Source organism: Sceloporus occidentalis, unplaced genomic scaffold (assembly GCF_023333645.1).
Source record: "Sceloporus occidentalis isolate IW3139 unplaced genomic scaffold, rSceOcc1.0.p SCAF_112, whole genome shotgun sequence".
In the NCBI taxonomy this organism is placed as follows: Eukaryota; Metazoa; Chordata; class Lepidosauria; order Squamata; family Phrynosomatidae; genus Sceloporus; species Sceloporus occidentalis.
This window is the reverse complement of record NW_028317092.1, coordinates 2782716-2926894: the sequence shown is the minus strand read 5'-3', so window position 1 is coordinate 2926894 and position 144179 is coordinate 2782716. Positions and strand designations below refer to the sequence as shown.

The following is a 144179-nucleotide window of genomic DNA, read 5'->3' as shown; positions in this document are numbered from 1 at the left end:
AGTTTTATGATTGTGATGTCATAATGCTATCATCATTTTAACATTATGACATCATAAAGGGGAGCTTTGATTGTAATCTTATAATGTTTTAATTGTGTTACCATTATGAGATACTAAAGAGGTGTTTTGATTGTGACATCATAATGCTATCATTCTTTTACCATTATGACATAATAAAAGAGTGTATTGATTATGACATCATAATGATTTAGTTGTCTTATAATTATGACACCGGAAAGGGTCTTATGCTTGTGATGTCATAATGCTATCATCACCTTAACATTATGACATCATAAAGGGGAGTTTTGATTGTAATATTATAATGTTTTAATTGTGTTACCATTATGAGATACTAAAGAGGTGTTTTGATTGTGACATCATAATGCTATCATTCTTTTACCATTATGACATAATAAAAGAGTGTATCGATTATGACATCATAATGATTTAGTTGTCTTATAATTATGACACCGGAAAGGGGTCTTATGATTGTGATGTCATAATGCTATCATCATCTTAACATTATGACATCATAAAGGGGAGTTTTGATTGTAATATTATAATGTTTTAATTGTGTTACCATTATGAGATACTAAAGAGGTGTTTTGATTGTGACATCATAATGCTATCATTCTTTTACAATTATGACATAATAAAAGAGTGTATTGATTATGACATCATAATGATTTAGTTGTCTTATAATTATGACACCGGAAAGGGGTATTATGATTGTGATGTCATAATGCTATCATCACCTTAACATTATGACATCATAAGGGGGAGTTTTGATTGTAATCTTATAATGTTTTAATTGTGTTACCATTATGAGATATTAAAGAGGTGTTTTGATTGTGACATCATAATGCTATCATTCTTTTACCATTATGACATAATAAAAGAGTTTATTGATTATGACATCAAAGTGATTTAGTTGTCTTATAATTATGACACCAGAAAGGGGTCTTATGATTGTGATGTCATAATGCTATTATTACCTTAACATTATGACATCATAAAGGGGAGTTTTGATTGTAATATTATAATGTTTTAATTGTGTTACCATTATGAGATACTAAAGAGGTGTTTTGATTGTGACATCATAATGCTATCATTCTTTTATCCTTATGACATAATAAAAGAGTGTGTTGATTATGACATCACAGTGATTTAATTGTCTTATAATTATGACACCGGAAAGGAGTTTTATGATTGTGATGTCATAATGCTATCATCATTTTAACATTATGACATCATAAAGGGGAGTTTTGATTGTAATATTATAATGTTTTAATTGTGTTACCATTATGAGATACTAAAGAGGTGTTTTGATTGTGACATCATAATGCTATCATTCTTTTACAATTATGACATAATAAAAGAGTGTATTGATTATGACATCATAATTATTTAGTTGTCTTATAATTATGACACGGGAAAGGGGTCTTATGATTGTGATGTCATAATGCTATCATCACCTTAACATTATGACATCATAAAGGGGAGTATTGATTGTAATATTATAATGTTTTAATTGTGTTACCATTATGAGATACTAAAGAGGTGTTTTGATTGTGACATCATAATGCTATCATTCTTTTATCATTATGAAATAATAAAAGAGTTTATTGATTATGACATCAAAGTGATTTAGTTGTCTTATAATTATGACACCGGGAAGGGGTCTTATGATTGTGATGTCATAATGCTATCATCACCTTAACATTATGACATCATAAAGGGGAGTTTTGATTGTAATATTATAATGTTTTAATTGTGTTACCATTATGAGATACTAAAGAGGTGTTTTGATTGTGACATCATAATGCTATCATTCTTTTATCATTACGACATAATAAAAGAGTGTATTGATTATGACATCAGAATGATTTAGTTGTCTTATAATTATGACACCGGAAAGGGGTCTTATGATTGTGATGTCATAATGCTATCATTACCTTAACATTATGACATCATAAAGGGGAGTTTTGATTGTAATATTATAATGTTTTAATTGTGTTATCATTATGAGATACTAAAGAGGTGTTTTGATTGTGACATCATAATGCTATCATTCTTTTATCCTTATGACATAATAAAAGAGTGTGTTGATTATGACATCATAGTGATTTAATTGTCTTATAATTATGACACCGGAAATGAGTTTTATGATTGTGATGTCATAATGCTATCATCATTTTAACATTATGACATCATAAAGGGGAGTTTTGATTGTAATATTATAATGTTTTAATTGTGTTACCATTATGAGATACTAAAGAGGTGTTTTGATTGTGACATCATAATGCTATCATTCTTTTATCATTATGACATAATAAAATAGTTTATTGATTATGACATCATAGTGATTTAGTTGTCTTATAAATATTACACCGGGAAGGGGTCTTATGATTGTGATGTCATAATGCTATCATCACCTTAACATTATGACATCATAAAGGGGAGTTTTGATTGTAATATTATAATGTTTTAATTGTGTTACCATTATGAGATACTAAAGAGGTGTTTTGATTGTGACATCATAATGCTATCATTCTTTTACAATTATGACATAATAAAAGAGTGTATTGATTATGACATCATAATGATTTAGTTGTCTTATAATTATGACACCGGAAAGGGGTATTATGATTGTGATGTCATAATGCTATCATCACCTTAACATTATGACATCATAAGGGGGAGTTTTGATTGTAATCTTATAATGTTTTAATTGTGTTACCATTATGAGATACTAAAGAGGTGTTTTGATTGTGACATCATAATGCTATCATTCTTTTACCATTATGACATAATAAAAGAGTTTATTGATTATGACATCAAAGTGATTTAGTTGTCTTATAATTATGACACCAGAAAGGGGTCTTATGATTGTGATGTCATAATGCTATTATTACCTTAACATTATGACATCATAAAGGGGAGTTTTGATTGTAATATTATAATGTTTTAATTGTGTTACCATTATGAGATACTAAAGAGGTGTTTTGATTGTGACATCATAATGCTATCATTCTTTTATCCTTATGACATAATAAAAGAGTGTGTTGATTGTGACATCACAGTGATTTAATTGTCTTATAATTATGACACCGGAAAGGAGTTTTATGATTGTGATGTCATAATGCTATCATCATTTTAACATTATGACATCATAAAGGGGAGTTTTGATTGTAATATTATAATGTTTTAATTGTGTTACCATTATGAGATACTAAAGAGGTGTTTTGATTGTGACATCATAATGCTATCATTCTTTTACCATTATGACATAATAAAAGAGTGTATTGATTATGACATCATAATGATTTAGTTGTCTTATAATTATGACACCGGAAAGGGGTATTATGATTGTGATGTCATAATGCTATCATCACCTTAACATTATGACATCATAAGGGGGAGTTTTGATTGTAATATTATAATGTTTTAATTGTGTTACCATTATGAGATACTAAAGAGGTGTTTTGATTGTGACATCATAATGCTATCATTCTTTTATCATTATGACATAATAAAAGAGTTTATTGATTATGACATCATAGTGATTTAGTTGTCTTATAAATATGACACCGGGAAGGGGTCTTATGATTGTGATGTCATAATGCTATCATCACCTTAACATTATGACATCATAAAGGGGAGTTTTGATTGTAATATTATAATGTTTTAATTGTGTTACCATTATGAGATACTAAAGAGGTGTTTTGATTGTGACATCATAATGCTATCATTCTTTTACAATTATGACATAATAAAAGAGTGTATTGATTATGACATCATAATTATTTAGTTGTCTTATAATTATGACACGGAAAAGGGGTCTTATGATTGTGATGTCATAATGCTATCATCACCTTAACATTATGACATCATAAAGGGGAGTATTGATTGTAATATTATAATGTTTTAATTGTGTTACCATTATGAGATACTAAAGAGGTGTTTTGATTGTGACATCATAATGCTATCATTCTTTTATCATTATGAAATAATAAAAGAGTTTATTGATTATGACATCAAAGTGATTTAGTTGTCTTATAATTATGACACCGGGAAGGGGTCTTATGATTGTGATGTCATAATGCTATCATCGCCTTAACATTATGACATCATAAAGGGGAGTTTTGATTGTAATATTATAATGTTTTAATTGTGTTACCATTATGAGATACTAAAGAGGTGTTTTGATTGTGACATCATAATGCTATCATTCTTTTATCATTACGACATAATAAAAGAGTGTATTGATTATGACATCAGAATGATTTAGTTGTCTTATAATTATGACACCGGAAAGGGGTCTTATGATTGTGATGTCATAATGCTATCATTACCTTAACATTATGACATCATAAAGGGGAGTTTTGATTGTAATATTATAATGTTTTAATTGTGTTACCATTATGAGATACTAAAGAGGTGTTTTGATTGTGACATCATAATGCTATCATTCTTTTATCCTTATGACATAATAAAAGAGTGTGTTGATTATGACATCACAGTGATTTAATTGTCTTATAATTATGACACCGGAAAGGAGTTTTATGATTGTGATGTCATAATGCTATCATCATTTTAACATTATGACATCATAAAGGGGAGCTTTGATTGTAATCTTATAATGTTTTAATTGTGTTACCATTATGAGATACTAAAGAGGTGTTTTGATTGTGACATCATAATGCTATCATTCTTTTACCATTATGACATAATAAAAGAGTGTATTGATTATGACATCATAATGATTTAGTTGTCTTATAATTATGACACCGGAAAGGGTCTTATGCTTGTGATGTCATAATGCTATCATCACCTTAACATTATGACATCATAAAGGGGAGTTTTGATTGTAATATTATAATGTTTTAATTGTGTTACCATTATGAGATACTAAAGAGGTGTTTTGATTGTGACATCATAATGCTATCATTCTTTTACCATTATGACATAATAAAAGAGTGTATTGATTATGACATCATAATGATTTAGTTGTCTTATAATTATGACTCCAGAAAGGGGTCTTATGATTGTGATGTCATAATGCTATCATTACCTTAACATTATGACATCATAAAGAGGAGTTTTGATTGTAATTTTATAATGTTTTAATTGTGTTACCATTATGAGATACTAAAGAGGTGTTTTGATTGTGACATCATAATGCTATCATTCTTTTACCATTATGACATAATAAAAGAGTTTATTGATTATGACATCAAAGTGATTTAGTTGTCTTATAATTATGACACCAGAAAGGGGTCTTATGATTGTGATGTCATAATGCTATTATTACCTTAACATTATGACATCATAAAGGGGAGTTTTGATTGTAATATTATAATGTTTTAATTGTGTTACCATTATGAGATACTAAAGAGGTGTTTTGATTGTGACATCATAATGCTATCATTCTTTTATCCTTATGACATAATAAAAGAGTGTGTTGATTATGACATCACAGTGATTTAATTGTCTTATAATTATGACACCGGAGAGGAGTTTTATGATTGTGATGTCATAATGCTATCATCATTTTAACATTATGACATCATAAAGGGGAGTTTTGATTGTAATATTATAATGTTTTAATTGTGTTACCATTATGAGATACTAAAGAGGTGTTTTGATTGTGACATCATAATGCTATCATTCTTTTACCATTATGACATAATAAAAGAGTGTATCGATTATGACATCATAATGATTTAGTTGTCTTATAATTATGACACCGGAAAGGGGTCTTATGATTGTGATGTCATAATGCTATCATCATCTTAACATTATGACATCATAAAGGGGAGTTTTGATTGTAATATTATAATGTTTTAATTGTGTTACCATTATGAGATACTAAAGAGGTGTTTTGATTGTGACATCATAATGCTATAATTCGTTTAACATTATGACATAATAAAAGTGTGTATTGATTATGACATCATAGTGATTTAGTTGTCTTATAATTATGACACCAGAAAGGGGTCTTATGATTGTGATGTCATAATGCTACCATTACCTAAACATTATGACATCATAAAGGGGAGTTTTGATTGTAATATTATAATGTTTTAATTGTGTTACCATTATGAGATACTAAAGAGGTGTTTTGATTGTGAGATCATAATGCTATCATTCTTTTATCCTTATGACATAATAAAAAAGTGTGTTGATTATGACATCATAGTGATTTAATTGTCTTATAATTATGACACCGGAAAGGAGTTTTATGATTGTGATGTCATAATGCTATCATCATTTTAACATTATGACATCATAAAGGGGAGTTTTGATTGTAATATTATAATGTTTTAATTGTGTTACCATTATGAGATACTAAAGAGGTGTTTTGATTGTGACATCATAATGCTATCATTCTTTTATCATTATGACATAATAAAAGAGTTTATTGATTATGACATCATAGTGATTTAGTTGTCTTATAAATATGACACCGGGAAGGGGTCTTATGATTGTTATGTCATAATGCTATCATCACCTTAACATTATGACATCATAAAGGGGAGTTTTGATTGTAATATTATAATGTTTTAATTGTGTTACCATTATGAGATACTAAAGAGGTGTTTTGATTGTGACATCATAATGCTATCATTCTTTTACCATTATGACATAATAAAAGAGTTTATTGATTATGACATCAAAGTGATTTAGTTGTCTTATAATTATGACACCAGAAAGGGGTCTTATGATTGTGATGTCATAATGCTATCATTACCTTAACATTATGACATCATAAAGGGGAGTTTTGATTGTAATATTATAATGTTTTAATTGTGTTACCATTATGAGATACTAAAGAGGTGTTTTGATTGTGACATCATAATGCTATCATTCTTTTATCCTTATGACATAATAAAAGAGTGTGTTGATTATGACATCACAGTGATTTAATTGTCTTATAATTATGACACCGGAAAGGAGTTTTATGATTGTGATGTCATAATGCTATCATCATTTTAACATTATGACATCATAAAGGGGAGTTTTGATTGTAATATTATAATGTTTTAATTGTGTTACCATTATGAGATACTAAAGAGGTGTTTTGATTGTGACATCATAATGCTATCATTCTTTTACCATTATGACATAATAAAAGAGTGTATTGATTATGACATCATAATGATTTAGTTGTCTTATAATTATGACACCGGAAAGGGGTATTATGATTGTGATGTCATAATGCTATCATCACCTTAACATTATGACATCATAAGGGGGAGTTTTGATTGTAATATTATAATGTTTTAATTGTGTTACCATTATGAGATACTAAAGAGGTGTTTTGATTGTGACATCATAATGCTATCATTCTTTTATCATTATGACATAATAAAAGAGTTTATTGATTATGACATCATAGTGATTTAGTTGTCTTATAAATATGACACCGGGAAGGGGTCTTATGATTGTGATGTCATAATGCTATCATCACCTTAACATTATGACATCATAAAGGGGAGTTTTGATTGTAATATTATAATGTTTTAATTGTGTTACCATTATGAGATACTAAAGAGGTGTTTTGATTGTGACATCATAATGCTATCATTCTTTTACAATTATGACATAATAAAAGAGTGTATTGATTATGACATCATAATTATTTAGTTGTCTTATAATTATGACACGGAAAAGGGGTCTTATGATTGTGATGTCATAATGCTATCATCACCTTAACATTATGACATCATAAAGGGGAGTATTGATTGTAATATTATAATGTTTTAATTGTGTTACCATTATGAGATACTAAAGAGGTGTTTTGATTGTGACATCATAATGCTATCATTCTTTTATCATTATGAAATAATAAAAGAGTTTATTGATTATGACATCAAAGTGATTTAGTTGTCTTATAATTATGACACCGGGAAGGGGTCTTATGATTGTGATGTCATAATGCTATCATCGCCTTAACATTATGACATCATAAAGGGGAGTTTTGATTGTAATATTATAATGTTTTAATTGTGTTACCATTATGAGATACTAAAGAGGTGTTTTGATTGTGACATCATAATGCTATCATTCTTTTATCATTACGACATAATAAAAGAGTGTATTGATTATGACATCAGAATGATTTAGTTGTCTTATAATTATGACACCGGAAAGGGGTCTTATGATTGTGATGTCATAATGCTATCATTACCTTAACATTATGACATCATAAAGGGGAGTTTTGATTGTAATATTATAATGTTTTAATTGTGTTACCATTATGAGATACTAAAGAGGTGTTTTGATTGTGACATCATAATGCTATCATTCTTTTATCCTTATGACATAATAAAAGAGTGTGTTGATTATGACATCACAGTGATTTAATTGTCTTATAATTATGACACCGGAAAGGAGTTTTATGATTGTGATGTCATAATGCTATCATCATTTTAACATTATGACATCATAAAGGGGAGCTTTGATTGTAATCTTATAATGTTTTAATTGTGTTACCATTATGAGATACTAAAGAGGTGTTTTGATTGTGACATCATAATGCTATCATTCTTTTACCATTATGACATAATAAAAGAGTGTATTGATTATGACATCATAATGATTTAGTTGTCTTATAATTATGACACCGGAAAGGGTCTTATGCTTGTGATGTCATAATGCTATCATCACCTTAACATTATGACATCATAAAGGGGAGTTTTGATTGTAATATTATAATGTTTTAATTGTGTTACCATTATGAGATACTAAAGAGGTGTTTTGATTGTGACATCATAATGCTATCATTCTTTTACCATTATGACATAATAAAAGAGTGTATCGATTATGACATCATAATGATTTAGTTGTCTTATAATTATGACACCGGAAAGGGGTCTTATGATTGTGATGTCATAATGCTATCATCATCTTAACATTATGACATCATAAAGGGGAGTTTTGATTGTAATATTATAATGTTTTAATTGTGTTACCATTATGAGATACTAAAGAGGTGTTTTGATTGTGACATCATAATGCTATCATTCTTTTACAATTATGACATAATAAAAGAGTGTATTGATTATGACATCATAATGATTTAGTTGTCTTATAATTATGACACCGGAAAGGGGTATTATGATTGTGATGTCATAATGCTATCATCACCTTAACATTATGACATCATAAGGGGGAGTTTTGATTGTAATCTTATAATGTTTTAATTGTGTTACCATTATGAGATACTAAAGAGGTGTTTTGATTGTGACATCATAATGCTATCATTCTTTTACCATTATGACATAATAAAAGAGTTTATTGATTATGACATCAAAGTGATTTAGTTGTCTTATAATTATGACACCAGAAAGGGGTCTTATGATTGTGATGTCATAATGCTATTATTACCTTAACATTATGACATCATAAAGGGGAGTTTTGATTGTAATATTATAATGTTTTAATTGTGTTACCATTATGAGATACTAAAGAGGTGTTTTGATTGTGACATCATAATGCTATCATTCTTTTATCCTTATGACATAATAAAAGAGTGTATTGATTATGACATCATAATCATTTAGTTGTCTTATAATTATGACACCGGAAAGGGGTATTATGATTGTGATGTCATAATGCTATCATCACCTTAACATTATGACATCATAAGGGGGAGTTTTGATTGTAATCTTATAATGTTTTAATTGTGTTACCATTATGAGATACTAAAGAGGTGTTTTGATTGTGACATCATAATGCTATCATTCTTTTACAATTATGACATAATAAAAGAGTTTATTGATTATGACATCATAATGATTTAGTTGTCTTATAATTATGACACCGGAAAGGGGTATTATGATTGTGATGTCATAATGCTATCATCACCTTAACATTATGACATCATAAGGGGGAGTTTTGATTGTAATCTTATAATGTTTTAATTGTGTTACCATTATGAGATACTAAAGAGGTGTTTTGATTGTGACATCATAATGCTATCATTCTTTTATCATTATGAAATAATAAAAGAGTTTATTGATTATGACATCAAAGTGATTTAGTTGTCTTATAATTATGACACCGGAAAGGAGTTTTATGATTGTGATGTCATAATGCTATCATCATTTTAACATTATGACATCATAAAGGGGAGCTTTGATTGTAATCTTATAATGTTTTAATTGTGTTACCATTATGAGATACTAAAGAGGTGTTTTGATTGTGACATCATAATGCTATCATTCTTTTATCATTATGAAATAATAAAAGAGTGTGTTGATTATGACATCACAGTGATTTAATTGTCTTATAATTATGACACCGGAAAGGAGTTTTATGATTGTGATGTCATAATGCTATCATCATTTTAACATTATGACATCATAAAGGGGAGTTTTGATTGTAATCTTATAATGTTTTAATTGTGTTACCATTATGAGATACTAAAGAGGTGTTTTGATTGTGACATCATAATGCTATCATTCTTTTACCATTATGACATAATAAAAGAGTGTATTGATTATGACATCATAATGATTTAGTTGTCTTATAATTATGACACCGGAAAGGGTCTTATGCTTGTGATGTCATAATGCTATCATCACCTTAACATTATGACATCATAAAGGGGAGTTTTGATTGTAATATTATAATGTTTTAATTGTGTTACCATTATGAGATACTAAAGAGGTGTTTTGATTGTGACATCATAATGCTATCATTCTTTTACCATTATGACATAATAAAAGAGTGTATCGATTATGACATCATAATGATTTAGTTGTCTTATAATTATGACACCGGAAAGGGGTCTTATGATTGTGATGTCATAATGCTATCATCATCTTAACATTATGACATCATAAAGGGGAGTTTTGATTGTAATATTATAATGTTTTAATTGTGTTACCATTATGAGATACTAAAGAGGTGTTTTGATTGTGACATCATAATGCTATCATTCTTTTACAATTATGACATAATAAAAGAGTGTATTGATTATGACATCATAATGATTTAGTTGTCTTATAATTATGACACCGGAAAGGGGTATTATGATTGTGATGTCATAATGCTATCATCACCTTAACATTATGACATCATAAGGGGGAGTTTTGATTGTAATCTTATAATGTTTTAATTGTGTTACCATTATGAGATACTAAAGAGGTGTTTTGATTGTGACATCATAATGCTATCATTCTTTTACCATTATGACATAATAAAAGAGTTTATTGATTATGACATCAAAGTGATTTAGTTGTCTTATAATTATGACACCAGAAAGGGGTCTTATGATTGTGATGTCATAATGCTATTATTACCTTAACATTATGACATCATAAAGGGGAGTTTTGATTGTAATATTATAATGTTTTAATTGTGTTACCATTATGAGATACTAAAGAGGTGTTTTGATTGTGACATCATAATGCTATCATTCTTTTATCCTTATGACATAATAAAAGAGTGTGTTGATTATGACATCACAGTGATTTAATTGTCTTATAATTATGACACCGGAAAGGAGTTTTATGATTGTGATGTCATAATGCTATCATCATTTTAACATTATGACATCATAAAGGGGAGTTTTGATTGTAATATTATAATGTTTTAATTGTGTTACCATTATGAGATACTAAAGAGGTGTTTTGATTGTGACATCATAATGCTATCATTCTTTTACCATTATGACATAATAAAAGAGTGTATTGATTATGACATCATAATGATTTAGTTGTCTTATAATTATGACACCGGAAAGGGGTATTATGATTGTGATGTCATAATGCTATCATCACCTTAACATTATGACATCATAAGGGGGAGTTTTGATTGTAATATTATAATGTTTTAATTGTGTTACCATTATGAGATACTAAAGAGGTGTTTTGATTGTGACATCATAATGCTATCATTCTTTTATCATTATGACATAATAAAAGAGTTTATTGATTATGACATCATAGTGATTTAGTTGTCTTATAAATATGACACCGGGAAGGGGTCTTATGATTGTGATGTCATAATGCTATCATCACCTTAACATTATGACATCATAAGGGGGAATTTTTATTGTAATCTTATAATGTTTTAATTGTGTTACCATTATGAGATACTAAAGAGGTGTTTTGATTGTGACATCATAATGCTATCATTCTTTTACAATTATGACATAATAAAAGAGTGTATTGATTATGACATCATAATGATTTAGTTGTCTTATAATTATGACACCGGAAAGGGGTATTATGATTGTGATGTCATAATGCTATCATCACCTTAACATTATGACATCATAAGGGGGAGTTTTGATTGTAATCTTATAATGTTTTAATTGTGTTACCATTATGAGATACTAAAGAGGAGTTTTGATTGTGACATCATAATGCTATCATTCTTTTACCATTATGACATAATAAAAGAGTTTATTGATTATGACATCAAAGTGATTTAGTTGTCTTATAATTATGACACCAGAAAGGGGTCTTATGATTGTGATGTCATAATGCTATTATTACCTTAACATTATGACATCATAAAGGGGAGTTTTGATTGTAATATTATAATGTTTTAATTGTGTTACCATTATGAGATACTAAAGAGGTGTTTTGATTGTGACATCATAATGCTATCATTCTTTTATCCTTATGACATAATAAAAGAGTGTGTTGATTATGACATCACAGTGATTTAATTGTCTTATAATTATGACACCGGAAAGGAGTTTTATGATTGTGATGTCATAATGCTATCATCATTTTAACATTATGACATCATAAAGGGGAGTTTTGATTGTAATATTATAATGTTTTAATTGTGTTACCATTATGAGATACTAAAGAGGTGTTTTGATTGTGACATCATAATGCTATCATTCTTTTACCATTATGACATAATAAAAGAGTGTATTGATTATGACATCATAATGATTTAGTTGTCTTATAATTATGACACCGGAAAGGGGTATTATGATTGTGATGTCATAATGCTATCATCACCTTAACATTATGACATCATAAGGGGGAGTTTTGATTGTAATATTATAATGTTTTAATTGTGTTACCATTATGAGATACTAAAGAGGTGTTTTGATTGTGACATCATAATGCTATCATTCTTTTATCATTATGACATAATAAAAGAGTTTATTGATTATGACATCAAAGTGATTTAGTTGTCTTATAATTATGACACCAGAAAGGGGTCTTATGATTGTGATGTCATAATGCTATTATTACCTTAACATTATGACATCATAAAGGGGAGTTTTGATTGTAATATTATAATGTTTTAATTGTGTTACCATTATGAGATACTAAAGAGGTGTTTTGATTGTGACATCATAATGCTATCATTCTTTTATCCTTATGACATAATAAAAGAGTGTGTTGATTATGACATCACAGTGATTTAATTGTCTTATAATTATGACACCGGAAAGGAGTTTTATGATTGTGATGTCATAATGCTATCATCATTTTAACATTATGACATCATAAAGGGGAGTTTTGATTGTAATATTATAATGTTTTAATTGTGTTACCATTATGAGATACTAAAGAGGTGTTTTGATTGTGACATCATAATGCTATCATTCTTTTATCATTATGACATAATAAAAGAGTTTATTGATTATGTCATAATCAATACACTCTTTTATTATGTCATAATGTTAAACGAATTATAGCATAATGTCATAATCAATACACTCTTTTATTATGTGATAATGTTAAACGAATTATATCATTATGATGTCACATTCAAAACACCTCTTTAGTATCTCATAATGGTAACACAATTAAAACATTATAATATTACAATCAAAACTCCCCTTTATGATGTCATAATGTTTAGGTAATGGTAGCATTATGACATCATAATCATAAGACCCCTTTCTGGTGTCATAATTATAAGACAACTAAATCACTATGATGTCATAATCAATAATCTCTTTTATTATGTCATAATGATAAAACAATGATAGCATTATGATGTCACAATCAAAACACCTCTCTAGTGTCTCATAATGGTAAAACAATTAAAACATTATAATATTACAATCAAAACTCCACTTTATGATGTCATAATGTCAAGGTGATGATAGCATTATGACATCACAATCATAAGACCCCTTTCCGGTGTCATAATTATAAGACAACTAAATCACTATGATGTCATAATCAATACACTCTTTTATTATGTCATAATGTTAAACGAATTATAGCATTATGATGTCACAATCAAAACACCTCTTTAGTATCTCATAATGGTAACACAATTAAAACATTATAATATTACAATCAAAACTCCCCTTTATGATGTCATAATGTTAAGATGATGATAGCATTATGACATCACAATCATAAGACATCTTTCCGGTGTCATAATTATAAGACAACTAACTCATTATGATGTCATAATCGATACACTCTTTTATTATGTCATAATGGTAAAAGAATGATAGCATTATGATGTCACAATCAAAACACCTCTTTAGTATCTCATAATGGTAACACAATTAAAACATTATAATATTACAATCAAAACTCCCCTTTATGATGTCATAATGTTAAGGTGATGATAGCATTATGACATCACAAGCATAAGACCCTTTCCGGTGTCATAATTATAAGACAACTAAATCATTATGATGTCATAATCAATACACTCTTTTATTATGTCATAATGGTAAAAGAATGATAGCATTATGATGTCACAATCAAAACACCTCTTTAGTATCTCATAATGGTAACACAATTAAAACATTATAATATTACAATCAAAACTCCCCTTTATGATGTCATAATGTTAAGATGATGATAGCATTATGACATCACAATCATAAAATTCCTTTCCGGTGTCATAATTATATGACATTAAATCATTGTGATGCCATAATCAACACACTCTTTTATTATGTCATAATGGTAAAAGAATGATAGCATTATGATGTCACAATCAAAACACCTCTTTAGTATCTCATAATGGTAACACAATTAAAACATTATAATATTACAATCAAAACTCCCCTTTATGATGTCATAATGTTAAGGTAATGGTAGCATTATGACATCACAATCATAAGACCCCTTTCTGGTGTCATAATTATAAGACAATTAAATCATTATGATGTCATAATCAATACACTCTTTTATTATGTCATAATGGTAAAAGAATGATAGCATTATGATGTCACAATCAAAACACCTCTTTAGTATCTCATAATGGTAAAACAATTAAAACATTATAATATTACAATCAAAACTCCCCTTTATGATGTCATAATGTGAAAATGATGATAGCATTATGACATCACAATCATAAGACCCCTTCCCGGTGTCATATTTATAAGACAACTAAATCACTTTGATGTCATAATCAATAAACTATTTTATTATGTCTTAATAGTAAAAGAATGATAGCATTATGATGTCACAATCAAAACACCTCTTTAGTATCTCATAATGGTAACACAATTAAAACATTATAATATTACAATCAAAACTCCCCTTTATGATGTCATAATGTTAAAATGATGATAGCATTATGACATCACAATCATAAAACTCCTTTCCGGTGTCATAATTATAAGACAATTAAATAATTATGATGTCATAATCAACACACTCTTTTATTATGTCATAAGGATAAAAGAATGATAGCATTATGATCTCACAATCAAAACACCTCTTTAGTATCTCATAATGGTAACACAATTAAAACATTATAATATTACAATCAAAACTCCCCTTTATGATGTCATAATGTTAAGATGATGATAGCATTATGACACCACAATCATAAGACCCCTTTCCGGTGTCATATTTATAAGACAACTAAATTACTATGATGTCATAATCAATACACTCTTTTATTATGTCATAATGGTAAAAGAATGATAGCATTATGATGTCACAATCAAAACACCTCTTTAGTATCTCATAATGGTAACACAATTAAAACATTATAACATTACAATCAAAACTCCCCTTTATGATGTCATAATGTTAAGGTGATGATAGCATTATGACATCACAATCATAAGACCCCTTTCCGGTGTCATAATTATAAGACAACTAAATCATTATGATGTCATAATCAATACACTCTTTTATTATGTCATAATGGTAAAAGAATGATAGCATTATGATGTCACAATCAAAACACTTCTTCAGTATCTCATAATGGTAACACAATTTAAACATTATAATATTACAATCAAAACTCCCCTTTATGATGTCATAATGTTAAGGTGATGATAGCATTATGACATCACAATCATAAGACCCCTTTCCGGTGTCATAATTATAAGACAACTAAATCATTATGATGTCATAATCAATACACTCTTTTATTATGTCATAATGGTAAAAGAATGATAGCATTATGATGTCACAATCAAAACACCTCTTTAGTATCTCATAATGGTAACACAATTAAAACATTATAATATTACAATCAAAACTCCACTTTATGATGTCATAATGTTAAGATGATGATAGCATTATGACATCACAATCATAAAACTCCTTTCCGGTGTCATAATTATAAGACAACTAAATCATTATGATGTCATAATCAACACACTCTTTTATTATGTCATAATGGTAAAAGAATGATAGCATTATGATGTCACAATCAAAACACCTCTTTAGTATCTCATAATGGTAACACAATTAAAACATTATAATATTACAATCAAAACTCCCCTTTATGATGTCATAATGTTAAGGTGATGTTAGCATTATGACATCACAATCATAAGACCCCTTCCCGTTGTCATATTTATAAGACAACTAAATCACTATGATGTCATAATCAATAAACTCTTTTATTATGTCATAATGGTAAAAGAATGATAGCATTATGATGTCACAATCAAAACACCTCTTTAGTATCTCATAATGGTAACAAAATTAAAACATTATTTTACAATCAAAACTCCCCTTTATGATGTCATAATGTTAAAATGATGAGAGCATTATGACATCACAATCATAAGACCCCTTCCCGGTGTGATATTTATAAGACAACTAAATCACTATGATGTCATAATCAATAAACTATTTTATTATGTCATAATGGTAAAAGAATGATAGCATTATGATGTCACAATCAAAACACCTCTTTAGTATCTCATAATGGTAACACAATTAAAACATTATAATATTACAATCAAAACTCCCCTTTATGATGTGATAATGTTAAGGTGATGATAGCATTATGACATCACAATCATAAGACCCATTTCCGGTGTCATAATTATAAGACAACTAAATCATTATGATGTCATAATCAATACACTCTTTTATTATGTCATAATGGTAAAAGAATGATAGCATTATGATGTCACAATCAAAGCACCTCTTTAGTATCTCATAATGGTAACAAAATTAAAACATTATTTTACAATCAAAACTCCCCTTTATGATGTCATAATGTTAAGGTAATGATAGCATTATGACATCACAATCATAAGACCCCTTTCTGGTGTCATAATTATAAGACAACTAAATCACTATGATGTCATAATCAATAAACTCTTTTATTATGTCATAATGATAAAAGAATGATAGCATTATGACGTCACAATCAAAACACCTCTTTAGTTTCTCATAATGGTAACACAATTAAAACATTATATATTACAATCAAAACTCCCCATTATGATGTCATAATGTTAAAATGATGATAGCATTATGACATCACAATCATAAGACTCCTTTCCGGTGTCATAATAATAAGACAATTAAATCATTATGATGTCATAATCAATACACTCTTTTATTATGTCATAATGGTAAAAGAATGATAGCATTATGATGTCACAATCAAAACACCTCTTTAGTATCTCATAATGGTAACACAATTAAAACATTATAATATTACAATCAAAACTCCCCTTTATGATGTCATAATGTTAAGGTGATGATAGCATTATGACATCACAATCATAAGACCCATTTCCGGTGTCATAATTATAAGACAACTAAATCATTATGATGTCATAATCAATACACTCTTTTATTATGTCATAATGGTAAAAGAATGATAGCATTATGATGTCACAATCAAAACACCTCTTTAGTATCTCATAATGGTAACACAATTAAAACATTATTTTACAATCAAAACTCCCCTTTATGATGTCATAATGTTAAAATGATGAGAGCATTATGACATCACAATCATAAGACCCCTTCCCGGTGTCATATTTATAAGACAACTAAATCACTATGATGTCATAATCAATAAACTATTTTATTATGTCATAATGGTAAAAGAATGATAGCATTATGATGTCACAATCAAAACACCTCTTTAGTATCTCATAATGGTAACACAATTAAAACATTATAATATTACAATCAAAACTCCCCTTTATGATGTCATAATGTTAAGATGATGATAGCATTATGACATCACAATCATAAGACCCCTTTCCGGTGTCATAATTATAAGACAACTAAATCATTATGATGTCATAATCAATACACTCTTTTATTATGTCATAATGGTAAAAGAATGATAGCATTATGATGTCACAATCAAAACACTTCTTCAGTATCTCATAATGGTAACACAATTTAAACATTATAATATTACAATCAAAACTCCCCTTTATGATGTCATAATGTTAAGGTGATGATAGCATTATGACATCACAATCATAAGACCCCTTTCCGGTGTCATAATTATAAGACAACTAAATCATTATGATGTCATAATCAATACACTCTTTTATTATGTCATAATGGTAAAAGAATGATAGCATTATGATGTCACAATCAAAACACCTCTTTAGTATCTCATAATGGTAACACAATTAAAACATTATAATATTGCAATCAAAACTCCCCTTTATGATGTCATAATGTTAAGATGATGATAGCATTATGACATCACAATCATAAAACTCCTTTCCGGTGTCATAATTATAAGACAACTAAATCATTATGATGTCATAATCAACACACTCTTTTATTATGTCATAATGGTAAAAGAATGATAGCATTATGATGTCACAATCAAAACACCTCTTTAGTATCTCATAATGGTAACACAATTAAAACATTATAATATTACAATCAAAACTCCCCTTTATGATGTCATAATGTTAAGGTGATGTTAGCATTATGACATCACAATCATAAGACCCCTTCCCGTTGTCATATTTATAAGACAACTAAATCACTATTATGTCATAATCAATAATCTATTTTATTATGTCATAATGGTAAAAGAATGATAGCATTATGATGTCACAATCAAAACACCTCTTTAGTATCTCATGATGGTAACACAATTAAAACATTGTAATATTACAATCAAAACTCCCCTTTATGATGTCATAATGTTAAAATGATGATAGCATTATGACATCACAATCATAAAACTCCTTTCCGGTGTCATAATTATAAGACAATTAAATCATTATGATGTCATAATCAACACACTCTTTTATTATGTCATAAGTATAAAAGAATGATAGCATTATGATCTCACAATCAAAACACCTCTTTAGTATCTCATAATGGTAACACAATTAAAACATTATATTACAATCAAAATTCCCCTTTATGATGTCATAATGTTAAAATGATGATAGTATTGTGACATCACAATCATAAGACTCCTTTCCGGTGTCATAATTATAAGACAATTAAATAATTATGATGTCATAATAAATACACTCTTTTAGTATGTCATAATGATAAAAGAATGATAGCATTATGATGTCACATAAATTAGAACTTGTATGTAGTTTATTAGCGACAAATGCCTCATCAAAAGGTGTCATGATTGATTCCATTGCTGCTAACCTTGCGATTTGAAGGTCTTACTTCAGGAGGATAAATCTGATATGAGTAGCAACTCTTGATTGTTGTTTTTTTTGTAAGACTATTGCCTCTCTAAGACCTTGAGATTTATTGGTGTAGCTAAGTAGGGTCTAATTAATTAGAGCATTAACTAACGTACCATATGTTTAAGTATGGTGCCTCTGACCAGGGTATCAACATTGTTTGCTAACCTTGAGATTCAGGAGTCTAGCTAACAATGTTCTAATTAATTAGAGGATTGACTCATGTACCATTTTTTGAAGACTGGTGCCTCTGCCAAAGGTATTAATATTGTATCTATTGTTACTGATCTGCAAATTTGGGGACTTTAGCTCAGGAGGTTCAGACTGAGTAGTAAATCAACTCTTGTGTCATTTATTATCTATTGTGAAAGATAGAGGTCCAATACGCGAGGAGAGGAGACGAAAGTCAACCATGGGAGCCATTTAAGCCCATTGGCATATTCACGACCTTCAGCAGAGGCCACCAGGTCCTCCATGTGAGAAAGAAAGTTAACCCTCGCTACCCAGGCAGATAGTGGGGGGGTGCCACGAGTCTTCCAGAATCGGGGGATAATGGCCTTCGCCGCCTGAATCAGGTGTATGGCCAATGATTTTTTATAGGAGGCGAAGGAAGAGTGTGTGGTGTAAGAGTAGACCCTGGGGCGAGGTCACACAGTCGGGGTCAATAATATCCTGTATGACCCTCAGTACAGCCTGCCAAAAGGGACGGATATCAGCACAGTCCCACCATATGTGTCTATAAGTGCCGTCCTCCGCTCCGCATCTCCAACAAAGGGGGGAAATCTGGGGGATAAAACGATGCAAGTCAGACGGAACTTTGTACCAGCGGGACAGAAGCTTGTAGTTACACTCCTGGACCAGACTGGAAATGGCACCTTTGTGAGTGAGCTGCAGTATTTTGTCCCAATCAGTATCTGACAAGGAGATTTGTAGGTCCCGTTCCCACAGCCTCAAATAAAATGGCTTAGAGTTCCCATAGGCCGCCTGCAACATAGCGTATAGCAGAGATAACAAGTGAGCGGGTTCCGAACCCGATAAAGGTCTAGGGAGCCGGGTGCCAGGCAACAAAGAAGAAATATAGTGCTTGAGCCCATGGTATGCCAAGGACAACTGGAAGGACAGTGTGCGTGGGTATAAGAGGTCTGTAAGGGAACGGAACGTACCCGACTGCAAAACGTGGCAAAGCCGCAAGGTCCCTGTCCGTGTGGAAGTGAATAACCGAAGCACGTCCTGAGGGATATGTATTGTCAAATCGGGGTTGTGTGTCAGTGGGAGAAGCGGGCTCGGGACGGAGGTGAGGGCAGTCCCCTTCGCTACTCTATCAAAGGCCTTCAAGGTGGCCGAAATAGTGGGGTGATAGGGGAGCGTACAACCCCTGGACCCGTGTGACAGCCAAGGGACCGCCGAGATATCGTTGGCAAAAAAGGAGTTTTCGAGTTGGGTCCAGAGCTTGGGGGCCGCTATCGACCACTCCACCACTCTACGTAAATGGGACACCAACCAGTACCACTCTAGGTTTGGTAGGGCCATACCTCCCTGCAGTTTTGACCGAGACAGGTGAGTAAAGGACAGACGAGGAGTCCCCTCTCCCCAAACAAAGCGCGTAGAAATCCTATGGCAGGCACGGAAAAAACTCCTGGGTAAAAATACTGGCAAACATTGAAAGAGATACAGAAATCTTGGGAGGATGTTCATCTTGATTACCGCTATACGGCCGAACCAGGAAATATGGGGTACAGTCTCGAGTTACGGTAGCCAATAATGTGGAAAAATTTAGTGGAATAACCTGGGAAAGGTCGGACGGGATCCATAAACCTAAGTATTTAAAGGTCGCGTCCTTCCATTTAAAAGGAAAAGTACGGGACACATGCAAACGCAATTCGTCGGGAATGTTTATGCCAAGAATTTCCAATTTCTGTAAGTTAATTTGATAATTAGAAAGAGTATTAAAACGTTTAAATTCCGAAATAATATGGGGCAAAGAAACGGAGGGATTGGTGATCATGCACAACATGTCATCAGCATAGATGGCAATTTTGTGGGTGGTGGAGGCAATGGTTAAACCAGTGATCAAATCGTTGTCTCGTAGCGCCTGAGCCAGGGGCTCCATCACCAAAATAAACAATAATGGGGAGAGAGGACACCCCTGTCGCGTGCCATTCCGCAGGATAAAGTGCTCTGAAAGGATGTCATTAATTTTTATGTGAGCAGAGGGATTAGCGTACAAGGCGGTGAGTAGGTTGAGAAAAGGGCCCTGGATGCCCAACTTCTGTAATACCTTAAACAAGAACACCCAGGAAACCCTATCAAACGCCTTTTCGGCGTCCATAGAGACCAAGGCGTAAGGGATGTTGTGGGTGCTTGCATACGTGATTAGATTAAGTGTGCGGATCGAGTTGTCCCTGGCCTCCCTCCCTGGCACACAACCAACCTGGTCCTTATGAATAAGGGAGGGGAGGTATTGTTGCAAACGAAGAGCCATCACCTTAGCTAAAAGTTTTATGTCCGTATTAATCAAGGATATGGGGCGGTAATTGGAACACAATTCCGAGTCCTTGTCCGGTTTGAGGATGACCGAAATGTGTGCGACATTAGACTGGGGGTCAAGCTGCGCTCCAGCGGCCAAAGTATTGAAGAGAATGACTAAATGCGGGCCCAGAACGGGGAAAAACTTTCGATAGTACCCAGTGGTGAAGCCATCTGGGCCAGGGCACTTGCCACGGGGTGTGGATTTTAACGCTGCCTGAATCTCATCCCCAGTAACAGGAGCGTTTAAAAGGGCTATCGCGTCCCTGTCCAAGCGCTGGGGCAAAAATTCCCCAAATAATCCTCAACGCGATGTAAGTGTTCAGAGGAGTCGGCGGCCGGGGGCGTTAAAGTGTAAAGGGCCTCGTAATAGGAGTGAAAACACTTGGCAATGGATCTAATTTGGGGGATATAAGAGGAGGCTGTTTGGGCACGCAAAGCTCTGGCCAGCAATTAACCTGATTTGTTCCCCCATTCATAGAACAATTTCCTAGTCAAAAGGAAATGGCGTTTTGTAGTGCTATCTAGGAGGGAGGCCAGTTGTTCCCGCAGAGCGTGCAGTTGGGTCAGAATCTCAGGGGCCAGTGTGAGCTTGTGCGAGTGTTCTAAGCGGTGGAGCTTACGTGTGATGTCGAGGATAGAGGCCAATTTTAACCTCTTGAGAGTGGTACCAAGATTAATCAGGTGGCCACGTATTACCGGCTTATGGGCCTCCCACACCACTGGGAAGGGAAGCTCATCCGTAACATTATCCTGGAAATAATTGCGGAGATGCGTTGTGAGATCCGCAACATGGTGGGGATTATCTATTAAATTATCATTCAATCTCCAACACCAATGTTTGGGTGTATGAACCTTGAGGCGTAGTGTGAAGTGTGTCGGTGCATGATCATCATAAGCCGATGTCAGAATCGTGTAGATGTAGAAGGTGGTGGTGTGAGAGGAAAAGGCTGTCAATCCTTGTGTAGCGGTCATGAATATGCGAGTAATAGGTATAGTCCCTAGCTGTCGGATCCTGTGACCTCCACGTATCAATCAACTGGTGGAGGTGTAGGGCCCGTTTAACTTTTTTAATGTTGGAGTAGGGAATGGATGAGGTGTGTGCGGAGGAGTCCCTGTGCAGATCCAAAATCATATTTAAGTCACCCCCAAAGACATTTAGACCGTCCTGAAATGAACCAAATCTATTCAGCATGCCACAAAGGAAAGAGGACTGATTACGATTAGATGCGTAAACATTACCTATTGTGACCTTTTGAGTACCAATATAACATTTCAGGAATATTGCCTTACCCTCAGGGTCCCTCCAGATGTCCATTTCGAGTCAGGGGCACTTGCCAAAAAAGCGTGGTGATAATATCTATTTGTCAGACGGAACTCCCTGTTAGATTTGAAATGAGTCTCCTGAAGGAGAGCAACATGAGTTTTTTGGAGTTGTAAGGTGTATAAGACTTTCGATCTCTGTTGGGGTTTATTCAAACCTCTAACATTGAGAGAGGTAAATTTGATTATATCAGGTACCATTAGGCAGACATCTAGAGGAACCCTGCTGGGACAGTGTCATCCTTGGAGCCATAAAGAAAATTAAGAAATAATAAAAGAAAACAAGAAAAACAAACCACAAAAAACAAAACATAACAGCAAATGTATGCAACAATATTAGATGCCGTAGCATCGAGTAATGAGCCAGACGACCTTGGGAAAGGTCGAAATCCTGTGCCTGAACCCTACGAACGGGCCAAGCAAGTAGACTCTTGGGGGGTGGGCAGAGCTGCCTGCTAGGAGACACTGCCAAAGGTGAGTACGGTAAAGGGTGGCTTAAGGGAAGTAGAGGAGAAGTGTCCCGCTCCATCTAGCCCTAGGTAAACAAGCCCCCGTAATATGGATAAGACATGCATATAAATGTGAGTATGTAAGTGAGTGCACCCCACTGGGAACCTCAGCAACGGGCGTTAAACGAAGTAGAAACAGCCACCAGGTGGCAATGTAAGTTAAACACATGTGTACGGGTGAGTGAAAGTATGATAAAGGAGGATAAACGAAAAAACCCAAGCCTACGAGCAAAGGAAAAGAAAAAATACCCTGGTTAGGCGACGAGCCAGCGGAAGAATGAGACCGTACTGCATAGAGTCCGCGGGTCCCATCAACAGTCAGATCTCACCCGAGACAACTAAGAAGTTCCTGAGGAGCAGAAAGGGAGGCGACCCCATCGAGTAAGGCGCCGTGATCAAGGGGTGTCTTGATGCTTGTGCTTCTTACGTCTTTGCGGTCTGGGGGACCTATCTTGTGATGGGTCCAGCAGAGTCGCCGGTGCAGAAAATGATGGCTCCCAGTCGGTGATCTCGCATGCCGGTAGACCAAGGTCCTCTGTAAACTGGCGGACATCACTGGCGTGCCTGATGATATGGGTAGCGTTGCCGCGGCGGACCAGAAGAGCAAATGGAAAACCCCACTGGTAGGGGATATTAGCCTCGCGCAGGGCTTGTGTGTAACGGGACGGAGCAGTCTCCAGGCCTGCAGCGTGAGTGGCGAGAGGTCCTGAAAAATGGCAATAGGGTGCGAGTCCCATAGGCAAGTTGCGTTACTCCTGTAATGGCGCATTATTTCTTCCTTCAGGGGATAACTTTGGAGACAGCAAACAACATCCCTTGGGGGTGCTGATCCCGTAGGTTTCTGGCGGAGAGCCCTATGAGCTCTGTCAAAATGGATGACTGTGTCAGTCGGCCTGTTGAGAATCTTATTAAAGATGAGTTGTAGCGTCGGGGCGATCCCCTCATGAGCAACCGATTCCGGTATACCACGGACCCTCAGGTTATTTCGCCGACCCCTGTTATCGAGGTCATCCAATTTCCTGGTGAGTTGCACCAGAGCATCAGCCTGGTCCCTTAGCTGGGAATTAAGAGTGTCAACGGTTTTGCAAATCTTTGGCTGCGCGTCTTCCAGGGAGGCCACGCGCTCGCCAATATGTCGGATGTCTGCTTGTATAGCAGAAAGACTCACGTGGATGCCTTGCGTGGCTCTGTCGATAATCGCCACTATGTCATCCTTAGAGGGTAGAGAGTCGAGCTTATCGTGCCATAGTCGATCTGCCCGGTGAGTGTGAGGTGTCTGTGAGGTGCAGCGGTCCTCGTCGGCTGGTTCACTAGCCGGGCTCGCGGGAGAAGATGGCGGCCTTTGCGAGGAGTCGCGGGAGTCCTCGTCGGACGGCGCGTTGAAGAAGGAGCGCACGGAGGTAAGAGTGGATCTATCCTTGGCTTCGGGGTATTTAGCTTAGAATGCTTGCCCATCACGGGGGATATAGCAGAAAACCGAAGCCTATTAACGAGCGTGATGTGCGGGAGCTCAGGACTTATGCGTCCATCTTGGCTGCTGGTCGGCCACACCCCCCCTTATCAACATTGTTTCTATTATTACTGATCGTCAAATGTTGGGATTCTAGCTCAGGAGTTTTAGTCTGAGTAAAGCAGCAAATCGTGTGCCATTTATTAGAGACGAGTGCCTCTGCAAAGGGTATCCCGATCAACTCAATTGCTGCTCGGCTTGAGATTTAGGCATTCTAGCTAAATAGGTTTTGAATGATTAGAGCAGCAACATCTGAACCAGTTTTTGGAAACTGATGCCTCCATGAAGGGTATCATCACTCATTCCATTGCTGCTGACATTTAGATATCAGGGTCCTAGTTTAGGACATTGTATCTGATAGGAGCAGCAACCTTTGTAACATTTTTGTGGATACTTTTTCCTCTCAAAGGGTATCAAAATCCACTCCATTGTTGCTATCCTTTTAATTTAGACAACTAGCTAGTGGGTTTTAATTAATTAGAGCATTAACTTGTGTTCCATTGCTGCTGACATTTAGATTTCAGGGTCCTAGTTTAGGACATTGTATCTGATAGGAGCAGCAACCTTTGTAACATTTTTGTGGATACTTTTTCCTCTCAAAGGGTATCAAAATCCACTCCATTGCTGCTATCCTTGAGATCTTGAGATTTAGACAACCTGCTAGTGGGTTTTAATTAATTAGAGCATTAACTTGTGTTCAATTGCTGCTGACATTTAGATTTCAGGGACCCAGTTTAGGACATTGTATCTTATAGGACCAGCAACCTTTGTAACATTTTTGTGGATACTTTTTCCTCTCAAAGGGTATCAAAATCCACTCCATTCTTGTTATCCTTCAGATTTAGACAACTAGCTAGTGGGTTTTAATTAATTAGAGCATTAGCTGTGTACCCTATGTTAAAGACTGATGCCTCCACAAACGGTATCATGAGTCATTCCATTGCTTCTGACATTAAGAAGCAATCTCAAGATGTGAGTCTCATAGGAGCCGCAACTAATGTACCATTTTTGAGAATACTGTTGCCTTTCAAAGGGCATCAAGTTTGATTCAGTTGTTGCTGACGCTAAGATTAAGGGTTTCTAGTTAAAGAGCTGGTAAATGACTAGAACACTTATTTGTGCACCATTTTTTGGAGCATGACATGAGTCCTTCCATTTATGCTTACCTTTTAATTTGAGAGTCCAAGTTTAGAATATTGTACCTGATAGGAGCAGCAACTGGCATACTATTTTTGGTGGAGAAGGTTGCCTCTCAGAGGGTATCAATATCTACTCCATCGTTGCTATCCTTGAGGTTTCGGGGTCTAGTTAAGGAGGTTCTAATTAATTAGAGCATTAACTTGTGTACTGTTTGTTAGAGATTGGTGCCTCCACAAAGGGTATCATAAGTTATTCCTTTGCTTCCAACATTGAGCTGTAGCAAATTAGGTTCTAATTGATAAATTAGAACTTTTATGTAGTTTATTAGAGACAAATGCCTCATCAAAAGGTGTCATGATTGATTCCATTGCTGCTAACCTTGCGATTTGAAGGTCTTACTTCAGGAGGATAAATCTGATATGAGCAGCAACTCTTGATTGGTTTTTTTGTAAGACTATTGCCTCTCTAAGACCTTGAGATTTATTGGTGTAGCTAAGTAGGGTCTATTTGATTAGAGCATTAACTAACGTACCATATGTTTAAGTCTGGTGCCTCTGACAAGGGTATCAACACTGTTTGCTAACCTTGAGATTCAGGAGTCTAGCTAACAATGTTCTAATTAATTAGAGGATTGACTCATGTACCATTTTTTTGAAGACTGGTGCCTCTGCCAAAGGTATTAATACTCTATCTATTGTTACTGATCTGCAAATTTGGGGATTTTAGCTCAGGAGGTTCAGACTGAGTAGTAAATCAACTCTTGTGTCATTTATTAGAGACTTGTGCCTTACCAAAAGGTATCATGATCTACTCTATTGTTTCTGACCTTGAGAGATAAGAAGTCTAGCTAAATATGTTCTAAATGAGTAAATCAGCAAATTAGGTACCATTTATCTAATCCATTGTTGCTATCCTTTAGATTTGGGGGTCTAGCTAAGGAGGGTGTAGTTGATTAGATCATTAAGTCATGTACCAGTTGTTAACCTTGGCAGAGGCAAAAGTCTTTATCAACATTGTTTCTATTATTACTGATCTTCAAATTTGGGGATTCTAGCTCAGGAGGTTTAGTCTGAGTAAAGCTGCAAATCGTGTGCCATTTATTACAGATGAGTGCCTCTGCAAAGGGTATCCCGATCAACTCAATTGCTGCTGCCCTTGAGATTTAGGCATTCGAGCTAAATAGGTTTTGAATGATTAGAGCAGCAACATCTGAACCAGTTTTTGGAAACTGATGCCTCCATGAAGGGTATCATCACTCATTCCATTGCTGCTGACATTTAGATATCAGGGTCCTAGTTTAGGACATTGTATCTGATAAGAGCAGCAACCTTTGTAACACTTTTTTGGATACTTTTTCCTCTCAAAGGATATCAAAATCCACTCCATTGTTGCTATCCTTGAGATTTAGACAACTAGCTAGTGGGTTTTAATTAATTAGAGCATTAACTTTTGTTCCATTGCTGCTGACATTTAGATTTCTGGGTCCTAGTTTAGGACATTGATAGACATTGATCCCCCCCTCCCCAAACCACCGCACCTAAACCCCCAGAGGGGAAAACCACTGCCTGCCTCCTGGCCCAGAAGACGAATGAATGTCCGACGAGCCAAACTTGAGGAAGGACCATACCTACAAGAAACAGAGAAGATTAAACAGACATATCCAAATGAACGTAAGACCGAAAACTCCCTGATTGCCAACGCCCAATCCGCTGCACAGATGAATCGGACAAACCCACCCGGGTAGCCTCCGTGGCTGCCCCAATCCTGAAGGAATGCCCCCCAAAAGACCCGGCAGGGATGCCCAGGACCACCAGCGATTTCCGAAAAACACCCACAAATTGAAAATGCGACAAATAGGACCCGTCATGATGCACCAGAAGCGAGGCCCCAGCCGCTCAACGGAAGCTCCCTAACCGCGGACACAGGGCAAATAGGCGAGCCCTCAATGGAACCCAACCGAACCAAAGCCCCCTTCCCCAACACATCCGTCTTAGATTGACGAATGCGAAAGCACAGACCCCCGGCCCTGAATTCCACATCACGCTTACTAGGACTAACCAATTCCCCTATACGCATGACCCCAAAAAAGGCCAAACTAAAAGCCGCCCTAAATAACCGAACTTCGAAATCCGAAACACAAACGGATCCCAACACCACACATAACTGGACCAGCCGGCCTCCAAGCATCCCTAGTCACCATACCCTTCCGCCAGCCCTTTACGGCCTGGCGAACAAGGAAATCCTTGGTAAAATCCGCTAGCCCCATTAACTTACATAAAAAGACCCGACAGGTGAGCGGTTGCCGCTGACGGGGACATCGCAGCCGAGTCCCACTGCCACAGGAGGGAAAGCAAACCGCGGACCCGGGCAGCATTAGATGGGAAACCGCCACAGTCTCCCTCAAACACTGCCCACTCGTCCCACACCTTACCATACCTCCCCCAAGTGGCTTTTGAAACCGAACCACGGATCCACTCCGTCACTCGTCCAACCCAAGGGCCCACAGTTTCACCGGACACGGGACCCCCTCTTCGTCTGGGTACGGTGCCGTAGCTCGAAACTCCGCCCACTGAAAGCGAGAGAGAGCATCAGCCGTCACGTTTTTTACACCAGGTATATGCATTGCCCTACAGGTCACATTCAGACCCAAACACCGCAATACCAGCCGACGCAAGAGGCAAACCACTGGAGGAGAAGAAGCCATCAAAGTATTGCCAATACGACCGACCATTGTAGGTGTCCAGAAAAGACCCCCACACCGCCAAGTCAATAAAATGGCGAGGCCGAACCATACCCGCCATCGCCGCAGCCAGTCGCCGACTAAATACCCGCCCCATCGGCAAAATGTGACAAGCAAATTTCAACTTCCCCAACAGCGATTGCAGCTGACAAAGCTGAACCTTTCACATGCCCCCCGCACCTTTGCCAAAAAGCCCTTCAAGTCAACCAGCTTATCAACAGGCAAACGGCACTCCATTGCCACAGAATAGATCTCAATTCCAAGGAAACTCAGGCAAGTAGTCGGCCCCTCCATCTTATCAGCCGCAAGGGGGACTCCAAAACGTTGCATCACACCCTGCACAGTACACAGGAGATGAAGACAGTCCCCGGAATCCAGATAATGCAGGACAGAGGCCAAACCCGCCTCCTCCCACACCACCCATTCCCAAAAGGTGCTAAAACACTCAAAATAGGAACATGATATTGAACAACCCATAGGGAGGCTCATATCAACATAAAACTGCCCGTCGAAATGACAACCTGAGCGGGGACACCCACAAATTCACCAAAGGCTGAACAGCAAAAAGTCCCGCTATGCGCCCCAACTCGCCGCAACAGAACGCAAATTCCTATAATTAACCGAAAAAGGGGCATCCACAAAGGGTATACAAAACCCTCTGAAAAACCCTGCAACAAAACACCGGCAGCCTGCCAGTTCTTATATCGGCTTAGCCACTGGCGTCGTCGCCCTTCGATCCCACATCTTCAGCAGGAGTGAGGGTGGGTCCGCCGCAACCTGAGCATTCGTGCTTAAAACGGCACGAAGCCCACCACTTACATTGTCCATCACTGAACTGGTAGCAACACCGGGGAGGGCTTGGCACCAGATTTCCCCCCCCCCGGCCCCCCGAGAAACGACTAAAAACCACCTTGATGCGTGGCAGGCCGAGTCATAATGGCCAGCCACAGACCAATGTTCATTTGGTCCCACCCGATAGACGGCCGGACCGCCAGACGCTGGCGAAACGGCTCATCGTACCGCCACCAGCCCAGACCCCCATACGTCCGACACGCACTCCAAATGAGATCCTGATAAGTGTAAAGTACCGAACTCTTCTCAGGGCACTTTTCGCCTATCACGGTCGGCAGGATAGAAAAGGTGCAAATTCAATTACCAAAGGTCTTTGGAATCCGCCTGTACCTGTATTTTTCTTTCTCCTTATCCGTCCCCTCCGTAGCTGGCGGAGGAGCCTCCTCCAGTGGCAGAATGGAGAACATTTCTAGACACTCTCACTTCCAAATCCTCTGCTTAGTCTCCTGCCTCACGTGCAGGCCCAGTGGGCGCGACCAGCACATGTAGGCCGCCCCACGAGCCACATCCGCTACCCCCACCTCCGTGTCCACTACCGTCGCCGAGTCACTCCCCGCAGCAACCCCGCCAGCAACCTCCCAGCACCACCCAAAACTGCCATAGCAGGCACCGGGAGGGAACCGAACACGAGGAACCCGCACAACTCAGACTGCTCCCAAACGGACCTAACCTGCCCATCCAGACCTACCCCCGACGACCCAGGACCCCCTCCGCGCTCCCACGCATGTAGATACCCCTGCAGACCCGACAAAAAAGTTCCCACAGCGGAGCCCAGTCGACCACCCACCCCAGACCCCAATAACCCCGCAGGGTAAGTCACCACCAAGCGATCGGCGCCGTACTTGCAGCCAAGGTGCTAGAAGATCCCTGCAGCACGGATCCAGTCAACGGTGAAAAATCTTCCTGCAGCACACCAGCCTGCGCAGAGTAAAGGTGGGAGATGAGATGTCCCTGGACAGCAGAGGGACCATGGACCGCCGGCAGGGGCCCCAACCCCAGGTGCCATATAAAAGGGGGAGTAGAAAAAGCCTCCTCACCAGAGGAGCTGTAGTGGAGGAGGTAACTCCTGCCCCTACATTTACATACCCCAATCAAAAACACATTCCCCAAGCATGCACTCACACACATACATGCTCCCTGTCCATTTAGCTACGTTGATTCCCAGGGGCCTTATCCATGTTTAATGCTATATCCATGTGTAATTCTATGTCCATTTTAATGCTATCTCCATGAGTAGTGCTTTGACCAAGTTTAATGCTATATTCAAGTTTAATGCCATATCCATGTGTAATGCTATGTCTGTGTGTAACGCTATCTCTATGTGTAATGTTATGTCCATGTTTAATGCTATGTCCATATTTAATGCTATATCCATGTTTAATGCTATGTCCATGTTTAATGCTATCTTGTTTAGTAGTGCTATGTCTATATTTAATGCTATATCCATGTTTAATGCTATGTCTATGTGGAATGCTATATCCATGTTTAATGCTATATCCATATGTAATGCTATGTCCATGACTAATGCTATATCCATATGTAATGCTATGTCCATGACTAATGCTATGTCCATCTATAATGTTATCTCTATGTTTAATGCTATGTCCATATGTAACGCTATGTCCATATGTAACGCTATGTCCATGTTTAATGCTATATACATGTATAATGCTATATCCATGTGTAACGCTAGATCCATGTTTAATGCTATCTCCATATTGAATGCTATATTCATGTTTAATGCTATATCCATGTCTAATGCTATCTCTATGTGTAATGTTATAGCCATGTTTAATGCTATATCAATTTGTAATGCTATATCCATGTGTAATGCTATGTCCATGTTTAATGCCATGTCCATGTGTAGTGCTATATCAATTTTTAATAGTATGTCCATCTTTAATGATATCTCTATATGTTATGCTATGTCCATGTTTAGTGCTATATCCATGTTTAATGCCTTCTCTATGTTTAATACTATATCCATTATATCAATGATATCTCTATGTGTAATTCTACGTCCATTTTTAATGCTTCTCTGTGTCCATATTTAATGATATATCCATGTGTAATGCTATATCTCTGTTTAATCCGATATCCATGTGTAATTCCATGTCCATGTGTAATACCAAGTCCATGTGTAATGATATATCCATGTTTAATGCTATCTCCGTGTTTAATGCTATGTTCATGTGCAATGCTTTGTCCATGTTTAATGCTATCTCCATTAGTAGTGCTATGTCCATGTTTTATGCTATCCCCATGGTTTATGCTTTCCCCATGAGTAGTGCTTTGGCCATGTTTAATGCTGTATCCATGAGTAAAACTATATCCATGTTTAATGCTATCCCCATGAGTAGTGCTATTTCCATGTGTAATGCTATTTCCATGTTTAATGCCATGTCCATGTTTAATGCAATGTCCATGTTTAATGCTATATCCATGTTTAATGCTATGTCCATGTTTAATGTTATCTCCATGTGTAATGCTATGCCAATGATCAATGCTATATCCATGTTTAATGCTATCTCCATGTTTAATGCTATCTCTATGTGTAATTCTATGCCCATTTTTAATGCAATGTCCATCTTTATTCTTATCTCTATGTGTAATTCTATGTCCATGTTTAATGATATATGCATGTTTAATGCTATGTCCAAGTTTAATGTTTTCTCTATTTGTAATTATATGTCCATGTTTAATGTTATGTCTATGTGTAACGTCCATGTATAATGCTATCTCAATGTTTAGTGTTGTCTCTATGTGTAATGTTATGTCCACGTTTAATGCTATATCCATGTTTAATGATATTTCCATTTTTATTGTTATCTCTATGTGTAATGCTTTGTCCATGTTTTATGTTATCTCTGTGTCTAATGCAATGTCCATCTTTAATGGTATATCCCTGTTTAATGCCATGTCCTTGTTTAATGCTATGTCCATATTTAATCCCATATCCATGTGTAGTGGTATCTCCATTTGTTGTGCTATCTCCATTAGTAGTGCTATCTCCATGTTTAATGCTAACTCCATGTTTAATACTATATCCATTCTATATAATTCTATGTCGATGTGTAATGATATGTCGATGTGTAATTCATGTTTAATGCTATGCCCATGTTTAAAGCTTTATCCATGTTTAATGCTATCTCCATAAGTCGTTCTATGTTCATGTTTGATGCTATCTCAATGTGTAAGGCTATAATCAATAGTTAATGCTAAACCCATGTGTAATGCTCTGTCCATGTTTAATGTTATCTCTCTGTGTCATGCTGTGCCCATGTTTAGTGTTATCTCTATGTGTAATGCTATGTCCATGTTTAATCCTAAATCCATGTCTATTGCTTTGTCCATGTTTAATGCAATGTTCATGTTTAATGTTATTTCTGTGTGTAATGCTATATCTATATTTACTGCTATATCCAGGTGGAATGATATGTCCATATTTAGTGCTATGGCCATGTGTAATGCTATCTCCATGTTTAATGATATGTCCATATTTAAAGCTATATCCATGTGTAATGCAATGTCCCTGAGTAGTGCTATGTCCATGTTTATTGCTATATCCATGTTTAATGCTATCTCCATATTTAATGCTATCGCCAGTGTAATGCTATGTCCATGTTTAACACTACATCCATGTTTAATTCAATGTCCATGTTTTATGTTATCTATCTGTGTAATGACATGTCCATGTTTAATGCTATATCCATGTTTAATCCAATGTCCATGTTTTATGTTATCTCTATGTGTAATGACATGTCCATGTTTAGTGCTATATCCATGTGTAGTGCTATGCCCATGCTTTGTCCATGTTTAATGTTATCTCTATGTGTAATGTTATGTCCATGTTTAATGCTATATCCATTTTTCATGATCTGTCCATGTTTAATGCTATCTCTATGTGTAATGCCATCTTAATGTGTAATGCTATGTCTATGTTTAATGCTATGTCCATGTGTAATGCTATCTACATGGGTTATGCTATGTCCATGTTTAATGCTATATCCATGTTTAAAGCAATCTCCATGTGTAATGCTATGTCCATGTTTAATGTATATCTGTGTTTAATGGTATATCCATGTTTAATGCTATGTCAATGTGTAATGCTATATCCATGTTTAATGCTATGTCCATGTGTAATGCTATATCCATGTGTAATGCTATATCCATGTGTAATGTTATCTCTGTGTAATGCTACATTCATGTTTAATTGTATTTCTAAATGTAATTCTATGTCCATGTTTAATGCTATATCCACGTTTAATGTTATCTCTATGTGTAATGTTATGTCCATGTTTAATGTTATCTCTATCTCTAATGCTATGTATGTAGGTAGTGTGTACTGTGCACCGCAATGGTACTACCACCTAAACCCCACCAAGTAACGACACGCAGACTGAAATTGGATAAAGCAGGCCACAGCATATTTTATTAACAATAACCACAATTACAGTGTTTGCCTAAACACCATAAAACAACAAACATAAATACACAATAAACCACACAATAACTTCTAAATACAAATATACATAACACATAATCCATAATACATTCAAACATAACCAACACAGGAACAATATTAACCCCGTCCTTGCGGGCCACTCACCAGTGTACAATGCAGACCACAGGTACTCACCTCCCCCCTCATCCAAACCAAAATGAACGCTACCTTCCGCTGTCCCACAACCAATGCTAACAAGCAGCCGACCATAAGCTCGGTGGGCACGTCCAATAAAAAACACCAGAGGTCAGGGGAGGATTGAGCCTTCCTTTACACCAGCATCCAAACTCCATCACTTACCAAACCAGACCGGCAAGGACACACAAACCGCCACAAACCCCTTAAATCAGCGGGGGCCCTCACCAACAAAAGCCATGGCCTGACCAATAGACTCCTGCAGCGCCAAATTAAAAATATCCAAACCGATATCATTGAGATGAACGCAATCGCGCCTAAATAAATTAGCGAGGTCACTCTAAAACACCCTATGCCTTCCTGGCACACCATGAACACTAGCCACAAACTTAAAAACCCGATTTAATTCAACCCACAACCGCTCCAGCACCTACTGGCTAGTCGCCTGCCGCCAAACGAATCATATCCCCTAAAGACCTAACCGGGACCACCCTGAGATCATTCCCCCCGAGGTGAATCACCAGAACCGACGGGGAACCCAACAGCCTAGATAACCGAACCAGTTCGGGAGGGAGATGAACCCACCGCATCCCCCGCTTCCCAAACCACCGCACCTCAACCCCCAGAGGGGAGAACCACTGCCCTCCTCCTGGCCCAGAAGACGAATGAATGTCCGACGAGCCAAACTTGAGGAAGGACCATACCTACAAGAAACAGAGAAGATTAAACAGACATATCCAAACGAACGTAAGATCTTAAACTCCCTGATCGTCAATGCCCAATCCGCTGCACCGATGAATCGGGCAAACCCACCTGGGTAGCCTCCGTGGTTGCCCCAATCCTGAAGGAATGCCCACCAAAAGACCCGGCAAGGATGCCCAGGGCCACCAGCGATTTCCGAAAAACACCCACAAATTGAAAATGCGACAAATAGGACACGTCATGATGCACCAGAAGCGGTCCCCTAGCCTCTCAACAGAAACTCCCTAATCGCCGACACAGGGCAAATAGGCGAGCCCTCAATGGAACCCACCGGAACCAAAGCCCCCATACCCAACACATTGTCCTACAAGTCACATTCATACCCAAACACCGCAATACCAGCCGACGCAAGAGGCGAACCACTGGAGCAGAAGAAGCCATCAAAGGATTGCCAATACGACCAACCATTGTAGGTGTCCAGAAAAGACTCCCACACCGCCAAGTCATCCCAAAGCGGACGAGTGAGCCAAATAAAATGGCGAGGCCGAACCACACCCGCCATCGCCGCAGCCAGCCACCGACTAAATGCCCGCCCCCATCGGCAAAATGCGACAAGCTAAATTCAACTTCCACAACAGCGATTGCAGCTGACAAAGATGAACCTTTCACACGCCCCGCATTGTTGCCACAAAGCCCTTCAGATTAACCAGCTTATCAATAGGCAAACGGCACTCCATTGCCACAAAATCGATCTCGATTCCAAGGAAACTCAGGCAAGTAGTCGGCCCCTCCGTCTTATCGGCCTCAAGGGGGACTCCAAAACGTTGCATCACACCCTGCATAGTACGAAGGAGATGAAGACAGTCCCCGAAATCCCTGGACCCAATACACAAGAAATCATCCAGATAATACAGGACAGAGGCCAAACCCGCCTCCTCCCACACCACCCATTCCAAAAAGGTGCTAAAGCACTCAGAACATGATATTGAACAATCCATAGGGAGGCTCATATCAACATAAAACTGCCCGTCAAACTGACAACCTGAGCGGGGACACTCACAAATTCACCAAAGGCTGAACAGCAAAAGGGCCTGCCATGTGCCCCAACTCCACCTCATTACGCAACTCATCCCTCACGACACCAGGAAACTCCGCAACAGAACGCAAATTCCTAAAATTAACAGGACAAGGGGAATCCACAAAGGGTATCCAAAACCCTCTGAAAAACCCCGCAACAAAACATCCACAGCCTGTCGATCCTTATATCGGCTTAGCCACTGGCGCGGGAGTGAGGGTGGGCTCCGCCGCAACCTGAGCACTCGTGCTTAAAACGGCACGAAGCCCACCACTAACATTGTCCCATATTCCCCCCCAGCCCCACCCCCCCTGTATTTTTCTTTCTCCTTATCCGTCCCCTCCGTAGCCGGCAGAGGAGCCTCCTCCAGTGGCAAAAGGGAGAAAATTTCTAGGAATTTCCCCTTCCAAATCCTCTCCTGAGTCTCCTGCTTCAAGTGCAGGCCCAGTGGGTGCGACCAGCACATGTAGGCCGTCCCACGAGCCACGTCCGCTACCTCCACCTCCGTGTCCATTACCGTCGCCGAGTCACTCCCCGCAGCAACCCCGCCAGTAACCGCCCAGCACCACCCAAATATAGCAGGCACCGGGAAGGAAAACCAAACACGAGGAACCCACACCACTCACAGACTGCTCCCACACGGACCTAACCTGCCCATCCAGACCTACCCCCGATGACCCAGGACCCCCGCCGCGCTCCCACGCATCTAGAAACACCTGCAGACCCAACAAAAAAGTTCCCACAGCGGAGCCCAGTCGACCCCAGACCCCAAAAACCCCAAAGGGTAAGTCAACACCAAGCAACCAGCGCCGTACTTGCAGCCATGTTGCTAGAAGATCCCTGCAGCACCGATCCAGTCAACGTTGAAAAATCCTCCTGCAGCACACCAGCACCAGCCTGCACAGAGTAAAGGGGGGAGATGAGATGTCCCTGGACAGTAGAGGGACCAGGGACCGCCGGCAGGGGCCCCAACCCGGGCAAGCCACCTCCAGGTGCCATATAAAAGGGGGGGTAGAGAAAGCGTCCTCACCAGAGGAGCTGTAGTGGAGGAGGGAACTACCACCCCTACATTTGCATACCCAATCAAAAACATACATTCCCCAAGCGTGCACTCACTTACACACATACATGCTCTCTGTCCATTTAGCTACGCTGATTCCCAGGGGCCTTATCCATGTTTAATGCTATATCCATGTGTAATTCTATGTTAATTTTAATGCTATCTCCATGAGTAGTGCTTTGACCTTGTTTAATGCTATATCCATGTTTAATGTCATGTCCATGTTTAATGCCATATCCATGTGTAATGCTATGTCTATGTGTAATGATATGTCCATGTTTAATGTTATGTCCATATTTAATGCTATGTCGATGTTTAATGCTATCTCCATGTGTAATGCTATCTCATTTAGTAGTACTATGTCTATATTTAATGCTATATCCATGTTTAATGATATAGCCATGTTTAATACTATATCCATGTGTACTGCTATATCCACCTGTAATGCGGTATCCACGTTTAATGCTCTGTCCATGTTTAATGTTATCTCCATGTTTAATGCTATGTCCATATGTAACGATATGTCCATGTTTAATGCTATATACATGTTTAATGCTATTTCAATGTGTAAAGCTAGATCCATGTTTAATGCTATCTCCATATTTAATGCTAGATCCATGTGTAATGATATATCCATGTTTAATGCTATCTCCATATTTAATGCTAGATCCATGTGTAATGTTATGTTCATATTTAATGCTATCTCCATTATTAATTTTATCTCTATGCGTAATTCTATGTCCATTTTTAATGGTATCTCTATGTGGAATGTTATATCCATGTTTAATGCTATATCAATGTGTAATGCTATATCCATGTGTAATGCTATGTCCATGTTTAATGCCATGTCCATGTGTAATGCTATCTCCTTGAGTAGTGCTAGGTCCATGTTTAATGCTATGTCCATGTTTAATGCTATACCCATATTCAATGCTGTCCATGTTTAATGCACTGTCCATGTGTAGTGCTATATCCATTTTTAACATTATGTCCATGTTTAATGCTATATCCATGTGTAATGTTATATCTATATTTAAAGCAATATCCATATGTAATGCTATGTCCATGTTTATTGCTATCTCTGTATGTAAAACGATGTCAATGTTTAATGCTATCTCCATGTTAATGCTATGTCCATGTTTATTGCCATATCCACCAGTAGTGCTATGTGCATGTTTAATGCTATGTCCATGGTTTTTTTTTGTTTTGTTTTGGTTTTTTTTTTTATTTAACAAAAGTAGAAAAAACAACATATAATAGCACAGAGTACCAATCTCTGTGTTAGACAATTAAAAAATACAATGTTGTATACGGTTTGACAATAACCATAATAAGTGGTGAAAAGCCAATATGAAGAGAATCATTAAGTTAATCTTCCCCATATCAGTTATATAACCAACAGACGAACAGACAAAAATGTATAGTGAAACAAGTAAAAATTTTGACGAGATGGAGCTGGGGCAAGGGCGAGGATTACTTATAAGTACCAAAGTTGAGAGGGGATTTTAGTCCATTTAAGAGCATAGTCTATTGATTTTTTGAAGGCAAGTGTCCCAAATGCGAAATTTTTTTAAGGATGTATGATGCATTCGAGAAATCTCCCTTTCCATAGTGATTTGATAAATCAGTTGTTTTTCAAACTGAGACCAAACAAAATTTCTAGCTTGTTTCCATTCCCCAGCGATACATCTCTTAGCTGCCAAACATGTATGTATCGTTAGGTTTAGTTGAGATGGAGACATCGAGGGCCACCCTTGATGTACTAAAAAAGATGAAGGTAAGTTCGGCATATTTATATCATCAACAGTTTTCAAAAAAACTAGAATATCTGCCCAGAATTTAGACACTCTTGGGCATGTCCACCATATATGCAGGTAGGTTCCCTCTGCCTGCCCACATCGCCAACAAATATTTGAGCAAGATGTAAACATACGAGAAATTTTGGTGGGGACCCTATACCATTTATTAACAACTTTAAAGTGGGTCTCTAGTAATGAAAGGTCATGAATTCTAGGAAAGATTTGTCTATACATATTCAGCCATTGATCTGTTGAAATTATAATACTTAGATCTTTTTCCCATCTTTCTTTTACCAAAATGGAAGGTGTATCTCCCTCACTTACTCTCATCAGTTCTATACATTTTGATAGTAATTTTGTGGGTTTGGTAAGAGTAAAAATTGATGCAATGTGTTTATTGATACAATGTTTCACCCTTAGATAATTAAATATAGATGGTGAAAAAGGTTTAAGTTTTTCTGAAAGGGCTGATAAAGGGATCAGTTGTCCCTGAGACATAATTTCAGATATTAACTGAAGACCAGTATTTGTCCATTGAGCAAGGGAAATGTTGTCAATAGTTTTTTCTAGCATATCAATACTCAATGAATCTATCAGTTTTCCTTTAATATCTAATCTTTTTTTAATGCGTAACCACTCTAGTATGATTCCCTCTAAAACCAAATTTTTCCCTTGGATCTGATTTGGTATATCTCTATCTTTTATAGACCATACTAATTTATTGAGGGGGATGTTTCCCAAAGCATTTTGTTCTATTATATACCATCTTTCTTTTTTAATAGTCTGTTGATATATTTTAACTATATGTAGCAAAATACTTGCATCATATAAATGTTTAATCAAGGGGAATCCCATTCCACCATTTATGGGTTTAGTACCCAATAATTTAAAATTTATCCTGGGAATTTTCCCTTTCCAAACAAAATTTATAAAGGTGGTATGAATTATTTCCAACCAACTCTTTGGGATCTTTACAGGAAGCATCCGAAACATGTAAATCCATTTCAGAGTTAAATAAGCTTTTAGCGCGTTAACTCGTCCCCACCATGAGAGATCTGTTTTTCGCCATTCTCTGATAGATTCAGAAGATATTTTTAAAAGGCGTAGATAGTTTTTTTCGACTAAATTTTCCAATTTATCTGGGATACAAATCCCTAGATAATCAAATTCAGTCGCCTTTGTATTCAATGAGTAACTAGCTGAAAGTCTATGAACCAGATGGGGTTTCATATTTTTAACTTGCGCGATGGATTTGTTCATATTTAACTTATAATTCGATACCTTACTATAATTTTCTATTTCAGAAAGAAAGGAAGGAAATGAAATCAATGGATCAGATAAGAAAATAATCACATCGTCTGCATAGAGAAGTAGTTTATATATATTGTTACCAATTTCAATGCCCTTAATTTTATGATTATTTCTTATCTGAATCGCAAGAGGTTCAAGAGACAAAATGTATAACATAGGTGACAATGGACACCCCTGACGGGTGCCATTTTGGAGATCAAACCAGTCTGAGCAAAAACCGGAGCCCACTACTCGGGCACTAGGGTTCAAATATAGAGCACTTATTGCTGTATACATCCAGTTAGAAAGACCGAAATGTCTTAGAATTGCTTTGAGGTACCCCCAGCCGACCCTATCAAATGCTTTTTCTGCATCTAATGACAGGGTCAGAAGGGGGCACCTCCTCTTTTCTACATAATCCAATATATCTACCAGACATCTAATATTATTTGCCGAATCTCTGCCGGGCACAAAGCCCACCTGATCCGAGTGGATCAGAGTGTGCAAAATTGGTTTTAATCTGTCCGCAAGTAATGACGAAAATAGCTTTGCATCCACATTTATTAATGATATTGGGCGATAAAAATTCTGAAGACATAAAAAATTATCTTTTTTTAATATTGGTAGAATATTGGCCTGTAGGAATTCTTTAGGACAAGTGCCTGTAATCGTAATTTCATCGAACATATCTAACAATCGATCTATAATGTCTTTTTTAAAGGTCTTATAAAATAAATTTGTAAATCCATCTGGCCCCGGTGTTTTAGCTCTTTGTAGTTTATCGATTAATAAACTTAATTCTTTTTTTTGCAGCAGCCTATATAATGCTTCTCTCTGTTCTTGATTTAAAGTTGGAAAATCTATTGATTTTAAATATGTCTCTATATCTGCCTCATTAGTTTCAGATGGTATATTATATAATGAATTGTAATAAAGTCTGAACCCCTCTGCAACATCTTCAGGAGACATTTGTATATTCCCTTGTGTTTCAATCTTCGTAATTCTTTCTTTAGCCCTTTGTTTTTTAAGTTGATTTGACATTAGTTTATCCGGTCTATTACTTTTATGATAGAATTTTAATTTTAGTTTTTCCATACAATATCTAGTCTTTTCCAGTTCTTTCTGGTTTATTTTATCTCTAAGACTTGCAATATCTTTTATACAGATTTGTGTAGGGTCCAATTTAAAGTCTTTCATCAGATTATAATAAGACACGTATAGCTCATTTAACGATTTCTCCCGACTTACTTTCATATTTTTCTTAAACTTAATAAAGAAGCCTCTGGCAACCTCCTTATAAGTACACCATCGTATCCCTTGAGATGTTTGACCTGCTTTATTTTCTTGAAAGAAATTTTTTGTCATTTTAGAAATCAGTTCTCTATTTGTTACTGAAAACAAAAGCGAATCGTCCAACCGCCATGTCGTACAAGGAGTTGGACCCCAGATATCCTTAAGGTCAAAAAAAATAAGGCTGTGATCGGACCAGATGTTCTCCCTCAATAGTATCCGTTCGACTTGGTTTATTGCTCTAAGATCTCCAAAGATCATATCAATTCTAGAGAATGTCTTATGTACATTTGAATAATGTGAATAATCTCTGAGAGAGGGGTGGTTTAATCTCCATATATCATAAAGGTTAGCTTTATTTATAATATTACAAAAGGAATTCGTTCTCTTTTTTAAATTTTTGTTAATATGTTTATGTTTACCAATTTCTTTATCCAATGTTACATCCATTACACAATTAAAGTCTCCTGCAATAATAAGAATCCCTATTTTTATTTGTTCGACTTTATCCAATATGGATTTAAGATATGTAAGAGGCTCTTTGTTAGGAAAGTAAATATTGACCAGGGTATATTTTACGTTATTTAATGTGCCTACCCATATCAAGTAACAAGCATTTACGTCTTCTTCTATATATGTTGTTTCTATGCTAATGTTATTTGAAAAAGAAATCGCTACCCCTCTTTTTTTTTTAACTTGCAATGAGGCATGAAAAGTATGTGGGAAGAATCTTCCCCCCCATCTTAATTTATCAATAACCCTCCAGTGCGTCTCTTGGAAGAACGCTACATCAATCCTTTCTTTCCTTAGACACGAATAGACTCTACTACGTTTTTCAGGCGAGTTTAGACCCTGTGTATTGACCAAAACACATTTAAGACCCATTTAGATGAAAATAAAGAAAAAAAGTTTTCTGGTCTGTCGCAGCGGCCTTAACCCATCTGCCAAATCTATGACCCCCCTCTATTTTTTCGCCTAAAGCCCGAGCTCCATCTCTCCAACCACAAAAAACATTTACCGAATCACAAATATTAATAAAGGCCGTAAGCCCATATAGGAATAAGAAACATCTATGTATCTCCTTCCTTAAACCATTTGTGTACCTATTATACCATGTGAAAAACACATATTGAAAAAAATTATTCAACCAATATAGTCCATAACCAAAACAGACATAGACACAAAAAACAAAACAAAAATGCACCTAAAAGTGCATCTTAACATAAATAGACTAAACAAATGCATCAAAATGGTAATGAAATTATCAAGATGCATACTTAGGTTCAATTGAACCGAAAGGAGTAGAGATGGGAAACCTTATTAGAAATATTAATAAGCACTAAGTCCGGTGGGTTATAAGTCTTACATTACGGCCAGCAAAAAACCATTTATTTATTTATAAAATTTAATTGCTTGATTCTATTTTGATAGAATTGCTCATTTCTATTGCAAATTTGCTTCCTCACTCTCGATGACGAGATTTTATAAGTAAAGCATTATATAAGGATGCAGAATCTAAGATGTTTATTCAGTGAGATAACTACGCCAAAATGTATCAATACTTTATTAGGCCAATTAGACCCAACTTTCGAAGATAGCCTAAAGAATTGGAGTTAAATTGGAGTCATTATATCTATTCTATTCCGGTTTTACCTCCTTGGTCTCATTACAAAACGTATCTGAATATATAGAAAATATCAAAACATTTTAATTATAATACCCAGTAACCAAAGATATCAAAAAAATAATTATACTTTCGCTGCATAATCAATTGAGACCGATTTTGTAAATTCGACTAATCTGATAATTCCCCAAACAGAAAATAGTATATATATCAGTATACGGACAGAGTCATAGATGTCGGTTGGTCCCAATATTATCATTTTAAACTACGCTATCGCTTATATCAAAAAATAAACGATTTTAATTTAAGCGACTTACAATAGCAAAGTAATTGGTACCTAATTGAAATAATACAAAAAGTTGTTCATTTCTATTACAAAATTACTTCCTCGAATACGATACTAAAGTTGTATAAATGGAGCGTTGTATAAAAATACCATATCTAAGTAACATATTCCGTGTGGTAAATACAGCAAAATTTATCAATGAATTGATAAAATAACATTGTGTGAAAATCCAGTCTATTAAATGCATCCCAATTAAATGGATATCTTAATAAAAATATAATAAAAAGTAAATTCTTTAAAATATCCTATGCAAAGTGTTACTAATATTAGAGGCTTTCCAAGTTTACCCAAGTTGTCCTCAGTGAAGTGCATATATATATCTGCAATCTATGCATCAATCAGTTCTATTTTAAGATCTATTGCAATTCCAACGTTATTTTAATAAGTGCTTATGTGTATAAAGTGTATACAAAATCAAATATTTAGAGTAAAACACTCACAAAAATAAGAGTTTATAATATATAAAAAAAAAAAAAGAAAAAGTAAAGAGTTTATATTATTCTTATATAACAATCATTCCTTTTTTAAGGTCCATTATAGACTTCTAACAATTACTCTCATTAAAGTGCTTATGTGTATAGACATATAAGAGAATAATATATTTAGAGAGATGTAGCGGTTAATCCGAAACATTAAGGTGGTTATGTGTATAAACGTATAAGAGAATAAAATATTAAAAGTGCTGTGACAATAAGACTGAAATATTAAAGTGAGCCACTAACAAAAAAAAATAAAAATTTTTAAATGTTCTTCTGTTTTATCCATTCGTTTAGTGCGATTGCGTTCATAAAAGTTTCTGTAGAGTTGTTCCAGTATACTCTTAGGGCTCTAGGGAAAGCCCATGTATACTTAATACCTTTTTCACGCAAATATTTTAGGTCTTGTAAAAAAGTTCGTCTCCAACTCCTGGTTGCCAGCGAAAGATCCGCAAATATTTGAATTTCTGAGAACTTTATATCTTTAGAAAGCTTTTGTCTATGTGCTCTTAAAATACTCTCTTTCCAGTGAACCGACAAAAAGGAAACAATAACGTCTCTGGGGATAGTGTCTGCCAGCTCTTTAGGTTTCTTCAGACGATGACACTTATCTATTAGATTTGGAGGCAATGCCACTTCTATGTGCAAATCTTGGATGAAATCTACTACGAATGCTTGAAGTTTGTCAGCTGAATAAGATTCTGAAATGTTCCTAAAACGTAAGTTGGAACTGCGCGAACGATCCTCCAGCTCAGCAATTTTGATTTGCAGGTCATCATGCTTATTTTCTAAGCTTTTAAGCACTGTTGAGGTTATATTCTGTTGATTTTCTAATAGTCGATATTTAGCTTCGATATTAGTGACTTTCGTTGTCAAGTTGGCAATATCCTCCCTAATTTCTGTGGAACTGGAAGCAATTTCTTGTTTTATGTTTGTCAGTAAATCAGCTAGAGCGTTTCGTAGAATTTCTTGCGTTACATAAGAAACGTCCGGTCTAGTAGGGCTAGACAGAGTGTCTTCCATTGAAGCCGATAACTCGGCTTGTGAGTAGTCCAGAGACTCTTTTATATGTCTCGGAGAAAAGAAGGATGAAGTTCCTTTATTTAATTTGGAATCTTTCTTGTCTTTTTCTCTATTTTTAATAACCTGCTGTTTAGGAGGCATGATTATAATCTTATACTGCTAATTTAAAAAAATAAAAAAAATAAAAAAAAAAGAATATATGTAAATTTTTATATCATTAACCTCACTTGAAGGCAGGAATTACCACAAGATTAGACCACTTATCTGGACGTCTCTGAGTTAGTCAGAAATCCCAAGTTGATAGAAGAAAATGGATGAGGTAATTATACTGTTAAATTTCAAAGAAATATCCAGAATTTAACCTCAAATTCATTTAATTAGTAGGGCTCTTTCTTTAGCTTTATTGCAAGAGTTCAGTAAATCCAAACTGTCTCACTTCAGCGATCCATTATCTCGTGCAAGCTCTTTGCTGAACTTTAAACCAGCTTTGACCCAGCTTAGGCACTCTTAAGCAAACCGAATTTCAACGCCTCGTCATCAGATATATACTTCCGGCGCCGGTAATTTCATCGGCGGGATCGCAGCTCAACGGTCAAATACACGGCCGAACACCCAGACGAATCACCCACCGCGCATCTGCAGTACCTGCCTTAAGTCCTAATGTGTGTACCGTGAAGTTTTCTGTATGACAGGGCTGCGGGGCCGTGAAGAACCGGCACACTCATCGGCTCGACTCGGCTCGGCTAAGCTCAGCTTCGCGGCACAGCCGCGTGGATCCCATCCTCCTCCTCCTCCGTGCAACGTCACATCCTCACGTGCGTCACGTCCCTCCCCCCCCCAATAATCTGGGGCTGCTATGTCCATGTTTAATGCTATGTCCATGTTTAATGCTATGTCCATTTTTAATGTTATCCTTATGTGTAATGCTTCGTCCATGTTTTATGTTATCTCTATGTGTAAAGCTATGTCCTTTGCTAATGCTGTATCTATTTGTACTGCAATGTCTATGTTTAATGCTATATCAATGTTTAATGTTTTCTCTATGTGCAATGTTATGTCCATGTTTAATGCTATCCCTATGTTTACTGCTAAATCCATGTCTAATGCTATGTACATGTTTAATGCCATATCCATATCTAATTCTATGTCCCTCTGTAATGATTTGTCCATGTTTAATGCTACATCCATCTGTAATTCTATGTCCATCTGTAATTCTATGTCCATGTTTAGTGTTAGCTCTAATGCTATGTCCATCTTTAATTCTATCTTCTATGTTTAATGCTATGTCCATTTATATTGAACTGATGATGTTAAGGCAGCCTATTCAAGAGAATGAGTTTGCGGTGTGCTTCCGTGTAAAGCTATTTTCAGTTACGTTTTGCCATTTCTTCTCTACAGGTATAAATACACAGTTAACCTCTTAGTGCCCAGAGGGAAGGACAATCTTTCAAGCCATGGTTCCCCAGAGGTTTCCCCTTCGTGAGCTCAGAGGTAGCTGTCACCATGATCAGCTCTTTGTGGCCTAATTAATTGGAATATTAATTAATTAATGTTGTAATTAATAAATAAATTAAATTACCATTTTTGTCTGGTGTGGTTTTTGATACTATTGACTAAAAGTAGCTGTAACCCTATGTAATAACAGAAATTAACGGAGTTTATCCAGACTAATGGATGGGACCTAACCAGTGTGTACGCTAAACAGCTGCAGGGCTTTCTTCCTTAGGGCCCTTTGCCAGGCATTTCATGCGTTATAAAAAAAACACCAATGCACAGGTATACAAAAAGGACAATGTATGAATTTAAAAGGTTACAAAGTTGCATCAGTGCAACTTTTTTCTCATATAGAGAAGTCATTTACATATGCACACACATCATAGTTAAACATTTAGCACGATTAATGTTATAAAAAATACTAAAACCCCATATTTTTCATAAATATATCTAAACACTCACTAAATCAGTTAAATTGACAGAACATACCCCTCCAACAAAAATTCAAGTTGTTAGGGATATTAATAAGACAAAATAGGCAAAACCAATATTTTATCACACACGCAAAATAACGACGCTACCAAATATTGTAGAACCACATCCACAATGTTAATTTAAGAAGATACCCTATATTTTCTCTCCGATCCTAAATTCTTTCAGATCGCCAAAAATTATAATTCAAATAGATATATATATCACCACGATAGTCATTCAAAAATATTATTTATTGTAAACACAATTTATAAAATATCTATATGAATCACACAGTGCATGATATAAAACAGAAAATTCTTAAAACATGTCAAATTGAATCAGTTCCAAATACAGTATATAATCGAAAGTTATCAATATGAATTACTACTTTATGAGTCTAACACACACAATTAATTTCCAGTCCACTCAGCAACCAATAATGATAATAATCAGGGCAGTAATAAAAATATCACTTACTCTATCTATATATTAGTTCAACTAATATGACAAAATAAGAGTATTAATGAAGTTCCTAATAGATGCAAAAAATGTCAAACTTCATCTACAGGTAAAAATACCTTTTCATTATTGTCATTATCACGGGTTATAAGCTGGAGTCTCACAAGCCGTTATATACAATAACGTCAAATACTTGCTATTTCCCAGAAAGAGATATACTTGTAATATCACTTGACATAAAGACATATCTATCCAAGCTACCTATCAATATTAATATAGTTGCTGGATGGTATGGAAATTAATGATATGGAAACATATTATCACATAACATAACAACACATTTTTTAGTTGTATACGATACCACATTGTTGATTTGGATCTTCTGATTCCAAACAGGTGTTCAGTCTTCTATCTCAGGATCATTATCTATAATTCTTAACTGAGATCTAGGATGACAAGCACGCAATTGGTTAAGTGAACCCATTTTTCAACAAAATCACTATCTTTAGGAATCTTGATCTTATAGGCTACTGGTGAAATCTTGTCAATTATGACATAGGGACCATTCCAAGAAGGTAGAAACTTCTTTTTCTTCACTTGGTTTCGTGCAAAGTTATACAGATAAACTTGGTCGGAGATTTCATATTCTTTCTTGGTAGTCTTCAGATCATAATAGGTTTTAGCACTGATTGCTGCTTTTCCTAGATTCTTTTGTGCAAAAGCAAATGCATGTTGGAGATGTTTACTGTCATTAGAGCAAGCATCAGCCATGGTTATCTGTTCTTCCACCCAGGGTCGTACCTAGAGTATTTGGCACCTGGGGCGGATCCTGTATGTGGCACCCCCCCCCACACTTTAAAACTGCATAGCTTCTACCGTTATATACCGGCGCAGACACTGAAGGTGGTACAGCATAACACTTACTGTTATCATTATATACTGAGGTAGACATTGACGGTGGTACAGCATAACACTTATCACTATATACTGAGGCAGAAATTGACGGTGGTACAGCATAACACCTATCACTATATACTGAGGCAGACATTGACGGTTGTACAGCATAACACCTACCACTATATACTGAGGCACACATTGACGGTGGTACAGCGTAATCCCTATCACTATACATTGAGCCAGACATTGACAATAGTGCAGCATAACTCCTATCACTATATACTAAGCCAAACATTGATGTGGTGTAGGCCTACCACTTCATTAGTAGTAGGGATGCACCAAAAGGAATTCTGGACTGAAACCGAAAATGCAGCATTTACCTGGCCGAAACCGAATATGGGCCCCCCCACACGATAAAAAAAATTCTAACACTTTTATTTCAAGTAAGCAACACACCAAAATAGGACAAAACAATTAAATAACAATATTAATATATATATATATATATATATATATATATATGATTGTTAACAGCAATCACATTTCTATCATGCCCAGATTCCAGGATGTACTCGCAGACTTGGCATGATAGGAGTATGATTGCCCTATCTACCCCTTCTCACTCCCTTTTGTCCTACCTACCCCTTCTCACTCCCTTCTCCCTATCTACCCCCTATCCCCCCGTCTCACTCCCTTCTCCCTATCTACCCCCTCCTAACTATCTACCCTCTCCCACTTTGAAGTTCACTTACCTTTCAGGAGTCCTGCGGTGGGGGTGCAAGGCCTCTGTCTCCCAGCTCTGCCACTGTATGGAACAGTATAGAGTGATGGGAGTTATGATGTACTAGAGCATAATTATATAATGAAAAATACATTGGAAATGGTACAGCATAACACCCATCACTCTCACACACTTACCAATCCGCACATATACCAATCCACACACATACAAAGCCACACACACACCAATCCACACACACACCAATCCACACATATACCAATCCACACACATACCAATCAACTCTCACTCACTGAATGCTTTCCTACCTTTCCTCTTTTCACCTTACAGCTTCTTTTCCTCCTTTTCGCTCCTCTTCTTCAGTTCTTCTGTCTTCTTCCGGGTCAGAGGGCACGGACGGCAGTGGGCGCGGCTTCAGTGTTGTGCGCCGGGATCTGACAACAAATCCCGGCGCACAGCAGCTGTTGCCGCGCGGATCGCAAGGGAGCGATATCGGAGGTCTTTAACAGACCTCCGGCTCCCTTGAGTGGTTTTAAGCCGGGTTGAGCCGGGATCACTCGAGGGAGCCGGAGGTCTGCTAAAGACCTCCGATACCGCGCCCTTGCAAGCCTGCTCCTCCAGCGGCGGACATTGCTGTCCGTCTCTGGAGGGGTGCCAGGTGCCAGCAAGTTGGCACCCCCCTGATGAGCGGCACCGGGTGCGGACCGCCCCCCCCCCCCCCGCCTCCCGCTAGGATTCCTCAAGTTTAGAGGTTAGATCCTCTTCAGGTGGATTGATCTTCTTTTGGTCATGATATTCTTGTTCATTAATTAGGTGGTCAAATACAATGGAGGATTCTTCAATCCTGCACGAACCTTCACCTATACTGAAAGGATAAACAGATTGTTTGTTCCACTATTTGTTCTTCTGTCAGGTATTCTTCAGGAATGAGACCTATAACATGATTTTGGAACCCAAAAGTATAATATTCTGAATCCAATGCCAAACCTACAATAGTACCTTTGGATAAGGTAATATTATGAGGTGCAATGTTGTTTATAACAACATAAATAGGGTTTCCATGAATATTTATAATTGGTGTAGGTGTTACCATGATACCTAGCTGTTGCATCCGATTGGATAAGCAGATAAATGCATTGGGATTTCTCAATCTCTGGCCTTTCTTAACCTGTATTGGTAAAAGAAAGTTACTACTCCCTTGTGGAATGGTTACATCTTCAGGAACTTGAATACTGACTGCATATGGCAGTAACTGTGCCGATTTCAGTGCTTCATCTTCATCCTGAAATTCACAAGGATCGCTTTTTAATCTGGTCCAAAGATTAGAATTAATCAGATCCAAATTGATAGCAAAGCGATGTATGACATCATTGCCCACATAAATCTGGTAACGAAGTTTGTCTAACACCAGAAATAAATGTTTGGCTGTCTCATTTCCAATAGAAATGGATAACAAACATTTTGCAATAATATTATGGCTATCCGATTCGCCGTCCAGATTATGGATCCACCTGTCTTGGGGAGAAAGATACCGGATCATTTTAGGATTAGCGATCTGCTTTAACAGACGCTTGCTAATATAGCTGTTTTTACTCTCTAAATTCAGCTTGGCATTCTTACTTCTCCCTAAATTATTCACTTGAACAGGAAAAAATAAATTATTAACCCTTTCAATTTTGTCAAGGAATTGTACATGACCTGCTGATTCCACAGATTCCACATAATCCCTGTGAAGAGAAATGGTTAAAACATCGCCTTCCAGAGAGACATTTCGGATCCTCTCTGGTTGAACTTTTATGGTATGATCATCTGCAGGGGAAATAAAATCATTAACCTGTAGAACAGTAACATCAGATGACTGTGTCACGGAGCTGGCTAGTCCGACCGACTACCTCCGTTGTCTTGTGCTCCCTTAGCCTGGGACAACACACTTTCCCCGGTTCCCCAGTCACTCGCCGAGACTCAGTGTAGGGTAAAACCAAACGAAGACTGATTTATTTTGGACACACAGAGCTGGATATATCCAGCAAACACACATTAACATAAAACAAGATATCGGGACACAAACCGCCCCCTTAATCTGCCTCTCAGAGACAACAGGGGCAGTAACGGGATTAACAATACAATAGGGGGGAGACTGATTTATATAACATTAAACATCAAAGAATGGTGGTCACTCCCTGGTGGCAGATCCTGGCTGTCTGCTGGAGATAATCCCCTCAGCCAGTGATGAGATGATACTGCTGGGGGTAGCCACAGAAGTCTCTACAAACCCAGGGCCCATAGTCAATAGGGAGGAGGCTGGCAGTCAGGCCTCTCCAGTGGCCCCAGTGATGGAGGCTTCCGTCACAATTCTTCCCCCTCCGAATTGGACTGACACAGGATGAGACCCCAAACGGGTTTACTCCGTAGTCAGTCAGTTTATTTGGCCCATTAATGCCCTCCCAAAATTGTTGCTCCTGCTGCTGCTGGGAAGATGGGCCGGCTGCGCCATCTCCCGGGTACTGCTGGGGAGGGATGCCGCCTGCATCCCCTCCCTGGTGCTCCTGCTGCCGTTGAGGAGGGAGTTCAGGTTGATCCGGTCCCGGAATTAGGTTCTGCAGCTGGGGAGATGGACCGGCTGTTCCACCTCCCTGCTTCTGCTGGGGGGGCAGGTCGGCCGCTGTATCTCCCTGAATTCCTGCAGCTTTGGTAGGTGCTGGGCAGAGGCCAGCGATGCTCTGCCCTGTTGCCAGCACTTCAGCTGGGGTTAGGGCATCTTGTGGGTCGGCCTGCCGCTGGGGAGGGAGGGCCGCTTCCTCCGCTCCCGGACATGTGAGCTGCCGCTGGGGAGAAGGGCCGGCTGCCGTATCTCCCTGGATCCCTGTAGTGATTGCAGGTGTGGGGCAGAAGCCAGCAGCGCTCTGCCCTGTTGCCAGCTCTTCAGCTGGGACTAAGAGATCTGGGCAGACTGCCCAGCATTCTGAGGACCCAGGTGTGGAGACTGCAGTGTTATCCACCCCTCTTGGGTTAACATCCTCAGACAATAAATCAAATAAACCCCCAGTCTCTGGTTGTGGTGTAAAGTCGCACAGCTCCAGTATCGGATCTGGATTAGCTGCCCAGCATCCCTGTGACTCAGGGGTGGAGACCGCAGTCCCATCCACCCCGCCTGGGTCAACACCCTCAGCTGACCACTCAATCACATCCACAAAATCCACACAATCCCTGGACACCGGGGCATTCTGTTGAACGCGTTCGAACAGTTTTTTATACGCCTTCTCCAGTTCCCACTCCTGTGTAATTAAAAAGTCTAAATCACCTTTAAGTTCTAGTGCATCTGGGAGGTCCCACTCCCTGAAATCCCGGATGTCCTCAATCCGCCACTCCGCTGTGCTGCCGAAGTCTGGATCCTCCTGAAGACTATCCCATAATAATCCCAGGCCACCGAAGTCATAGCCCTCTGGAGAACAATCTTTCGCAGTTCCCCAACATGCTTGCTCTGTATACCACTGCAGAGCCCTATAGTGATCTTCCAGCTCTACCTCCTGTTGCACCAGCTTGTCCAATTCGGATACCCATTGCTCCTGGGGTTGCTGTCCCAGGAATGACATCCGTAGTTCCCGCTGGTCTCTAATCTTTTGTTCGGAGCTTGGAAGACACTGACCCCGGCGTATAACAGCCCTCTGCCATACTGACCGTCGAACCACTTGCCTCAGGTTCTGGTATTGTTCTGTAGGCAGGGCAGTGGTGTAGCAGGAGAGGATGACCCGCAGCAGCCCCTGGAATTCTGATACCACATCCATGTCCTCGTCAAGGCGACCGAAGTCTGCCGTCCTGTCGGTTAATCCCGGTAGAAAGTAAGTGTCCCTCGGACTAAGAAGCAATCCCACCGCTGCCACCAATGTCACAGAGCTGGCTAGTCCGACCGACAGTCAGGCCTCTCCAGTGGCCCCAGTGATGGAGGCTTCCGTCACAATTCTTCCGCCGCTCCGGGTTCGGGGATCTGAACCCGGAGCGGCGGAAGAATTGTGACGGAAGCCTCCATCACTGGGGCCACTGGAGAGGCCTGACTGCCAGCCTCCTCCCTATTGACTATGGGCCCTGGGTTTGTAGAGACTTCTGTGGCTACCCCCAGCAGTATCATCTCATCACTGGCTGAGGGGATTATCTCCAGCAGACAGCCAGGATCTGCCACCAGGGAGTGACCACCATTCTTTGATGTTTAATGTTATATAAATCAGTCTCCCCCTTATTGTATTGTTAATCCCGTTACTGCCCCTGTTGTCTCTGAGAGGCAGATTAAGGGGGCGGTTTGTGTCCCAATATCTTGTTTTATGTTAATGTGTGTTTGCTGGATATATCCAGCTCTGTGTGTCCAAAATAAATCAGTCTTGGTTTGGTTTTACCCTACACTGAGTCTCGGCTAGTGACTGGGGAACCGGGGAAAGTGTGGTGTCCCAGGCTAAGGGAGCACAAGACAGCGGAGGTAGTCGGTCGGACTAGCCAGCTCCGTGACAGACTGACTATTCCTAAAATGAATTTCAATTGAGTCCGGCCTTTCCTCAATCACATGGCAATTATGCCTGGATTGCTGATGGGATTTATCATATGGAATGGGTACTTTGGTTTGTGACCATACAATCCCATTCACACAATCTATGATTACATTAAGTCTTCTGAGTAAATCTATACCCAAAATCAATCGGTCATAGGGGAGATTTACCACTATTGCCGGGTGTCTCAATGTCTTATTACCTATGGTAAACTTTAACCAGGTAGAACCTACGACATGAAGGGAATTACCTCCAACACTCAGTAGAGTATTTGGAAAGTCTCTTAGCTTCGGCTTTTCTCCTGCTAAGTTCATTACCTTCTGAAAGTACACATTTGATAACATAGTCGCCTGTGACCCAGTGTCAATTAACCCCATGAAGGGTTGTGGTAATAAATCCTGTACATTTACAGAAACATAATATCTTCCTTCATATTCTTCTAGTTCACATAAGAACTTAGAATGTGTCAACATGTCACTTGTCTTCCATACGTTACCTGTCACAGCAGTAGTTCCAACCTGTACTGATGTATGCACATTCTTACCCACTAGTTCTACCCTCTCAGGAATGTCTTGAGCATTCAAACTGTTATTAGTGGTTGGCATCTCATCGGTTAACTCCTACAGAGCCGGTTCCTGGGAACTAGGTGCTTTTAAGGACAAGTTAGCTTCCCAGAAAAGGGGAACTCTATATGAAGAAGACAAAATTCACCTCTATTCAGAATAATAAAACAATTATAATTACCACCACTTGTTGCTGTGGTCCAACTGGTCCTTGTAGAAGTTAATCCAGGTTCACTGGCAAGAAATTAAGTGGAAAGAAATATAACTTTCTAAAAGTTATATAGGTTAGAACTCAAAGTAACTCTAAGGCTAGGTTTCCACTTGTTTTTTTTTAGCTAAAAACGCCCATAAAAACGCCAATAGCGCCACCTGGCGTTTTTTTTGTGAAAAAACGCTGCAGCCAGATGTTAGCTGTTCTTCAATAGGAAATCGCAGAATGCCATATCCACTTGGCGTTTTTTTGTTTGGCGTTTTTTCAGTCCTCTTTGGCGTTTTTCTGCTTTTTTGGGCTCTGTGGCAGTTTTTCAAAATCGCAGCATGTTGACACTCTGGCGTTTTTTGCAAGGAAATCTTGGCGTTTTTCTCCAATAGAAGTCTATGGGAGAGAAAAAACGCCATGAAAAAGCCATGTGGGTTTATTGCCTTGGCGTTTTTTATGGCGTTTTTTCCACAGTTACAATGCAGAGGATGGACCCAGTATCTGTGTGTCCTACGAGAAATAGGCTGGAAACAAACAGTTTCACACAAAACAAAGTTCATATTGAATTCTACACCATTTGGAACAAACATGCCATTACAAACAAACATACGCGACGCATCAACTGGATCCTGCGTGCCAAAAGCAACAGCAAACAATTTGCACCATCATTTGGGGCCAATCTTCCTAGAGGAGCAGACATTCGGAATAAAGCAGGCCTTACAAACCACAGAAAAGTGACAAAAGGGTCCGCCGGGGCGTTTAAGTAGAACTCTACCAAGTAAATGACATCAGGGGGCAGATACTTGCCATTTATCCTAATCCCTTTTAGCTGGGTGAAACCTCTAACTTGTAAAGGCTGGAAAAATTGCCTAAGGTCAAAAAAAGCAATTTCCACAGAAAGGCTAAAACGCCAGAAAAAACTCCAGAAAAAAACGCCAAAACGCAGGAAAATGCAGTGGCAGTTTTCTTGGCGTTTTTCATCAAGACAAAAAACGCAGGACAAAAACCCAAGTGGAAACCTAGCCTTAGAGTAAAATTATGGTGTCAGGATCTTCCATGTTCCAAATTCTCTGGGGTAAATTTGGTGAATAAGTCCGTCAGGGTCTGTCTGTTTTTGGGTGCCTTTGTTTCAGGGTTTTTAGGGTGAGTCTTAGGGTGAGTCTTTTCAATTATTAAAGACATAAGCTTTTAAAGACAGGGCTTATTATCATAGCCTCCACCTCTTGATTGGAATTCTCCAATCATAACGGTGGGTTTTACCCATTATAATTAGGACTTCTACTCATATTTACACTGTCGTAATTTCTTAATTTACCTGCGAGAGACGCTCTGGTCTAAGAAATAACTTAAGACCATTACATATGCGTTTGGAATTTATCCTTGGTCACCCTTATCTTTAGATGTTACCTCCTAGATAGTAAATCAGGTCTTTGCAGTCACCCATATCTCCAGATGTTGCCTCCTAGGTAGTAAATTAGGTTTTGGTGGTCTTACGACGTTTCCCCCATTCCAATTTACATTCCTAAGGAGTATCTACTCCTTAACTTTCTCATGGAAGATAACGCTAATAGGATCATATATACTGAAGCATCTATATACATGAATACTTATTTGTTCTCAATTATAGAGGGAACAAGGACAAAAAGAAATAATCATTATATGATTAAGTAAAATAAAATGGCTCTGACTCCATTTTGTGCTCATGTAAAATACAGAATATATAGAATTTTTTTTCCCTCATAAAATATCTGACAAAGTGTCCAGACTTTGTTTTCATTTTGAGCATTTTAACAGTGCTTATAAGGTGTATATTGTTGTTTTGGAACTTGTTTTTTTACATTTAGTATGTTGGGTTTGTAACTGGAAATGTTAAACAAAGAAGCCAAAAATACCACCCAGTCTAGCATATGTCACCAATCACTGCCAAAGTTAGATATATAAATAATTTCCTGAAAACAGAGGTGTTTTTTCAGAATTTTTTGGCACAGGTTATGTGTTATGGCAGAGAAATCCAGTAAATGTTTTTTAGATTATGGAAATACCCCACATGCACTTTCATTGTGTATGGAGGAGAGAACATACTATACATGTCTGGCTGGGTAACTAACTGCCAGAATGTCTTCACAAAACACTTTTGTTTTAGGTACACCAATTGGTGGAGGGATCAAAGGTACATACATTTCTAGTTTTCTATTTTTCCTTCTTGCTCCATAACCCTGCACCCTACACCCACTGATCTTTATACTTTTTTAACCTGTTCCATGCTGTAGGCAAATAAGCTTTCTGGACCTCAGAGGTCTTTTCGTCAACATTTCTTCTACAGGAGAGACCTCTGATGACACACACCTATCAATATAAATTATACAACTTATGCAGTTAAGTGTCCATTTTGCTTACGGAGCTCTGTAAAAACAATCCCAAGACTTTGCTACACCTTTCATTTTATTTCAAATATTTTATCTTTTTTTTTTTTCTTTATTCTTTTTATTTATGAAAATATAAACATATACAAACATTTAGGACTTGACATATAAGAGGATAACATACAAAGATAAATATAGTATAAAAGTTCAAAGATTCCCTTAATTAAGATTAATTTCACTTATTTTCAAAAATGATTAGCAAAAGCAGGGGATCTCAATAGTATCCACTTAAGGACATATACAAAAACAGTCGTGGCGTAGTTGAGAGGGAAAGGGAAACTGTGTTATTGAAGAAAAAAGAAGAAAAATTCAGCTTAAGGTCGTTAAGTGCACTTATAGGGTTGTTACTAATTCATCAAATATTTTGTACCAATAGTCCCAGCTCTGAAAGGCTTTCCATGAATTTAGAAAAGGCCAACTAATTGCCCTTTCCATTTTTATTTGAAAAAAAAGTTGATTAATAAAGTGTTTCCATATAGGAGAGCCAAGGGATTTCCAATTTCTGGCGATCGTAATTTTCATTGCTACTAAGCAATGCGTTAACAGTAATTTATCTTTTTTCTGTAGAGAAGGCCAATTTAAATGTAGTAAAGCTGCATCTGGTGATCTTTTTATTTTTGTTTTTAGTAAGTAGTCCAATAGGTCATACATCCTATTCCATATATCTCTGATTTCTCCACATTCCCACCAAATATGAAGGTATGTTCCCTCAGCTTTGTTACATCTCCAACAAGTGGAGAGAACATTGGGATACATTAGTTTTAACTTGGATGGGACAAGATACCATCTATTGGCTACTTTATATTGAGTTTCCAATAAAATTATAGAGTGTATAGATTTAGTTGTATTTATTTGGGCTTGAAACCAGTCTGTAGCATGAATTTTACAAAATAGATCTTTTTCCCAGGTTTTTATATAGGGAGAATCTTGGACTTCTTCCCACTCCCGCACCAATTTCATGATCTTAGATGTCACTCGGGGTACTCTATCGGTATTGAAAATTTCACCAAGGGAGTCGGTCTGAGGGGTAGGGTAGATAAAGAACTCTCTGAGGAAACTTTTTATTCTTAAGTATTTAAAGATCTCAGCTGATGGAAGTTGGAATTCTATTTGTAAGTCAGGGAACGTTCTTATTTTACTATCTAAAAATAGATTTTTAATGCAGTTAATACCTTTTTGTTTCCAAAGAGTTAAATTAAGTTCTTCTATATTGGCAGCAAGAGTTTCAATTTTGTGGAAGTTAAGAAGTTTCTTATCTATTTTCCATTGTCGTTTTTGATTCTCCCATATGGGTATCAGTTGTTCAAGAATTATGCTACCTTTGATATTTTTTTTTATATGTTTCAGGCCATAAATATTCCATATAAGGTTATCTAACTCTAAATTACCACTTAATTGTTTCTCTATCTCTATCCAACCCTCATTTTTATCTAGCGCTAGTTGCATCCTGTATATGTGTAGAATCCTCGTAGACATATAAAGATTTTTTATATTTGGAAAGGAAATACCTCCTCGTTGCGGTTTCTGAATCAGTGTATTTCGTTTAAGTCTTGGTTTTTTTCCTCTCCAAATGAAATTTGAAAAACTCGATTGTATTAATAAAAGCCATTGGTCCGAGGATTTTAGTGGGAGCATCTGAAAAAGGTATAACCACTTCGGTATAATATATGCATTTATAGAATTTATTCTTCCCCACCATGACAATTCCTTACATTGCCATTCTTTCAGTTTACGGTTAGTATCTTTCAGAAGATTTAGGAAATTTATTTCCATTATCCTCTTAAGATCTGTAGAAATGAAAATGCCAAGATAGTTAAAATCTCGAGTTGCCCAGGTAAAACCATATATTAGTTTAATTTCTTCTTTAACACTATTGACTATATTCTTGCCTACTAAGATCGTCTTAGTAGTATTGAGCTTATAATTTGAGACTTTACTATAGTTTTTTATTTCAATCATCAAATGTTTCAAAGATTCAACTGGTTCGGTAAGAGTAATTAATACATCGTCTGCATAAAGATTCAGTTTTAAATGATTTGTATTAGTTTGATATCCTTTAATCATATAATTGCATCGAATATTTGCAGCTAAGGGCTCCATAGATATTATATATAATAAGGGCGATAAGGGACAGCCCTGACGCGTACCATTTTTTAATTGAAACCAAGGGGAGCATAAATTTGGACCCACTACCCTAGCTGATGGATTTGCATATAGAGAAAAGATTGCCCTATGTATCCAACCAAAGATGCCGTTCTTTTGTAATACCCCGCTTAAGAATTTCCAGCTAACCCGGTCGAAGGCTTTTTCTGCATCGACCGCCATCAGTAATAAAGAAGTTTTAGATCTAGAACAAGCATCTATAATGTCTATAGTTCTTCTTACATTATAGCTAGAAGATCTGCCTGGTACAAAACCTATTTGGTCTCTGTGGATTATCTTGTCTAATATTGATTTCATTCTAACTGCCAGTATTGACGAAAATAGTTTTACGTCTGCATTTATTAAAGAAATCGGACGGTAATTTGTGATAATCGAAGGAGATTTACCTTCTTTTAAAATTGGCAAAACGTTGGCTCTCAACATTTCTGTTGGAAAACTGCCTCTCTCTACTGTTTCATTGAATAAAGTTGTTAAATGCGGAACTATTTGGATACTAAACACCTTATAAAATAAATTACTAAAGCCATCTGGGCCCGGTGTCTTGTAATTAGCCAGTTTTGTAATTTCCTTTTTTACTTCTGTTTCAGTGATAGATCTATTCAATGCATCTCTTTGAGCTTTAGAGATCTGAGGTAGCTCTGTTCGTGTTAAGTAATCAATTAAGTCTTTATCTGAGGTAGATGATGAAAGATTATACAAATTTCCATAGTATCTATTAAAATAGTTACCAATGTCTTTTGGGGTCGTTAATGTCTGATTACCATCTATTAACTTTATAATTCTATTATTAGCTCTTTGATGTTTTAGCTTATTAGTCAGCATCTTATCAATCCTATTTCCTCTAGCGTAAAATTTTATTTTCAACTTTTCCATGTTTCTAGTGATTCTTTCAATTAGTCGTTGGTTTATTTGCTCTTGGATATCTTTTATTTTTTGTGTTAGTAATTGTGAAGTTGCTAAAATGTTTTCTCTTGAAATTATATTTAACTGACAATAAAGTTCGGATAGTCTTTTACCCTGAGCTTTTTTTTTATTAATATTTATTTTAATAAAATGTCCTCTCATTACGGCTTTAAAAGCGCACCAGTTATTCCCTGAGGAAGTATCACTTGAGATATTATCTTTAAAGTAATTTACTATCGTGTTTTGAAGGACAGTTTTTTCTTTCTGACTTTTTAAAATATAGTCATTCATTCTCCAGGTAGTATTTGTTTTTAGAGAGCATTCGTTTTTAAGTTCTAAAGAAACAATATTGTGATCTGACCACGTGTTTTCTTTTATACAAATTTTTTCAATATTATTAATGAGTTCTGCGTCTCCCCATATCATGTCGATCCTAGAGTAGGAAAGATGTACTCGTGAAAAATGGGTATATTCTCTTACTTGGGGATTCATAGTCCTCCAGGTATCAAATAAGTTATTATAATTTAAGATCTTATTTAAAGCTTTCGCTTGTTTTATCACCTGGGGGTGGATGGTACAGCCTTTAGGTAAGTTTTTGTCTATATATGGATCTAAGACACAATTAAAGTCACCTGCAATCAGACAACTACCCATTTTGATGTTCTCTGCTTCTCCAAAAATTTTATTGAGAAGAGTTACTGGTGAAATATTAGGTAGATATATATTAATAAGAGTAAATTTTTTGTTATTAATTTCACAAATCAAAATTATATATCTACCTTCTTCATCCGTTTTTTGATAATCGATTTTGACTTGTATATTATTAGAGAAAATTATAGCAACACCCTTTTTTTTCTTAGTACGATCTGAAGAGGAGACTATATTTAAAAAAGAATTTCCTATCTTTTTTATTTTTTCAATTTGTCTCCAATGAGTTTCTTGTAAAAAACAGATGTCCACACGTTCCTTTTTTAAATAATTATGGAGAATTGATCTCTTAAAAATTGTATTCAACCCTTGTGCATTAACTGAAATAATTTTAACCATTATATCTGGTACACAATCCCCCAATCTCCTCCCACGCCATGACATATAAAACAAACAACATGGTCTTATCTATTTGTGACCAACAAACTCTTCCACTATCTGAGGAAGGGCTCCAATGACCCTTCACAGAACCCACCTTCGCATCGAAGACAAAGAAGAAACTACCCTTCTTAGATGCGAATATTGTGTCTATTCGACACAAGGTAGGAGGCATTGCCTCGTCGCAGCAGCATCGCATACAAAAGAAATTCACAAGATATTTTAAATACACGATAGATGCTTAACATAGACACAACTGTACAATGGAACTGACAAAATGTTGACATTGTTTTAAAGATACTGTCAGGGACTGGGTCCATACAGATGACTGTAATGACCCAGAGTGCCCAAAGATGGTGTTCAGAAGTTATTGTGCAGTAGTGGAAATGGACAGGGAGATGCACTCTCCTGGGTGGGCACCTAGGGTTGTGCAGCCACATACCAGGGCCCTGACATAGCAGCTGATGTTGTCCAGAACAAAACAGAACTTGGTGATATCCTGCAGGCAACCTGGAGCACGCATTAGACATAACACTAGAATCATGTGCAGGATGCTGCAGGCTAGGAGTAGGGAAGCTAAGCAGAGTGCAGGAGGAACATAGCAAGCAAGGGGACAGAGCAAGGAGCGTAACAGACAAGGCATACATAATACAGGGTACAACAGGGAACAAGACAAGGAATACTCAAGATCCGACATGAACAGGACAGGACACCCCCTCTACCAGGGTTTCAGGACACCCCTCTAACGGGGATACAGGTTACATCACAAACTAAGACACATAAATACAGGAACTAGCCTAGGACTACAAGATAATAATTAGAGACTCCTTCACATCATATGGCCATAGTATGCTTAGCCCACCACTATCTCAAAGTACTCCAATATACGGTAGGCCCTAACGCTAAATCCTGCCTACAGAAGTACTAATAATGAACAATGAATCTATACACAAAACCAAGAAGGACATACCTTTAGACTGTTGACTGAGACAAACAGAACACATGGGTGGGGCACACCTTATGAAGGAAACAGAGCTGAAGCAAAGAGCAAGACTGAAATCAAGGAATCAGAGGTTCAGGACAGAACATACAGAAATGGACCTCAGCAAGACAGGGAAACAAAAGACATGCAGCTCTGGAGCCTGGATGGGGCCTGACAGGTAGTAAGTAAAAGAGAGGTATGGCTTAGTGAATGAGGGGATACTGGGATGATTATGGGGGAGAGGACCTCTCAATGTCACGGTGGGGTCAGAAGGAGAGAAAACTGCACTTACTCTTACAGTCTTCCCCTAATCTGCAGTCAGTGTGACAAATATTTTTTTTGGCGCAGGAGCGGAGGGAGTGATTGCATGCAAGGGAGCATGGGCTCAGGGAAATGCTTGCGTTAGGGTCCAAATATAAAATGTGTTGGCAGCAGGGTCTAATATTTATGTATCGGCAGCAGGGGGTAATATAAAAGAATGAAAACTAACTGCCAGTTCAGCTGTTATTTTGAAATCATATTTCAATCATGGTTCAAAGAGATATATACATATTATGTATAAAAAATGCATGTCTAACGCACGCACATATATATATATATATATATATATATATATACACATACACACACCTGTGTGTGTGTAATGTCATGCGCTTCATAGTGTGTCCCTGAATGGCGGAAATAAAATGCGGTCACCCTATGTATTTAGGGTATTCCTGTACCCGGGGGGGGGGGGGTGTTGTTTCTGAATACAAAAGTTGTTTCACTAATCTCACATACCCAGGGAAAAAAAGTTACTGAAATAATGGATTTGTTAAAAATGAAATTTTACTGCAATGCTTAGGACAGACTGGTACTAAAATGGTTACATCAAAAGTGTTATGCCCCTAGTAAAATAGTTTGGGATGTCAACTTTCAAAAAAATAGTTTTTCTGGCGGCTAGAAACAGCAATGCGCGTCATTTATATTTAACCCTGTAAGTATCAAAATAAATGTAAATACTAGGCATATGTGATGTTTCCAAAAACATGACAAATACTTAAATACACTCTGGGAGTTTTATTTTTCCATTTGCTCTGGTTATATATAGTTTTAATAGGTGGAACTGTGAAAATATTTCCTTTTTTCCTCATTTTCCCCACACTTTCAGATATTTTTCATACTAAATGATGGTTTATATACACCGTATTTGCTCAATTATAAGACAACCCGCCCCAATCTGAATATTAATTTAGGGAAAAAAAAGAAAGCCTGAATATAAGACGAAAGTTTTACTAGTAAATGTTAATTCATGTAAAAAAACATTTTTTTAATAAAAGCTATGATTGAGAAAAAAAAATATATATATTATTTTCCAACCTGCCCCCGTTATGCACATCTGCCCCCAGGCTTGCCATTCTGCCCCAGAAATGCCTTATACCCCCTATCGGCCACTGTGCCCCATGGTATGCCTTTTAGCCCTCTAAATGCCACTGTACCCCTCTATATGCCACTGTGCCCAACATTACATTTGTTTTTGTACAAATATTCCTACGAAACAGAGGAGGAAGCCTTTCAACTCCATGTTTTAGGGAACCTGTGTAAGAAATATATATTTGTAGCTGGAAAGGGCAGATTTTTTTGGAATATATTCATAGGCGTTTAGCAATTTATCACTACCATTGCTCCTGTGTTCCAATGACACATTGTGTTAGTTAACCCAAGTTTCAAAGGCTAATAGATCATTAGATCACCTTTTTTTGCGATTATGTTGCAGCCGGAAATGTATTGCTTTCCATGACAACAGCTAAGTGACCCCAAACCTTTGAATGGTTGTATACATACTCACAAATCCACATACATACAAAAACAAATACAGCGGCAAGAAAAAGTAAGCGAACCCTTTGGATTTACCAGCATTTATGTGTAAACCTGTTTAAAATACTGTATTTGCTCGATTATAAGACGAGGTTTTTTTCAGAGCAAATGCTCTGAAAAATACCCCTTGTCTTATAATCGGGGTCGTCTTATAATCAGAACTCAAATAGGTCTGACTATGAGACGACTAAGATCCAGATCCCCCGCAGCTGCAGGGGACCTGTATCCTCCTGTCTCCCCCCCGCCCCACTTACCAGTACTTCTGAGTCCCCGGTGTGCAGCTGGGGCTATTCGCGTAGACAACCAACGCTGCATCCGGAAGGAGGTGTGGCTAGCAGCGGGGGTTGTCTGCGTCCATCGCGCAGACCTTCCCCGGATGTCAGAGATCAGAGTTCCCCGCACCGGTGCATGAAGCAAGCTCTATAAAGACATGGCCAGGGCCGGACTGGCCCACCGGGATACCGGGAAATTTCCCGGTGGGCCGGAAGGTCCGTGGGCTGGGCGGCCGGCAGACTTACCATGAAGACAGCCGCTGAGCGGCTGCAAATGGCAATGAACGCCTCCCTCGGTGCCAGGGGCGGGCTGGGCGGGGGGGCAATTGCCCCCCAGGCTTCCCGAAATCTAATCAAAGCGGCCGCTGGGTGCTGATGCGGCCGGCCGGCATCAGCACCCAGCAGCCGTGTGCGATGGCCATCTAGTGATGGGAGCAGTGTGAGGGGTGAAAGCTCCGCCCCCTCGCACTGACCTTTCACCCCTCACGCTGCTCCCATCACTATGCGGCCATCAGATTGCTGGGAATGTAATCTGAACGGCCGGTGCGTGCTGATGCCGCCGGCCGGCTCTGCTTCAATACTTTTTTTTACTTTATATGGCAAGCCGATCCAGCTTACCATATAAATAAAAAAAAAGTGTCAAAGTAGCTCCGGCCGGCGGCATCAGCACGCACCGGCCGTTTAGATTACATTCCCAGCAGTCTGATGGCTGCATAGTGATGGGAGCAGCGTGAGGTGGAAGCTCCGCCCCCTCGCACTCAGACTGCTGCAGCACCGGATGTCAGGTCAGTGGCATCCTGTCAGCATAGAGGAGAACAGTGTGCAGCTAACAGGAAGTCAAGAGAAGTAGAAGGTGAGTAAAATAATGTATTTTTTGTACTGTATAATGTTTTTTGTATTTGTTAAAAACAAACAAAATCGGCATGTGTGTGTATGTAAGTGTGTCCCCCTATATGCCACTCTGCCTCCAGAAATGCCTTATACCCCCCTATATGCCACTCTGTCCCATGATATGCCTTTTAACCCCCTATATGCCAGAGTTGCATATAGGGGTATAAGGCATTTCTGGATGCAGAGTGCCATATAGGGGGTCAAAAGGCATATCTGGAGGCAGAGTGGCATAAAGGGGGTTAAAAGGTATATCATGGGGCAGAGGAGCATATAGGAGGGTATAAAGCATATCGGGGAGGCAGAGTGGCATAAAGGGGGCATAAGGCTTTTCTGGAGGCAGAGTGCCCCATGATATGCCTTTTAACCCCCTTCATGCCACTCTGCCTCCAGAAATGCCTTATACCCCCTATATGCCACTCTGTCCCATGATATGCCTTTTAACCCCCTATATGGCAGAGTGGCATATAGGGGGTTAGAAGGCATATCATGGGGCAGAGTGGCATATATTATTTTTTATTTAATATGGCAAGCTGGATCGGCTTGCCATATAAAGTAAACAAAAATGTCCCATGATATGCCTTTTAACCTCCTATATGGCAGAGTGGCATATAGGGGGTTAGAAGGCATATCATGGGACAGAGTGGCATATAGGAGGGTTGAGGCATATCAGGGAGGCAGAGTGGCATATAGGGGGGTATAAGGCTTTTCTGGAGGCAGAGTGCCCCATGATATGCCTTTTAACCCCCTTTATGCCACTCTGCCTCCAGAAATGCCTTATACCCCCCTATATGCCACTCTGTCCCATGATATGCCTTTTAACCCCCTAAATGCCAGAGTGGCATATAGGGGTATAAGGCATTTTTGGATGCAGAGTGACATATAGGGGGTCAACAGCATATCTGGAGGCAGAGTGGCATAAAGGGAGTTAAAAGGGATGTCATGGGGCAGAGGGGCATAAGGCTTTTCTGTAGGCAGAGTGCCCCATGATATGCCTTTTAACCCCCTTTATGCCACTCTGCCTCCAGAAATGCCTTATACCCCCCTATATGCCACTCTGTCCCATGATATGCCTTTTAACCCCCTATATGGCAGAGTGGCATATAGGGGGTTAGAAGGCATATCATGGGACAGAGTGGCATATAGGGGTATAAGGCATTTCTGGATGCAGAGTGAGGGTATAAAGAGAGGGTATAAAGCATATCGGGGAGGCAGAGTGGCATATAGTGGGGCATAAGGCTTTTCTGGAGGCAGAGTGCCCCATGATATGCCTTTTAACCCCCTATATGGCAGAGTGGCATATAGGGGGTTAGAAGGCATATCATGGGACAGAGTGGCATATAGGGGGTATAAGGCATTTCTGGAGGCAGAGTGGCATATAGGGGGTTAGAAGGCATATCAGGGGGGCAGAGTGGCAAGCCTGGGGGCAGAGGTGCATAACTCGGGGGTAGGTTGTCAAATGAAAGGAAATAAAAACCAAACATGTCTCAATCATAGCTTTTATTAAATATGGAAAAAATAGTCTACATGAATTAATAAAGAAATAAAAGTTTCTTACCAGAATATCGTGAAGAATAATGTGATCAGTGTTTTGTTCCACTAAATAAAATGGAACTCTTTCATCTAAAAATGTTCGCAGTAGCAAATGTTTTGATCCCATTATGTGTAATGTATTTAATTTATTAGGGCCTTTTAACACTTTTGCTTTCTGGCATTTTAATACAAATAATGAGATAAAAAGAATGGCACATAGTGTGACTCGGGTGTGTATAAGGGGTGCGTGTGGGTGTAAGAGCTTCACCGTGAGATAAACTATATGGGGCTGGTCTCCAAATTTTTCCAGGGCTGCTTTTCAGTCCCAGTCCGGCCCTGGACATGGCTGGATGAGTTTGGTGTGGAAGAACTTTAACGGCTGCACAGAGCCCTGACCTTAAACCCAAACAACTTTGGGATGAACTTGAATAGAGATTGCGAGCCAGGCCTTCTCATCCAACATTGGTGCCTGACCTCATAAATGCTCTACTGGAAGAAACACTCCAAACTGTGGAAACCTTCCCTGAAGAGTGGAAGCTGTTATAGCTGCAAAAAAAGGGGGGGGGGGGGCAACTTCATATTAATGTTTATGTACTTAGAATGCAACGTCATAAACGTCCTTGATGTTATGGTCAGTTGTCCCAATACTTTTGTCCATATAGTGTATATGCCTACTAAATGTTTTTTTCCCCAAATTAGTTTGAAATATGATTTATCATGAAAAGGAAACCTGTTAAGTTTAATACTTTGTGGTATGCATTCGTTTTCAGCAAGTCATGTTCTACCTTCCTACTGGTATCCAAATAAACATGAAATTTAATAAATTGGTTCAACTAACGTATAAGCTCTCTTATGCAAGAGCCACAAAACGTTTACATCAGGCACATTATTAACCCCTTCGAGACAAAGGCTGATTTTACTTTTTGTACCCTTTGTGACAATGGCCTTTTTAACATTTCTGCGCTGCTTGTGTTTAGCTGTAATTTTCTTCTTTCCCGTTTACTGAACCCACACACATTAGATATTGTTTTTTTCAGGACAAGAAGGGCTTTCTTTAGATGACATTGTTTTGATTGTATCATATTATTTACTATTAAAAAAATTATAAAATATGGTGAAAAATTTAGAAAAAAATGACTGTTTCTAACTTTTAGTTGAAAAATCTTTTACTCATCTATAAAAGGTAATGAAAAAACCTGCTAAATAGATTCTACTATTTGTCCTGAGTTTAGAAATACCCAATGTTTTTATGTTTTTTTGCTTTTTTCTACCCATTATGGGGCAATAAGTACAGGTAGCGTTTTGCTATTTCAAAGCCATTTTTTCCAAATCTGGTAATTCTTCCCCCCATGTGCCATTTCGGGTATCTTTGAACCCGGCCAATGCAATTTACCCCATCAAGTCATATATTTTTGAAAACTAGACATCCCAGGGTATTCCAAATGCTAGTATTTTAACTCTTTCCATGCACCATATCTACCACCAGTCTTTGTCAAACTTTATGGTAGTCATTTTTTTGCATTTGTTTTGTCATACACATTTTACTTCAGGTATGAATTAAAATGTTCTAGTTTATGTCACTATCACAAAACACCCCAATATGTGTTCAGCAACATCTCCTGAGCGCAGCGATACCCCACATGAATGATTTTGCCTGGCTGTTTGGGGGCAAAAGGGCCACATTTGGGGCATGCGCATTTTTCAATGTTGAACTTTGGCATTTGGGGATCCACTGCCCATGCCCTATTTGGTACATCTTTGAGCCGGGCCATTTCAGTGTGCCCAATAAACCCATATATTTTTGAAAACTAGACACCCCAGGGTATTTCAAATGCTAGTATTTTAACTCTTTCCATGCACCATATCTACCACCAGTCTTTGTCAAACTTTGTGGTAGTCATTTTTTTGCATTTGGTTTTCCACACACATTTTAATTCAGGTATGAATTAAAATGTTCTCGTATATGTCACTATCACAAAACACCCCAATATGTGTTCAGCAACATCTCCTGAGTACAGCGATACCTCACATGAATGATTTTGCCTGGCTGTTTTGGGGCAAAAGGGCCACATTTGGGGCATGCGCTTTTTTCAATGTTGAACTTTGGCATTTGGGATCCACTGCCCATGCCCTATTTGGTACATCTTTGAGCCAGGCCATTTCAGTGTGCCCAACAAAACCATATATTTTTCAAAACTAGACACCACAGGGTATTTTAAATGCTGGTATTTTAACTCTTTGCATGCACATATTTTACCACCAGCATTTTTTCAAAGTTTGCAGTAATATTTTTGTGTGTGTATTTTTCCCACACACACCTACTTTATGTATGAATTTACAGCTCCTGGTATATGCCGCTGTCACACGACACCCCATAATGTGTTCAGCAACATCTCCTGAGTGCAGTGATACCCCACATGCATGGGTGTGTCATTTTTTGGGGGAACTAAAAGGCCACATTTGGTACGTGTGCATTTTTCTAATTGGAAATTAGATGTGTGGCCATCCTTCCCCCCGTGTTAATTGGGACGTTGTTGAACCTGGCCCATTCAATTTACCCCATCAAATCATACATTTTTTAAAAGTAGACACCCCACGGGCATTTAATATGCCAGTATTTTAACTCTTTCCATGCGAGAATTGTTTTAAGCTAATATGCTAATTTTAGGACTTGCTCACAAAAATATATATATATATATTTTTTTTATTATTTTTAAAAAAAAAAAATTTAACATTTTTTTTCAACTTGGAGGTTCCCCTGATAGTGACATCAGTGGGAAATGATTTTTACATTTTACTGTTTTTTTACTATTTTTTTCTAATTATTATTAATTTTATTTTTTAATTTATTTTTACTAATCACACTGTGATTCACACTTAGAATGCAACGTCATAAACGTCCTTGATGTTATGGTCAGTTGTCCCAATACTTTTGTCCATATAGTGTATATGCCTACTAAATGTTTTTTTCCCCAAATTAGTTTGAAATATGATTTATCATGAAAAGGAAACCTGTTAAGTTTAATACTTTGTGGTATGCATTCGTTTTCAGCAAGTCATGTTCTACCTTCCTACTGGTATCCAAATAAACATGAAATTTAATAAATTGGTTCAACTAACGTATAAGCTCTCTTATGCAAGAGCCACAAAACGTTTACATCAGGCACATTATTAACCCCTTCGAGACAAAGGCTGATTTTACTTTTTGTACCCTTTGTGACAATGGCCTTTTTAACATTTCTGCGCTGCTTGTGTTTAGCTGTAATTTTCTTCTTTCCCGTTTACTGAACCCACACACATTAGATATTGTTTTTTTCAGGACAAGAAGGGCTTTCTTTAGATGACATTGTTTTGATTGTATCATATTATTTACTATTAAAAAAATTATAAAATATGGTGAAAAATTTAGAAAAAAATGACTGTTTCTAACTTTTAGTTGAAAAATCTTTTACTCATCTATAAAAGGTAATGAAAAAACCTGCTAAATAGATTCTACTATTTGTCCTGAGTTTAGAAATACCCAATGTTTTTATGTTTTTTTGCTTTTTTCTACCCATTATGGGGCAATAAGTACAGGTAGCGTTTTGCTATTTCAAAGCCATTTTTTCCAAATCTGGTAATTCTTCCCCCCATGTGCCATTTCGGGTATCTTTGAACCCGGCCAATGCAATTTACCCCATCAAGTCATATATTTTTGAAAACTAGACATCCCAGGGTATTCCAAATGCTAGTATTTTAACTCTTTCCATGCACCATATCTACCACCAGTCTTTGTCAAACTTTATGGTAGTCATTTTTTTGCATTTGTTTTGTCATACACATTTTACTTCAGGTATGAATTAAAATGTTCTAGTTTATGTCACTATCACAAAACACCCCAATATGTGTTCAGCAACATCTCCTGAGCGCAGCGATACCCCACATGAATGATTTTGCCTGGCTGTTTGGGGGCAAAAGGGCCACATTTGGGGCATGCGCATTTTTCAATGTTGAACTTTGGCATTTGGGGATCCACTGCCCATGCCCTATTTGGTACATCTTTGAGCCGGGCCATTTCAGTGTGCCCAATAAACCCATATATTTTTGAAAACTAGACACCCCAGGGTATTTCAAATGCTAGTATTTTAACTCTTTCCATGCACCATATCTACCACCAGTCTTTGTCAAACTTTGTGGTAGTCATTTTTTTGCATTTGGTTTTCCACACACATTTTAATTCAGGTATGAATTAAAATGTTCTCGTATATGTCACTATCACAAAACACCCCAATATGTGTTCAGCAACATCTCCTGAGTACAGCGATACCTCACATGAATGATTTTGCCTGGCTGTTTTGGGGCAAAAGGGCCACATTTGGGGCATGCGCTTTTTTCAATGTTGAACTTTGGCATTTGGGATCCACTGCCCATGCCCTATTTGGTACATCTTTGAGCCAGGCCATTTCAGTGTGCCCAACAAAACCATATATTTTTCAAAACTAGACACCACAGGGTATTTTAAATGCTGGTATTTTAACTCTTTGCATGCACATATTTTACCACCAGCATTTTTTCAAAGTTTGCAGTAATATTTTTGTGTGTGTATTTTTCCCACACACACCTACTTTATGTATGAATTTACAGCTCCTGGTATATGCCGCTGTCACACGACACCCCATAATGTGTTCAGCAACATCTCCTGAGTGCAGTGATACCCCACATGCATGGGTGTGTCATTTTTTGGGGGAACTAAAAGGCCACATTTGGTACGTGTGCATTTTTCTAATTGGAAATTAGATGTGTGGCCATCCTTCCCCCCGTGTTAATTGGGACGTTGTTGAACCTGGCCCATTCAATTTACCCCATCAAATCATACATTTTTTAAAAGTAGACACCCCACGGGCATTTAATATGCCAGTATTTTAACTCTTTCCATGCGAGAATTGTTTTAAGCTAATATGCTAATTTTAGGACTTGCTCACAAAAATATATATATATATATTTTTTTTATTATTTTTTAAAAAAAAAAATTTAACATTTTTTTTCAACTTGGAGGTTCCCCTGATAGTGACATCAGTGGGAAATGATTTTTACATTTTACTGTTTTTTTACTATTTTTTTCTAATTATTATTAATTTTATTTTTTAATTTATTTTTACTAATCACACTGTGATTAGAAAGCTGGGCTCCATTGACTTGCATGGTGAATGCAGTACCTGTATTCAACCTGCAAGTGGAGCCAAAGTTCTCTAGATGGTCTGGACCATCTAGCGAACTTTTAAAATTTGTGGTTCCTGTTACAGGACGGCGGCCATCTTCCTTGATGGCGAAGATTGCCGGCAGCTGCGGCTGTGACCGCTCTCCGGAGCGGTCACAGCCCATCAAAAGGTTAGTGTTTGGTGTCGCTGGATGCCTCCTGATCGAGGCATTCCAGCTACACCATTTAAGTTTAGGAGGCGATCATCGATCGCCTCCTAAACGCTTTTAAAACGGGCGTCCGCCGCCATACAAAGTATGGCGGATGTTAACGCCCCGTGGAGGGGCCAGAGATGGCCCCTTCGTGCCGATCGCGGCGTTGCTGAATGCCTCGAGGTCGAGGCATTCAGCAACGCTTTTTGGGTGCAGAAAGCGATAGTAGATCGCTTTCTGCACCCGTTTAAAGACGTGCCGGTCCTGGCACGTCAATTGTCGTAAAGCACATGCTTTTCCGTGCCGTGCCAGGACCGGCAATTGTCATTAAGGGGTTAAACAAATGATCATAAGGTACTTGATCACGTATGGACAATGACCTAGTCAGGGCCAGATTAAAGAGACTGGGGCCATGGAGTGCTTCTTATCTCACACCAAATCACTTTCGCTTGTCAACAGAAATAAAAATTAATAAACCAGGTTGGAAAACGTACATGAAACAATCCCAAAATAATTTACATTTACATGTTAAATATAACTGGGTCTTTCACAAGCTAGACTGTCAATAACAGATTTCTTGCTATGATCTGACTGGAGTCATTTATCAGATTAGGAGGTATGTTTTTAAATGTGTTATGATGTAACTTTTTCATAATATATAGCTTTGTATATAACATCTGTCTCAAATGAAACTCAGGCCCTAGATTTATAAACCTTAGATCAAATATGGTATTGCATAATCTTTTTTTCAGTGTAAGCAGTGCAGTTTCAAAATCTCTGATCACAAGCATTGCGCACATGGTGGTGGTTTAAATATTTAATCCATTTTTCAGTCACACAGAGCATGCAAATAGTGACAAATCACAAATAACATGTTGATTCCAGCTTTCTTCTTGCTAAATAAATCAATGGAATGACCATTATCTATACAGATATACACTTAGCCATTATTTGTTTCTGCCTAAGACTTCTATGAATTATGTGTTGTTATAACTGCTTAAGTATTCTTTAGTTTTAGTTACAACATCATAGGTTGGCTTTAAATTTGAACAGTTACACAGTTTTAGCATTTCCGGGAACACACAAAAAGTAAAAATAAATTCCTATACAAAATGGTACATTTTCAGTATTTAGGCCGTTTTACTTCAACCCTGGGGAAAGAAAAAAAGGAAAGGGATTAAAATAATATAAGTATCCGTTTTGTTTTTAGAATTATCACAAACTCATGAAGACCATAATGATAAACCAATAAAAAAACAAAACGGACTCTAGACTTCATTTACATATTCTCGCATGTAGTTATACCGTAATGTATACTTAACCAACTACCGTCTATAGTAGGGATTCAAAGTCGTGTATAGGGCCAGAGTTAAGTGTGTGGTGCTTAGCTTAGGGTAGACCCACTTTCCTTATGCCTTATCCTCACACCCTAAAAAGAGCTGAGTTGCAGACACATCTAATCCATTAAATCAGAAAGTTATTAAAATAATTTAAGAGGACAGAAAGGAAAAAACGGAGAGCTCTTTTACCCCCCCCCCATTGAAGTAATGTGAAGAGACCTCCGCGGTCATTAAAATCTTATGCAACTTGACTTCTTTTTCTGTGCTGGCCCAATAAATAGCACCAGCCTTTGACTAAAAATGTTTAGAATAGAGACTAATTGTGTCAACATAAACATTTTACATTGAAATGTATTGAGACATCATGGCCACAGAGCCCACAGTAATATTTAACTTAAATATAAACTAAAAGATGGCTTAAGATATTCATATATTCTCCTTACCCATCAGCCTCCAACTTCTTTCTTTTCTCAATAATCTACAGAACATGGGGGGGGGGGGGGGGGAGTATAAAAAGACGATAAGTAAAACAGCTGGCATAATGCTTCTCACAGGTATTGTAATGAACAGCACTTGATAAAAATGATAAAAATCTATGATTTGCAAAGACAATACAGTTCTCATTCTCTTCCCTGCAACCCCCAAACGTTGATCACACCGATCACCAAGCAGGTCTCCATAGGCTTGCATTGAGAATTGCAATGTGTGTGATCAGCTATTACCGGGAGCGATCGCATATCCCAGCAGGGTCTAGCCATACCTTGCAGGGGATATCCTGCCCACTGATTACCCTCCGGTTGACGTCAGTGGTGATGTCTGCCAAAAGGGAATGGCCGATCAAGTGAAATTAATGAGAGAATAGCTTTGTCACCAGAGGAACTGTCTGTCAGGCTGGGGCTTAATGTAAGCCGTCATATATTGCACTAATTGCCTGTCCTTCTTAGCATTTCAGGTCCCACAGCGACAAACTATTTTCCCCCTCAGTCTTTCTGGGACTACTGTGAACTTAACAGAGAGTCAAGCATGGGTCAGACATTGTAACATTGAGGGAGAGGTGGGAAGATGGTGATGAGAGAGGAGGAAGAGGCGACGAGGGATTCCTGGTCAGGTCATTTCAATGAAGGTGCAAATCTACAAATTTACCCCAATTTCAAAGTTCAAGCGAGACATAAACCAACATTGATTTTAGAAACATACCGCACTGATCTTTTTCCACTGTCTGTCCAGCTCTGCTTTTTCATTGGTCTCCTTGAAACGTCTGGTTTTACGTCCTTCTGACATTTTAATGCCATACTGGAAAGCAGCTCTGAAATGGGTGTACAAAAGCACGCAAAGTATTAAAGATAATAAGTAAACAAATTTTAAAAAGCCCAAGGATATCCAAAACAAGTAATTTTGGAGACTGGACAATAATTCCTTATTACAGACAACCCCAGAAGTAGCCTAGCAGGCCATGAGCCATCTGAAAACCAGAGCTGACACACACCTTTGGAGATAACTTATCATGAAAACAGTCCCTAATTTATAACAGAAAGGAGAAATTCTGGAACAAAAAAAAAAGAAAATTTTTGTTTTAAATGGACTACTTTAATTATACTGGCGTGCCACAAGGTTTTTAACACCCACATACTCACTTAGGTAAAGCCTCTTTGTTGTTCATATATTCACTGTATTCCTCCTGTGTGTCAAAATCCCATCTTCCCAGCGGGCCTTTCTTATTACCCTGTAGGGATACAAACACAAAATAGTACACCAGTTCTATAGTATACATAATTTAAAATAACTGAAGTCAATACGAAGAGCGGCCTCTAAATTCAACTCTTTCCTGACGGTGATGGGCTGCTTCAAGCAGAATCATCAGACCACAGTGGAGAGGTCCTGCTTGCCACCAAGGTATTTTACTTTTTAACCTTTTAAAAAATGCATATTAACACTTATCTTTGGTGGATGATTGGAGTTTACTTTAGACCTTAAAATGAACAAACACAAGGCAAAGAAATAGCACTTTAACCCCTTCGTGACAAAGGCTGATTTTACTTTTTGTACCCTTCGTGACAATGGCCGTTTTAACATTTCTGCGCTGCTCGTGTTTAGCTGTAATTTTCTTCTTTCCCGTTTACTGAACCCACACACATTAGATATTGTTTTTTTCAGGACAAGAAGGGCTTTCTTTAGATGACATTGTTTTGATTGTATCATTATTTACTATTAAAAAAAAGTATAAAATATGGTGAAGAATGTCGAAAAAAAATGACTGTTTCTAACTTTTAGTTGAAAAATCTTTTACTCATCTATAAAAGGTAATGAAAAAACCTGCTAAATAGATTCTACTATTTGTCCTGAGTTTAGAAATACCCAATGTTTTTATGTTTTTTTGCTTTTCTACACATTATGGGGCAATAAGTACAGGTAGCGTTTTGCTATTTCAAAGCCATTTTTTCCAAATCTGGTAATTCTTCCCCCCCATGTGCCATTTCGGGTATCTTTGAAGCCGGCCAATGCAATTTACCCCATCAAATCATATTTTTGAAAACTAGACAGCCCAGGGTATTCCAAATGCTAGTATTTTAACCCTTTCCAAGCACTAATTCTACCATCAGCCTCTTTTAAACTTTATGGTGGTAATTTTTTTTGCATTTGTTTTTTCACACACATTTTAATTCAGGTATGAATTAAAAGGTTCTGGTATATGTCACTATCATAAAACACCCCAATATGTGTTCAGCAACATCTCCTGAGTACAGCGATACCTCACATGAATGATTTTGCCTGGCTGTTTGGGGGCAAAAGGGCCACATTTCGGGCATGCGCCATTTCAGTGTGCCCAATAAAGATATATATTTTTGAAAACTAGACACCCCAGGGTATTTCAAATGCTAGTATTTGAACTCTTTCCATGCACACATTTTACCACCAGAATTTTTTCAAAGTTTGCAGTAGTATTCTTTTGTGTGTATTTCCCCCCCCCCACACCTATGTTATGTATGAATTTACAGCTCCTGGTATATGCCGCTGTCACACATCACCCCAATATGTGTTCTGCAACATCTCCTGAGTACAGTGATACATGCATGGGTTTGTCATTTTTGGGGGGAACTAAAAGGCCACATTTGGTACGTGTGCATTTTTAATATTTTAATATGCCAGTATTTTAACTCTTTCCATGCGAGAATTGTTTTAAGCTAATGTGCCTGATCGAGGCATTCCAGCGACACCATTTAAGTTTAGGAGGTGATCGTCGATCGCCTCCTAAACGCTTTTAAAACAGGCGTCCGCGGCCATACAATGTATGGCGGATGTTGACGCCCCGGGAAGGGGCCAGACATGGCCCCTGGTGCCGATCATGGCGTTGCTGAACGCCTCGAGGTCGAGGCATTACAGCAACGCTGTTTGGGTGCAGAAAGCGAACGTAGATCGCTTTCTGCACCCGTTTAAAGACATGCCGGTCCTGGCACGTCATTTGTCGTAAACGACTTGTTTTTCCGTGCCGTGCCAGAACTTGTCAGCAATTCTCATTAAGGGGTTAAAGAAGAGCAATGTGTAGGAAGCATTTCTCACTCAGCACTGAGATCCTCTGTAGCAGCTTTATATCTACAGCCATTAAAAAATACCTTGAGGTAAAAAAACAAACTCCCCAAGAAAACGCATTATTGATAAAAGGAGTCTAAGCATAATTAGGAAGCGAATAGGAACAATTGACTTATGCATAAACAAAAAATGAAATTCAGCAGGCTCATTCCATTGGTCAATACAATGATGAGTCCCCTTCCAAACTTTGCACCACATCCACCTAATTTGTAATATACACAATATATCAGCCCCAATTCAGCATCCATATTCTATGCATAACTCTAGATTAAACTTTTTACTCTTTGAGAGGCATTCGAAGAAACAAGCATACCTGATCCATTTTACTGTAATCCACTTCTTCATCACTGTCAACCGCCATGTCATCCATGCTGTAAAGAAGTAAATTTAAGCTTGTTATTATTTAAATGCATTTAGTGTTTATTTCCTCTTATTAATACAAGGATCTCAAGCTAGTAAACAAGACTCTGGGGTAGTTTTGGGCAAAAAAGCAAAACATTCCATTAGTTTCTATGACCCCGGCTTAAATATGTAGATGTCAATACCAGTAATTAAGATACTCAATAAATGCTATTTATCACATTGTCAACTTCAATAAATTTTTTGTGTGCGATGGGGCGGGAATGATAAAAAAAAAAATCCAATTTCCCTGTAATTTTACATATAAGAATACTTACGTTGCAGGGTAACATTCTGCGTAGCTGTTCCACATTCCAAAGAAATCACCCACTTGCTTCTTATCTTCATGTTTCCTCAAGGTTTCAAGTAGTTAAAGAATAAATAATGTAATGTGGTTTTATAATTTACAACGCAAATGTAGACTTAGGTTGAATATTTTAGATTAGCCTTTCCTTAGCGATTTGAGTGTCTGAAAGTAATGTCTTTAGTAAATATATGACCACCGCAAAGGGAATGGGATGCAGCCAATTCATAAAATGTCTTTGCCTTTCCTCCAGCATATGTACAGAATAATCCAGGAAGGCGGGCCCATCTCAAAGCCTGAATGTGAATACCAATTGCTCATTGTTTTGGGTCCCAAATCCTCTTTGCATGGAGCTCAACAATTTGCATGTGTGTGGATCACAGTGTTCTGTAGGCTTAAAAATCACAATTATGTATAGAAAAAGACTATGTGTACAAATTCAAATGTGTAAATGAAATGTATTATTTTTCTTCCAAACGCCTTAATCTGTTTCATAAAATCACATAAAGAGTCTGGGTAAAGCCCTGCCCCATAGCTTTTACCACAACAAAAGAGCCTTTCTCAAATTGGACTAAAAGTTAACCTTGTATCCAGGGGGGGGGGGGGCGGGGGCACTTGATCTACCCCATGCACCCACCTCCCAGCCTGGGGCTAGTCCAGGATATGTGACTGGAGGAATGGGAAATTGGAGAAATTAAAGCCACAATGACACCTCAATCTTTCCACAGGTTTCCACATACAGCCAATAACTAGGTGTGCATTTATAACGTGCGTGTGTGACAACAGACTGCAATAAAACATCCCACAGGGTAGAAAACCAAAATTGAGATTCCCTGCCAGAAACAAAGGATATCTTTCAATGCCGTCCCATCCAGATGAATTGGCAAAATTATCATTGATGGATTTTAGAAGCTCTTTTGCAGATGCAGGGCCTGTAAAGGAATAAATTCAAATATGTTGAAAAAGTCCTTTGTTTATTGCACTTTTGAAACAAATTTTTTTATGAATGTACATAGGGTGGCTTCTAAATGATTTAGGGAGCAAAAGAATGACAACGCCACAGTTATTGTGAACCATGCCACACGTGTATTTCTGCAGCTCTTATGCACATATAATAATTTTAAAAAAATTACACATTTTAACTCACCTTTGTCGATATCTAATGCCTGAAAAACAATACAAAAACAAGTTAGAAACATTTTTCCTCATATATTTTTTATGCTATGCAAACATGCCATATTTTTGTATTTCACATATTTAGCTATGTAGAGAGGAAAGGATCTATCAAATGTCTTTCTTGTGCAACAATTGGCTGACTTCCAACGAATCAGGAAATTCAATGTAAATAAAGCTGTAGCTGAATTATATTCACCTCATCATCAGCTTTAGGTTTTTCAAAGTAGCTGTGCCTCCTCTTCTCTTCATCACGTTCACGCTCTCGCTCCCGCTCCCGTTCTCGACCTCTCTCTCGGTCACGCTCTCTGTCTCTTTCATGTTCCCTGTCTCGTTCCCTCTCTCTTGGTCGCTCCCTGTCCCTATCTCGTTCCTTCTCTCTGTGCTTCTCTCGCTCCTTTTCTCGTGGCGCTTTTGTTGTGCTTGGGATATAGTCTCCAATTTCATCAAAGATGCTTGAAAAAAAGAAAAAAAAAAAAAAGTTGAGCCATTTCTGTGAAGCAGCGCAGTTATTCCAAACAAATGCCGATTAATGCATTTGATTTCTATGTCAAACAGCGAGAGGAAAACATTTCATTTCACAATCTTAATATATCTTGAAGGGGTAATCCAGGAAGTTTTTTTCTTAAGAACAAAGACTGCCACGTATCCATAGAACGCATGATGAAATATTTTCATTACCGACTTAAAAAGGGACAATTTCGTTTCCTTGACACCCCAACTAAAGAAGGCGGCATAATAAAAAAACATTCACCTGACACAGAAGCTAGAGCCATGTTGGAAAATATTCCATGCTTCTCCATGATCCAAAATTTCTTGACACTGACTGGCTGCTTAAATTGTCAATCTGTGACAATACGTAGTTCCGATAAAATCAATGAAAGTATGCCCTTTAACTGATTGACAACTTAAACAGCCAATCAGTGGCAGGAAAGTGCTGCCAACGGGAAAGTGCTGCACACTGGGGTCTAAACAGATCCCTGCATGCAATATTGAGCAGAGCCATCTGCAGTTTGAGCTCCTTACAATACTTTACAGTGTCTGGGGGTTGGAGCATTTTATCTCATCATCGCACTGCAGAGCTGTGGTTTCAACTCTCTTTTCATTATGAAGAGTCAATGCTGGCAGGATCCTCCACCTAGTAGGGCTGAGCTGGCCCTCCATAATGCATAACTGAATGGGTGACAAGACTGATTTAACTACACATCATATAGGGCCAACCAAGCTCTTCTTGCAGCCGGACCTTGTTCAGGATGGGCCTTCATCATGAACAGTGGAGTCAACGGCAAATTTCACTAGAGGGAAGGACTGAGCTCGCCCTGTATAATGCATTATCCAATGGGTATTTGAAAAAAAGTGTATAGTGATGTATTGGAATTGAAAATGCAACTCTCCTGCAAACGCTACTACCAAATCTTCCTTTAATGAAGATGGACTCATCCAAGCTTAGTTTTGTGAATAAATCTCATCAAAATATATATATTTTCACATAGGGACACATTTACTTTAAATTTAAGACTGAAAGAGACTGCATGGAGTTGAGCCACTCCATCTAATGTGAATGAACAGGTTATCGTTATCCATATCACAAAAACATAATTCAGAAATATTACTCAAAACAATAATAAGCACCACATGCATAATACAACATACTGCCACACAACATTTAAGCACTAGAAATTAGAACTCAATAATATCTAGGGCAAAAACAAAACATACCTCAAATCTGCTTCAGGAGGTTTCTTTTCATCCATCTTTCCTGAAAAAGAAAAAAAATAAACATTGTAAGACTTTTCTGCTTTATGTCACTGCAAGAAGCCGTGTATCTTAGATTAAGTGGGTTATGAGAATGACAGATAAAATCCTAACAACTAGACAACAACTGAAGCCCAAGGTGAATCCTGACTGGGCTGGCAAGTCTGGTTCCAATTTGACTGGTTTTTGGCATCCTACGTCCCAGAGCTACGTTGCCCTTTTTTCCAGATGTGGGTTTAATTAAGATACGCCTTTTCCGTGTTCGATGCACCCACAGAAATTACTCAATTTTATTCCAGAAGCAATGGGGCTTTCATTTGAAATCACAGAAACACACAAAAAAAATTGTTATTGCTAGCAGGTGCTCCTGTTGAACAATAATCAAAATTTATGTTTGGGAACATCCCGATTACAAACATTCTCAAGCATGTTATTATGCTAGTGGTATCATAATGACACCACTTAGCTCACTTTGGTTTTTTAATTCTATTATTTTCAGTGGTTTTCTAAATAAATATCAAATTCTAATATTCAAACTTCATTGCCATGTTTAAATCCGAAAGGTTAAATTTCCACATAAGTGTAACTTTTATGACACTACAAATTTTTTTTTATTATTCCAGCCATGCCAAACACAGAGATTTGACTAGTTTGTATCAATAAATATTGATACTGGTTCTGTCTGAATGGCATAATATCAAAGCCTATTAAATTAATTAAGGTCCAGGAGATAAACATCTTGATTAATAAAAATGAAAAAATATGGATTTTTCCCGCTTAAAACTATATTATACCTTTGTCTTTCTTTTTCAGCTTCTTGTTACGAGTTCCTTGTCTCAGGTAAGACAGGATTTGGGTCAGTTTACTGATAACAATGTCATTGGTTGTAAGTGTAGTTTGAGCCTGTAAAAGTAAAAAAAAAAAACAAATAAAAAAACAAAGTGCAATAAAACTTGACTTTTTCATAGCATCTGCAATATATTCTTCCTTTATTTGTACATTACCTCCATGGTCGGACAATCTGCTTTGCTGCGGATCAGTGTGGTTGGAATATCAGTATCGGCATACTCGTCATCTAGATCCACCACGTATGCCATCCTTCCAGGCAGGAACAGCTCATTTCTTTCATATGCTTTGCTTTTAAACAGCATACGATAAACATTGCGACCTGTTGTGAGACGAATATGGTTAGGGGACAAAAAAATTTAAAATAAATTGACAATTTAAGTGTACGCAGCGAAACCGGATGTATCTGATATGTAAGGAACAGAAATGTTCACAATGCTCCCTGATCAAATGTGAGTAATAGCTGCAATGAGAATTGAAAGAACAGGGTGTTATAACAAGTTTCAACATTCTTTCTAGGTGTGATTATAGAAGTGAACTACCAGCCAATATACAGAAGTCTCATGTACAGGAAGCAATTCACTTACCAAGTCGTGTCTTAAATTCTATCTTGTTTTCAGGATCCTCATCTTTCCTGCAAAAGGAAGAAAGTATTTAATATTAAAGCAGATGGGAAAAATAAAAAATAAAAAAAAGACACACTTGTCATATGAAGGGAAGGTTGGCAAGAAGGACAGAATTGGCCTCTGGGCTGATCTCATTTAAAGACTTTGCACCACTACCTAAAGCCCTTTTTTGAGTTTTAGTGTCACTCTAGAGCAGGGGTGGGCAATTAATTTTCCCATGCGGCCACATGAGAAATTGGAATGGTTTTAGAGGGCCAGACCTCTACAAACTCCGAAGCCTTGTCCATTTTGTTAACTTATGTGCTGTTTAATAAAGTTATTCAAGCCTACGTCATTGGTAGAGGTGCTTGAATAAGTAAGGCCTGAATAACTATTAGCACAGCACAGAAGTGAACAAAATGAACAAGGCTTTGGAGTGCATACCGTATTTTTCGCTCTATAAGACGCACCTGCTGATAAGACGCACCTAGATTTTAGAGGAGAAAAAAAAGGAAAAAATATTTTGAGCTAAAAAATGGGCTAATATTTATTACAATAACTGAATAAGCTATGAACACAGTAAGACACACGCAGTAAGACACACACAGACACAGTGAGACACACACAGACACAGTGAGACACACACAGACACAGTGAGACACACACAGACACAGTAAGATACACACAGACACAGTGAGATACACACAGACACAGTGAGACACACACAGACACAGTGAGACACACACAGACACAGTGAGACACACACAGACACAGTAAGATACACACAGACACAGTGAGATACACACAGACACAGTGAGACACACACAGACACAGTAAGACACACACAGACACAGTGAGACACACACAGACACAGTGAGACACACACAGACACAGTGAGACACACACAGACACAGTGAGACACACACAGACACAGTAAGACACACACAGACACAGTAAGACACACACAGACACAGTAAGATAGACACACACACACAAACACAGTAAGACCTCCCTCCCTAACCCCCCTTCTCAGTATCTCCCCTCTAACTCCCTAACCCCCCCTTCTCAGTATCTCCCCTCTAACTCCCTAACCCCCCCTTCTCAGGATCTCCCCCCCCACCCCGGTCACTTACCTTAAACTCCTGTGTTGGAAGCGTGAGGCGTTTGTCTCGGGTGCCGGCGCTTCACTGCTGATCGCCGGCGTCTGACGTCATATGCCGGCGCCCAGCGTAAAGCGCCGGCACCCGAGACAAACGCTTCCAACACAGGAGTTTAAGGTAAGTGACCGGGGCGGGGGGGGACACCGGACTCATTGGTGAGTCACCAGGACACTCTTTGCGGGCCGGTCCGAGCTATTCAGCGGGCCGGATGTGGCCCGCGGGCCGTGCTTTGCCCAGGTCTGCTCTAGAGGAACATGGGCTTCTGGCAGTATTTAAAATACCACATCCTTTAATGGTCTATTTAATCAGTTAGTTTGGGCAATGTGTTACAGGATTGTCAACAAGCTAAACAAGTAAGATCACTATGGTTAGCTGTATCTCTATAATCCTTGGCCACTTTGCCAGGGCTCCGCTTTGTCAAGTATGGATCACTGTGTACATATGTTAGGTTTGGATACACCAGAACATCACAAGTCATAACAATTACGATTTACACTATTTATATAACATTCCCTGTTTTTTCAACCTACTTGGTTTCTTTCTGTGGTTTTTCCATAATATCATCTTCTTCTTTTTCTTTGTTGGCAATCTCAGCACGGACCTATCAACAAAACACACACTTTTTATTTTCAGAGAAGACAATGTACAATCAGTTGCCTGTATCTTGGATACAACACCGATCCGGAATAGACCAGAAAGTTGTCACCTACATGAACTAATTCCATAAGAGTTTTCACATCTAAAACAGAGTTCATTTATCAATAACTTTGCCTACCTTTTGCAAAAGGGCAAAATCCAGACCTTTCACCAAGTGAGTGTGCTCCATGTCACCACCCAAGAACTTGGACTCCTGGATCAGCTGACGCCTTTTCTCTGCTGCAGATTTATCCCTGTTTTAAAAAATACCAAAATAGGTTTATTCCAGGATTACCCAACGGTTATTTGACAGGAAATTTGCTCTTTTGGAGGGTGCTCTAATGGACTTACGCCTCAGCAGTGGGCCCCACAGCTCTGTAGTTGGCCGTTGTGCTGATGAGTTCAGTTTCTTCATAGTCCTTGTTCACACCATCTCGTCGTTCCTTGGCTCTGTCTCTGTATTTCTCAGCCAGTTCTCGTTCACGTTCAATTTCTTGCTGACGTAATTTAGCATAGTAACTATGAAGGAAACCCAAATACTTTAGATGTAGCAGATTACACAAACTCGTGCACTCAAGGATAGCTTTCCTTACCCGTGTAAAACCACTGTACTCATTCTATATTATGCAGATTAATAAATCTGCATCACTGGTTCAGCAAACACTACAATTCTACACCCGCAATTTACAACCCAAAAGCAGGGCAGCATTAATACACACAATAATGTTTCCTATGGATCCCTACTTTTACTAGACAGCGCAGCATGTTGGGAGCTTTGTTAAGAGAGAAACCCCAGTCATTTACCTCTTTTTCTTCCTTCTACGAGCAGCTGGATCTTCATCCTCATTGTATTCTCGGGGCATCCTAGAAGGTAAGAAGGTATATTTAAAAGCACACAAATAATTTCAATTAAATCTACTTTAAGTCATCAAAGCAGGACATATCAACTTCCTTTAACAGCAACCTTTGCCAGCTTTATTATATACAATGATAAATATAATTTTATTCTAATAGCTGTTCCCTGACAGAGAAACTGTGCATTTGTGCCATAAACTGTGATGAGTATAAAAGGACGTTTGCAGCATAAAACACCTTATGAATGAAATTTGCTTTTAAATTTTGGGTTGACTTACTCATGGTGGCGAGACTTTGTTGGTGGAGCTGAAGAAGGAGTTGAACGAGGTGTCATAAGCAGCTTTCGGAAGTCATCATTTGTCAGTTTTGACCTGAAATAATGATTGGTTTTAACAAACAATTCACAGCAGTACCTTAAAAGTTCTGAACAGTACACATTTTGGCAGTTAACTGGCAATATGTATGGTTGAGTAATTTTCAGATGATGTAGTGGGACCAACACTGTTTTGCAAGTCCATAGAACCAATTAAAAAATAAAACTTTTGAGTGAGTACCACTTATTGCTCTGTTGTAAGGCAGAAATAAAATAAAAAAATATATTATTTAAAAGACATAAGGGAGAGAAGATCCTGTCAGTGTTTCAAATAACTAAGCGACGTAAAACGTAATAATAAATCAACTATGAGACACACTGAAAAGGTGCAGAGTCTAATATTACCCCAAAAAAGGTGAAAACGCCTAAAAAGAAGCCAAAATCCAATTTCACCAAAATACACCTCTCTTTTCCCCACGTCAACCAAAATAACCCTACTTTAATAGGTAACAGAGTAACAAAGTGTTCATTTTAGATGCTTAGAAATTATATTATATATGTATATATATTTATAAAGAGGGATATTGAACACCAGCCTATGTATCAAACCAGGGAATAACATATCGCGCGTGACTTACTGCTGAAGCGAGTGAAGATCATCCACTTCATGGCCATCTGGGGCCAGAGGATTGGAAAACATCTCAGCTATAAATGAAAACAAAAGAAATCTTTATCTGTACCTCATTTGCATTAAATTAAAAAATTAATATAAAAAATCCAATAAACAAACAACCTCCAAGCACATAAGTGTCTCAAAGCAGTCATGGAATAGACGTACGATAGTTAACGGCACAAAGGCAGCTAAAATCTAAAAAAAAGATGCATTTTTAACATACATTAATATATTACCGATATCGTATCATACCAGCAATGGTCTATCTCTCAATATTTGAAAAATGACCAAAGAGGGGAAAATATAACGGCCAATAAATACACAAAACAAAGGAATAATTCAGCCCATACCCAGCGAACACCATATAAAAAACACCTAAGGAATAAATATCAAGGATTCAGTCACATTATATGGCCATATATCGCTTAGCCGGCCACTACGTCAACTTTATGCCTTAGGTGTTTTTTGAATGGTGTCCACTGGGTATGCACTGAAATTTTTATTTTTTTTAATATATTTATTGGTCGTCATTATTATTCTAGCTGCAACCCGGGAACCTGAATGTGTATAATTTTTAGGTTGCTTTTGTATATATTTAGTACACACACATTATATATGTGTATGTATGCTCAACCACTTTATACATATTATATATTGTAATTTTTTAACTTTAAGTGTGGCTTGAGGCAATTAACGCTGACACGTTTTATATAACTTTATTTGTAAATACATTTGACTGCACATAAGTACCATTTGGCTCATCTTTCACCTGTTATAATACTTGCCCCTCAATATATTATTCTTATTATTATTGATGGACGCAAACATAGCTCCAGGCATCCAGCAACATACATAAATGCCCAGTATATGCGTTCGCCCTCCTTATTTCTGAAAAAAGCGCAACCTTCAGTCACAGAAGAAATTAACAGAATATCACCGTTCCCGCAGAATTACTGCAGTTGTGCTGTCCATACGATATACACATTCCAGGCCTTTAGATCCTTGCTGTACACGTAGTATGCCCATGATAGATATGCATGGTAATTTTAAGTAAGTAGCGTACTAAGTACATAAACATCTAATCGAGCCAGGGAAAAAATCCAAAACACAGCAAAATATGTTTATTATACTTACTTTCTCTCTCAGGCATTATCGCAGCCAAAAATACAGAATCCGGAAAACGGAACTGACCAGGATTTACCCACAATGCTAAATCTGGCCACTGAGCTTTAATACCTAGAGTCCCATATACGGTACGCCATGTATCCGACGCCTAGGGTTAAACATACGCATTTGTGTGTTCACGAAAATGCCCCAGCAGTTGCACGTCGTGTTTAGATCTTTTTTGCTTACAACTCCGTAGCCGTCAACAAATCAGAAAAACCCCGTGCGCTACATAGTTTGCGTCTTATACGTGCCTTGCAATTGGACGGACCCGCACTTATTTAGAAAGCGTTGATTGGCTGCTTCTCTGTCAACCACTATCCTCTTAGCTTTAGGATTGGGCCTTGGTTGGCCGTGTGAGTTGAGGAGACATGGCTGCCGCCGCAGTGCGAAGTGTCGGGTCGAAGCTGAGCAAGAATCTAAAGGAAATAAGGATCCATTTGTGCCAGAAGTCGCCGGGCAGCCAGGGAGTGAGGTATGAACAGGGTCAGCTGCTAACCGAGTGCTGCGGGGGTATATATAACGCGGGTCTCGTGTTACAGCGGGTCACCTGTGTGACATTGTAAGCGCAGTCCGTGCTGTGCCTGTGTGTCCGGTATACGTCGGGTTTATTATAAGCGGTATTTGATTATATTTACGATCGGGGGTCACCATCCCCTTCTTTTGTGTTTAATGCTGTCTCGGTCATTTAAACCCCATTTTCTCTCTGAGGAACACTATGCTGCAGTCATGGGGTAGCTGGCAGGTATGTACGCGCACAGAGGAGTTTGTTCGCTAAAAGGAGAGTTATTCATCATTTAGGGCCCTCACTAGAAAGTTTCCCTAGGAAGAAGGGCAGAGCTGGCCCTGCATAATGCATAATTCTAAAGAGGCTTTGCATATTTGCTGATTGAATTATACATTATACAGGGCCCTTTTTAGTAAATTTAGAGGTGTATGCAGCGAGTCGCTGCCATGATCCCCAGCAAGCTTTTTAATCTTAAGGAATATTGCTACGTGACGTGGAAGCAGAGCCGGCCTTAAGTGTTCTGGCGCCCTGTGCGGACTACTCCTCTGGCGCCCCCCCCCCCCATCCCAAAAAAAGAACGGAATCAAAACTTGTAACAAAACCCCAATCACTATATACTACGCCAAACATTGATGTGGTGTAGGCCTACCACTTCATTGTCTGGCTTAGTAGTAGGGATGCATCGAAACAAATTCTGGACTGAAACCGAAAGTGCAGCATTTACCTGGCCAAAACCGAATATGGACCCCCCCCCCACACCATAAAAAAATCTAACACTTATTTAACCCCTTAATGACAATTGCCGGTCCTGGCACGGCACGGAAAAGCATGTGCTTTACGACAATTGACGTGCCAGGACCGGCACGTCTTTAAACGGGTGCAGAAAGCGATCTACTATCGCTTTCTGCACCCAAAAAGCTCTGGCCCCTCCACGGGGCGTCAACATCCGCCATACTTTGTATGGCGGCGGACGCCCGTTTTAAAAGCGTTTAGGAGGCGATCGACGATCGCCTCCTAAACTTAAATGGTGTCGCTGGAATGCCTCGATCAGGAGGCATCCAGCGACACCAAACACTAACCTTTTGATGGGCTGTGACCGCTCCGGAGAGCGGTCACAGCCGCAGCTGCCGGCAATCTTCGCCATCAAGGAAGATGGCCGCCGTCCTGTAACAGGAACCACAAATTTTAAAAGTTCGCTAGATAGTCCAGACCATCTAGAGAACTTTGGCTCCACTTGCAGGTTGAATACAGGTACTGCATTCACCATGCAAGTCAATGGAGCCCAGCTTTCTAATCACAGTGTGATTAGTAAAAATAAATTAAAAAATAAAATAAAATTAATAATAATTAGAAAAAAATAGTAAAAAAACAGTAAAATGTAAAAATCATTTCCCACTGATGTCACTATCAGGGGAACCTCCAAGTTGAAAAAAAATGTTAATTTAAAAAAAAAAAAATAAAAAAAAATATATATATATATATATAAAAAATATATTTTTGTGAGCAAGTCCTAAAATTAGCATATTAGCTTAAAACAATTCTCGCATGGAAAGAGTTAAAATACTGGCATATTAAATGCCCGTGGGGTGTCTACTTTTAAAAAATGTATGATTTGATGGGGTAAATTGAATGGGCCAGGTTCAACAACGTCCCAATTAACACGGGGGGAAGGATGGCCACACATCTAATTTCCAATTAGAAAAATGCACACGTACCAAATGTGGCCTTTTAGTTCCCCCAAAAAATGACACACCCATGCATGTGGGGTATCACTGCACTCAGGAGATGTTGCTGAACACATTATGGGGTGTCGTGTGACAGCGGCATATACCAGGAGCTGTAAATTCATACATAAAGTAGGTGTGTGTGGGAAAAATACACACACAAAAATATTACTGCAAACTTTGAAAAAATGCTGGTGGTAAAATATGTGCATGCAAAGAGTTAAAATACCAGCATTTAAAATACCCTGTGGTGTCTAGTTTTGAAAAATATATGGTTTTGTTGGGCACACTGAAATGGCCTGGCTCAAAGATGTACCAAATAGGGCATGGGCAGTGGATCCCAAATGCCAAAGTTCAACATTGAAAAAAGCGCATGCCCCAAATGTGGCCCTTTTGCCCCCAAACAGCCAGGCAAAATCATTCATGTGGGGTATCGCTGCGCTCAGGAGATGTTGCTGAACACATATTGGGGTGTTTTGTGATAGTGACATAAACTAGAACATTTTAATTCATACCTGAAGTAAAATGTGTATGACAAAACAAATGCAAAAAAATGACTACCATAAAGTTTGACAAAGACTGGTGGTAGATATGGTGCATGGAAAGAGTTAAAATACTAGCATTTGGAATACCCTGGGCTGTCTAGTTTTCAAAAATATATGACTTGATGGGGTAAATTGCATTGGCCGGGTTCAAAGATACCCGAAATGGCACATGGGGGGAAGAATTACCAGATTTGGAAAAAATGGCTTTGAAATAGCAAAACGCTACCTGTACTTATTGCCCCATAATGGGTAGAAAAAAGCAAAAAAACATAAAAACATTGGGTATTTCTAAACTCAGGACAAATAGTAGAATCTATTTAGCAGGTTTTTTCATTACCTTTTATAGATGAGTAAAAGATTTTTCAACTAAAAGTTAGAAACAGTCTTTTTTCTAAATTTTTCACCATATTTTATAATTCTTTTAATAGTAAATAATATGATACAATCAAAACAATGTCATCTAAAGAAAGCCCTTCTTGTCCTGAAAAAAACAATATCTAATGTGTGTGGGTTCAGTAAACGGGAAAGAAGAAAATTACAGCTAAACACGAGCAGCGCAGAAATGTTAAAAAGGCCATTGTCACAAAGGGTACAAAAAGTAAAATCAGCCTTTGTCTCGAAGGGGTTAAAGTAAGTAACACACCAAAATAGGACAAAACAATTAAATAATTATATATATATATATATATATATATATATATATATATATATATATATATATATATATATATATAACAGCAATCACATTCCTATCATGCCCAGGCATACCCAAATTCCAGGATTTACTCGCAGACTTGGCATGATAGGAGTACGATTGCCCTATCTACCCCTTCTCACTCTCTTCTGCCCTATCTACCCCTTCTCACTCCCTTCTCCCTATCTACCCCCTTTCCCCTGTCTCACTCCCTTCTCCCTATCTACCCCCTCCTAACTATCTACCCTCTCCCACTTTGAAGTTCACTTACCTTTCAGGAGTCCTGCGGTGGGGGTGCAAGGCCTCTGCCTCCCAGCTCTGTATGGAACAGTATAGAATGATGGGAGTTATGATGTACTTTTAGAGCATAATTAGATCATGAAAAAGACATTGGAAATGGTACAGCATAACACCCATCACTCTCACACGCATACCAATCCACACACATATATACCAATCCACACACATATATACCAATCCACTCTCACTGAATGCTTTCCTACCTTTCCTCTTTTCTCCTTACAGCCCCTTTTCCTTCTCTTCGCTCCTCTTCTTCAGTTCTTCTGTCTTCTTCCGGGTCAGAGGGCACGGACAGCGGTGGGCGCGGCTTCGGTGTTGTGCGCCGGGATCTGACAACAAACCCCGCACAGCAGCTGTTGCCGCGCGGATCACAAGGGAGCGGTATTGGAGGTCTTTAACAGACCTCCGGCTCCCTTGAGTGGTTTTAAGCCGGGTTCAAGGGAGATCCTTGAACCCGTGGCGGCGGACCCCGCAGCGGCGCCCCCTGGAGTGTGGCGCCCTGTGCAGTCGCACAGGTCGCACACCCCAAAAGCCGGCCCTGCATGGAAGGGCCGGCACCTTGCGGTTTATTTATTGCTAAGGCTGGGTTTGGCAGGGAAGCTGCAGTTCATCTTGCGAGTGCTTCATTCATCGTGTAGAGTGTGAATGGATGTCTGAGCTGGCTCTTCATAATGTATCGTTCAGTTAGGGATGGCGCTCTAGAGATATCACTTATTCAAAGGGGAAAATTAATGGAAGAAAAATACATTGCTGTATACAGTAATGTAGGTTGGTGTCAACAAAAACCTTGTTTTTATATAATTAAATCTTCGTTTATCTGCCAACTCGGCAGCTGCCGTTATCGGTCATGAAATATTTTTGTGGGTTTCCCTGTGCAATCGCCACACTGAGCTGACTCTTTATGGCAATGCTGATGAAGTCTGTTCCTCCATAGACTTTTAGTAGTTAGAGCAACCGGCTGGTATCATAAGGAACAGGAATGGCTGATTAAAAAAAAAAATATATATATATATATATATATATATATATATACCGTATTGGCTCGGATATAGGCCGCACCCTAAAAGTTAGGTGCTTTTTTAAAGAAAAAAATTTGTTAGTATATAAAAAAAAAAAAAAAAAAACCACTTAGTGGAACAGACATGCTGCCACTCTCCCCTCCCCAGATATGCTGCCACTCTATCCCCCCTGAGATATGCACTCTGCCCCCAAGATGTGCCCCCCCCCGAGATATGCTGCCACTCTATCCCCCCCTGAGATATGCTGCCACTCTGCCCCCTAGAGGTCCCCCCTAGACTTACCTGTGCAGACTCCCCGGGGTCTTGCAGGGCCGGCGGGGGACAGCTACGCAGTACGCGTATTAAACTTCCGGTGCTGGCACTTCCGCCGTGGGAAGTGCCGGCAAGGAAGATTGTTGGCGTACATCGCTCAGACGTTAACCGGCTGCGGCGATGCAAGCGTTGACAACCTCTCGCTGCCGGCACTCCCCCCATTGAAAGTGCCGACAGTGAAGTTCTAATACAGAGCGGTGAGGATCTCTTCTCTGGCATCGCCCCGCTGAACCCATAACTTCTAGTCCTGGCCGACATACAGTTTTCCTGACGCCCTCTTTCAAAAAGTTAGTATCGCAGAAATTCAAGAAGAGAAACTCGGACAAGGGTGGCATCTCATAAATATCTCAGTGCCCTCGCTATACAAAGGTTTCCACGTGATGCTTGTTAGTCGCTTCTTCAGCCATATTTTTTTCTGGAGAGGGAGTAAGATGCTTCCAGTGATGGGCACACATTGCGGTTGATCTGCACATGATCACCAATACTTGTTTTTACAGTAGGATGCCATGGTCTACAGCATCAAAGGTCTTGGCAAAATCAAGGAAACATAGCTTCGGTTAGGTTTCCTTGTTCCATCTGAGCTTGGATGCCATTGCATACTTTTCTAATTACTTGACTACAAGCGCCCTCTTACTGGATGCCTGATAGGTCTGGGGTTAGTTTGTTGGCACTCACATTACCGTGTGTTACATAGTTATATAGGCTGAAAAAAGACATGCGTCCATCAAGTTCAGCCTTTCCTATAGCTGTTAACACATTTCTCCAAGATTTTGGCCAATATGGGGAGCAATGATATCGGATGGTAGTTGGATACCAAAGTATTGTCACCGCTTTGATGGGTAGGTCTAGGGCTGAAACAACGAATCGATAATAATCGATAACGGAAATCGTTGTCAACGATTCGTCGTTGGAGCACTCGGCTCCTTTTACTTACCTCCGCGAGCGTTGCCCCGTTTCTGCAGTCTCCGCCTTCTGCATATGTACGTGACGGATGTGACGCGCATCAAGAGTTTAATAAAGTTGTAGACTTGAAGCTTGAAAGTGGAACGAGTCCGTAGCGGAGGTAAGTATTCTTCATGTCTGTGCGAATCGCTCTGTGCGAGTGGCTCTATTCGCACAGAGCGGTTCGCCACTCGCACAGAGCGAATCGCTCTGTGCGAATAGAGCCACTCGCACAGAGCGAACCGCTCTGTGCGAGTGGCTCCATTCGCACAGAGCGATTCTGGGGGTGGGGGTCCACGGCAGGGTGGGGGTGTGGGGGCAGGCCAGGGTAGGAGACTGAGTGCAGGGCAGAGTGGGGGTGGGGATGCAGGGCAGGGTGTGAGTGGGGGTGGGGGGGGCAGGAGACTGGGTGCAGGGCAGAGTGGGGGTGGGGATGCAGGGCAGGGTGTGAGTGGGGGGGCAGGGCAGAGTGGGGGTGGGGATGCAGAGTGGGAGACTGGGTGCAGGGCAGAGTGGGGGTGGGGATGCAGGGTGTGAGTGTGGATGCAGGGTGTGAGTGTGGGTGCAGGGCAGAGTGGGGGTGGGGATTGCAGGGTGTGGGTGCAGGGCAGAGTGGGAGACTGGGTGCAGGGCAGAGTGGGGGTGGGGATGCAGGGTGTGAGTGTGGGTGCAGGGCAGAGTGGGTGCAGGGTGTGAGTGTGGGGGCAGGGCAGAATGTGGGGGCAGGGCAGAGTTGGAGACTGGGTGCAGGGGCACAGTGCAAAGTGCTGGGTGAGAAGTGCCAGGGCTGGGGCAACGTGCTGGGTGCAACGTGCCAGGGCTGGGGCAAAAGTGCTGGGTGCAAAGTGCCAGGGCAAAGTTTCTTGAACAGTAATAGTCCACCTCTTTTCAGAATGTTTGGGGTTATTTTGTTTCATAAATATTGTGTTTGGGTTTTTGTACTTTGAAAATATTGTTTTTTTATTACATCATAACAAAATAAGAATGTTAATGTAAATTTTAAGTTGTTTTTTAACATCCAGTTCATTAAATTATTTTAAATAAACTAAAAATCTGCATATTGTTTTTTTTATCCGATTAATCGATTAATCGAAAAAATAATCGGCCAACTAATCGATTATTAAAATAATCGTTAGTTGCAGCCCTAGGTAGGTCCTCCAGAAGTTGGGGGACGCATCCAGTCGCCAAAGATTCATCTATCAGGCTTGTGACAGGTTCAGCAATTGCCAGCACACTGAGCTTCAGCAACATTGCTGATGAGGTCCAGACTGGTATTTCGTTCTCATTTTATTTATGACACTAACAGCCTCTGCATTATGGGGTTTTGGCCTAGATTTTAACCACAGATTTGCTACAATGTAGAAGCCTTTAAAATTAAGATTTATTTCAACAAATGATTTCCATTTCTGTCTCCCAGAGACTTTATTGAACAGAATTACGTGGAATTGAAGAAAGCCAATCCAGAGTTTCCCATCTTGATAAGAGAATGCTCTGGCATTCAACCCAAGCTGTGGGCCAGATACGGTAAGATTTAATTTTTAGCATCTCACATGAGTACCTACGGAAGAAGCGCAGTAGCGATAGCCTATGTTGTTCAGTCTGGCATAGTTTTTGGGTGCTGTTAAGAGGACGGGTTCAAAAAGGTGGTGACTATCCAACTCCACCTTCCATAGCACTTCACCAGGCGATCTCAGCCTTTCATTGTATTCTGCGGATGCACTACGAAGATCGGAAAGTTTGTGCCATAGGCGTAGTGCTGTTTTTCTTCTTCTCCCGGTAAACTTAAGTGGCGTGACAATTCTTTGAGCATGAGTTGGCTTTCAGTTTCATCTAACGGTCAGCAGATCAGACCCTGGTCTACCTGTACCAATCTTAGAACAGGGCTCGACGAATCCCAGGCGCCAGGGCCACAGAGAATTTTGTCCTGGCGCCTAAGTGTTTGTCAGCCTGTTACAGCCACAAAAAATTGCCACGCGGGGGGCGCTGCTGCTGTCGGCCCAGGAGTCTGGGCAGACAGCACAGCCACTCAGAGCCCGCCCCCGAGCCTGTGATCACTCCCACGGAGTGATCCTGTAGGCTGAAAACGCGGTTGCAGGAAAACCAGCAATCGCGTTTTCAGCCCTTCAGGGAAGGTGGTTGAGTCTTGATTGGGTCTCCATGAGAGCGGAAGTGCAGCGTTAACCCCTTCAATGCCGCGATCGCGGCATGTAGGGGTTAATTCCCGTTTTGTAAGGGGCTCTGCTGCCCAGGCAGACCAGCAACAGCAAAAACGAGCGAGGCAGCTTCAGGGACAGGGGGAGAGGGTTCTTCGGTCTCCACATAAGTGTGGAGAGCAGCCCCAACCCTCCCCTGCTGCCTGATCGCTCCATGAGAGCGACAGTGCAGTGTTAACCCCTTCAATGCCACAATTGTGTGACACATTCGTGGCATTGCAGGGATTAACATTTGTCCCCACAAGCTTGTGGGGACTTAATATCAGTCAATGCTGTGCTCCAATGGAACATCAGCATTGAAAGTTTAAAAAAAAAAAAAAATCAAGAAAATAATTGAAAAGGAAAAAAAAAAAAACAGCACTGACCTGAAAGTCCATGGTGCTTCCAGGTCAAATGCTGTGAGTTTAGTAAGTGGACTGATGATGATGATCAGATCACTCCTGCCCAACTGTTGGTTTTAAAAAAATCCTGGCTCCTAACTTTTTTAGCTGGCGCCTAGATTACCAACAAATTTGTCAAGCCCTGTCTTAGAATATAGTGAAAGCGTGTACATGGGACTAATTATATATGCTATGTTTTTTTTGTAGATGCATTTTGCTGTACTTAACCAAGTATTGCATTTGTCTTTTTCCACCCCGCAGCATTTGGAAGAGAAGCAAATGTTCCACTCAACAACCTCACAGCAGATCAAGTTGCAAAGGCTCTGGAAACTGTAGCTTCAAGTAAACCATAAATATTGTATTTAATAAACGCCATTGTTTAAGCTGTGCAGAGTGTTTTGCAGAATTATTGAAACTGTGGTAAAACATTTGATAAGCATCTTTTCATCATGAACTAATATATTCATCCTGTAATAACCACACAATGTAATTTCATTTTATTAGAAAAATAAACATTTCTTTAAAAACAATAAAAAGTAAGGTCTTTAGTTTAGTTTAGCTGTACCATGCCGATTCATTCCACAGCTGGGTATTCAGTGTCTTACCTACAATATGAACGAGACGTTGCATAGAGAGTAAGTGTGAAAGTTGTACAATCTGAACCCCCACCAAAAGCAAATAAGTTATGTTGGACAATTCAGTGAACATGGAGGTCTAGGTAGTGGCCTTATTACTTTTATAAAGTGACAACACATAAAGCAACACTACTACAATAGGGGGGGGCAGTTAAAATGGACAATATATAATTTGACAACATTAAGAGGTCTTGGCAAAGCTAAGTTATTGAATTTTTTTTGGTCCAATTTTGGTGTGTTAACCACACTTATTAAAAGCAACACACCAAAATTGGACAAACATAGCTATATATATATATATATATTCAGCAATCACACTCTTTTCATGCCCAGGCAGCCTCCCTAAACACACACACACATTTACTCACATTCATTCAGATACTCATTCAGTCCCTTAATCATGCATATTTGCTCATACAACCTCCCCCACCCCCTTATCTGAACTGCAGATCTCTCACTCGCAGACTTCTCCAAGTACCCTGCTGCTTCAGTCTGCTCAAACAACTTCTCTGGGTGCGCCCCCAGGGGAAGAAGGAATGGAGCAGAGTCATGTGATGTGCATTCATGTGACTCTGCTGGGTCCCTGCTTTTCCTGGCTGGTCCAAGAGACGCTGCTCGCACAGTGTGCGACCACCGCACAGGTAAGCAGTCTGGCCCCTGTGGACTATTTTCGGCCACCGATTTCTCGGTACATCCCTAGTGTTTGCCCCCCCAAAAAGCATATGCCATGAGGGACTGAGCTTAACCATTATTAATATCAATATTGTAAGGAAATGAAGCTAAAACTCCATATAAAATGACTGAAGAGCGAAATAAAGAAAACAAGTGCAAGTTAAATGGCGCATGCCACGAGTAACGGCTTGACATTGTATTGCATATAAAGGAATAAAGGGATCATTTTGGGGGGGAAACAAATACTCAAATGTTTTATTAAAACTTGATTGAGGAAACAAAACAGATAGACTTATTTAAATGGGAAACCACTAACCTAAGTCTGACACCAGTTCCAGATGGTCTGTACTTGCTGCTGAAGTTCAGGATGGTCTTTATAGGGCTCAAGAATGTGCACACCAAAGAGACTGATGAATTCTTCTACAATCTGAAATAAAAAATATATCACTAGAAAGTTTTATTTCAAACCATGGTCTTTAAAAAAAAAGTCCTAGCTTCCATTGAATTGAACACATAGAAGTCCAGAACTCTGGACCACCAAATGAATGGTTTCATTTGATTATATTATAAAAACTGTAACTAAAAAGGAAGCGGACAGCATATGAGATCTTTGGCTTTTCCTTACAAACCATCATATGCATTATATCTTTAGTTCTGTCATTATTTATCATAATATTACCGGACTATTGCTACTATTCACTTAAAAGACATACTTACATCAGGACAGTTTTTAAAGAGTATGACCATGATTTCCAGGCTTCTGTGGGTCACCCGGAAATCGGTTCCTCCAAGTGCTCTAACCACACAAGGAAGGATATTTTTTTGCCTGAGATGTTGACTATAAGCAGGCCCCAAGTCTGCTATATTGCACAGAACGGTTAGAACCTAAAGACATTGAAGAAAATGTACTTCTGAAAATCTCACTAATTCACCAAATCTTGCAAAGACGTTAAATACGCTTGATAACTTCTATACTATAGCAATTTAATTTCCCATATTAATATTAACTCGCACTGCTTAATGCAGAAAAATATATAAACATATTGATGAGAATTACGTATAAAAATGGTTCCGGTAGTTCAAGAGTGTCAGCTCTACAGGTCAGGAACATCCCGTTTAAGATAAAGGAAAGACAAAGGACTGTATGATCAATATGGAGGAAGCACCATTGCAACCAATGAAACATCCTTGTGTATAACTCTCCATTTAATGCATTCCCCAGAATTTCTAAATCTAATTATGCAATATCGTTCCCCGGGCCTGGACAATTCAACTCCCGCTTAAACCTGAAAAGTGCTTCACATACCAGCAGAGTGACCTCTGCAGAATGGAATAGAAGTTCTAGCAACGCAGGCAGCAGGTTATAATGCAGCACCGCGGAAGACACAACAGGATCCTCCGCTGCAAAAAAAAAAAAAAATCCTATTACAAACCGAAGCCTTCCAATACACATTCGACGAGCCCTGTGGTTTTAATTAATCGTACAAATCGTGAACCAATCCAATATAACTTGGTGGGTTGGTGTACAAGTATGTGCAAATATTTAAAATGCAAACCTCAAGCGTAATGGTAATTTTTGGACAGAGGGTGGCGCTCTTACATCAGTGTACAGGCATCCTTAACGTGACCAACAGACAGAGAAGCAAAACAGTCAGGATAAAGTACACCAAGATGGACAGGAGCATATTCAGGTGAAAACGCTGCATAAATCCACTGTTTAAACTGTGTTTAAAGCCCCTCTTTCCCTGCAAAAACCAACAGGATACAAGGCATTCTGAAGAGCATGGACATGGACCTGCAAGCAACCCCTTTACTATGAGCTGACAAGATGGTTCCTTTGGCTGAAGGCATCATGGAGCGTACTAATGATTCAGTCCTCTAGGATACATTTTTCATGTGTCCCAGGAATCTGGTCACCTTGCTTTCTCGAAAGTCATACTGTATAATTGGCTAAATCTTCCAGCGGCTGTATGTCCAACTAGCTTTGCGTTTTGGGACACCAGTAACCGCATTGACATTTCTGGATCTGAATCTGCAGGCAAGGTGAAGCAAAAGTCTTCTCTCCAGAGACAGGTGATTATTAGAGAGGAATTGGGGTGACATTTTGTCTATTATGGGGTAAAATTACTAAAGAGAAAGTTTGCTGGAGAGCTGTTTTAACTCTGAATATTTGTTAGGAATGGGCACGTTTTACCTGTTAGATTGTTCAGAGCCCAAAGACATTCAGGTAGCAAGAAGGGGTGCTCTGCTCTGTACCGCCTCATAAACACAAACAATGCCGCCAGCAAGCGGCCATCATGAATCTGAAGTCTGTTGCCCATTGCGTCAACTTCTGCCAGCAGGTTTCCCACACAACGAACCAAAGGGCAAATAAGCTACAAAGAAGAAATAGAAAAAAATAGTTTTCTATGGAACAAAAAGTCATTGTTTAGACCCTTATACAGCTCAAAAAGTAATGTTTAATGCTATAGAAAAGGTTCTGTTTCCTAGTAAAGCAGGTCTCTAATTTCAGAAACAATGATTATTGTGAAATGCAGCAATTTTAACCCCTCAAGGACCAGGCTGGGTTTTGTTTTTTTTATTATTTTTTGTACCCTTTGGGACCGAGACTGTTTTAACACTTTTCCGGTGCTCGTGTTTACACTCTCACATTTTTGTAACTTCATGTGACAACACTGAAGAAATGACACTCTGCTACAATGTAAAGTAGTGAGTGTACAGCCTGTATAACAGTGTAAATTTGCAGTCCCCTCAAAATAACTCAACACACAGCCATTAATGTCTAAACCTTGGCAACAAAAGTGGAAATGTCCAAATTGGGCCCAATTAGCCATTTCCCCTCCCCAGTGTCATGTGACTCATTAGTGTCACAAGGTATAAGGTGTGAATGGGGAGCAGGTGTGTTAAATTTGGTGCTTTCACTCTCACACTCTTTCATACTGGTCACTGGAAGTTCAACATGGCACCTCACGCCAAAGAACTCTCTGAGGATCTGAATAAAAGAATTGTTGCTCTACATAAAGATGGCTATAAGAAGATTGCCAAGACCCTGAAACTGAGCTGCAGCACGGTGGGCAACACCATACAGCGGTTTCACAGAACAGGTTCCACTCAGAACAGGCCTCGTCATGGTCGACCAAAGAAGTTGAGTGGACGTGCTCAGCGTCATATCCAGAGGTTGTCTTTGGGAAATAGACGTATGAGTGCTGCCTGCATTACTGCAGAGGTTGAAGGGGTGGGGGGTCAGCCTGTCGGTGCTCAGACCATACGCCGCACACCGCATCAAATTGGTCTGCATGGCTGTCGTCCCAGAAGGAAGCCTCTTCTAAAGATGATGCACAAGAAAGCCCACAAACAGTTTGCTGAAGACAAGCAGACTAAGGACATGGATTACTGGAACCATGTCCTATGGTCCAATGAGACCGATATAAACTTATTTGGTTCAGATGAATGCTGACACGTACGGGCATTGTCACTTATGCATTGCATCATGAGCAACTGGTCATGAAGGGGTTAATCATGCATGGGATAGGGATATCAATCGAAGACCAGGAAGAAAATATGTACGCTAGATGGTTCTTAACCTGCTGCCAAATTCTATGCTTCTATGGGTGAAATAGAATATACACACAAAATAAAAACGTCACGGTGATCCCACCCGGTTTACTCACCAGTTCCATATCCAAAGCTGTACTTTTAGAAACAATCGCTGAGAGATCAGACAGAAGGAGTGAAAGTTTGGGCACGATGCCTTGTGAAATTAAGAGTCTATTGTTCACCTGGCTGCAACACAAAGACATGGATCATGTAAGAGCTGTTAAATGGCATCATACAGATGGGAAGGCTTCATTAGAAGGCTTTGTTCCAAACTTTTATCTCTATAGAGATAAAAATGACAAATACGCCCGCTAAGGGGGCTGCAGACTTGTGTCTTTGTGATATGTTCATGTTTGGAAAGGAGGATGAGAATACAACCCATAAGGAGAGCTTACCTTCTGCTCCAGGAGTTAAGATATATATAGATATATCTTTCTATATATCTATATATATAGTGTCTAAAGTGTATACACAGAAAATATAATAGATCATTACTCTACTGTGGGCTCGCTGGCATACCCATACAACACCAATGGTAGATTTATCAGAATTCTGACCAGTCACAATCCAGATCATTCCCAGTACTACATTTTCACGCCAACAATGAATACATAATTTATTAATCTCTTAAAATGAACTGCTCCAAAAGATGTTTTTAATTGCTGTCCCCTAAGACATTTGTCATAAGAGCGTCACATTAGTAGATGATCTCTAAAGGCTATTGTTGTGTGTGTTAGAAGAACGTAGGATCTTCTCACTTCCTACTTAAGATGACAGGAAAGAAATGCATACAACACCTTAGCGATGCCGGACCTGGTTAATATAAATCTAAATAACTTTTTTGTAAAAAAAAAAAAAAAAAAATACAGCTGTACCTGCAAACAATGTAGTGAAGACACCATGCAAACTCAACTGCTGCACCAATCCGCTCTTCAGAATCCAGACGCATAAGTCTGAATATCTCTTGAACCAGACCAGAATCGAGAACAAGTCTGTTTAAAGAAAAGAAAAAAATGTGCACTAATGCCCATTATTGCAGAACGCTACGATGAGGAAAATTAGTTTAAATTACAGGACATAACACGTTTTATAATAATATACAGACACACACATATGTATACCTACTGAGTCTATTCTTGGGTCGAGTTGGCACTGCTCACTAAGCTCAGCTTATTGCAGAGCTTAAAACAACCAGACCTCCAAAAATCTCTCTAACCGACGCACTGAACAGGAGTACGCTGAAAAGCCTGATGGCTCAGCAAGGCGAATCTGCCCCGGTATTCATACAGACGGGCTTTCGTCACTCCAGATCCGCTGTCCTGGGCCAAAGCCAGAATATATCCCTGGACTTGCTTATAACATGCTGTGCAACTCCTACCAGCAGGCTACTTACGGAATTATTTTCTCAGAAGCTTCTCTTGATTGCAGCAGCTGAGACAGAGCATAGCCAAGGGCTTCCAATACAGCCGTGTGAGGGGACTAGAGAACGAAAGAATATTCGGAACATGTTACGCTTTAACTGAATGCACGATGCAAACCCCAGCGTAGAGAGCACTGTATATCCTACCTGAGCGCATAGTGCTAGAGAAGGGATCAGTCCTTGTAAGAGCAGCTGGTTTCTTGTTGCGTCTCCTTCTACTATAATATTACCCAACGTATACAAGCATAGCTCCTGTAACGAGAAAACATTTGTATCTTGCGTGTTCAAAAGGCAATGGCGTATTCTACTGCAATTAAGTCATTTCTTGGTCTTAGTTTCAATAGACTAACAGTGATCCATGACTATGCCCTTGGCTCTAATGCTTAAGAGCAGCAGTGAATGAATCGATCTCCATTAATTTTGCTTTGCTCAGCAGAATTGCCCAATAATAAACAGCGGACCCTTGCAATTAATTCTTTGATCTTATTGGTTAGAATTTTCTCCAAATATAAAGAAAAGAAACGGTTGCCAATATCTGAAGTGTGTGTAACATCTTAATAAAGACAAATGTTTTTTTACAGGAACAGTTACAAAGCTTTCCCGGGTTTCAGACGCTCGCACATGCAGGACTGCGTCGTCCTTGCAATTCTATCTCGCAAAAGACATTTCTCCTTATGGAGCCTCCTACATTTACTGTAAGAAAAAAATATTGCTGCTATCAAACCTGTTATATCTTTGCGGAGAATTTTGAGTACAGTATACAAACTGACATGCTCATGTTACGCACCAACTCAGCAGTAAAAAAGGGAAATAATCCAAAAAGAAATTATACCGTAAAATCTGGATTATTTCCAGATAGATAGGTTAGGAGGTATGAGGTTGCTGGCAGGCATGCTTTTGAGACCGATGGATCATCGGATTGGGAGAGTTCATGCAAACACCTAGCAGCCTCCATCTGAACTTCAGCAAAGGAGCAGGTGAACAGTCCTATCAGAACCTGCATGCTGCCCTCTACCCTGAAAACAAGACGACACGTTATAAAAGTGAGCAATAGTGGATTGAAGTCCTTACAGCAGAAAAAACAGGAAGACTAGATGGGCAAATGGTTCTTCTCTGCAGCAAAGTTCTAGGTTTCTAAGAAATCGTGGTACAGGCAAACTACTAAGGATTTCTCTTAATATGTGGATGATCAATGTCCTGCATCAATGAAAACCTGACCACCATGGTGTAGTTCGCAGCTGACATATGGCTTTTCCTACCCCTACCTTACAGAGGTAACAATTTACTACATATTTCAGTTACAGTATTTTGGAGAAGACATGATACAGTCACGCCCAATAATTTTATGGATTTGCTCATCCTCCGGCTTTGAAGAACACGTCTGTTAGGGAGGTTAACTACAGAGGAGGGAAGAGATCGATCATGGATGTTCTTTCTACGACACTCATAAGCCAAATCATCAGTGACTGACTGTCCAGAAGTTCTGGACATTCACTTCAAACTAGTCCTTTAGCGCAAAGCTGCAGTCATATATACCGTTTCGTAAAGGAATCAAGACACAACGACATTAAGTTGAGGTGCAAATTTGTTTTTACAGGAACGAGAACAATTCATTTCTCTTTAAGGGATCTTTCTATTAATGGATGTCTCACATGTACATGTAAACACAGGAGACTACCATCAGGAGTGGTAGGAGAAGGATGTCCTCCTAGGCTTCGCAGCATTTCGTTTTAAAAAAATGTTTATGGTAACTGGCCAAGTTTTAAAACAACTTTGCGCATTCCTACCACCGCAGTACCATCTGATGGAGACTTAGCCAACTAATGTTTGGCAGGAGGACTTTAAACGCCAGTCCCATGCTCGATGTGATTGCTCAGTTATTTTAATCACATGTATGAAAAGAGTGAAAGAATGAAGGAGAAGAATGAAGCTCAACTAACATCTTAAATCCTTAGTTATTTGATAGTAATGTTCTGTTATACACCTCCCACAGGGACAAGTCAGAGAATCTCAACATCTAGCACCTATAGATAATACAGAAATGATCAAATTCACCTGATAAACATAAGTCGCACATCATTCCTCTGAAGGTATCGTCGAAGAGTGATAAGAGACTCTAGCCTCTCTGTTGGTCCATGTCTGAGATCTTTGATGATATGGTCAATCTAATAGAACAAAATGGAACTGTGTAACTATTTTTTACAGCTTTTTTTAAATATATGCTCACATATCAATCTTGTAGCAAGTTTACAGCAATGGAATCCCCATTTCATAGCATGTGTTAGAGAGGATACCGTTTTGTATTGTGGAAGTTGAAGATTTTTGTGATTTGCAACTACCATTACAGAAACCATTTTGTCTCGCTTGTCTTGTCTGAATGCGTTAAATGTGTATGGGCGGTATGTTTCTTTTTGCCTTGTTGCGAAAGAATCGAAAGTTCTCCACACCGAAGGAGAAGTTGTCCCTTTCCTGATCTCTCTAAAAATAGTACCTGTTAGTAAATTAGCGGAACTCACAAATCAGCTTAAGGCTAGGTTTCCACTTGGGTTTTTGTCCGGCGTTTTTTTCTTGATGAAAAACGCCAGGAAAACTGCCAAGAAAACTGCCACTGCATTTACCTGCGTTTTGGCGTTTTTTCTGCAGTTTTTTCTGGCGTTTTAGCCTTTCTGTGGAAATTGCTTTTTTTGACCTTAGGCAGTTTTTCCAGCCTTTACAAGTTAGAAGTTTCACCCAGCTAAAAGGGATTAGGATAAATGGCAAGTATCTGCCCTCTCCTGATGTCATTTACTTGGTAGACCCTTTTGTCTCTTTTCTGTGGTTTGTAAGGCATGCTTTATTTCGAATGTCTGCTCCTCTGGGAAGATTGGCCCCAAATGATGGTGCAAATTGTTTGCTGTTGCTTTTGGCACGCAGGATCCAGTTGATGCGTTGGGTATGTTTGTTTGTAATGGCATGTTTGTTCCAAATGGTGTAAAATTCAATATGAACCAGTCCAGGACTTTGTTTTGTGTGAAACTGTTTGTTTTCAGCCTATTTCTCGTAGGACACACAGATACTGGGTCCATCCTCTGCATTGTAACTGTGGAAAAAACGCCATAAAAAACGCCAAGGCAATAAACCCACACGGCTTTTTCATGGCGTTTTTTCTCTCCCATAGACTTCTATTGGAGAAAAAAAGCCAAGATTTCTTGCAAAAAACGCCAGAGTGTCAACATGCTGCGATTTTGAAAAACTGCCACAGAGCCCAAAAAAGCAGAAAAACGCCAAAGAGGACTGAAAAAACGCCAGACAGAAAAACGCCAAGTGGAAATGGCATTTTGCGATTTCCTATTGAAGAACAGCTAACATCTGGCTGCAGCCGTTTTTCACAAAAAAAAACGCCAGGTGGCGCTATTGGCGTTTTTATAGGCGTTTTTAGCAAAAAAAAAAACAAATGGAAACCTAGCCTAAAACAGGTCTATGATTATATTCAGTAGGCTACATCACCAGATGTCTAGTTTTTATGCTAACTGACTTGCGTAAGTTGGTTTTTGTCTATATATTGTTAAATAATTAAGGAGGGGGTAGAGAAGTCTTCGAACTGGACTCTCCCCTGTGTGCACTTGAATAAAGAAGTTTTAAAGGGATTGGAAGATTTCAGCAACAGAATTACCTACTCTACAAAAGAGGTGACCTTATCACAGCGAACAAAAACATGAAGGTCTGGATGAAGTCCTTCAGAAGTCGTCATACCCCATTGACATAGCAGAAAAGGCACCACTTACTACAATCAGTAGTAGAAGTTATTGTTTCATTTTCAATAGACACGGACACTCCGGGGGGGGGGGGGTATTATACCTTCTGGCGCAGGAGCAAGTAAAGCCAAGTGACTCGGTCCCTTTCCCTATCGCACGCACCTACACACACACTGGCAGCCTCATTTTTACTATGGGGCCACCGTAACCTCACTGTGCTCCTGACTTCCCATTGGGTACAAAGGGCCAGTCTGAACAGGTCAGCCCAGCCTTGTTGTTCACAGTAAAGGCTTAAGCTTTTGATTCAGTTTTGCAATATAAAATGAGATTTGTGTTCCCCTATCTGCCTCTTCTGAAAGCGGGAAGTATACCAGAGAATGCACATGAACTCCTATTCTTCTCAGACAGGTGAGCTCCCAATGGAGACAACATGGATTCTGAACACTTTTGTTGGCATACATACTATCGGCTGCTCCTTCAAAACTTTATGCATTCAAAATTCTATTTTTTTTTCTCTCCAGACAGCAGCTCATAAATAACTTCTTCCCTGACTGCTAATCTATTTGTATCTTTTTTTTTCTTTATCTACACATATCTTCATAGACAGTGCCAAACCCTTTGAGATGGACCCTAATCAGTCTGAAACACTAAAGCTTTATTGTATTACAGGACTGTTGTAGGCTCTTTACTCTACGACACATAGCAATGGCCACCAAAGCTTACCCAAGAATAACATCAACTCACTTAACACATTTGGTAATAGGGACAGTGAAGCCCAACACACCTGATCTTCAGACAGACACTGAAGATCCTGAAAGTGCTCATTGTCGTCAGGTTCATCACGCAATAGCCGTTTACTGATCAGCTGCTGCTCTCTCCTTGCCTTCCTTAGAGCTGCAAAAAGACAATTATAGGCAGTTACCATAATGAAATATTTACAAAGATGTTATACATTTATACCTTTATTTAAAATAGCTACCCAATGCAATTTCCACAGTGGAAATCTGATATATTTTACCCCATTACTGCTCAGCTGTGGAATCCATATAATGTTTTGACGATACTGTTACATTCAGTAGGCATTTTAACTGGTATAGCTTAAGTCCCTGCTTGCACACAGATGGTCATACCTAGACTTTCACACATTGGAAAGTATATCATATATCAAACAACAAATGGTAATCATGTAGAATTCTAGTCATCAACTACCCAAGTTCTATCATGTTTTACAAGATAAACAGCAATTAGGTCTTTCCGAACCTGTTTCATATTCCCTTCTCCGTTTTCTTAATTCATCCAATCCTTGTAGGGATTTGCATCCAACTTTTCGTCTACGCCACATTCTCAACCGACGTCTCGTGAACTGAAATTTTCTTAAAGATTAAAAGCAACAAAATATAAGTCAACATGGGGGAAACCCCATTGTTACTATTATTACTACTGAAAAAAATCCTACAAAAGAGTGAACCATGCACATAATTTAGTGTAGTTAACAGGGCCGGCCCAAGGCAAAATGCCGCCTGGGGCGAATTTTAAAATGCCCCCCCCTTGTGCTCACCTTTCAGCAGTCCTGCGGCGAGTCTCCCTGTTCGGTCTCGGTGCCGGCACTCAGCATTACAAGCCGGCACCGAGACCGAACAGGAAGACTCACCGCAGAGGAGAGAGAGAGGGGCCCCTTTCTCTCTCTTTCGCTTTAAAAAATAAAAAAAAATTAAAAAAAGGGCTTGGGGCGGCAAAGTGCCGCCCCTTCAAAAGTGCCGCCTGGAGCGGTTGCCCCACTCGGCTCCATTGTCGGGCCGGCCCTGGTAGTTAAAGGAAGATTATTCTGATTTACACTATTCCTAATGCAGTTCAATAAATCAACATCTTATACAAAATTACCAGTAAGACACTAAAATAACCCCAACTATTTTTCATGACCCCGTCATGGCTGACCAAGTGCTACTTTTACAAAGAATGGTAGAAGGCTTTGCTTTTGAAGACACTGATGATCCTGCAACCTGTGTAATTCAAACATATCCCCTAATGGTGAAAAACTCGGTAGCAGGACATACACACCACTGTTTCTTAATATGTCATCACACAGTTATTACAGACATGTAATATTTAGTCATGTACTATGTATGTTACATCTTAACAGCAGGTGATCAGGTGTTTTGTTCTGTATTACACTGTGCAGCCTTGGTATAAACCGACCTCTACCAGATATAATTCCACCTTAAATTAATTTTAATATTCATATACACACAGACCATAAAGCTGGAAACGAATCACTAATTAAATAATCAGGGCCCTCCAAATATCTTTCGTGGGTAAAACCAGCTACAAAGCTTTAGGGGAATCAAGCTGAACATAGAGGAGATGATGTGTATTTCATATGATTGAATTTAAAAACACAGAAATCAGGCTGGATATCGCTTATTCATTCATGCTGATTCTCTACATAATACTTTATAAAGTTATATAACGGCCTTTAACACATAAGCATCACCAGACGTAAATCGAATGTTTCACAGAAACCACTGGCAGACAGGTAACAACACATGTACCTCTTCCTCGCCCGGCGCCGTCGCACCTTATTTTTGGTGTCGCTTTTATGTGACGTCACTGAAGCCAGTGTGCGTCCCCGTACTACCATTAAATAAGCAACCAAATGCCTGTATAAAGAACGAACGGGAAACATGTTAATGAGCTATAGTATGTTTATGATGTTCTAAGTGAACTCGCAAAATGCAAATATAGAATGAAAACTTTCCCCGCGATTTTGTTTTCTCCCAATTGAAACTGAAAGGGCTTCCATTTTTGTTACTGGCAAATAGATATATATATATATATATATATATATATATATATAATTTGCATTTTTGTGTAAGCTTCACGTTAATGTGTCTTTCAGCAATTAGGTGGCGTGTTGTTATTTTTATGCTGCTCGTTAAAACATTTGGAGACAGAATACTATATTTTTTGGACACCTAATGGTAAATTCCCTATGTGTGTGTCGCTCAGAGGAAGTCACTGTTTGGGCCCCAAATCCCTATGTCCTTCTTCCCGCTAATAGTCACAATAACAGCAGGAAATGTGTTAAACGTTAATCAAATTAAGTTGTGCAAACAAAAACACTGGGAACTTTTGGGCTCCAGTTACCTGGAGCCTATGCTTGCGGGATGCAGCCAGGACTGCCTGCTGACAGGGAAAATTAATGGAACATGTCCAGCGTAATGGTAGCTTGGGTCCAGGACAATGAGAGCTTTTGGGTGGCGCTTTACATTGAAAGTTATTGAGTGGGAGGGCTCAATTTGCTTTTAGTCAGGCGGTGTGGAGGGACCAAATGAGACTCAGCCAGGTAACCTGTCAAACTGGCACCGAGAAGCTGCTAGGGGACCAGGTTGGCACTAGGAAGCTGTTAGGGGACAAGACTGGCAATGGGAAGCTGTTTTTGGAATACGGTTGGCACTTGGAAGCTGTTTTTTTGTACAAAGTTGGCAACGGGAAGGTGTTTTTTGGGACACGGTTGGCAGTGAGACTCTGTTTTATGAAACAAAGTTGGCAATGGGAGGAGAGATTATATTTATAATGGACCCTATTGTTAGTATTTTATTTTCAAGAATATATTTAGACCAATATATCTTTCATTTATACATTAAGAAACGTGTAAAATCTTTTGCAGTTTATGATATCAATAATATACAATAAGAAACAATAAAAAAGAGATGTCTAACATGTATAGAATTGCGACTTTCTTTCGTGATTTTTATGCAGCCATTGATTGCGTAAATATTGAAAATGCACTAGCAAATATCACCACATCCGCCTTTTATGTTCTTTTAACTCCTCAAACATTTTCCTCCACTCCAATGCCTAACTGGGTCTAGCCTCACTCCCGTGTGCAGCTAGTCCTACTGTCAGACCACAACCACATCACCGGGAGAGGAGGAGTTCCTGGCAGCCAAACCATGGGCATCTTCCTTAGAAGAAGATATATAGGATAGCTATGTATGTCCTTTATTTGCATCTATTTCCAGGCTGTCTCCAAAAGTGAGTTTGCATATTTATGTGTAGAACCCAAACCCAGGCTGAGAAAGAACACAGATCTAAGTCAAGCAATTAATTGCTGCACGGATTCCCGGTCCGTGAGGCTGTGACTTGTATACACCAATCAGCCGTAACATTATGACTGCCTGCTCAATATTGTGTAAGACCCCCTTTTGCTGCCAAAACAGACCCGTCAAGGCATGGACTCCACTAGACCTTTGAAGGTGAAGTGTAGTATCTGGCACCAAGAGGTTAGTAGCAGTATAACGTTTCTGAAGAGGTATACAGGTAAGGAATCCAGTATGCAGGAAAGGTAGCAACAGGAATGGAATGGACGGAATCCAAAGAAATAATCAAGCAAGCCGGGTCCGGAATGCAGAGTTCAACGTAGTCAGGAGCAAGCCAATAGTTCAGCAACAAGAGGGTACTCAGACAAGCCGGCTCAGGCTTGGAGAAAACAGCATAAACAGGAACAAGCCGAGTCAGCAACGAGAGGGTAATCAGACAAGCAGGGTCAGGAGTGGAGATATCAGGATAACAGGAACACACCGAATCAGCAACGAGAATAATGCAGAACAGCTCAGCCGGGAACAACAACCGAGCACTGACTGAGTGTCAGTGCTCAGGTTTTAAACTTGCCGCTTATCCAAGCCCCGCCCCCAGCCGATGACATGGAGCCGCGCGTGTAGCGTGGTCTCCACTGAGGCATAGAGAAAAGAAGGGGGCGTGGCGCGCGTGCGTCCTCCATACTCCGGAGAGGAGGCATGGGGAGCAGCAGACCACGGGTACCCGCCAGACGTGGGCACCGGGGAAGGTAGGTGGCGAGTACCCGCTATCCGCGGGTACTCGGGTGAATGGCTGCGATGCGGTTCGGGACGGGAACGTCCCGGATCGCGACAAGCAGATCCTTTAAGTCCTGTTAGTTGCGAGGTGGGGCCTCCATGGATGCATCCTGGTGCATCTAAGCGCTGTGTAAATTGTTGGCGCTATATAAATAAATAAAAGATAATAATGTGTTCTCCAGGTAAGCGACGCACCCGGCCATCCACATCATCTTCCACATGAATCCTCCCGGTCACGTTTTCTTTTACATCATGTGCATACCTGGGGACTTTTGACCTCTGGCTACCCGGAGCCTTCCCTTGCGGGACGCGGCCAGGACTGCCCACTGATGTCGGCGGGCGGTCCTGCTGATGTCGGGGGCGGTCCCGGTGACGTCTGGTGGAAACACCTCTAATTCCAGGGAAAATGGGCTGAGCACTTCTTTGGTCGACCATGGCGAGGCCTGTTCTGAGTGGAACCTGTCCTGTGAAACCGCTGTATGGTGTTGCCCACCGTGCTGCAGCTCATTTTCAGGGTCTTGGCAATCTTCTCATAGCCTAGGCCATCTTTTTGTAGAGCAACAATTCTTTTTTTCAGATCCTCAGAAAGTTTTTTTGCCATGAGGTGCCATGTTGAACTTCCAGTGACCAGCATGAGAGAGTGGGAGAGCGATAACACCAAATTTAACACACCTGCTCCCCGTTCACACCTGAGACTTGTAACAATAACGAGTCACATGACACCAGGGATGGGAAATGGCTAATTGGGCCGAATTTAGACATTTCCATTTAGGGGTGTACTCACTTTTATTGGTGACAGACATTAATGTGTTGAGTTATTTTGAGGGGACAGCAAATTTACACTGTTATACAGACTGTACACTCGCTACTTTACATTGTAGCGAGTGTCATTTCTTCAGTGTTGTCACATGAAAAGATATAAAATATTTACAAAAATGTGAGGGGTATACTCACTTTTGTGAGATACTGTATATGTGAGGTCTGAGGGATGTATTATGTGTGTATGTGATCTACATGTCTGTCCATCTATCATCTGTTCATTTTTAAAACCACATTTTAGTTTAATTTGCATTTCTTTATCAAGCATAGTACTTAAATATTAGCATGTGCATTTTATGTACTTCATACTTTAAAAAAAAAAAAAAAAAAAAAAGCTTTTAGTTCCTTTCGCTTTATCCCAGCCCCCCCAAAAAAGCATTTACTTAGATGGGAAATGCTTTTCGCAGTCTTAAAATCCTTACTGAATATATGTTGGGAAAAAGGGAAATTCTCAAAAGGTAGCCTGTTCTCAGTGATTTTTTTTCCGCTCTTAGAGGAGGGCGGAGAGATGGAAAACAAACTGCTTGCCTAAGAGAAATGTTTCAGAGGGAAGAGAAATCAATTTCGTAACTCCTCTTAAAGAAAATCTCAGACTAAAAAGTAAGTTTCTAACTCTTCTAAAAATATAACCTGGATGATGATTATTTTCTGTTATTTCTTTCTCATGCGTTATATTTATATTTTATGACCAAAATTGTATTATTGCCGTTGTGATTTACAAAGTTAATAGCGGTACAAGCAAAAGATATCCCAGCTCTAAAAACATAAAGTCCATAAACATCAGTTTCCAAGGAATAAATTGCTTTGTAAGAAGGAACCGAGATGCTGTTGCAGGTTGGCATATATCTACACAGTACTGAACACCATAACACATCTTCAATATGATTATTATTAGCTTTTTTCATATACCACCAACGGCTTTCACTGTTCACAGCGCTGTACAAGGAGTTTCAGTTGTACTCTTTCAGAATCTTAACCCACAGTTTATGGGCAGAAAAGGCTGCTGCATTCCAAACAGAAGCCAAAGCTAATGCAGAATTACAAATAAACCTATTAATATTTTCCACATTATCCATGGAAATAAAGAAGCAAATAAATAAATAAATAAAACAGTTGATGTAAATGTATAGATAAATATTTTTTTTATTAAATGTATCTAGTTCTAAGAACAGAATTGTTCCAGCATTCCCTTTGTTAGATTTTGATATTTGTCTAGAATATAAAACATATTTCATAAGAAGCAGAAGTATTCAGTTGCATTATTGTTGCAGTTCAAGTATAAAATACCGAGTCTTATATTCCAGAAGACATAATAAATGCTTTTTTTATTTCCTAAATTCATGTTTCCTAAACGTATAAAAAGCTGATCATGAAACAATTGTTAAAAAGGGATTCAAACGTCATTTTAGTAAATTCTTGAATTTTTTATGTTTTTTTGTATTTCCTTCTATGCCCACAATGGGAAACATTAACTAGGAGTAAAATAAGACTACCATTAAAAAAACTGATGTTTTCTTCCTAAGTAAATTGAAGTTGGAACTAAAGAAACTTAGAAGTACTGCAACCTTTGATGTGTATAATCGCAGTTTATCTCGCAATGTGTCCCACCAATAGTGTTCCTGATCCAGGAAACATTCCACTATAGAATCCAACATCTACCAATTTGCTCCGTTTGCATTATGCAGAGTGTTACTGTGGAAGACAATACCTTCTAATCAAACCAGTGGGATCTTCTGAGTTAATGTCCAGACTTCATGAATACAGCAGGGAGGCATTCTCAGATTTTCGGCGCTGCAAACAGATTGTAGCAGCATATAAAATGACATTAAAAAAAACACATTAAGTGGAACCACATGAACTCATCACTTACCATTGTTATAGATAGTTGTTGTTGTTATGATTATTATCTTTTATTTATATGGTGCCAACATTTTACTACTTTTATGTATTCATATAATTGCTTTGTGCTTAATTTTCAGTAATGAAGAACAACTATTCCTTTATGTTTCTCCTGTTGATGACTCAGAAGGTTTGCTGGGCTAATGGTGACTGCTTGTATAACAGACTTCTGAGACAATGCTCATGCTCACTTGTGGATTTAAACAACATTATGAGTATTGTGTCTTGCATTCAAGCATCTAGTTTTGAGTTTCAAGGGGGAAGTTTCATAGATGTTAATGATTATGCGTTACACAACATTGAGATGGAGCAAGTGCTTGCAATGATCCCCCTTCCGTTGGCCAAAATTAGCTTCATAAATGTAGTGCTTTCTGAAAAATTTTTGGCAACATTCATAAGATGGGTTTACAGAATTCCAATCAACGTGCTTGCTTTTGAAAATGCAAAATTTGTTGGTAATCCAAACTGGCAGTTCATAAGTGAAACAATACCACAAATATCATCCCTACAATTCATCAATGTTTCTTCATACCCATTGTTTGACCGAGCATCTAACTTCACTAGTCTTGGTAGATGGATTTTTAAACTGGAACAGCTGACTTTGAAGAACTCCAATTTGAAGAATATACCATGCGACACAAGTCAACGCTTCAAGGATCTCTCCTCTTTAGACTTGTCAGAAAACTTTTTTCAGGATCAAGATATTTCTACTTCCTTTTGCCACGGTTCATTTCCCAAGCTCAATACATTAATTCTCCAGCATAACAATTTAATTAACTATGAAACCGTTTGTCAAGCACTCAACAAATACCCACAACTAGAGCACCTAGATATGAGTCAGAATAACTTGTCCAATACATCATCTTTCCTTTGTCAGTGGCAACCATCTTTATTGCTCCTAAATATGTCTGACACGTGTTTGGAAGAACTGAACAATGACCTAACACTGAGTTGTGAAGTTTTAGATTTAAGCAACAATAGGCTTTACTCCCTTAATATATCTTTACCCAAGCTCAAAGAACTCTACCTGTCCAACAATAAATTTGTCACAATTCCTAACACAGCTAATCTTCCAAGTCTGGAAATTTTAGCCATTGATGGGAATCCAATTAAAACATTACAGCTAGGCCAGCTACAACACTATAAACGTCTACATAGTATCAGGGCAGATAATATGACATATGAATGTTCATGCACTCTTTTCAATGAAATAAAAGAAATAAAAAAATCTGGTTTGACACTTCAGCGCTGGCCCGATGGATACAGCTGTGACTCTCCCAGTTTATTTAGAGGCAAACTAGTGAATGAAGTCAGCCTTTCATTTTTTGAGTGCCATAAACCCTTGCTCATAGTTGTAATCTGCATAGTTATCTTGTTAGTGTCCATAGCGATATTAATTTGCTGGCTTAAGATTCATCAACGGAAAAAAACAAGATCTGAGCATCTGCAAGCAGGGAACCAAAGTAGTGTCCAGTTTCAATCATGAGCTAGCTTTGCATAGTTGAAAATTATATCACTTCTTACCTGAGCAAGATGAGTTGCATGGGGCCATAATAAAGTTATGGTTAAATCAAATTTAATTTTGATTTTTATCCATGTGATGAAAGTGGAATTATGCTCAACTGTTGACTGCAGCCAAGTGCGGATGATGGCCAGCATTTGCCTTGATTTGCTTACCTGTGCTCCAGTTGTTGTGATATAAAAAGAAATACTGTAGGACACTTTTTATATGCTTAAGCGGTGTTACCTATGCTATGTTTTAAATTGTCTTTGAATTGTATTTAGTGTAACTCATCATTGTTATTTTTTTGTATATTTTGCCACATATAGTGTGATTATATTAGGTCAAACTTAAAGTTGAAAATTTATACCAATCAGTGTTTTATTTCAAATTGTTGGAGGGGTCTCCAGAAAAAAGTTTCAGGCCAAGTATCAACTTAGAACCTCTACCCCATCATGACCTCCAAGGAGCCCACCAAATTAAAATAGCTCACCTCCTCTTCTCCCCAGGGCTCCGCTCATTAAAGCAGTCCAGTCCAAACCCCCTGTGCATCTGTATTTAAGGTAGGGAAAACACACCAGTGTGTGACTATGGGAGTCCAGCAGAGGTCGTGCACCATACAGCTGTATTGGACCTAAGACCTGCTGTCCTAGCTCCAGAACATTCCGTGTAGTTATAAAATGTCATGTGCACCCACGTATTGTGAATAGTACCTTAGTTCATAAAAAAATAAAGATAAATCGATATTCTTCAATACATAAAAATAAAACCAAATGTATCTTTGTTCATAGAAATGAAAGTCATGTTTCTGTTTGTGTATCTTGATCCTTTTCAAGGATGAGGAAGCACGCTACCTGTATGTTAGAAGGAACATTCATTAAATATTAACTGTAACTTCATATTACCCTGGAGAGAACTTTCCTTTTAGTTCAAAATGGATATCAGACAGGTAGGTCCTCTGTGAAGACATCTGCATTTTATACAAAACATTTTTTGTTTGTTTTGTATTTTACTGATATAGTTGCTTTTAGTGCAGAATACTTTTTCTAGCAATATATTTATGAATCCTCTTATATAGAAATTAACCCTTATACAAGGGCTTCTTAAATTATTTCAAAATCGTATGATATTTAAAATACCAATGGTATTCCGCTGTTATTTGTCTGTGCTTTCTAAACATGTAAATTGTATGCCGAATTATATTTTTTTTGCCAGTTTTATAACAAACTAATAGATATTTTCTGCTTTATTCATTCAATAGTTATATTGTTGCAAAATACTTAATCATCAGGAATGTTCCATCCACAATTACAATTTGTAAATATTTTGTAAAAAATATACGGAACTGGGAATTTATATAAAAATGGATCTTTGTGTTGCCCTTTTTAACTGTCTGTGGTTTGTATAACACTGTTGGAATGGATTGTATATGTAAAATGGTAAAAAAAAAAAGTTATTTTGTATTCACATTGTACATTTTTTGACCACAGTAAGATTGCAGATATTATATTTTACAATAAAGTGATATAAACAGTTACATTATAACTTTTTTTTATGCATAGCCTTTATCAGAACTCATTACAAAAATAGATCAGTTTTTATTTTGGTGCAAGTGCCTTAAAGTTGCTGATTCTGGAAGTAACCACATACAAGCATAGGCAGTCACACTACTTTTTTGACATGCACTTTTATTTCTAACCCCTATTGTTTCTGAAAGTTTTATTTGCAGGGGGTACCCAGAAGCCCAATTTATAAATAGGTCTGTGTTATGCTTAGTGGCAGATATGTATCAGAGGCCCTTTTCTAATAAATATTATTTCATTAGGATGCGTTGTAGCTAGGGTTCCCACCTTTTGCTGAGCTGTTTCCTAAACTTTCTTTTAGAGGTTGCTTCTTGGGATGTGGCTGATTGATACCTAAAATCAGTGGCGCATCTACCGGGGTCGCAGGGGTCGCGTCTGCGACCGGGCCCCGGCGGCAGGGGGGCCCAAGCCAAGGGGCCGCCCGAAATCTTTTTTACGTTTTTTTTTTTTTTTTTTTAAATAAGGCAGGGGCGTCCAACATGCGGCCAACATGCAGCCAGGGCAACCGATCTTACACGAGCCGCACCTCAAGCCCTGCTACTTACTTGTGGGAGGGTCTTCTGGACAGCACAGAGGAAGCGGAGTTCATGTGACTTCCTACTTCCTCTGTGCTTTAGCAGAGAAGGCAGAGGGAGGCCGCGCCCCCTGCTGAAGTCTGTGAGCAGCATCGAGGGAGCTGCAGTACAGGTAAGAGGGTGGGGAGGGTGTTTGAATGAGTGTGTGTGATTGAGGGAATGAATCTGTGAATTAATGATTATATGAATAAATGAGTGTGTGTGTGTGTGTGTGTGTGTGATAGCATGGATGTGTAAGTGCTGGAACCTAGGCATGATGGGACTGTGATTGCTGTTAGCAATCACACTCCTATCATGCCAAGTCAGCCAGTACATGCTGAAACCTGGCCAGCTGCCCCCCTTGTGTAGTGATGCTGCCAGCAGTATGGGGTCTGCACTTACAGCCACCCTGTACCAGCATGTACTGGCTGACTTGGCATGATAGGAGTGTGATTGCTAACAGCAATCACAGTCCCATAATGCCTAGGTTCCAGCATTTACTGGATGGATGTGTAAGTGCTGGAACCTAGGCATGATGGGACTGTGACTACTGTTAGCAATCACACTCCTATCATGCCAAGTCAGCCAGTACATGCTGAAACCTAGCTAGCTGCCCCCCTTGTGTAGTGATACTGCCAGCAGTATGGGGTCTGCACATCACTTACAGCCACCTTGTACCAGCATGTACTGGCTGACTTGGCATGATAGGAGTGTGATTGCTAACAGCAATCACAGCGAGCACAGTCCCATCATGCCTAGGTACCAGCATTTACTGATTGCCTGGGTATGATAGGAGTGTGATTGCTGTTAGCAATCACACTCCTATCATGCCAAGTCATATTGCTAATTTTGTCCAATTGTGTGTTACCTACTTTTATTAAACATGTGAGTTTTTATTATTATTTTTAAAGGTGGGGGTCATTTTCGGTTTTGGCTAAGTGAACCCTGAATGTTTTGGTCCAGAATTTTCATTTTAGTTCATCCCTAGAATAAATCTAGGGAATCCTGAATTTGTAGTCGCAAAACTTTCAAGGCCCAGAAATCAGTGAGAGGAAGAGTAAAGGTTTTGTGTCATTTTACTTTATTTTAATCTGCATATTTTATTAAAGGCCATATTTTTTGTCACAGTGAAAAATGAGTGCGGCCCGCGCACGTATACAATTCTGATGAAGTGGCCCACTGCAGAAAAAACTTGGACACCCCTGGATTATGCCCTTTGTACATGCGCCCCTTTTTCTTTGATTTTTTTACAGATATGATTCAATATGTAAATTGAATTTGTTGAATTAGTTGAAAAAAAATTGTTGGGTAAAAATCATGTTTTTTTGGGGGGGGGGGGTGAGGGGGTGGGGGGGCCCTTAACAGATTCTCGCACCCGGGCCCTGAGGCGTCTAGTTACGCCCCTGCCTAAAATGTTTGGATTAGTATAAAGCAGAGAGAGAGAGAGAGAGAGAGAGAGAGAGAAACAGTACACAAAAGAAAGAAAAGAGAAAAAGGAGATGGATGACAAAGGAGAGTATAGAGAGGAATAAACGGAATATGCGAGAGAATGCAAAATAAAGTTGAGGGAAAAAAGCACAGTGGAAATGTAGAGGGGAAAGATACAGAAGAAGAGTGATGTCATGGACCGAGTGAACAGGTCAGGAGCCCAGGTGCAGGGGATAGAAGGGACTCCGTCTGTACCCCATGATGCATGATGGTTTGGGGTTGTTTCAGACAGGCGCAGGAAATAAACCACAGAGAGGATATGCAGTTAATATCTGTATTGCAAATGATGGTACAACAACATATATATGGAAAGTCTCTTGGCTGGAAGCCCTCTGAATGGTGCACACACGGCAGGAAACCCCCTGGATGGGGCACACACGACTGGAAGCTCCCTGGATGGGGCACACACAACTGGAAGCCCTCTGGATGGGGCACACACGACAGGAAGCCCACTTGCAGTGCACACGTCAGATTGCCCACTTGCAGGGTACTCATCTTTGGAGTCCACTTGTGGGGCGCTAGGCGCAACTCAGGAACAGCTCAGGAACCAAAACAGGAACAGCTCAGGAACCAAAACAGGAACAATACAGGAATCAAAACAGGAACAGATCAGGAATCAAAACAGGAAAAGATCAGGAATCAAAACAGGAAAAGATCAGGAATCAAAACAGGCAGTCCTATAACATTAACCCCTTAAGGACAATAGGGGTTATTACTCGTAGGATGTTGTGGGACAATGGCTCTTTTAACATTTTTCAGTGTTGCTGTTTAGCTGTGATTTTCTTCTTTCTCATTTCATGCTCCCACACATATTATATATTGTTTTTTTTCAGGGCAAACAGGGCTTTCTTTAGATACCATTAATTTTATCATATCATCTAATTTACTATAAAAAAAAATGATAAAATATGGGTATTTTTTGTTAAAAAATTACCTTTTCTTACTTTTTAAACAAAAAACTTTTACTAATCTGCAAAAACTAATGAAAAAACCTACTAAAAAGATTCTACTATTTGTCCTGAGTTTAGAAATACCCAATGTTTTTATGTTTTTTTGCTTTTTTCTGCACGTTATGGGGCAATAAGTACAGGTAGCGTTTTGCTATTTCAAAACCATTTTTTCCAAATCTGGTAATTCTTCCCCCAATGTGCCATTTCGGGTATCTTTGACACCGGCCAATGCAAGTTACCCCATCAAATCATATACTTAAAAAAACTAGACACCCCAAGTTATTTGAAATGCTGGTATTTTAACCCTTTCCATGCACTGATTTTACCACCAGCCTTTGTGAATCTTTATGGTAGTACATTTTTTTTTATTTTTTTTCATACACGTTGTACTTCAGGTATAAATTTACCGCTTCTGGTATATGTCCGTGTCAAACAACCCCCCAATATGTGTTCAGTAACATCTCCTGAGCGCAGTCATACCCCCCCATGCATGGGTTTGTATGGTTATTTGGGAGGTAAAAGGCCACCTTTGTGAGGTGTGTATTTTTATGCCATTTAGACATCTGATCTTACTGCCCCCATGTCCCATATTTGGGACATCTTTGAACCCGGCCAATTCAATTTACCCCATCAACTCATGCATTTTTTAATACTAGACACCCTATGGGCATTTGTAATGCCAATATTTTAACTCTTTCCATGCGGGAATTATTGTGAAGATAAAGAATTGTAGGACTTGCTTATTAAAAAGTTTTTTTTGTGACAGTGGAGATTTTTACATGTTACCATATTTAAAAAAAAATTTTGTTTAATATTTTTGAACAATATATATTTTTTTTTTTTTACTAATCATTCTGATTAGTGAGCTGGGCTCCATTGACCTTGCAGTACCTACATTCGACCTGCAGGAGGAGCTCGAGAGTTCTCAAGAGCGTCTGGATAGACCCTCTGTGAACTAATTTTCTATTGTTAATGCCATCCTGTGAATGACGGCAACATCCTTTACAGGATGGCACTTGTGGTTGCTCTTCGGAGCAATCACAAGGCTATCGGGGTAGGGGGGTTGTGTTGCTACATGCCTCGATATCGAGGCCTGCCAGCAACACAGTTTATGCTTAGGAATCGATTCCGATCGCTTCCTAAGCTGTTTTAGGCCGCCGCTTTCCTCCCCGGATCCACGGTCAGCCTCACTTGTGAGGCTTCCGTGGATGCCGCAAAGCCGACTATCGCGGCGAAAATGCCGCGATTGCGGCGATGCAGCTATTTAACGGCAGCCTGTACATGTATGGGCATTGTCGTTATCACGTTGCACGGCAACCCCGTGAATGTACGTGGATTGTCGGTAAGGGGTTAATGTCAAGGCCCAGACTGAAGGGCAGGTTTATAAAGGCTGGCTAGATCAGGTAATAAGGAGCAGCTGGACATGATAATCACTCTGAGTGCTTCAGAGTGACAAGGGCGGCCACTAGTGGTTGGAAATGGGAAATGAGCAGCACAGAGTGAAGATAATTCCTAACTGCAAAGGGTGGATGTTACAAGTGAGGACATAAAGAGACGAGAGAAAGGAAATGAGAGAGAAAGCACAGAGAAGGGAAAAAAGAAAGATAAGAGGAAAAAAAGAGCAAAAAGATGGAAAGATAGGAGCAAAATGTGAGGGAAGAAGAGCAAAAAGAGACTGGACTGCTTTAGAGAGAAAAAGGAAAACTTGCTGAGATTAGGACTCTGCAGCTCACAATTTGCCCCTATTTTTAAATAATTGTACTTTAAATATACTTGTGCATAAAAGAAAAAGGGTAGCAGAAATGAATATTATTAATTATTAATATGCATTCAAAGGATATGATTAAGTGTTTCTCATTTAGGTGGGACAAGAAGTGTGTGTGAAGGCGGCTATCGGATTATGGCAGGCAGAAGGTAATGTACATTTCTTTAAAAATCATGAAATTGCATGCCTACAACTTGTAATACTAAAATGAGAAACGTCCTTCCGATGAGAGGAATTTGTACTAGTCTGTAAGATCTCTGCATTTTGATAAAGAGGTTTCATAGAAGAATGAAAGGTGGATATGCTAATCTTAGTTCCATAGTTACTATCCTTCTCGATTAACTGAGGAGACATCAGCTATTGTCAGGTCTCTATGGCTGAACCTTAAGAGGAGACACAAGCTCTATTCTTCATGCTAATTGCTCCTAAAATTGCGGCTGTAATCTGTGCATGAAATGCCTATTTTTTGAAGTTTTCTTTCTGTTGCAGACCAGAAGGACAAAACAATCAGTATTAATGAAGACTCCAAGAGTTTAATTTTTGTAGATAAAGCTGATGTAGAAACTAAGGTACAGATACATTTATCAATTTAAAAAATGAATTACACCATTATTTGCTTTGGTGTATTTGCCAACACTGTATAAAATTGTTATGTAAGTGTCATTAAGTGTTTCTCGTGCAAAGGCACATGCGTTTTCTTTTTTGTGTCCCCCTCCCGCTACTTGGCTGGAAAAAGGGGCATGGGTGTTGTATCTATGTGGTATTCTCATACCTGGGAACTTTCTGGATTTGCCTCCCTGGAGCCCCCTTGGGTAGAAGATCCAGCTGATGTCGCTGGACACGCCGTTGTTGGAGTTAGGTGTGCCACAATGACGCTCCCGTGACCTGGATTTGCCCATATTGACCCTGAGAAGTGGTGCTTCACCCGAAGTCTCCAGGCAAAACCTGAAGAGTTCCCAGCTATGGTTATTCTACATACATTCATGAGTGTATTTTTCCTTTTTTAATGAAGACTTTAACATTCAGTTAAATCATTTCTGTTTTGTTGGTTTTCTATGTACTCATACTTGGTAAATGCAGATAGGACATTGCACATTGTGTTGGATACCACAAAATGGGATGGATTCAATGCTGTTGTCACACTTCCTTTGTGACATAAACACCAGCTGATGGTGTAGAGCAATGAGATATGATGTCGTCTAGGTCAGTCCCAGTAGCTGCACTGATTGAGAAAAATATTTTTATTTCCTATTTTCCAACCTGCCCCCCAATTATGCACATTTGCCCCAGAAATGCCTTATACCCCCTATATGCCACTGTGCCCCATGATATGCCTTTTAACCCTCTAAAAGCCACTGTGCCCCATGATATGCCTTTTAACCCTATATGCCACTGTGCCCCATGATATGCCACTCTGGCATTTAGAGGGGTAAAAGGCATATTATGGGGAAGAGTGGCATCTAGGGAGGCAGAGTGGCGTATAGAGGGTTAAAAAGGCATTTCTGGAGGCAGAGTGGCATTAAGGGGGTTAAAAGGCATTTCACAGTGCACTCTGCCTCCAGAAATGCCTTATGCCCCCCCATTTAACACCGGCACCGGTGCGGGGAACTCTGATCTCTGACAGCTGGGGAAGGTCTGCGCGATGGACGCAGACAACACCCGCTGCTAGCCACGCCTTCTTCCTGCTGCAGCGGAAGTTGTCTACGCGAATCGCGTAGACATCTACACGCTGCCCCAGCTACACACCGGGGACTCAGAAGTACCGGTAAGTGGGGCGGGGGGGGGGAGACAGGAGGATCCAGGTCCCCTGCAGCTGCGGAGGATCTGGATCTTAGTCGTCTCATAGTCAGACCTATCTGAGGTCTGATTATAAGACGACCCCGATTACAAGACAAGGGGTATTTTTCAGAGCATTTGCTCTGGAAAAAACCTTGTCTTATAATCGAGCAAATACGGTATATTTGCAAAAACATATTTTAATCAGATACTAGTCATAAAAAAAATGGTAGGTGTTCCGCCTTAATCGTAGCCTTTTTATCAGTCTTTGTGTGGTTAGCTGTAATTTACAAAGTTAAATAAGAATGATAATTTCCATGTAATATTTAACATTTTATACTCAATTACTTTCTTTTGTATTTTAGGAATATCATTTTACGTTTGATGGAATCTTCAACATTAAACAAGAGCAGGTATACATAAAATGTTTATTTAAAAGGTCCGGGAGAATATAAAAAATGGCTTTGTGTAGACACAACTATCTAATATTTTATCTGATGGTGTCTGAGCATATTTCGTTACGTTCATTGTTTTGGATGAATGTAACAGGTGGAGGGAAGTAGTGAGCATTTATAATACCTAGATTTTAGACCCCAGAAATATAGTGGGTAAATGCTGTTGTATTAGGTGATTTTTATTGTTAAAAATCACAATTATATTACTAGTATTAATCAGTTAATACTGGTAATTATTAATTCAGAATCAACTGAATTCAGTACAATAACTGCAAAAGTGGAGATCAATCAGGTTTGGAGTAATGAACCAGATGGAGTTAAATAATGAGGATTCGCGTTACCTGCCAGAAGAAGCAGTATATATTGTAGAGATGAACTGAACCACATGCTGCTAAAGTGATCTGATTTTATTTGCCTCAGTTATTACTTATCACTTATTCTAAATTAAAATAAAAATGTAAATATTTTACACTACTGTCCCTTAGTTTGCCTATACCCTGATCAGCCGTAACATTATGACCACTGACAGGTGAAGTAAATAACACTGATAATCTTGTTATCATGGCACATGTCAGTGGGTGGGATATATTAGGCAGCAAGTGACCATTTCATACTCAAAGTTGATGTGTTGGAAGCAGGAAAAATGACTAGGGCCAAATATGATAGGTAGATGACTGGGTCAAAGCCTTTCCAAAATTGCAGCTCTTGTGGGGTGCTCCCGGTCTTCAATGGTCAGTACCTATCACAAGTGGTCCAAGGAAGGCAAAAGAGGTGAACCTGGCAACATGTTCATGGGCAGCCAAGGCTCATTGATGCACTTGGGGTGCGAAGGCTGGCCTTTGTGGTCAAATCCAACAGATTCAAATTGCTGAAAAGGTTAATGCTGGTTCTGATAGAAAGGTGTCAGAACACATAGTGCACTGTAGTTGGTTGCATATGGGGCTGTCAGACCAGTCAGGGTGGCCATGCTGACCCCTGTCCATTACCAAAAGCGCCTACAATGGGCACATGAGCATAAGAACTGGACCACGGAGCAATGGAATAAGGTGGCCTGGTGGATGGCCAGGTGCGTTGCTTACCTGGAGAACACCTGGTACCAGGATGCATCCATGGAGGCTTCACCACGCAACTTGCAGGACTCAAAAGAACCGGCTGCTAATGCATTTGTACCAGATACCACAGCACACCTTCAGAGTTCTAGTTGAGTCCATGTCTTGACATCAAGTCAGGGCTGTTTTAGTGAAAAAGGGGGGCCTACACAATATTAGGCCATTAAAATAATGGATCAGAAATACAGTGTAGACATTATTAATGTTGTAAATGTCTTGTGTAGTTGGAAACTGCTGGTTTTTAATGAAATATCTTCATACAGAGGTGTACAGAGGCTCTTAATCACTCACATCACTACTGTGTTCCAATGCACCTTTTGTTTGCTAATCCAAGTTTAATATTAAAAGGCTAATTGATCATTAGAAAACTCTTTAGCAATTTTTTCAGAGTTAGATATTACCTCCTGGGTAGACTCCAACTGTGGGTATATTAGAATATTAGATTAGATGTTGGTTCATGTAATTTATCAAGTTGATGAGGATGTTTTAATACAACTGATGGAGGCAAGTGAAAAAAAAAAGTCGAGCAAGGGGACAGTGTAAAAAAAACGCAATTTTTATACAAAGTATTCTGGTCAGGTTTTAATGTCTGATGATATTTTAGAGCTAGTAGCGTACCTAAAGGGGGGTGAGGGGGTCCACCCCGGGTGTCACTCATCAGGGGGGTGCCTGGTTACCTGACGGCCACCTAAGGTGAGCCCCTAGCTTACTGCTGTGGCGCCCACACACTGTAAGCTGCAGGCCCCCGTTAGGCGGGCGTCAGGCCGCATAGACGTCTGCACGGACCCCTGGTGATGCTCGGCTGGCCCCTGGACCAGTGAACTCTGCAAGAGAGGTAATGGGGTGCAGGAGAGTGAATGGATGAGTGGGTGAATGAATGAAAGTTAGTGTTTAGGCAGAGGTGGAGCATGCAGGCTGATTACGGGGGGGCAGAGGTGGCACATGCAGGCTGATTAGGGGTAGAGGTGGGACAGACAGGCTGTTTAAGAGGCAGAGGTAGCACAGGCTGTTTCAGGGGCAGAGTTGGCATAGGCAGGCTGCTTCAGGGACAGAATGTCAGGAACCAATTTTTCGCTGCCTGAACCATGGCTTTTTTATACCTGTGGCGTTTACATCTGCGACCACTAGTGGCCACCCTCCGCCATTACTGGTATTTATTTTGCCATACGTCCGGTTTCTTGCTTTGACTGTATTACCCTTATTTGCTGGTCCTGTTATATACATAAAATACACTGCATTACCTGGATTTCTGCTTGTGGTGTCTGTTTGCATAATCATGCACCATGGGTTACATACTGAACCCCAAGTATCCCCTGCGCATGGGCTCCTACCTGACCTGATCACCCGTGTCCTGACACAGAGGTGGCACAGGCAGGCAGCTTCAGAGGTAGCAGTGGCACATGCAGACTGCTTCAGGGGCAGCGGTAGCACAGGCAGGCAGCTAAATGGGCAGCGGTGGCACAGGCAGGCTGTTTTAGGGGCAGGGGCCTACCACGTTAATGTCTGGCTTAGTGTAAAGTAATAGAGGTTATGCTGCACTACTGTCAATGTCTGGCTCAGTGTATAGTCATGGGAATTGTACCATATCTGTTCAGTAAATGTAATTTATTTTTTCAGATTTTTATTTTTTTCCAGTTGACATACATAGTTTTCCAGTTGTGAAATAAATATTCTTGCTAACATTAATTTTTTTGTTTAAGGGTGTGCCATGTACATGATCCGCCCCGGGTACCAAATACTCTAGGTATGCCCCTGTTTAGAACCACTGTTGTGTGAGAAAGAAAGTATCACACATGGCTTCTCCTTTTTTGCTTTATTTTTGTCGAATAAACCATGACACAGTGTCATGTCATGTGTTGTTGTATTTACTTAATTTTCAGACCTGCTAAGGAACAGATGATTGTTATCATACCCTGATATATAAAACCATAGAATTCAAAGAGGGTGTAAATTGTTATACTCTAAATGTACTCAACTGTTATCCTGTATAGCTAAATGTTACACTGCTGTGACATGAATCTAGAATGATCATTGTAAAGCTTTTGTGCAGTATCTGTACAGTTTGCAGATTAAGCCATGTATTTGCCTTTTTTAATAGGAACAGTTTCCTGATTTAAATGATTTTGCTGCATTTTTTTCAGGATATAATACTCTCAGATCTGATTCAATCTATTCTTAACTCAGTCGTATCAGGCAACAATGTGTCCATAATATTGTGCGGTGTTGACTGTTGTGGTATGGATGCTGTACTTGGTGGAAGCGGAAGTGAACTTGGAATAATATTTCAGGTATGAGCTTTCTGGATTATACTAAGAGATGTATATACCCTCATGACCACACATTTTAATAGGTGAAAGAAACTAATATCTCCAGTTATTGTATTCATATTTACATCCTACTGAATCTAAGATCCCGTTAATCTAACAATGCATGCACCTTGAAAAGAATTCCTTAAAATATTAAGTATCATTACACCCACTGACCAGTATAAGCAGAATATTGACTGTTTTTTTTAAAATAACTTTTACATGCATAATTCATGTATACATAAAAATAATGTAACTGTTTTCAATTTTCTTTTTCCCATGTTTAAGAAAAGAACTTCCAAAAGAGATGTAATAATTACATTTGTACCAATATTGGTATTAATATGTGGTTTGTTAGAAGAGAAACAAGACTGATCTCAGATATACAATAATTAAAGCCAAAATTACACTTTGCTCTTATCGAACATAGTTATTAAAATGCAGAGGAATGTGCTTGGGAAAGTTGCTAAATTTAGGTAAATTTTGTCAGATGCCACGAATCAACCTGCATCATTGCAGAGGAGTTTGTCACCATCGAAGCGTTTAGCACAACTCAAAATATTTATTAAATATATAGCATGTGATTTTTATTTTTAATCGGTGCAATGGTTAATGAAGTATTTGGTCTAATGCGAACGAAGAGTCTGTTAACAAAATTTTACAGGTTATTGAGTGCGAAGAATAGCAAAAAGTAGATTTATTTTAAGTGTCATAATTAAGTATGGATTAGGGTCGAATGTTTATATCTTTATAATCATCTAGAGAAATCAAAACATTTATATTTTTTATCATCCCATAAAGAGGACCACGTTGGAACTGTGCATGTATTTACTGGTTCAAATATCTCTTTTCAGATAATGGAACATGCATTTCATGGTGTCCATCCTACCGATCAGATGGAATCCCTTGTTACGGTCGCTTTCATCCAGGTATCAGAGCAATGCTAAATAAACACATAACCACTTGTCCAATGTCTCAGTGATTAAGATCTCTTAAGCATAGATTTTGAGGAGATAACACCCATTTATGCACGTATATTAAATAATAGGCACGGTTGTTTTTATAGCATACTGTAGCACATTATTAGCCCAGGTAAAACATGGCTTTTCCGCCACCATGCATTTAGAGGACACATGATATAATCATGTTATATCGCCTTCTGCAGAACAAACACTAGCGCTATTATTATTATAATACCGTATTTGCTCGATTATAAGACGACCCTGATTATAAGACGACCCCCCAAATCTGAATATTAATTAAGGAAAAAAAGAAAATGCCTGAATATAAGACGACCCTATAGGAAAAAAGTTTTACCAGTAAATGTTAATTCATCTAAACTATTTTTTTTAATAAAAGCTATGATTGAGAAAAATATTTTGGTTTTATTTCCTTCTATTTTCCAACCTGCCCCCCAGTTATGCACATCTGCCCCAGAAATGCCTTATACCCCCTATATGCCACTGTGCCCCATGATATGCCTTTTAACCCTCTAAATGGCACTGTGCCCCATGATATGCCTTTTAACCCTATATGCCACTGTGCCCCATGATATGCCTTTTGACCCCCTATGTGCCACTCTGCCTCCAGAAATGCCTTATACCCCTATATGCCACTCTGGCATTTAGAGGGTTAAAATACATATTATGGGGAAGAGTGGCATATAGGGAGGTTTAAGGCATTCAGGAGGCAGAGTGGTGTATAGAGGGTTAAAAAGGCATTTCTGGAGGCAGAGTGGCATTAAGGGGGTTAAAAGGCATTTCACAGAGCACTCTGCCTCCAGAAATGCCTTATGCCCCCCATTTAACACTCCCCCGCCCCCCCCAAACTTACCGGTGCTTCTGACTTCCCTGTCATGTAGCCGGGGCAGAGTGTAGATCCCACACACTTACGCTGCAGCCGGAAGGAGACGTGGCTAGCAGCGGGGGTTGTCTGTGTCCATCGCGCAGACCTTCCCCGACTGTCAGAGATCAGAGTTCCCCGGACCGGTGCGGCACCTGCGAATCGCGTAGACATCTACACGCTGCCCCAGCTACGCACCGGGGACTCAGAAGTACCGGTAAGTGGGGGGGGGGGCAGACAGGAGGATCCAGGTCCCCTGCAGCTGTGGGGGATCTGGATCTTAGTCGTCTCATAGTCAGACCTATTTGAGTTCTGATTATAAGACGACCCCGATTATAAGACCAGGGGTATTTTTCAGAGCATTTGCTCTGAAAAAAACCTCGTCTTATAATCGAGCAAATACGGTAATATTATAATATTATTATTCAAACTGTTAAAATACAGTAATTTACAAGGATGTAACACGTATTCTTAAATATGTTTAGTTCAATTCAGATGGAGAAGCAGTGGATTTATTTAATCCATGTAACCAAGATCTTGGTGCAGTGTACATCTCAACCCTGGGGACGTAAGTATCTCTTCCCTCGCCTTTCAATGACTGGAAAGCTGGCTTCCTAAAACCATAGTACATTACACTGCATCTATCATCAAAAAGCTACATTGTGCCATTTTCATATACTGTAATTTCACCTATACATTGCGCTAGCCACTTTGTTAGCAAATACATATATAGGTGAGAATTTGTCAGTTGAACATCCATCTGATGCTAACAAACTGCAAAGGTGGATGTTGTACCATCACAGTTGGTGCATAAAATATTTTATATCTGGATTTCCTTGCAATTTTGTTTTTATAAAAGGTTACCCCCACTTAGGTAATATACATGTTTCCCAAAAAAGCATTTCTGGATGCAAAGCAGAGACTGTTGTACAATTAGCTGGAAGATTCTGTTGGTTGCTGTAATGATTGTACTACTTGTCTCTGATAAAACAGAAGGTTATTTCTGAAGATTCTGATGTGATTCAAATGTGACCTTATAACCATGGCAACCAAACTAAAGCAACCAAATTGGGTGCTACAATGCTAAGACCATATTTTAAGTTTTGCACAAGAATTGCCCCTTATAAATCCCCCCCCCCCCCAAAAGTGTGCCTGTAACAATTTATGGGGTTTTTTAAAAAAAAATTAAATACCATATCAATATATACTGTTCTTATTTATCGGTCTAGAGTCATGGACGGGTCCAGTGAGATCATTGTTACTAGTCCTGAAACTGCCTATACTTTATATCTCCATGGCAAGCATGACTTAGAAGACACTGGTTACAGGTATGCATCATTATAAATCAAAGCAGCTCATAATTTACCAACATTTCACACCTACGTCTTGGGAAAAATTGCTTAAATCCCTAAGACATTGTCTACATGCCATATCCACTGTATGAACACGAGCTACGACTTGATTAAGCACACTAAATCCTCAAATCAGAATATATACTAAATTTATTCACATTTCTATTGATGACGCACAAGAGTTAAAGGGATTTTTACGGTATGTTGCTCCAACCAATGCAAATCATTTATATACAGTGATCCAAAAACAGTAGACCAGATAAACGGTTACATGCTATTACGATGGTACAGGTGAGGAAACCAGGATGCAGGGGAGTGCGTTCACTATGCAAGCAGAGGAACCAGGATGCAGGGGAGTGCGTTCACTATGCAAGCAGAGGTCGGCACCGGGTATCAGGTATAGAAGAGTCAGGCAATCCGGGTTAGGAGCAGAGAGGTCAGCAAGGTCACAAGACAAGCAAAGGTCAGCACCGGGTATCAGGCATAGAAGGGTCAGGCAATCCGGGTCAGGAGTAGAGAGGTCAACAAGGTCACAAGGCAAGCAGAGGTCAGTACCGGGTATCAGGCATAGAAGGGTCAGGCAATCCGGGTCAGGAGTAGAGAGGTCAACAAGGTCACAAGGCAAGCAGAGGTCGGCACCGGGTATCAGGTATAGAAGGTCTTGGCAATAGGTACACATACAGCTAAGTTGTAAGAACAACTGAGCACTGAACAGGTATCAGTGCTCAGCTTTTAAACCAACCGCCTTTCTAAGCTCCGCCCCCATCAGGGGTGCCGTCCAATGGACGTTTCGTCTCCTCCATTGGAGACTAGATTCAGAAGGGGGGCGTGGTGTAGGATGCCGTGGGTGTCTATCATTGTGCGGCGGTTCTTTCATGTGAACCGCCGCGTATGGAGACACACCGTTGCGGCATCGGTCATGGAGGGGTAAGTACCGGGTACCCGCTACTCGTGGGTACTCGGGTGAAGCACTTCTCACCAGAGCGGGACGCCACGAGCACCCGGGCGACGTGTCCCGGACGGGACCGTAACGTCGCGGGTACTCGGGCGACCCGCTCCGTATGAGATCCCGTCGTAACGGGTACTCGGACGACGCGCTCCGAACGGGAGCGCGACGCTGCGAGCACCCTCTACCCGCACGCCGGCCGGGATCGTGACACATGCGGTGTATATTTTATTAACAAATTCTATAAACTCTTCTATTATACTGACAATGAGCTCTATAGTCATACCATATAGCATATATAGCATACCAGTGCAATGCCTCGATCAGGGCTGGCCCAAGACATAATGCCGCCTGGGGCGAAGCTGAAAATGCCCCCCCCATTATCTACCCTTCCTCTGCCTCCCTATTATCTACCCTATCCCCCCCCTTTTTACTTACTTTTCAGCAGTCCTGCGGCGAGTCTCCCTGCTCGGTTTCGGTTCCGGCTTGTAATGCTGAGCGCCGGAAATGACGTCATTACAAGCCAGCACCGAGACCGAGCTAGAGGGCTTGCAGAGGAGAGGGAGGGGTGCCGAGCGGGTACTGACAACTTGGTAAGAGAAAACCACTTGGCGCCCATCTCTCCCCCGTTTAAAAAAAAAAAAAAAAAAAAAGGGCCACCTGGAGCAATTGCCCCACTCTGCTCCATGGTAGGGCCGGCCCTGGCTATCCACTGGTGTCTATGGGACTTTGAAATTCTATTGGCTTCACTAGGAATAGTGAGAATTTGTATTAAAAAGGGAACACCGGAAGTACTTTTCATCAATCAAAAGCATAATTGCTATTATCAGTTAGGATTGCCAAAATAAAGCAGGTGTGTTTTTCTTCCATCACAGCACACTTTTTAAACTCACTGTGGAGAGAAGTGAGAAAGATGCCAATGCAAGCTGCGTACGGTCAGTGGTGAAGATATTTAAACTGAGTGGGAGGTCATCGCAATCCAACAGCGATACGTATGTATGTTTGGCAGAAGATTTATGCACATCTGCATCAAGAACCGTTCTCAATCCTCACAGGGTTCTTCATTCTTTATCAAATTCATTATTTTATTTATTTTTCATTAAAGGGGAACCTGTATCAAATTTGTTTATTTCTTAATCAGTTAAAATTACATTATAAAAAATATTGGGCTGTTATCTTGTATAAAATCTTTCTAGTTTTTGCACAGCATAATGCCTTCAGACAGCCGCATATAAATCATTTGTATGTGTTCTAGCTTTGTTGACCTACTAGATACATAGTGCCTTGTGGTAAACAACAGAACGACTCAGTCTTAATCACCCAGCCTGACATGAAGGGGTTTCATTGGACATGCCGGTCTTCATTAGCATTGAACCAGCTCAGTGTGGTGTATGAGCAGGAAGAGTTTCTCCATAGTTTCCCAATGGCAGCCTTCCAGTCGCAAATGAAAGAAGTTTATTGGAACACAATGTAGAAATATACAAAAAAACTACAAATATTCCAAAGCTGTTTGCAGAAAATGAGATCATTACTGTCAATTGTCATAACGAGTTTAATGTTTGAGATATATGGTTTAGAAGCCTGAATCCCCCAATGGATGACAAAAAGTATTTTGTTCTAGGCTTCAACAAGTCTTACTGACCATCCTAGGGAAAGAGAGGGTTTGGTGGGGGCTGCATGGAGAAGACTGGCAAGTGGCAACTTTCATTTTGGGCTCAAATATAGTCTTGTCTGTAACTCATGGGAAGTTTGTTTAGATAGTAAGTTTGGGATGCTAGTTCAGACCAGAGACAAAACGTTCTATTATGGATAGGGTTGTAATGCAGTATGGATTGGAGAGTATATATGAGTGCATTGGTTACATCAAATCCATCTGTTGGCCTTTTAGCATGCATTTCCCCATGTGGTAAAATTGTCAGCCAGGTATTGATTATCTGTGATAAATACTGGATTATGTCTAAATGATCTAAGAGTAGCAAATATTCTAGATTTTATATATATATATATATATATATATATATGTATAAAATGTATCATGAAGAATACAATCAATACAACAAAGGCAGCGGCTGCACGGAGCCATTTTTGGGGTGGGACATTTCCTCAGTCTTCTGCTCCCTTACTACATTATCACAATAAGGGGTGTCAGGTGGAACAGTAACCACCCCTAAAGCCCAATTTGATATGTCTTGGTACCAGACATAAAAATAACATATAGGCATAGTTATCAGGGTTTGAGGTGTTTCACAAGGATATCACCCATTTTCAAATGTTACTGAGGTGCAAAAGGTCTATTCGATAAAAGCTATCATTCCATTACCTATAATATTCAATGGAGTCTGTCTTCCATGAAGAAACTACCAAGTATATAGAGTTTATAGAATATTCCATTCAGGGTTTACTTTTGTGTCACATGAGAAATAAATGTTCCAAGCAAAGAAAATATGAAAATATTATTTGGATTTGGGAATCTAACAGTTTATGAAAGTGTTAAATCTAAAAGTCTAACCTGAGATATGTAAGGCAAAATAAAGAAACATGTAAGTGAAATAATTTTGCACAAAACTATGAAAATGTAGAAATATTCATATTTTATTACTACTAGGATGTACTGAGATAATAATATGGTATTTTTAAAGCTCCTAAAAGTTTCATTCAGGTAGATGATGATACACTTTAGTGTATCCAGTTGGCAGAATGCAACTTTTAGGAGCTTTAAGGCAATAGAAACATGGCCAACATTAAGTCTTTTTTTGTTTGGTACAAAGAAAATAAGTAATAAAAAAAAATGGAAAACCTTAATGATGCAAACATCTCTCTTAAAGATATTTTACACAGATGTTAAGGTCAGTAAATCATTTGGAAGTGATGAAACCTTATAAAATGTTTATCTAATAAAATATCTATCATTCCTAATGACAGGCCTGTAAATACAGTATTCACAGGATTAGGTAATAGGTGGCCCCTATCTCATCCTGCAAGGAAGGACCTTTGCGCAACTTGTCCTTGAAAGTCACTGAAATGATTCCAGACAGGCGACATAATGGGTTGAGACACCCCTGGGGAATAAAATAAAGACACACATGATTTTCCATTAACAATGGGACATGATAAAAAGCTTATTTGGAAGGCTGCTCACATCACAGTTCACATGTTACTTTTGACCTTCTGTCACCAGTTAGGATTTAAAGAATAAGTGAATCCTTCACAAATGAAAGTACTATGATGTTAATGTTAAAAAGATAAAGAAAATGACAAATAGCTAATGTGAACAGCCAACTGATAACGCTGCATCTGTTTGTTGTATGGCTGATTGAGGATTTTAGGAGGACTGGTAATTCAGCAACTTCTGAAGAGCAACCAGCTGAATGCCCTTGATCCACTGAGGATCTCCACTGCCGTCCAATGATATATTTCTTAACTGTACTTCAGATGAGACTGAGTACATTGGCTCTATTGAACATGGGTGTAAAGCTCATATGTAATGATCCTTATATCTACCTATATTTTCTCTTAACAGTACTAGACTTTTGTTACAAGTACTCGACAAGTGCTCAGAAAAGAATGAGAAGCTTCTTCCTTTGCTTTTAAAAGATGCCTTAGAGGGGAACTCCTGCACACTTTTTGTTTCCTGTTTAAATGTTCAAGGTATATGGTTCTTTTGAATGTTTCTCAACCTGTGACACATGTATTATACCTACCTTGTAGGACACAGTTTTTCCTGGGGAAATCCTATATCTCTTTAGCCTCATCAATGAAAGGATAGTGTAATAAATGTTATCCCACGTTTTCAAAGGAGAAGACTTAAGAAACTAAGATTTATATTTAATTATTTACTAGATTGTTTTCGTCACTTTAAAATTAATATTCATTTATTACTATAAAAAAGAAATGTATACACCTAAGAATTTGACCACAGGTAAGAACCATTTGGCCCATCTAGTCTGCCCATTTTTCCTGATGGAAAAGGGTCACATCTTAATCAATCCATAGTCTTGTTTTAGATTCAGGATAGCTTTATGTCCATCACATGAATGTTTAAATTCCCTTTCAGTTGACATGGTATAATAAACCTAGTTCCCTGTTTCTACAATTTTGTGTATGGCACTTAAAGGTGCAGTTCCATTTACACAAAACATTAATTTGCACTTTAGTATCTTAGGCAAACCTTGGCTGATATGTAATTTTATTCTGTCCTCTGGATGTTTCACATAAAAAATAAATAAATAATCAAAAACATTTTTTCAGTTTCTATGGCAGCGTCCCATGGATAGTCCTATGCTTTGTGTTAAATGACAATTGTTCTCCCATATAGATTGTCAAAGCTAGGCATTTCTCCAGCCGCTGTTGCATCTCCAGCTGCCCACACTGCAGACCTACTCATTCAGCATCACGCAGCAAGAGTACTTTATCTAACCCAGCCCACTTCACAAACACTCACTCTGTTGCCCCCTATCCCTTATGTAATGGTGCATTTATAGTTACAAAAGTGTTAAGCAAAGTAGGTAGGACAGCACCCTTAAGCTCTACTAAAATGAATTAATCCTGCTACCATTTCTTATTATCATTATTATTTATTGTTTTATATAGCACCATCATATTCTGTAGCATTGTACAATGGGTAGGCAAGACAAAACAAGTAGTATGTAACATAACAATTTGACTTACAGAGACAACAGGTGAGGATGGCCAATAAAGATATCTGCTGAATGAAAAGTCGTAATCTTATCAGCTGCCATCAACTCGGCTCGTATTGGCTCAGGTTTAGTGAACATATATCACAAACAGAATAGCAGAATCTGATATATCTCATGTTAAACTACTTGGCTACAAGAAAGCTTTTGCTGTACGTTCTCATAACATTATACCTGTTGTGTCTTTCAATCTGTAGAACTATCTGGCAAAGAGATACTTTCTAGCCTATCTTTGACTGAAAGAGTCAGAGGACTATCCAAAAAAGTCTCAACAAACCGATGGAATCCTGAAGAGGCTGCTCGCAAGCTTAGAGGGGAGATAAGAAACCTGCGATCCAAGGTCCTCTCGGATAAATCTTTGGAAGAGAGTGCAGTGAGACAGCTCGGAAAAACTGTGAAAGAGTTGCAGGTTAGTGTAAATAACGAAAGAAACCATTACACAAAAGGTATTTGGGATGTCAGCAGCGTCTGAAGAATTGAGATACCTCTTGGATAAATAGTCATTATACAGCATGATAATATTATATATAATAATTTAATATATTTATCTCTAGTGCATACAATTTGTACAACTGATTCTGCATGTGAACATACTTTAAGAGAAAATGTAGGATATTTTCTATTTACTACTATGTTTTTTGGTATGCGAGTCAAATTAAAGCCTTACAAGAAAGGATATAGCAATAATTAAAACATTATATCTAAGTCTTCTGGCTTGCCTGGTGAATGTAAGTTGGTGTTTAGCAATTTCTCCATTACTTCTTAATTTTTCATCACCCTTATTGTCCCGACCATAACATATTTTGAGTGTGACCCACATACCAAACATCAAACATGAGGCTTCCATGCTTACAGCAAGATGTATTGCTTTTATACATGACCACAAGTAACAGAATATCATCTCTTTCCCCCACACCAAACTTTGTCTCTCTGACTCCAGCTATAGGGCATTTTTCTCACAATTAAGTGTTGGACTGGGTCGCCATCATGCTCATAACAGCCGCCCAGTCCTCCAGTGGAATACAGACACAAAAGGTCACCAGCCCTGGAAATAAATAAGTAAGCCTTTGGGCCTTTTTATTCTGGGGCTGTAGCAATGGGATGGTTGACAACCCATGTACCTTGTGAGTGGCAAGCGGGGTTTCCACCATCCAGGGGAATGCTATGCTGGTGTCAGCAGCCTTAGGGATCCCAGTCAGTCAACAATATCTCATCAGTAAGTACCGTAAGTTGAAGATAACAGATTTAATAAATGGCTTCATATATTTTAAGAAATCGTCACAATGTTTAATGACCATATAGACGTTGCACACATCATTCATTCATCACAATAAAGTTGGCACAGGTGCTGCAGAAACGACCAACATTCAGACACAAAAGGGCAGGAGGTCAGTGCATACCGGCAAACTCTATTTAAAATCACCCATCTAAGGCAAAGTGAGAATTCTTACCTGGGAATTCCTTTTCCTGGTCCATTTCCAAGGTGGCACAGGAGAAGAGAAGGCTCCGCCTACCAGGTAGGGCAGGAAATACTATAAAAACAGGAGACCTCCCCCTTCCTCCCCAGTGTGGTTAAAAAGACTCAGACAAATAATAGACAAGCAAAAGTACAGTTAATGGGCGGGAGTAAAAGTGTGCCACCTTGGAAATGGACAAGGAAAAGGAATTCCCAGGTAAGAATTCTCACTTTCCTTGCCATTCCAGCTGGCACAGGAGAAGAATTAGCGAGGTAGGGAGGGAAGGATTCCAGTCTGCAGGACACGATGACCAAATTGAGACTCGTTAGAGAGATTCAGCCTGTAGTGCCTTACGAACGTATGAATCGACCTCCAGGTCGCTGCCTTGCAAATGAGAGACGGGTTCAGCCCAGGAAGTCGAGACAGATCTGGTCGAGTGTGCCTTCAGGCCGGATGGAGGTACTCTTCCCGCGGAGATGTAACATAAGGTGATTGCGTCCTTCAGCCAGCCGCTTATGGAAGCCCTGGATACTGCTATGCCCTTGCGGGTCCCCTCGAAGGACAGGAAGAGAGTGTTCCCGGCAGACGTACGCGAGAGATAAGACAGGATACACCTCCGCAGGTCTAGTGAGTGGATTTCCAGCTCTATGGGATTCTTGGGATCCGGACATAAAGTAGGTAAGACAATCTCCTGATCCGAATGGAAAGGTGAGACTACTTTAGGGAGAAACTCTGGTGGTAAACGGAGGATAATGCAGTCCGGCAGAATCCTGAGAAAAGGTTCCACTCTGGAGAGAGCCTGGAGCTCACTCACCCTCCTAGCGGAAGTGAGGGCTACTAGAAGGACCACCTTGTAGGTGAGTAGCTTTAGAGAGGTATCAACTAGAGGCTCAAAAGGAGACGTGGTGAGTTGGTGCAACACTAGGTTAAGGTCCCAAGGTGGAACCGACGGACGGAGCCTAGGGCGAAGTCTGCACATCCCCTTAGAAAATCTGGAGATCCAGGGATGGGAAGCCAGATTGGAGTCCAAGAAGTTGCTGAGATCTGGACCTTGATAGTAGCAGGTTGTAACCCCTTATCAAAGCCGTTTTGTAAAAAGCGCAGCACCTTACAGATGGATGGAGAGGATACTTCGTGCCCATTGCACCAGGTGATGAATGTTTCCCAAACCTTCTGGTATTTAGCAGTCGTAGTCTTCTTGCGGCTCGAGAGAATCGTTTCCACCACTGATGAAGTTAATCCCTTTGAGGTTAGGATCTCCCTTTCAGAAGCCATGCTGAGAGGTTGAACCGGGAGGGATCTGGGTGGAGAACAGGGCCTTGAACGAGAATATCCTTCACCTGAGGAAGAAGCATGGGCTCGTCTATGGCGAGGTTGGTAAGGTCCGAAAACCAGATTCTTCGAGGCCAGAAAGGAACAACCAGGTTGACTCTTTGAGGGTTTTCCCGAATCTTCCGGAGCACTCTGCAGATAAGGGGAAGCGGAGGAAAAACATATGCGAGATCGAAGTCCCAGGTCTGCGAGGGTGCTTCCAGGGCTCGGGGACGGCCGACTGGTGAGAGAGAGAAAAACTCTTTTACCTGTTTGTTTAGGTGCGTGGCCATCACGTCTATCTGAGGAGTACCCCATTTCTGTGAGATGAAGGCGAAGACCCCTCTGTTTAAGGACCATTCTCCCGGAAGTACTGAGTTCCTGCTGAGGTAATCCGCCTCCTGATTCAATGAACCCTTGAGATGAACCGCGGAGAGAGTGCAGTGACTGAACTCCGCCCATCGGCAGATCTGCGCGGTCAGGGTCTGCAGGCGCCTGCTTCTGGTGCCACCTTGTTTGGAAAGATAGGCCACAGCGGTGACGTTGTCTGAAAGGATCCTGATGGACTTGTGCCGCAGGATTGGAGACCAGAACCTTAGAGCCCTCCAGACCGCTAATAGTTCTAGAAAATTGATGTGCCGGTCTGATTCCTGAGGAGACCAAGTTCCCTGGGTAATATTGCTTCCCATAACAGCCCCCCAGCCTCTCAAACTGGCGTCGGTGGAAATTACCACCCAGTCTCTCGTCTGCCAAGAGAGGCCCTGTGAAAGATTCTTGGCTGTCGGCCACCATCGGAGAGACTCCGAAACGAAGGGAGAAAGTCGGACCTTCTTGCAAAAGGACATCCTGGAGCGATCCCAGTGATCCAGTAGGAACTGTTGAAGAGGTCTTGCGTGAGCAAGTGCCCAGGGAACCGCTGAGATGGAGGAGGTCATTAGACCGAGCAATGACATGATGTCTCTGATGGACACTGACTTGTTCTTTAGGACCGCGTGCGTGAATTCCCTCAATCTTGGGATCTTGTCCCAAGGGAGAAACGTCTTCTGTACGTGTGAGTCGAGGATCATTCCCAGAAAGGTACGACGTCTGTTTGGAAGCAACTGTGACTTGAGTATGTTTACTAGCCATCCTAGGCTGCGGAGGGTCCTGAGACAAACCTCAAGCTGGGACTGGAGCAAAGTTGCTGAGGCCGCTACGAGGAGCCAATCGTCCAGATATGGGACCACCTTAATGCCTTTTTGCCTCAGGAAGGCCACGACCACCGACATGAGCTTTGTGAAGATCCGAGGTGCCGAAGCAATTTTCAGCCCGAAACTGAAAATGTCGAATACCTTGAGGTAATGGAACGGCAAGACGGAGGAATCTTTGGTGGTCTCTTCTGATGGGAACATGTAAATAGGCATCCCGCAGGTCTATGGTGACCATGAAGTCCCCCGAAGAAATGATCTCTGTGGCGGACTTCAGGGATTCCATCCGGAACCTGTTGTATCTTATACAGGTGTTCACCACCTGTAGGTTGATAATTAGCCTGAATTTCCCGGATGGTTTTGGCACGACAAAGACGTGGGAGTAGGTTCCTTCTCCTATCTCCTGATGAGGGACCGGGACCAGAGCCCTTTCGTGAATTAGGTTGTTGAGAGTGGAGAAGAAGCCCGATCTTTTCCAAGGATCTGCGGGGGGAATGGACAGCAGGAATTTCTGGGCAGGTAGGTGAGTAAGTTCCAGAGCATAGCCTTGCTCGATGATGCGAAGGACCCAGGGGTCTGAGGTGATCTCTTCCTAGGCATGAATGAAACCAGGCAACCTGCCCCCTACCTGGAGCCTGCTGGCGTCAGAACCTTCCTGCTTTACCGTCCCTGCCTCTTCCTCTTCTTCTTCCTCTCTGGAATCTTCCTCTTGCGTAGGGTTTACCCCGAAAGGACTGGTAGTCTTGATTGGAGGTTGATGGCCTGTAGGACTCTCTGTCTCTTGGAGCTCTGTAATAATTTGACCTGAAACGAGGTGGTCCTCTCCTCTGAGGTAACCAGTGCTTGTCCCCCGTGGTGGATTCTAGAATCATGTCTAGATCGCTGCCGAAGAGGTGGCTCCCCTGGAACGGAATGCTGCACAGCTTGTGTTTAGAGGCATTATCTGCAGACCACGACTTAAGCCAGAGAGCTCGCCTAGAAACCGCTGAAAGCGCAGTGGCTTTAGCAGATGTACGGACTGATTCAATGGAGGCATCGGAGATTAAATCAACTGCTAGGCAGGTGTCGGACCTGCTCAATCCCTGGAATAGCTGCAAGGTCTTCCACCGCCTGTTGGAGCCAGATTTTAATGGCTCTAGAAGTTGACGCCATAGCAATAGCTGGACGAAAGTTCGCCGCTGCTGCTTCAAAAGACCTTTTGGCGGCATTCTTAGCCCTCCGGTCCATGGGGTCTTTGAAATGGGACACGTCCTCCAACGGAATGGCTGATTTTTTCGTGGCCTTGGCTACTGCGGTGTCGACTTTCGGGACCTCCCAGGCCTCATAATTCTTATTATCGAAGGGAAAAAGCTTCTTGATTCTGGAGGATGTGAAGAATCTCCTGTCAGGATATTTCCACTGCTCCGTGATAATGGCAGAAAGTGAATCGTGGACTGGAAAGGTCTGCGGTTTCCAAGAGTGACCCTGAAAAGGATCTGGTTTTGCAACTGGTATGTCATCCTGTAGATTCAAAGTAGATCTGACTGCAGAGATGAGTTTCCCTGTTTCTTCGACTGGAAAGAAAAAGGTTTCTTCTTTAATCTCCCCATCCTCATCCGAAGACTGTGGGTCATTTGACTGGTAGCATATTCAGAAAAAGGAGCCGAATAATCTTCCGGGTTATCAGGGAGATAATTTGGTGGACCCTGCTGGTAAGGTTGTTGCTGGGGTACAGGCCCCCTGAGAGGAGCTAGCCATGGCTCGAAAACAGTCAAAGGTAGACTGAAGTCCCCCCTTCAACCAGGAGGTAAATTCTGTCGTGGAAACTTCTTTAGGCAGAGAGCAGGAGCTGCACGTTTTGGCTGAAGGGTCATGCAGGATGAGCAGGCTTTGTGTTTCGTCTTTCCCACAGATTTCCTATGTGGGTAGGCCTCAGGAGGGATATCCGGATTTTTGTCTGACATGACTGAGGAGAAAAACAGAAGATATAACCGCAGAAAAACAATGGCAACGGAAACTCCTTCCAAGCCAAGAGGGAAACACCTACTTTAAATGGCAGTAAACAATCCTCAGGCACAGGCAGGCACAATAGTAGAGAAGTAGATACAATACTACAGCACAGAAACGAGGAGCAAGGAAAGATCTTACCCATTCTGGGTTCTGGGTTTTATACAGAGGCATTTAGGTGCCCAGGACCAGAAACCTCACATCCGGAAATTCCCAGGCAATTTACCTCTCGTGACCTCGGGTCGCTACACCGGAAGTGATGCCGAATTTGAGAGTGAACAAACGAGTGCCGAGAAACCTGCACAGCCGGTTAGAGATCTCCTCCTGCCGTGCCGCACTCTGAGGATCCCCTGGGACGGAGTGAACCGGAGCCCGAGGATACACATCCCAGTGAGCCCCCTGGGCTGTGGGCAGAGCTGAACAAGGACTGAGCCTCGTGTGCGTGCCGCGATGAACGTGGAGTTACAGCCTCCGAGGCTGCCGCACGAACCCTGGATCCACACAGGGCCGCTGCCGGGTATGAGAAAAGGGCGCCCCCTGGGCTCCGAGAAAACAAAAAAAGGAAGGAAAGGTAAGCTTCAGCCTAACCGCTACCTAAGTAGGGCAGGAAACAACACTGGGGAGGAAGAGGGGGTCTCCTTTTTTTATAGTATTTCCTGCCCTACCTGGCCCTTCTCCTGTGCCACCTGGAATGGCAAGGAAAAATATTAGGGATTTTGTCGCACTATATGACTATATTTTGCTAAGCCCGCCACTACGTCAAACTACCCCAGGTTTCGTGAGCCCTATCTAATTTTTCATGGCTGTATTGTTCACTAAGGAGCTGAATCAGCGGGGGTGCACTACATTTTAACCCATATTAACCTTTCATAACAATAAAAACTTTCATCCTTAATCAAGTACACGTGTTGCCCTTCATAAGGCCCAGTACAGGAGTCCTCTTGTGGGTTATAGCAAACAATACAGAATCATATATATATATATATATATATATATCCACTATGACCTTTTTATTGCCCTAACGCCAGTAAAGGTAACCATACCAATGGGTGACATTAACAGCTGACTCCATGTCACATATAAAAGATTTGTGGAGAAGTTTTCCATTTAACAGTTTAGACCACAGGAGATGTACAGTCGTAAAAAAAAACCAAATAAATATTTTACAATATAAACGATAACACTTAATAGGAGCATAAATAAATCATATTAAAAATTTTTGAACTCTAAAATGAAAAAATAATAATAATATTCTATAAATGAATAAAGTTCAGGTGTTTTATGTTTGAGATCATAAATCTCTGCAGTTTACCTGGACTGATGAAGTACCTAAAGGGGACATTATTTCAAGACAAAAGCCGTCTAGTGTGATTGCTATGGCAACCAGCTTTAGCCGAGTAATAAAAGACAGGGACGACAGCAACCAAGAAAAAAAACTAATTTAATGGCGCTGTCCTACTTATTATTGGGAAATAGTCCAGATGTACTGCAGAGGGGTTTATGCATTCTGAATCATTTTCATCAAACTCTGTTTATGCTGTAATTCAAGTCAAGGGGAGTATTTTGCGAAGGACGCAGATACCGACGTCTGAGATTTCTGATTTGCAGATTTTCATGGCACGCTAAAGACCTGGAAACTCTCTGGCTCTGGCTACCCAAAGCCCCCCCTGCAGGATGTGGTTAGAAGGTCCCGCTGAAGTCAGTAGACGGCTCCGCGGACGTCAGCGGGCGGACCGCATGTATGTGGGACACATGCCATTTTTGGCAAGGGAAATGAGGGGCGAGTGGGCGTGCGGCAACACCTTCTCCTTGTCCCGGAGTTTCCCCACAGGGACCCAGAGTCAAAACCTGGAGAGTTCCCAGGTGTGCTAATGACATTATTTCACCTTTCAACAGTCCTGATATTTATGACGACGTCTCAATGTTTCTACTCTGTTTGGATTACAGAGTCTCTCACACTACACGGAACAGAATAGCAATTATAAGCCCAGTTTCCCTTTAATACTTGTTTGAGACAAGTCTGGCTGAAAAAAAAAATTAATTACATTTGTTAAGTGAGCTTGAGTTCCCCTAACAGTAAAGCTATACTACACAGTATTGCACAAATAAATCACGTCTACACTTTTCTTGGCCAAGGAATAGAAGTATAAATTTCCGGTCTGAATGTTCTTTCCACACAGAT

At 39.5% G+C, this 144179-nt stretch overlaps 3 protein-coding genes across 3 annotated transcripts; 1 reads left to right on the top strand and 2 right to left on the bottom strand.

Moving 5' to 3' along the window:
• Window positions 1-73760: 73760 nt before the first annotated feature.
• Window positions 73761-87434, bottom strand: LOC149282588 (protein Red-like). Its single transcript, XM_089498043.1, has 20 exons — window positions 87419-87434; window positions 86250-86316; window positions 85577-85669; window positions 85248-85307; window positions 84795-84962; window positions 84583-84697; window positions 84338-84408; window positions 82630-82676; window positions 82201-82364; window positions 81991-82099; window positions 81161-81200; window positions 79641-79896; window positions 79416-79434; window positions 79122-79200; window positions 78243-78323; window positions 77879-77936; window positions 75612-75700; window positions 75175-75283; window positions 74421-74455; window positions 73761-73788 (listed from the first exon to the last, which is right to left on the bottom strand). The coding sequence occupies exons 1-20, from the start codon at window positions 87432-87434 to the stop codon at window positions 73761-73763; spliced, it is 1704 nt and encodes a 567-aa protein (XP_089354169.1).
• Window positions 87435-87819: 385 nt separating this feature from the next.
• Window positions 87820-96438, top strand: LOC149282587 (NADH dehydrogenase [ubiquinone] 1 alpha subcomplex subunit 2-like). Its single transcript, XM_089498051.1, has 3 exons — window positions 87820-87923; window positions 94910-95016; window positions 96347-96438. Exons 1-3 carry the CDS (start codon window positions 87820-87822, stop codon window positions 96436-96438), a joined length of 303 nt encoding a protein of 100 aa, XP_089354177.1.
• Window positions 96439-97708: 1270 nt separating this feature from the next.
• Window positions 97709-122475, bottom strand: LOC149282586 (transmembrane and coiled-coil domain-containing protein 6-like). Its single transcript, XM_089498069.1, has 12 exons — window positions 122349-122475; window positions 106928-107037; window positions 104465-104574; window positions 103242-103425; window positions 102557-102661; window positions 102383-102468; window positions 101865-101981; window positions 101064-101175; window positions 99587-99767; window positions 98699-98793; window positions 98110-98277; window positions 97709-97819 (listed from the first exon to the last, which is right to left on the bottom strand). The coding sequence occupies exons 1-12, from the start codon at window positions 122473-122475 to the stop codon at window positions 97709-97711; spliced, it is 1506 nt and encodes a 501-aa protein (XP_089354195.1).
• Between the last annotated feature and the right edge of the window lie 21704 nt (window positions 122476-144179).

Coding starts and splice junctions, on each gene's coding strand:
- LOC149282588 (XM_089498043.1), bottom strand. Junction 78,324..79,121: donor GGATGGGACGGCATTGAAAG/ATATCCTTTGTT, acceptor ACTACTTGAAAC/CTTGAGGAAACATGAAGATA. Junction 75,701..77,878: donor ATTACAGTAAAATGGATCAG/GTATGCTTGTTT, acceptor GTATCCCTACAG/GGTAATAAGAAAGGCCCGCT.
- LOC149282587 (XM_089498051.1), top strand. CDS start 87,820: ATGGCTGCCGCCGCAGTGCGAAGTGTCGGGTCGAAGCTGAGCAAGAAT. Junction 87,924..94,909: donor CCGGGCAGCCAGGGAGTGAG/GTATGAACAGGG, acceptor TCTGTCTCCCAG/AGACTTTATTGAACAGAATT. Junction 95,017..96,346: donor CAAGCTGTGGGCCAGATACG/GTAAGATTTAAT, acceptor TCCACCCCGCAG/CATTTGGAAGAGAAGCAAAT.
- LOC149282586 (XM_089498069.1), bottom strand. CDS start 122,475: ATGGGCAAATCCAGGTCACGGGAGCGTCATTGTGGCACACCTAACTCC. Junction 104,575..106,927: donor AGTGTCTGTCTGAAGATCAG/GTGTGTTGGGCT, acceptor TTGTTCTATTAG/ATTGACCATATCATCAAAGA. Junction 101,176..101,864: donor CTTCACTACATTGTTTGCAG/GTACAGCTGTAT, acceptor TTTGTGTTGCAG/CCAGGTGAACAATAGACTCT.